This window comes from Mesoplodon mirus (genome assembly GCF_964341445.2).
Source record: "Mesoplodon mirus genome assembly, chromosome: 7".
Taxonomy (NCBI): domain Eukaryota; kingdom Metazoa; phylum Chordata; class Mammalia; order Artiodactyla; family Ziphiidae; genus Mesoplodon; species Mesoplodon mirus.
Genome location: NC_138983.1, coordinates 2621445 through 2738566, shown reverse-complemented (window position 1 = coordinate 2738566; position 117122 = coordinate 2621445). Strand labels below are relative to the sequence as shown.

The following is a 117122-nucleotide window of genomic DNA, read 5'->3' as shown; positions in this document are numbered from 1 at the left end:
TCTGCGTCTTTATATTTAAAGTGTGTCTCTTGTAAACAGCATATTATTGGGTAGTATTCTTTTTTTAATCCAATGGGAGCTCCCAAGGAATTGAGGGGTATTTGCACACAGATTTGGGGGGCTCTCCTCTCTGTGTATCTCTCTGTTCTTGGATTTTCTCCTTCAATTTCCAGTCCCTCTAGCAGCCCCAAATTCCAAGCTCTGTCTTCCATCTCAGTAAGACTGACCACTTTCTGCTTGCCCCAATCTTCAACGCACCACCGGAGAAAAGCTGGATAGATGTGGAGCTCACCAATTTGTCTCCTTCCCCCCAGAATCGTGTGGTAGGCTGAATAATGCCCCCAAAGATGTCTACACCCTTTGTAATAAAAACACACCATATGAAAGCGTAGGTTGCCAGACAGATTTTTTTTTGAATGATACGACTATAAGCTGCCTACAAGAGACACACTTTAGATTCAAAGGCACAAATAGTCTAAATGTAAAATGATATAAAATGCAAACAATAACCAAAAGAGAGCAGGAGTGGCTACACTAATACCAGACAACACAGACTTTAAGTAAAAAATTGTTACTAGAGATAAACCAGGACATTTTTTTGGATGATAAAAGGATCAGCCCATCAAAAAAACACACCACCTATAAACACCTGTGCTTGTGGTATGCTGAAAATGTCCCCTAAAAGATATCCATGCCCTAATCCATGTGACCTGTGAGTGTTCCCTTGTATGACAAAAGGGACTTTGCAGGTGTTATTAAATGAAACATCTTGAGGTGAGGAGATTGCCCTGGATTGTCCAGGTAGGCCCAATGTAATCAGAAGGGTCCTTATAAAAGGGAGACAGGAAGACCAGAGAAGGTATAGCAAGCAGAAGGAAGACACAGGGAAGCAGAGTCAGAGGAAGAGAAGATGCTACACCAGTGGCTGTGAGTACGGAGGAGCGGACCACAGGCCAAGGAGCACAGGTGCCCCTAGAAGCTGGAAAAGGCAGGAACAGATTCCCCCTGGAGCCCACAGACGAGTACAGCCCAGCATTTTAGACTTCTACCCTCCAGAACTATAGGCTCTATAATTCATAATGAAGTTATTAATTAACTAATTAATTAATTGCCTTAAAATTTTAAGAAGTTTTGTTCCTTTAAGCCACCAAGTTCATGCTCATTTGTCAGAGCAGTGAAAAGAAACTAATCCAGATTGCGTCCCTCCAATTTCTGCCTGCATTTATCTACTCTCCTGTGTATTCCTACAGTTGCTTTTTGTTTTTTTGGTTTTAAATTTATTTATTTTATTTATTTTAATTTTTGGCTGCGTTTGGTCTTCATTGCTGCATGTGAGCTTTTCCTTAATCACGGCAAATGGGGTCTTCTCTTGTTGCAGAGCATGGGCTCTAGGCGCACAGGCTCAGTAGTTGTGGTGTGTGGGCTCAGTAGTTGTGGTGCACGGGCTTAGTTGCTCTGTGGCATGTGGGATCTTCCCAGCTCAAGGATCAAACCTGTATCCCCTGCATTGGCAGGTAGATTCTTAACCACTGCACCACCAGGGAAGCCCTACAGTTGCTTTTTGTTTATTCCAGAGTTTCTGATTATTGAAAGCAGTAGGGTTAATCTGATTTCAGCTACTCTGCCAGCTCTCTCATTGTACGCATTTTTTTAAATGAAAAGAATAAGGATAATTCTGAATTCCAAAACATGTATGTCCCCAAGGGTTGGGGGCCCATACCCATCTCCCGGGGCTGCATGAGGATTAAATGAGGTGACTCACTGCACAGAGAGCACGTTACATGAGGTTTGGCATAAATCAAGCCTCCAGTGATGTTAATGTCTTTGTGGGTTCAGACGGCCATAACAAGAACACCCCAGACTGGGCGGCTTATATAACAGAAATGCATTTTTCACAGTCTGGAGGCTGGAAGTCCAAGATCAAGGTGCTGACATGGTAGGGTGAGGGTGAGAGCCCTCTTCCTGGTTTGCAGATGGTGCCTTCTCTCTGTCCTCACACAGCAGAAAGAGATGTCTCTCCCTGCCCCTTCTTATAAGGACACTAATCCCATCACGGGGCCCCACCCCCATGACCTAATCACCTCCCAAAGGCCTACCTCCCAATACCATCCCACTGGGGGTCAGAACTTCAACGTATGAATCCTGTTCAGAGGAGCTGGTTATGGTCAGAAGAATGAAAAGGGACAGGACCTGGGCCTGTGACTTATGGGTGAATCAGCTGGACTTAGCAATAGACTAAACATGGCTGCAGCATCGGTTTCTTCCTCCCATGGGACGCTTGTGGGTGAGCATACACTTCTCCCAAAGAAGGAGTCTCCCGGGGCTGTCATCACCCCTCCCAACAGGGCTTTTGTCTCTTCAGGCATGGAGTCTGCAGCCCTCAGCTCTGTGCCCCCTCAGCCTGCGGGCCGCAGGGGCTGAGAGTTTGCAGAGTGAATGGATGCTTCCTGGACCTCCAGGAAAACTGCTCTGAAGTCCAGGGAGGCCCTCAGCCTATCTGCCTTCCCTCTCTGCCCTCGTGCAGTGCCCTGACACCCCATTTGCAGGCTGACTTTTGCCAGCCAGAGCTTCCGGGGGCCCGTCTGTCTGCATGATCACCCTCCAGCAGCCCCAGGTGCCAAGGCGGGGGCTTTGAGAAGAGACCAAACTCACAGTGTGGAGCTGCTGACAAGGATGCTTCACAGCCTCAGACGGCCCTGCACCTCTAGTGGGCAACAGGACCCTGCTTGGCCTGAGAGCTCATCAGACACCACACAGGGCAGGCCCTCAGTGGTCATCCCTGGGCCAGAGGTCAGCCACTGAGGACCCAAGAGCCTGAGGTCAGGTACCTTTGCTGGCATTCACAAGGGTTAAGTCTGAATTAGTTTCCAGCACTTAACAATTGGGAAATTTCTCATCAAACTCCAGATTTCTGGCCTCTCCTAAATGTCAGAGACTGGCAAACCTCACCCACATTGCCCCCGGCCCACAAGGGAAGGGTGGGGAGGGGCTAGCCTCCTGGAGTCCCCTTCTCCACTGTCACCCTGAGACCAGGCCACACCACTGCATCACACTGTTGTTTCCTAGGTTGAAGAGGAAAGTGAATGGGTCTTTTTGCTCCCGTTTTTAGTGAAATGTGGGGAAAGACAGACCCAGGGAGCTCCCTGTTTTGAGAAAAATGGGAGGGAGCGCGTTTCTTTGTGGACGTGACGAACATTCTTTTGTGTATAATGTGCAACAAAACGTGTGTCATTGAACCCCCTGCAAGGGTAAGATTCCCCCCTCCCCCCACCCACATGGGACCCCGTCATTCTGCTGATGGAGAGACAGAGGCCCAGGCAAAGGGGGGCTGCCCCCGGTCCCCCAGCTGGGCCACGGCAGAGCCGGGCCTCCTCTGACAGGTATGTGGGCACATCTGCGACCCTGGTGCCCAGGTCCTGGGAGCCGCGATGAGGACGCTTGTGTCTCAGCCCCGCAGGGCCTGTGGACGGGGCGGGCGCAGGCCCGTGAGAGATGGTGTCCCCGGCCCCCAGCCCACCCTCCTGCAGACAGGCGTGCGCACACTCCAGCAAGGGGGCGGCAGGTGGCCTGCGCCAGGCTAATGTCCTGGAAGGATGGGCTTCAGGCGGAGGGGAGGTGGCTGCAGAGATGCTGATGAAGGACATTTGGCAGCTTCCCGTGGGGAGCCAGGCCCCGTCTCGACAGGGAGACCAGGGAGCGGGGAGCAGACAGAAGGTGAGGTCCCAGTGCAGCCAGCAAGGCCGGAGGACAGGCGTCCTCCTCATTAGCATCTCAGTAGGAGACCTCTCAGTACCTGTGTGCTGAGTGAAGGCCAACTTCTCAGAGGGCAGCCTTTCTGGAGAGGATCTGAGGGGTTAACTCCCTACTCCAAAATATTGCCTCCACCTTCCCCACAGGGCCTGAAATTCCACCCTTAGCATCACAGTTTGGGGGTAAAGGGGGATAAACTGATTTGCCAAATTAGAGAGGGAAACAGCAGAGTGAAGATCGGCTCCCAGGGCAGGGCAGGGACCAGAGCTGGCCAGAAAATGTGGAGTGGAGAGAGCAGGTTTTCAAGGTTACATATGGTCCCCACTGTCAGGCTGAGAGGAAGTAGGGGACCCACTAGGCCTCCAGGAGAGCCCAGGGTCAGAGATGCCACCTCATGTCAGGTACCTGGCACAGCACTCATTTCTATTGTTTTATTATGTCATCACCATCACCATCACCATCATCACCATCACTCCTCCTCCTCCTCCTCAAGGCACCCCCAGCTCCCTACCAAGGACAGAGGAAGGCAGGAGGAAGAGAGCCAGCCCTCACCTCCACCATGCTCCACATCTCAGCTCACAGCCTGCCCTACACCCACCTCCACGCTCCTCGCTCCCTCCCCAGCCCCATGCACACTCAGCCTCCTCCATCGGACAGGTCCCCAGGTTCCCCTGATTTGACCTCAGCAGTCTCTAAATTGTAGCCTGAAACCAGCCTCCTCTGCGGGTATATGCACCTGTTTGCAAGCTCGGGTGAGCACGGAGGTCGGGAGCTGTGTTTCTCACTCAGCACTGCCTGTATTGGGCCCAGCCCTGCTAGGTGCTTGGTAAACACTGAATAGAAGAGATTGGGGAGAGGATGTGAGAGGAGGGAGGGAGGCAGGGAGGAACTGATACTTGAAGAACAGATCAAATTTTCACCGGGTCGCAAAAAGATCTGGGTCCCAGGGAAAACCTTGGATAACGCAAAATTCTGATGGTTCGTGTGAGCTTAGACATGGACGTGGCTGCTCTGCTCTGGTCCAGCCCGGGAGCAGTGCTCCGACCCCAGCCCCTCAAACCTGCTTGGGCTTCACCCCCTCCTTTGGGAGGGTGATGTCGGTGATGGTCCCATACCCCACTTTGTGACTGTGACACCTGAAAATGGACAGGACGAGCATCTCTGAGGAGGGACAGTGCTGCCTCGTGTCTGTCTGGGAGTCGAGTTGTCATGGGGTTGGGTAGGGCATGGGCTGCCCACCCCTGCTCCTATGATGCCAGGGATCCTGAAGACCAGCCTGGAGCACCCCCCATGCCAGTTCACCAGCATCTACTAGAGAATCTTCCCCTGGGGTCCCAGCACAGACCAGGGCCTGGAGGCTGAGGGTGGGGCAGCTCGCAGAGCCCTGCCTTGACCGGAACCTCTCCTGGGTCTTGAGAGGCCACTTTGCAGCCAGAGATGTTGAGGGACTTGCCTGGCAGGTGGTGGTTGTATCAACAAAACCCAGGCCATGGACCTGCAGGGTATCCCGCCTCCACCTCCACATGATACGCTGGGGCAGAGGAGGGGTCCGAGGGTCATGTTTATAAGACCGCACAGGGCAGAGGCAGGAGGCGCCGCTCTAGCTGTCCAGGCGGCCCATCTGAGCCCAGTCTCCCACGACCTGAATCCTGCAGCCCATGGGGCACTCGGGGCCAGCCGCAGAGCTGAGTATGTTAAGGAGAGACTGGCATCTCGGTGGCAGAGACCAGCTGAGGGCCAAGGATGGCATTACCAACACATCCCAGTGTCTGTCCCACTGCCCTCCCCCCCAGCCCCCCAGGAGTCACCTGCATCCCACTGCCCTCCTCCCAGCCCCCCAGGAGTCACCTGCATCCCACTGCCCTCCTCCCAGCCCCCCAGGAGTCACCTGCATCCCACTGCCCTCCTCCCAGCCCCCCAGGAGTCACCTGCATCCCACTGCCCTCCTCCCAGCCCCCCAGGAGTCACCTGCATCCCACTGCCCTCCTCCCAGCCCCCCAGGAGTCACCTGCATCCCACTGCCCTCCTCCCAGCCCCCCAGGAGTCACCTGCATCCCACTGCCCTCCTCCCAGCCCCCCAGGAGTCACCTGCATCCCACTGCCCTCCTCCCAGCCCCCCAGGAGTCACCTGCATCCCACTGCCCTCTTCCCAGCCCCCCAGGAGTCACCTGTATCCCACTGCCCTCCTCCCAGCCCCCCAGGAGTCACCTGCATCCCACTGCCCTCTTCCCAGCCCCCCAGGAGTCACCTGTATCCCACTGCCCTCCTCCCAGCCCCCCAGGAGTCACCTGTATCCCACTGCCCTCCTTCCAGGCCCCAGGAGTCACCTGCATCCCACTGCCCTCCTCCCAGCCCCCCAGGAGCCACCTGTATCCCACTGCCCTCCTCCCCAACCCCCCCCCCCACGCCCAGGAGTCACCTGTATGTGGGGACCTGCAACTCTCCCAACCCAGCTTCCAAAAAAGGCTTGTCAGCTGTTGCTCCTGCAATGCTGCAGGCATTCTGTTCTGTTGGGCAGAGCCAGGCAGGGGAGGGTTGAACAAACCTGTGCTGGGTTGGGGAGGGGGGCGGGGGTGTGCAAAGCAGGGATGAGCAGGACTGGGCTGGGCTGGGCTGGGCTGGGTGCTGGGAGGGAGCTGGATACCCAAGGGGATGGAGGATGACACTAGAATACAGGAAGATGGGGCTGAATTCCTGGTGCCCCTAACTTGCTGTGTGACCCCAGGCTGTTTTTCACCCTCTCTGTGCCTCAGGCGCTGCCCCACCTCTCCCCGGAGGAAGAGGGCACAGGAGGTCAGGGGGGTGTCGGGAGGATTTTCTGGTGTTTAATGATGAGCCGTCTGTTTCCCACTGTAATCCCTAAACAAACCTGCCAAGGAGGAGGCGTGGCTGCCTCGGGATGTTAGGTAACACTCCAGCCTGCACCTCAGACCACAGCAGAGGCTGGAACCAGACCTCCCTGGCACCCGGATGCAGCTGCCGCAGCTAGCCCTGCTGGTGGCGGCTCGGGGTTGGAGGGGTCAGCTGCAGTCTCCAGAGGAGCACGCTGGGGGCAGCTGGGATCCCGGTCCCCTGCACACCTCCTGCGAGTCGCTGAGCCCCACAGGGACCCCCTGGCCCTCGCTGCACAGACTGCCACACCTGTCCGTGGCCCAATCCCAGCCACCACTCAGACACTCCCCTCACGACTCTGCCAGCTCCGGAGCTACAGGGTCCCCGCCAAGAAGAGCCTGGGCTGGGGGCGGCCAGCGTCCGTGGCATCGGCTGAGCCGTCTGCTGGGAGAGCATAGCACCCCACACCATCCCCAGCCCCCCGCGGGGGCAGCAGAGCCCAGTGGAGACTCCGGAGGACCAGCCTGGAGGAGGCAGCGAGCCCACACCCTCATGCCCTGCTGCAGGGTGAGTACTGCCCGCCTGGGGAGGGACTCTTCTGGGCCCCAGAGGAAGGGCTGCCTCGGATGCTGAAGGAGGCGTCTGGAGCCGCGAGGGGAGGGGCCGGAGAGCGGCAGGTGGCAGAGTGCAGCGGTTTTCTGCTGACTTCCTCCAAGTTCCCCGGGAACCGACCTGCAGGCCAGGTGGGGGCCGGCTCTGGCCCCCCTCCCGGCCCCCAGCCGTGCCCCCCACTGGGAGTGCTGATGGGTCCCAGGGCACAGCAGGCAGTGCTGCACTGCACCCACGTCTGGGCTCCCGCGTCCCTCCTCCCCGGGCAGCTCCGGCCAGCACCTCCTGGAGGGGAAGCCCGACAGGGCAGGAGCGTTGGGACGGTCACGTGTGAAGAACCCTCTGTCCCGCCAGGGCCTTGGACTTCTGGCCTCTTTGCCCACAGCAATTTCTATTTTAAAAACCAGACTTGAAAAGGGGTATGTCTGAATTTCTGACCGAACACTGCGTTGGCAGAAAGGAGAACAAAGCTGAGAGCTGCTCTGGGCAGCGATGGAGGACTTGCGCGGAGCTGTGGGTGCAGATAGGGGTCCTGGGAGCAGGAGGTGGGGTCCGCAGGGCTCGGCTTCCCCAGTCCCTGCCTGTGCGCACCAGGTGCCTGGGAGGGTCAGCGCCTTGGCCCCCATGGGGGTCGGAGGCCAGGAGGGGCGTGGCCACCGCTGCATTCTGTCTTCCAGCATTTGCGTAACGAGGCTGAAGCCCTGGGCCTGTTGTTTCAGAACGTGTTGGAGGAAGGCTCTGTCAGTGCAGCGGGGGCAGGAGCGGCGGCTCCGGGCCTCGGGGAGAGCCCCGGGGCTGGATGAAGGGTAGCCTTAGACCGGGCTAGCTGACCAGAGGGGCCTGTGCGGAGGCACGGTGGGCCGAAGGGGATGTTCACGGTGCCTGGGTTCGAGTCCCTGGTTCTCCCCAGCTGCATGTCCCTGGGCAAGGGCCTGTGTTCTTCCTCTGCCTCACCTTCTCTGTCTGTGATATTAACAAAGCCCGCCTCACCGCCGCGTTTATGAGAATTAAATGAGCTCCCAGGCGTGGGGTGGCTGGCACAGCGTAACGCGATGCTCTAGGTGTGTTGGTCGCCACCAGAAATGAATGGAACACATTAATCTTGATGTTACATTTTTCTACTCATCTTTGAGAGCCAACAGATGTACTTGAAGTCTCAGATAAGTAGGTGCCTCTTGAAAGGCTGTGCCCACAGGCCAGGCAGCAAAAAGCCCCCTGGCTCGGGGCATAAGGGAGCCCCCAGCAGAGCTCAGTAAGCACAGAGCTGCTCTGGCGTCTGTCCCGCTGGGCTCTGCCACAGGGTGGGAACAACCAGGGCTTGCAGCAGCCAGCCCTGGATCTGAGCCTCCCACCCGGGCAATTAGGACACCCCCCAACCAAGGCCAGCAGGGGAGGCACCCAGACCTCCCACGGACCAGCCCCCCCACCCCTTGCAGCCAGGGGACGGCATCTCTGCTCCGCACCCCTGCCCCCCAAGGAGCCCTGGGCTGGACAGCGCCCTCCCAAGAGATGCTGTCTGCTGGTCCCGGAGGCTGGATGCTGCCCGCTGCCCCTCGGGGGCCTGGGCAACCAGGTCCTGGACGTTCCCACTGCCTCCGGCTGACTCCTAGTGGGCGGCAGAGGAAGTAAGGAGAGGAATACTGATTGGGCTGAGCGAAATATTAAAACATTCGTTACTCAGGCGCTCCTCCCGAAGCCAAGGAAGGGAGTGGGGAGGCTGAGCACACAGCCCGGGGGCCCCGAGGCAGGGGCTGCAGGTGGCGGGTCCCTCCAGGCTTCCCCAGGGGCCCCCCACATGCTGGGCCTCTCGCTGCAAGGAGGGATCCCAGAACCACAAGAGATGCCCTTCCAGAGCTTTGGCTGAAGTCACTGGCTGGTGATTTTTGGTGAAAGACCCTCTTTTCCTAAAGGGAAACCCGAGGTGATGAGCAGGGGTGGGGGGCCTGGGAGCTCACAGGAGCGGGGAGAGGGTGGTGACCGCGTACCTGATACTTTGGGGGTGCAGATGGGCTGGTGTGGAGGGGGTGGGGGGAGGAGCAGGGCTACTGGGGGATGGGACAGTGAGGGGGGCTGGGCAGCCCCAAACCAAGCCCCCCTGGCTGGGCTCCTGCCTTCCTTCCCAAGGAGCCCCCATGGGCCCCCAGGTCCCACACCGGTCCCTGGGCCCGGACAGTCTGAGTGCAATGTCCCGAATCACTTGACTTCACCAGCCCTGGGGGTTCCCTCCTCCCCCAGACCAGACCCTCCCCGCCTCCTGCTCTCCAGCCCTGCGACACACCAAGGGTCAGGCAGGGTCTCCCCTCCTCACGCTGCCCTGGGGGAGGCCAGGCCAGGGACAAGGATGCGCCAGACCCTGCCAGCCAGTGCCCAGGGCCAGGGTGACCCAGGTGTGTCCTGGAGCCCTTCTGGGCCTTCATCTCCAGCTGGCAACTTTTGCATCTCAGCTGTCTGGCTGAGTCAGGAGCCAGCGTTCCCTGGCTGGCAGTCCTTGGCTGGCCCGTAATTTGTCCTTGTCACAGACTTGTCGTCCTCCAGACCCCTGTCCAGCCCGGGAGCCCATGGGCCTGGAGGGGCCCTGAGGACCACCTCAGAGGGAGGGCAGCTCACGTGCCAGGGAAGGAGGCCCCACCTCAGTGAGAGAACCATCGCAGATCTGCACTGTCCTCCTCAGGCTGGGGCCAAGCATTAATGCACAGGATGCACCAGACTCCACGAGGGACCCGAACCCCTGCTCTGACCAAAGCTCATTTGTCCAGCCATGAATATTTTCACCAAACATTTACAGGCTTCACTCTGTGTTAAACCTCCTTGGGGGCCCAGGAGATACAGGAAGAGCTGGACCCCCCCAGCCATAGGCCTGGAGGACAAAGACTCAAAGCCAGTCATTAATGGAGTGATGAAGTGAGCAGGATCAAAGGCTGCAGCCAGATCCGGGGTGGGAAAGGCGTGGTGAGCTGAGCGCAGGGGCCCGGGATCATCAGAGTAGAGCCCCGACCTCCACCTCCTGCGTGCCGCTGTCCTAGGGACTTCCTGTTCTCACCCTGTTAATCCCTACACCCCCCTGTAAGGACCGTGACGACCCTGTCATAGCCGGGGAAACTGAGGCACGGGAGGTTATGCAGCTAATGCTGCATAACAAATTGCCACCAACCTAGCAGCTTCAAGTGCCCCCTGCCACCGCTATTATGTCCTGGAGCCAGCGATCCACGCTCAGCTGGGGCCTCTATTCAGGGCCTCACAGACAGAAATCAGGGCACCTGCCAGCCGGTTCCTTCTGCAGCCCTGGGGCAGAGCTCATATCCACGCTCGTTCAGGCCGTTGACCAAACTCGGTTCCTTGTAGCTGTAGGACTAAGGTCCCTGTTTCCTAGCTGGCCATCAGCAGGGCCACCCAAGTTTCCTACCATGTGGCCTCCTCCATCTTCGATCCGGCCACGGAAGCCTGCCTCCTGCCCCAGCCTCCCCACTCCCTGACCTCTGGACCCAGTAGCCAGACCTACCCCACTCATCGTTTGACTAACCGAAGTGGACGGACCGGGGGCCTCAGTGGTGTCCACCAAGATCCCCATTGCTAGGTCACGTGACGTCATCACGGTGCAATCCCGCTCGCTTGTAATCACAGGTGCCACCCACACTCCAGGGCAGGTTATTATGGGAGGGGGCGTTGGGTCGTCCTGCCATTCTGCCCATCCCAGGGGTTCAGTAACGTTCAAGGTCAAACAGCTAGTAAGTGGCGGAGCTGAGGTCGCCCCCAGGGGGTCTGGCTCCAAGGAATCATCCCGTCAGGGAGGGGAGGGCTTCTTCCCTGGTAAGAGGGCACCTGAACTAGGGCCGTTGGCACATGTGTGACAGAACCCCGGGGGCCAGCATCGGAGCAGGGGAGGGGGCCAGACCCTGCGGGGAGTGCATCATCCCTGCTACAGGACGGGGGCATTCAGGGCCTTCCCCTCTCCCCCATCTCAGACCCAACAGGAGGCTGCACAGTGAGGGGCCGGCCAGACACCCCCGGGGGCTGAGGCGGGGAGAGGCCCCCGTCCTGGGCCGAATCCCCGGGGGTCTACAGTGGTCAGAAAGAGCACAGCTGCAGCTGCTGCTGCCCCTGAAGTTTGGGAGCGAGCGGGATTCCCAAGGTCCACCAGGGCAGCCTGGTAATGCCACTGCCCTGCAATGCCACAGCCTGGTGGACTGACCGACTGCCAGGCCACCGCCCCGCAGCCCACCTGCAGAGCGGGCTGGACTCCCAGGGGCCCCTCCAAGGCAAAGGAAAGCCAGCAGCCTGGCCATTCCCCGCGGGTCTGACGGCCCGCACACCCTGGGACAGCAGAGGCCACAGTCACAGAACTCAGCGCCTCCTGCCCGGGCCTGGGGGCTGTCCCCACCGCTGGCTTCGGCGCCCTGCAGCCCTCTGCAGCCACAGGCCTGCTCTTAGCCGTCCTTGGCAGGTGTGTGAAGGGGAAAGTAGGTCGGGCCGCCTCCTGGCCCAGATGGGGCCTGTCAGCTGCCTTAAATTACAGCTCACCCCACCCAGCCGGCGAGACCTGTCCCCTCCTTCCCTTCCTGCAGAGACTCTCACTCATTCTTCTCTGCCGTGACGGGGTTCCCTGCAATGTCCAGAGGGCATGGGACACAAGGTGTGGACCATTCCCCACTCCTTGGAAGCCAGCCCCCTCCCCTTCTCGAGCAGGGGTGCGTGAAGGGAACACCCACCAGGTGGAGGTCAGCACATCAACTGGTGGAAGTCATGAGCGTGCCAGGCCCCCGGCCCAGGGCTTCCCACACATGCCACACTGAACGTGTGGTTGACCGGCCTTTGCAGCCACACCACAAGACAGTGGGAGGAGGACTGCAGAACCGCACGGACACCACGCCAGCCTGGAGCGGCACCCCCAGTCAAGACGGAAAACCAGCAAAACCACCACAGAGAGCTGGGGGGGGTTGGAAGGCAGGCCAAACAAGAGGCTGCCAGGAGGCCTCCCTGGAGGAGGCAGGCGGCCCAAGGCAGCAGATCCCAGTAAGCCCCCACCCCTTTTCTCCTGCACCTGAGACGATTCCGCTTTCCTCCAAGATGGAAAAGGGGCTCTTTCTGTTTGGCCAATCTCAGGCCACGGGGTCAAAGGCCAGAGTCACTCCTGTGCCACGAGCATCAGTGCCCTTGGGACACCTGCTCACCACCTGAGACCCCTGTCAGAGCCCCAGGACGCCTCGATCTTCCCACCTGCACGATGGGTATGTATTAGTTTCCAGGGGCTACCGTAGCTGAGCACCACAGATGGAAGCTTAAACGATGGACACCTATCCTCTTGCTGTCTGAGGGCTGGAAGTCCAAGATCAAGGCATCTGCAGGGTTGGGTCCTCTGGTCCAGGCCCCTCCCCCAGCTCCCGGTGGTCTGCTGGCGATCTCTGTGGTTTGATGGTTTGTAGAGGGATCACCTGATCTCCACCTGGTTCCCAGACTGACTGCTTCCTGCAGGTGAGCTGAGCCGGCAGGTGTTATTTGCCTCCTGGTCTTTCAGTGGGGCTCCCCTCTGCCAGACCCATACACCCACAGGGAGACTTCCGGCCAGTTGTAACAAAACCGAAAGACTCGAGCCCTTTGAGAAGTCTCTGGGTGGTCCAGGCTCAGGCCACCGTAGCCCTGGACACCCAGGCAGGCCCAGCCTTCCTTGTTCTTGGCCCAGGGGATATGCCACGAGTTTTTCCTGCTTCCCCGTCTCTCCCCGGAGCATCTTCCTTTCTTCCCAGCAGGGGTCACCATGGAGCAAGGGTTTTGTCGCATCTCCACGTTTTGGGTGCCAGCACAGGGAGAGGTGGACAGACGGAAGGATGGGAGGACAGGTGTGGGGCGAGCTGAGACCCGAGCTGTCCCGCTGGAGCCAGAGGCTACCATGTCCACGATGTGACCGCCCATGGATGGGAGCTGGGGCACCTCTGTGAGTTAGTGAGTTAATGAGGATCGCCGTGAAGGGCCAGCACTGGGACTCTCCCCAATCCTGACCGCTAGGATTAACGGAACGTCAATGGAGTACCTCCTGCACGCCAGGCACAGGAGCCCGCCGGTCCCCGGCATTCCCTCACTTCCCCCTCCTAAAGACCTGGACAAGAAGGTGTGATGAAAATCTCTACAGATGGGGGAGACTGAGACTCCGAAAGCCTGAACACGCTGCTGCTTTGTCTGCTAGACTGAAGGCTCAGGCGGAGGCTCTGATGAATCATTCCTGCATTTCTCCACCCCCTCTCTCCACAGCTATTCTTTGTGGGAGGAGATGGTGATCATACATTCCTTTTGGATCAAAATGATTCAGCTTTTGTTCCCCAGTATGAATGCAAAGCTTCTTAATGAAAGATTTGAGATAAGCCACTAGCAATCACTCACACCCTAGCATGAATTAGGAGGACGTGCTGTTAGGACCAGTTTACAGCAGAATAGGAATCAGAGCAGTGGCTATCCAGAGGCCCTTAAGCATAAACAGGGAACCCCATCCTGGATTTCAGAGGGGGCTCTCTAGGTAAAGGGTACACCCTGCAAGAGGGCCCCGGAAAGCAGCAAAAGCCCAGCTGGCTGGCCCAGCAGAAAGAGGAAAGTCCACCCTCAACGCTGCCCACCGTGGGACGACGAGTACCTGGCATGGCCGCCGAGCTGGACCCCTGGTGCTGCCCTAAGCATCCCCTACACTCCTGTCTCCAAGGGGCCTGGGCCACCCTGGTCCTCACAGACACACATGCCCTCAAAGGAGGCCACCTCCATCCCCCAAGGCCCTGCACCGGGGCTGGGGTACAGGTGACCTGCGGGAGGGTCCCCTTCCTGCAGCCCCTCCCGCTCACCAGAAATGCAGAGGCCTAACCTCCGGTGGGGGGTGGGCAGGGCTAACAGTTCCAAGAAGACCTCTGCCCACCTTTCCTTCAGCCTCCTGTTTGTCAGAAAGGATCTCACCGAGGGTCCCTACAGCTCTACCCTGGTCGGAAAGTGCTGGAGACACCACATGGGCGGGTGGGAAAGGGTGGAGCTGGCCGCAGGACTGGGGGCCTCCCTTCCAGTTGCCTGGTCGGGGGGCCCCGGCCATGCCCCCTTGTCCACACGGCACTGGGGCCGTGTGGCCCCCGGAGATTCCAGGGCAGTGACTTTCTGTGGCAACAGACCCCCGATGGGTCCCCTGACCCCTCCATGATTCCCTCCCCGCCTCGGGTCTGGAGCTGAAATCCCAGTGGCCTCCAGGGGCGGCAGAGGTCACTACTCAAGTGCTTTGCTCCATGTGACCTGTTTATCTGGTAGAGAGGCAGGCATTGTCATGTGTGTTAGGGACAGGGGCCACGTGCCCTCACCCACTGGACTTCCTGCTTCTGTGGCAGAAGAGCCACTGGGCCACCCTCCCTCCCCTGCTCCTTCCATTCCGGGACCCGACCCTCTGGGGGTCGGGGAGACTTCTCAGCCCAGAACCTGAGTGTCCAGCGCTCGGTCCCCTGGGCTGCGGCCCCGGCTCAGCAGAGGAGCCCACCATGTGAGCTGAGTCACTGGGGTCCTGCCCGCCACGTCTGGGGGTTGGGGGCTGCCCCAAGGGACCCAATTCATCCTCGCAATTTCTCCACCCCATTGTGCATTGGCCTCACCTGAGGCGCTTGTAAAACTCCTGAGGCCTGGACCCTACCTGCCCCAATTAAACAGGAATCCCCAGGGATGGGAGGGAGGCCCTCTCCCTCTGCAGCTCGTGGAGGGGCGGGGGGGGGGGTGGTCTGGGCCGCGCCTGGAGAAGGGGCTGAGGCTGTTGAGGGGAGGGGCTTTATGGAAGGAGGCAGGGGCTCCCAGAGCACAGGAGGCCGATGACCTGACTTGGAAAACAGGCTGAAAATAAGGAGGAGGGGGCAAAAGCAACCATGGGGGTTGGGGGGCTCTAGGGAAGAGCCGGTCAGTCCCCACACAGGCCACCACCCTGCCACATCCCACCTCCTCTCGCCCCCTTGCTCAAGATCCAAAGACCCTGCTGGTTGCCAAGCTATGGACTGAGCCAGGTCCCTGAGGGAGGAGGGGAGACCCAGTGGGGAGGCAGGTGCTGGGGGGATGCTGCACAGCTAAGATGTGCAGAGGTCCCCCTCCCCGCCCCACGTGATCCCCGTGCACGTGGATGCTGGTGCCTGCCCACCCATGGAGGGCAGATTCATATTTACACAACAGGCGTGGACAAATGGAACAAAACCTCCCCAACCAGAGCAGGAGGGTAAAAACTCCCAAGGACACTGGGGTCCCCTCTGCTCTTCCCCATGCCTGCTGGACACTGAGCCCTTCGGACCCTGACAGACAGACCCAGACAGACAGGCAGCTGCCTCCCTGGGGCTCACGGCCACATCCGCTCAGCTCCAGGAGGCTCGGGGGAGGTGAATGAGCTGGGGGATGTCCAGGAGGGCTTCCAGGAGGAGGCGAGGCTGGAGCCAAGTGGGCTGAAGGAGGAGTGGGCTTACTAGTAGAAGCGGTGCAGGCTGGGAATTGTGTGGCCCTGTGGAGGGGGGCACCAGGTGCCAGCAGGGCTGCGGGGCGTGCCCTTCCCGAGTGCTCTTGGCGCACGTGCAAACCGGCCCTGGCGTTTAAGCTCCACGCTCACACCCCGTGGCTTCATTCTAGGAGCGGCAGGTTCCCAAACAGCTCTGCCCATTGCCTTCCTCTCTCAGAGCCCCGCACGGCGCTTCCTTCCAGAACCTTCCCTTTCTGGTCAGCTGCCTTCTGGAGCCCTGGATCTTAGGTTGACTAAGCATAGGATACTGACACCCTGGTCCCTTCCAGAAACCAGTGGGTCTCCCCAGGGACCCTGGGATCTGCATTCGGTGGCTCTGTGCTGGTGGACCCCAGATCCTTATAACCGAGGCCGCATCTCTGCAGCCCCACGTGGGAGCATGTCTGGCAACCAACGGCATCAGCCCTTCTGAGGAAGCCAGACAGGTGGGTGGACACAGCTGCCCCACCAGACCTCTGCTCATGTGCAAATATTTACCAAGGTGGGTATGCAAAGACCCCCAATACTGCCCCCACCGCTGATCACAGATGCTTGTAATAGAGCCTAGGGCCTCAACACACTTTCCCAAGGTACGGAAAATTTCCATTACTTACAGTGAATAAAACTGGAGTTCTTATGGTTAAAGCAAGGGAGCAGACCCTAAATTGGCCCACCTGGCCCAGCCCAGCCCTCTCTTTATTCTTTTATGAGCACATCCACAGTCTTCAGACACTAACGTAGCAGACGAGCTAATTTTTCTGTATGATTTGCCCATTATGTTATAAAATTGCCATCTACTCCAAAAATTGCATTGCACCGCACAGGATGCTGTCTGTAAGTGGCCTGTCCTTCCTGTCTCCCAGGCAGTGTCACTCCCGTAGACTTGACCACTCATCACCTCTTGGCAGCAGCGGTTGCCAAGGACGACCCAGCAGCCCAAGGCAGCTGTCACCCACTCCTCTGTGGGGAAGGGGATTCAAGAGAGAGACCCCGGGCAGCTAGGCATGGATGCTGGGGTCATGGTGCCGCCAGCAGCTGATCTAACTGGGGATTTCAGGCTGTGCCATCATGCTCGCCTGGGCCAGAGGTAGCTAGCACTTTAACTGAATTTTGAAGCCCACTGCACTGCCACCAAGATGCGTGGCACTGCCTGGGCCAGCAGTCCTTGCCCAGTGACCGGGCAGAACCGCTTACCCCTGGAGCTAAAAGTGATTGACCAGGCAGGACGACAGCAAAGGAGGCCACAGCAGACGCACAGGGTGTCATCATCAGACACAGCTGCAGGGAGGCGGCGACGGGGCCCAGCCAGGTTCCCAGTCTCCTCCGTGTGCCCTCAAAGGACCTTGCCGAGGACCACCCTGCTAGACCCGCCACCCCTACCCAGACCTGTGATCCACACCTGGAGGCACATGGCTCCGGGTAACCGCCTCCCAGGGAGCTTTTCCCCCTCACCCCGCAGGAAGGCCCTGATGGTCCCCCTCCAGGCTCACCTGCACGCTCACTGTGTTGCGGGTTGCGGGTTCTCCAGAGAAACAGAAGCAGTGGGATGTGTGTAGGTCCGCATAAGAGGACACGGAGTGTAGGAATCTGCTCACGCGGTTAGGGAGGCCAGGTCTTGCATCACCCATTGCAGTGATGTAATTCAGCCCGAGCCTGAAAGCCCGCAAACCAGGAGGTCCAGTGTCCGAGGGCAGAAGATGGACATCCCAGCTCTAGAATAGGGTGACTCCGCCCGTCCTCCGCCTTTTTGTTTCATTCGGCCCCGATGGATTGAATGATGCCCGCCCACATCGGTCAGGGTGATCTTCCCTCAGCGTACAGAATCAAATACTAATCTCTTCCAGAAACACCTCCCAGACACACCTAGAAGTCATGTCTTACATCACATACGTACATACATTCTTCCAGCCAGGGGTCCCCAACCCCACGGTAGCAGTCCGTGGCCTGCTAGGAACTGGGCCACACAGCAGGAGGTGAGCGAGCAAAGCTTCATTTGTGTCTCCCCACCGCTCGCATCACCACCTGAACCGTCCCTCCCCCGCCCCTCCCACCCACCGTGGAAAAACTGTCTTCCACGAAACAGGTCCCTGGTGCCAAAATGGTTGGGAACCGCTGCATCGAGCTATCTGAGCAGTCCTTAGCCCAGTCAAGCTGACACATAAAATCAGCCATCAGGGTGGGCATTTGTGACATCGTTTCTTCCCCACCTCCCCCAGCCTAAGAGCACCTTGAGGACGCAGCTGTGTCTCGCTCCTAAGTGTGTATAGAACAAAGAGCTCATGAACAAAGGAACGAATGAACACGTGAGTGCGTGAAGGTGTGGCCACGATGTTAAACGCATCACGCATTCCATGCGTCGTGTATGGCCTCGATTTGCATTTCCCTGATGACTAGTGGTGTTGAGCATCTTTTCATGTGCTCATTCGCCATTTGTATATCTTTTTTGGAGCAATATCTATTCAAATCCTTTGCCCACTTTTTAAAAATAAATTTATTTATTTTATTTATTTACTATTTGGCTGCATTGGGTCTTCGTTGCTGTGCACAGGCTTTCTCTAGTTGCAGCGAGCGGAGGCTACTCTTAGTTGAGGTGCGTGGGCTTCTCACTGCAGTGGCTTCTCTTGTTGCATGCAGAGCATGGGCTCTAGGCACGCGGGCTTCAGTAGTTGTGGCACGAGGGCTCAGTAGTTGTGGTGCACGAGCTTAGTTGCTCCGTGGCATGTGGGATCTTCCCAGACCAGGGATCGAACCTGTGTCCCCTGCATTGGCAGGCGGATTCTTAACCACTGAGCCACCAGGGAACTCCCCTTTGCCCATTTTTGAATCAGGTTTTTCCTGCAGAGTTGTAAGAGGTTTTTTTTTTTTGTTTTTTTAATCTATTCTGGGTATTAATTCCTTATCTAATTTGCAAATATTTTCTCCCATTCCATGGGTTGCCTTTTCACTCTGTTGGCAGTGTCCTTTGATGCACAAAAGTTTTTAATTTGATGAAGTCCAGTTTATTTTTTCCTTTCATGCCTGTGCCTTTGGTGTCATATCCAAGAAATCATTGCCAAATCCAATGTCATGAAGTTTTTCTCCTGTTTTCTTCCAAGAGTATTATAGCTTTAGCTTTTACACTTAAGTTTTTAATCCATTTTGTGTTAATTTTGTATATGGTGTGAGGTAAGGATCCAACTTCACTCTTTCACATGTGGAGATCCAGTTTTCCAGCACCCTTTGTTGAAAAGACTGCCCTTTTGCCTTTTATTTATTTATTTTAAAAAATTTTATTGAAGTCTAGTTGACTTACAATGTTGTATTAGTTTTAGGTGTACAGCAAAGTGATTCAGTTATACACACATACATATATATATTCTTTTTTGTATTCTTTTCCATTATGGTTTATTATAGGAAATTGAATATAGTTCCCTGTGCTCTGCAGTAGGAACTTGTTGCTTATCCGTTTTATATATAGTAGTTTGTATCTGCTAATCCCAAACTCCTAATTTATCTCTTCCCCACCCCCTTTCCCTTTTGGTAATCATAAGTTTGTTTTCTACGGAAAAGACTGTCCTTTCCCCCTTGAACAGTCTCGGCACTCTTGGTGAAAGTTTTTGAACCATAAACGTGAGGGTTTATTTCTGGGCTCTCTATTCTAGTATGTTGGTCTATGTGTCTGTCAGTACCACAGTATTTTGATGACTGTAGCTCAGTAGTGAGTTTTGAAATCAGGAAGTGTGAGGCCTCCATTTTGTTCCTTTTCAACATTGCTTTGGCTATTCTGGGTCCCTTGAGATTTCATATGAATTTTTGGATGGATTTCTCTATTTCTGAAAAAAAGCATTTTGATAGCATTGCATTGAATCTGTAGACTGCTTTAGGTAGCATTTACATCTTAGTGGGTAATTCCTTTCTGCCCCGGACCCCTTCCACCTGCTAACCGGGCACAGAGTCTGAAGGCAGACAGGTCACTGCAGAAAAGCAGGTAAAGTGCTTTTCAGAGTCCAGACCTGCACTATCCATCAGAGCAGCCACTGACCACACAGGGCTGTGTAAACTGACACCTTCATGAGGTAAAATTCAGATATTCAGAGGCACAAGCCACTCTAAGCACCCGGCAGCCCATACAGCCAGTGGCTACCACCTGGGTCACATAGCGTATCAACATTTCAGAAAATTCGGTTGAACAGTGCCATCCTAGATGTTTTTAAGTGGCAAGAGGCCCAAAGCAGAAATGTAAAAACCCCACATCTGAATGGGCTGAGATTGTTCCCACAAAATAGGGCCACAAATAGAAACCAAGACCATTGTGGGAAAGCAGAGCCACAGTGCTGGATAGGAGTGGACTGCTGGAAACATGTTAGGGAGTGGAAAGGAGAGGGTGTGATGGGGGCGGTGGTGTCCGGGCAGGGCCTCCTCCCCAGCCCCCCTCCCACCCCGAGGCCATCAAGGCCAAGACAGCAGCTGCAGGCCCAGCCCAGCCCCTCGGGCAGACAAGTCAGGAGACCCAGGCCCTGCCTGCCCCTCGCCCAAGTAAACACTGTCCTCGAAGGCCCCATCTTTTTCTTCAGCAAATGAATTGGTGAGGAACCCCCCTTTCCTCCTGTGCCCCACCCCAGGCCACCACACACCCTCTCCTCCTGGCCAGCAACAGGAGGTGTTGACGGAGCTGGCCTGTCCCAGGACTCCCCCTACCCTCACCCCTGGCACCGCAGCTCCAGAGAACAATGCCTGGGCAGGGCCTGGGCAGGGCCTGGCCACCCGGCCTTGGCTGCTTACACTTGCCCCTGGGAACGGAGCCAGAGCCCGAGCCAGGAGCCTCTGGGAGGACAGCCCCATGCACACACAGGGCCAGAGTCCTCTGGAGAGGGCCAGACAGGGGGTCCCTCGGGCCTGTGGTGACAGGGGCAGCTCCCCTCACAGCCCAGCACGAGGCCATGGTCATTTCCCTGCCAGGCACCCTCTCTCCAATTTCCAGGGACCCTGAAGACACCCAGCATCCGTGCCCATCCAGCTCCCGCCCTGCCCTCTAGAGGCCACTGGCAGCCCCCCAGGCCTGCTGGCATCGGCAGGCACCCTTGTCCTGAGCTGGCCCGACAACAGGTCGCACCAGCCTCGGCTGCTAACCAACAGCTCTGGGCCCCACCCCCAAGTCCTGGGAGCCATACCTTCGAGGGCTTGGATTCCCAGCCCCACCCTGGCAACGAGACCCCAGGCACACCAGGAACAGAAGCGTCTCTTGACAGGGCCAGGTCTAACCCTGCACACACTCAGCCACCGCCCACCTCTGTGCGCACCAAGCCCATTCACACACACGTCCCTTTAATGTACAGGTTGCCTTTCTTTACTTGAAATCAAGTAGTATGAATCCTCCAATTTTATTCTTTTTCAAACTTGTTTTGGTTATTCTAGTTACTTTGCCTTTCCATATAAATTTTGGAATCAGCTTGTCAATTTCTACACCAAAAAATCCTGCTGGGATTTTGATTGAGATTGCATTGAATCTATTGATCCGTTTGGGGCAAACAAACATCTTAACAATACTGAGTGTTCAAACTCGTGAACATGAAACGGAGCAGGACCCTATGGTCCTTGCCCTCCCCGCACCCCATGTCCTCAGCCTGTCTCTTGTCTATGGAAAAACTTCAGCCAAAGAATAAGTTTAATCAGAGAGGTGAGAAAATGAAGAAACAAAGGAAAACAGTCAAAGGAGACCAAATAATAATAATTTAGTCATTAAGCAAAGTCATGGACCTTTAGTTCCTCCTCAGGGGCTAGAGATAATATTCTGAGCCATATCCTGTGAGCTGACTTGTAGATCTGAAATGCCCACAAGGTGGAAGAAGTTAACTAACTGCATGATGACCAAGCTGTAGCCATGACATAAGCTGCCACAATTCCGAGATTTGGCCTCAAGGAAATGGGAACTAACTGACCCTGGAACTGAAGACTAACTGTACTTAAAACAATCAAGATGACGCTGGTCAGACCACCTCAAGATTAGTTTCAGGATGACTGTCAGAGCTGACCATGCTGTTTCTGCATGTAGCCCCCTCCCTCTGCCTATAAAAGCTCTTGCCCACTGATTGTCTGCAGGGGGAGTTGGCCTTTGGACAGGAGTCCACCCTTGCCTCCCCTGCCCCCCGGTTGCCAGCCTCCAAAATAAAGCAAACTTTCCTTTCCACCAATCTTGCCTCTTTATTGGCTTTTGAGCGGCGAGCAGCCAGACCCCACTTTTGGTTACATAGTATGTCTATCCATTTATTTAGGTCTTATTTTATTTCTCTCATCAGTGTTTTGTGCTTTCAGCAGACTTTTTGCATATTTTATTACATTAAATTTAAGTATTTCATGTATTTTAGTGTTATTTTAATGGTATTATAGTACTGATTAATTATTTATTTTATTTTACTTCCAAGTATTCATTGCTAATACATAGAAATACAGTTCATCTTTGTGTATTGACCTTGTATCCTGACATCTTGTACGACTCACTTGCAGGTTTTTTATCTGTCCTTTAGAATTTCCTACACCGACAAATGTGTCATTTGTGAACACAAACACTTTTATTTCTTCCTTCCCAACCTGTATATCTTGTATTTCCTTTTATTGTTTTATTGCACTGGCTAGGACTTCAGTATGCTGTTGAATAGGAGTGGATAGAGTGGAGATCTTTACTTTGTTCCCAATCTGAGGGGGGAAGCATCAAGTCTGTCACCATTAAGTATGATGGTAGCTGTGGGTTTTTCACAGATGCCCTTTATCAAGTTGCGGAAGTTTCTAATACTAATTTTCTTAGAGTTTTTATCATGAATGGATGTTGAATTTTGTCAAATGCTTTTCCTGCATCCACTGAGATGATCATTTGGTCTTGCTTCTTTGGTCTGTTGCTGTGGCAAAGTACACTGATTGATTTTCAAATGCTGAAGCAGCCTTGCATTCCTGTGATGAGCTCCAGTTGGCGGTCTGTGTTTTCCTTTTTATATGTTGCTGGATTGGATTTGCTAATAGTTTGTTGAGGATTGTTGCATCTATATGCATGAGAGTTCATAGTTTCACTCACCTGTGAAGCACCTAACTTGAGCAAGGCGTGGGGAGACCCACTGGGGAGGAGGTCAACTCTGACCTTAAAGAGCTCATGTCTGACCCCCAAGGTCACACGGATTGTCTGACCTCATTGCAGATGATGTGGTTCAAAAAGGAGAATGAATGTGCTTCCCATTGGCTATCTCTCTGGAGTCTCAGTACTCCCTTGAGAGCTGGGAGGTACATTATCATCTAAGGACAAGGTGGGGGTGGGGGGGACTGAGGCACCAAACGATCAAAGACATCTAGCTGGGGGCGGAGCCAGTGAGAACCCCGACTCCTATCCCAGCCCCTGCTGACTTAACTGCCTTTGACTGGAAACCTCTGCTGTGAACTGAATGTTTATGTCCTCCCAAGTTCCTATGTTGAAATCTTACCCCCCATGTGATGGGTTTAGGAGGAAAAGAGGTCGTGAGGCTGGAGCCCATATGAGTGAGATTAGCGTCCTTATAAAAATGACCTCAGAGAGCTCTCTCTCTCGGCTGTGTGAGGAAACAAGGAGAAGGCAGCAGTCTGCAACCCAGGAAGAGAGCCCTCACTTGACCCTGACCATGCTGGTACCCTGATCTCATTCTTCCAGCCTCCAGACTGTAATAAATACATTTGTTTAGAAGCCACCTCCTCTGTGGTATATTGTTATAGCACACTGTGTTGGCTAAGACACCTTCCCTCCCCATCCCTAAGGCCATAGGCTTGGGTGGATATCTGTTTTTCTTACTTTCAAAATATACCTGAATCTACCCACCTCTCCCAACCTCCCCTTCTACCATCCTAAAGTAAGACTGGATGACTCAAAATCTTTCTAAAAGATACCCTGCCTCCATTCTTGAACCTCTATATCCAGAGACATATCTTTTTTTAATCAGATCATAACATTCCCTTCTCAGAACCCCCCTGCAATGTCGCCTCCATCACAATCAGACTAAAATAAAACTCCACACATGGCACAGAAAGCCATGCATGAGGGGCCCCGCCAGTCTCCATGGCCTCACCTGGAACCCCTTCTCCATCACTCTACCCCCTGGCACACTGACCTCTGGCCGTTACGTGAACACACCAAGCTCTTGCCTGGGCACCTGCTATTCCTGTCTGGAAGATGCTCAGCCCCGAGGTGCCAGGGTTCAGTCCTTCACTCCACACAGGTCTCCTGCTCAAAGGTCCTGTTCTCAGAAAGTCCTCCCTAGCCGCCCTCTCCAGAGAGCCCCCAACATCCCATGCCTCCTACCAGCCTACCAGGGGCTGCCTTCATGCACTTGTTTTCCATCTTTGTTTGTGAGCAACATGCAGGCAGGTGCCTTGCTTTCCCATTCACAGTGGACTCCCCTTTGCCTGGAACACTATTTAGCACTTAAGAGATGTGCCATCAATATTCAGTGAGGGAGAGGAAGGATGGAGGGGCCCACTGGGAGCATCCCAAGTCCAAGAGACAGAGGTGAGCGGTGGTAGAGGCCATGCCCACCTCTGCCATCTCCTGCACAGGCCTGGCTCATCCCCACCCCCACCCCGAAGTCTCAGTCCCAGCAGCCTCGGTCCCACACGGAGGAAGGGGGCCATGCTGATGGGGGCAAGCATTCATCTGGTGGCCCTCTTGCAGGCACTGGGGCAATGTTTTCGTGTGCAACTCACCTGCACCAAGGTGGGCTTTATTTCAACGCTTGCTCTACATGATTGAGAGGATTAAGATAGTGTGGACAGGCACCTATCCCTGTGCCTGGGGCTTAGTGGGTGGTCAGTAATCGTAACTAGTATCGTTACAAATATTCCCAACTAGCAACTAACAAATGGGGGCTAAGCAAGCTTGAGCGACTTCCCGGGGTGTCCTTGGAGCCAAATAGATTGGAGTTCGGAGCCCGCTCCGTCAGGTGATTTTGTTTAACTTGTATAAACCTCAGTTTCCTCACTTGTAAATATGGATAATGACACCGACTTCACAGAGGTCTCTGGCAAGTGCAGATAATGACCATAGATCACTTACTACAGTGTCTGACACACAGTAGATGCTCAGCCAAGGGTAGATGTGATCGTGATGATAATGATGGTGATGGTGGTGGTGACGGTGGAGGTGGTGGTGACGGTGGCCGTGGTGATAAAGGTGTGACAGTGGTAGACAAATAGGTGAGGACGGCAAAGCCTAGATTCACACCCTGTTCGGACTCCACTCCTGTTCCAGCTTTTTCTGGAATCTTTTTACTCCACCTTCTGGCATCCTCTACATCAGTGGTTTCCAAAACTTTTCATCTCAGGATCCTTTCCATTAAAAACAAAAATTATTGGGGACCACAAAGATTATTTGTTTCTGTTGCTTAGTCTATCAATATTTACTCCAAGTTTTAAAAAATATTTATTGACTTATTCCTTTAAAAAGAACAACGAGAAGCCCATTATGTTGTTAACACAAATAACACATTATTTACGAAAACCAACTCTCTATTCCAAAGTAAAAATATTTAGTGAACAGAGTAGCGTTGTTTTACATTTTTTGAGTCTTTTTAACGTCTGGCTTCACAGAAGCCAGTTGGATTCTCACATCTGCTTCTGTATTCCATCTATTGCCATATCACACATATGTAGTCTCCAGAAAGCTCCACTGTTAAGTTGTGAAAAAATAAAGGTAGAAAAGGAAAATAGCATCCTAGTATTTTGGTAACAGGAGCTTTCACGTCTTGGACCCTAACAGGGTTTTAAACTCCCACTTTGAGAAGTGCTGCTCTAAGACCCTCCAAATCAAGTGGAGGCGTTCTCAGCTTCAGGTGTCCCGGTGTTCTGCAGGGCAACACAAGCGCCCCGGAGCCCATGCACGCTCCAGTGCAGACTTGCCATGTGACCTGAGTGATGACCTTCCCACCTCGAGCTCTTGGTCACCATTGCATAATATTGCTGGGCTTCTCAGAGTTCTGCCTGCTAACCAAACCCAGCCCACAAAAGAGGGACCAGTTGGTGGTGGCCGGTGAGTGGGAGCAGGGTCTGAGACCAGCGCAGACCCAGCCCTGCGAATCTGCAGAGCATCCCTCCAGGACGAGTTTCCATGTCTTGAGAAGAAAGGGCAGCGTGGCTACTCCACATGCAGTTTCCCGAAAGCAGATCCGGCCGTGGAATCTTTTCCTTTTCCTTTGTTTCCGTGGCATCAGGCAGCAGCCCCAGGCCTTCCCCCAGATACCGGAAGGGAGAATGTGCCAGAGTCCTCAGGGTCCTCCCAAAGTTAGGCTGGAGAAAGCCAGCCCTCAGCCCCAGCCTGGGTTTGCCAAAACCCTGCGCTTCGGGATGCTCCAGGCTGGCTGGAAAGGCAGCCCCCAGCCAAGGCTCAGGGCTTCAGCGCCGGGGGAAAGCCCTCACCGCCCTTCCATCCTCTGTAACCGAGGGCAGAGGACAGGCTTCTGGCTTGGGGCTCAGAGACAGGAAGGGGCATAGCCTGGATCAGCTCTAGTCCACAGCTTTCAGGACCCCGAGGCTGTGTCCTCCAATGAAGACCCGGAACAAAAGCACTTAGAACAGGGAAGAAGTTCAACAAACTTTGGTGTGGCTCAGCAAAGCAGACCGCAGGTCTTCAGAGGGAAAGCAGATGCAGGATGCCCGAGGGGCCCTGTTGCAGTGGGCGAGTCGTGTCCCCCAAAGATACATCAGTGTCCAAACCCAGTACCTGTGCGTGTGACCTTATTTGGACATACGGTCTTTGCAGATGCAATTAAGTTAAGGACTTCCATATGAAATCCTGGATTATCCCGGTGGGCCCTAAATCCAGTGACTGTATCCTTTTAAGAGAAAGGAAAGGAAAATTCGAGACAGGGACACACAGAAGTAGAGGACTGTGTCAATGAGCCAAAGAAGGGGGTTGGGTGAAGAGGGGCCGGTGTCAACTGAAAAAAAATGCACAACCTTAAAGTAGAGAATTGTGTTTTATTTGGCCAACTTGCTGAGGACTTAAGCCCAGGAGGCAGCCGCTCAGATCGCTCTGAGGAACGGATCTGAAGAGGCAAGGGAGGAACTAGGAAATACAGGGGTTTTTGCAACAAAAACCAGGTGGCAGGAACATCAAAAGATTGCTGTTAATGAAAGAAAAACTAGGCATCTCAAGTTAATGAATGTAGTGCTTTTCTACATATGGGAAGATGTGAGAATCTGGACTCATTGGAATCGCTCCTCTGATGTGCACCTCAGCTATCTGGGGCCAGCATCCTGCTTTTCTCCATCCTGAGTCCCCTCAGGGTGCACAGTCGGGCGGCTGCAGTGGCTGACAGCTTGGTGGCTGCGACACCCTTTGTTTGCTGATATGGCAAGCGACATTCTTTGTCCACACCACGGGAGCCAGCTGCACCTGCTCTCTGGGGAATGTCCACCTCATTGGACCTCAGGGCACCCGAGGCACGTCACCCCCACTCACGGCAGTGCCCACCACGGCCCACGCAGGAGGGCTAGAAGCAGAGGCTGATGGCCCAGATTTCACCTCCGTGAGCACGGGGAGGTCTGGGTGCGGGCACAGTGGCATGTCCGATGGCAGCCGGCACCATGCGTTCCCCACGGCCACTTCAGTGCTTCCTGTAAAGTCCCTGGAGGACTTGCCCTGAAAATAACACCTTCCTGTCCCTCTAGGTAGGAGAACAAGTACTGGGACCAAGAGAGAGGGAAATTCCATGCCTTTATCTTTATTTACTATCAGGGGTTTGCCTGAATCAGGGGTTTGGATGTGACCTTCTGGAGGACAGGTGTGTGTGTGCATGCATGTGTGTGTGTGTGACACAGAGAGACAGAGAAGCAAAGAGACAGAGACAGAGACAGAGAGATGGAGCCATCCAGGCAGCCGGACTGCTCAGGAAGCCCCAGCCCGGTGCCCACGTGACTCGGAATTCCAAAGGGGAACTCTCCAGCTGAATTTCACAGGTTCCTCTGAGAAAGAACAGAAAACAGCCACTGCTCGGTCCCCACACCTGGCTTGGTGACTCAGCCTGGGAAGACATCACCAGACAGCGTCTCCCCAGCCAGAGGCAGAGGGACAGGTCTGGGGATGCGATGCCTCCCTGTGGGAGCTGAAGCCAAAGGCTGGAGGACGGCTCTTCCCCACGTGCCCAGCCCCAAGCGTGGGGAGGTTACAACTCCAGGCGTTTAGTCCCGCCTTGGCCACTCCTCAGCGGCCTGGCCTGGAGCCGGTCACTTAACCTCCATGGGGCGGGGAATGGTGACCCCGCCACCAGGCGGAGGAGGGGATGCAATCCCGCAGGAGCGGAAAGTGGGGACATGGTGCCCAGCACAGGACGAGCAGGGGACCGCAGGCCCAGGCTCACCTGCCCTGGCTGAACCCCTGGGCCGCCCTGCTGCCACCTGGGCCCAACTAGGAGTCAGGGATCCGGCTGCACCCCTTACTACTTGGGGCTCAGTTTCCTCATCTGAGAAACGGGAGAAATAGTCACTGCTGCTTCCGTTGGCTCAGCAGGTGTGAAAGCACCTGGCACCTGCCTGGCTCGGGCCCCAGTGGACCGGCCCAGCCAGCGCTGGCCCTGCAGGGGTCCGAGCCCCCACAGCCCACCCGGGAGGCGCCCTCTCTGAGACGGGCGTGTGTGTTCCAGCGTGTTCTGGCTACCCACCCTTCCCAGTGAGGCAGCCGGTGCAGCAGAAGGGGCAGGGCCCCCCAGGGGTTCCCCTCTGAGCCTGTGGGTCTTCATTAACGGGGTGGCAGAGCACGGAGGCTCGGAGCACAGCTCTGTAGCAGGCTGCTGGGGGACGACTTCCTTCCGGCTCTGTGCCTCTGTTTCCCCGCCTGTAAAATGGAGCCTGTCAGGACCTGCCCTCTGGGACTGTGGGGAGGATTTGAGTCCATATGTCTAGAGCCCCTTGTCATGGAATCGGGGACAGGGTGGGGGATCCATCAACAGGAGGCTGTGGGTCTCCCGCAATCCCCACAGACAGACCACCCAGAAGTAAGGAGCGACCCTAATGGTGACAAGTGCACTCACTCTAGAGCAGGGTTTCTCGACCTCGGCACTACTGACATTTGGGGCCTGATCCTTCCCCCTGTGGGCCACCGTGCTGGGTGTGGATGGGTGTTTAGTGGCCTCCCTGGCCTCCACCCACTAGATGCCAGTAGGACCCCCAGCTGTGACATCCAAGGATGTCTCCAGATAGCACATGATGTCACCTCCAGAGGGGAGGCAAAACTCTCCCAGCTGAGAACCACCATTCTCCAGACTTGGATGGAAACAGTCTTAACTTTAATTGTATTCCACCTGAGAAAGAGTAAAGTTCTCTGTATTTGCAAAGGCACTTTAAAAAAAATCTTACCTCTCACAGACAGATCGTATGAATTATCATAAATTCAGAACCGAGTGAGAAGCCAGTGGCTATACTTCAGAGACGGTACCAGCCACTTCTTCCCCTGGGTTCACTTGGGGAGCCAGTCCTCTCATCCCGAGGACTCACAGCAGCCTGCAGGGTGAGATGCTCTTGTGCCCCGCCCCCCTTGACAGGTGAGGAAACCTAAGCACAGAGCTTCACGAACTTGCCCAAGCCCCGGCAGCTCCTAGACGGTGAAGCCCACCCAGTGCGTCCCCAGAGCCATCACCGACAGCCCCCGGCTCTGCCCATCTCTGTGCCTTTTCTGTCCCATCCCTGCACTTGGCCACGTGTCCATTTGACCTCAGCAGTGTCATTTCATAAACTCAAGCTCGCGTCAAACAGCCAGCATCAACAACGACTGGAAACTTTCCCTACTTTAGCCCTAAAACCTCCACCCCAGGGGACAGAGGCTTTGTTTTCTTCCTCAAATTCCCTGTGGATTGGCCCTGACAACCAGCCATTGGCCAGACTGCCAGCAGCCACATCCAGCTCCATGCAGAGGCTTCAAAGAGCATCCAGCCAGGTCTCATTGGCCCCGCGCTGCACAGACCCTCCCCTGAAGAAGCAGAGGGGTCCCACCCTGGCCCTGAGCATCTTGTCCGAGCAGTTCTGCATCCAAAGGCCTTGCAAGGTGACTGTGGGGTGGGGCCGGTCCTGGGGGTGAGCCCAGAGCTGCCGAGGCAGCACACCCCACCCCTTAACCCGGGGTGCTTTGATGCCCTGGGGGAACCACCACCTGGCCCAACGGGGTGGGCATGATGCTGAGGTTGCGGGGAGTTTGGTCCGGGGCCACCACTCGGCTGGCTGGGGCAGAGCTAAGGTGGGACTTCCTGCAGCCGCTCCCCTGAGAGCCGGCTCCAGCTCGAGGGGCTGGAAGGGGCCTCCCTGGGTGGCCCCATGCGCCGCCTGGTGGTCAAGCTGCACCCCGCTGACCACCAGTCTCAAGGGCTGCCCTTAAGGTGCTCTCCACCCAACATACGGTGCTGGGCTTCTGCTGAGGGTCAGTCCTGTCCCTTGGAAGGGAGCAACTGACAGATTCCGTCTGGAAAAGTCCCCGCACCCTACCTGGTCTGGGATGCCTAGCAGTGGGTGGGCCCAGCTCCAGCTGGTCTGCCCATGGGGAACAGTGGCTGGAGGAAGCCCCCGCAGGCTCTGCAGACCAAGTCCCAGGGCACCTGCCTACAGATGGGGGCCCTGGGGGAGACCCCTGACCTCCTCGGCTCCTACCTGCGGTTGTTTATCGGCATTAGAGTGTCTCATCTATACAGGAAGGCTTCAGGGGTCTAAAAAGCTCCCTGGAGGCAGAAAGGGTGAGGGGAACACACAGGAGGAAATCCACAAGAAGGTGGGCTCCTGGCCAAAAAAAAATAATCCTCAGAAAGAGGTGCAGTGAGAAACATGGGTGTGAGGCAGGGGTCCACACGTGGGACAAGGACAAAGGGCTCAGGTTTCTGGGTTTCCTCTTGTGTTCTGGTGGCTTCCGCCTGGGGGAGAAATGGTGACAGTTTCCTGGGCTCGGAAAGAGAGGGGGTCCCCCCCCCACTCTGGCTAGGGTGGGCTGGAGGCCTGCAAGAATCTGTGATCATGTGCCCTCCCACACCCCTAACCCATGGAGGCTGACCCCACTCACCACCGCTTGCTCACCCCGTTTCCGGAGGGACGTCCGAGCGCTGGGCGCGCCGCGGTGCGCGGGAGCCCCAGAGCGCGCCAGGCAGAGGGCGGCGAGGCAAGGCCGCGCCAGGCAGGGACCAGGGTCCCGGCGCGCCCGCTCCGCTCGCCGATCCCGCCCGGGTTTTGCGGCCGCCGCGCCCTCCGTGCCTCCTCCCCGCCTCCTCTCCTCCCTCCTCCGCTCCCTCCCTCTGCGCCCGCGGTTGGATCAGTCTTCTGGCATTTCCTGCAGCCGGGCCGCGCCGCCAGCTGAGCCCCCGCGCGCCCGGCCCGGCCCGGCCCGGCCCGGCCCAGCTTCTCACGGTAGGAGCGCGGCGGGGGATGAGGAGGGGGTGGGGAGGGACCGGGGAGGGGGCGGGGAGGAGGCCGCGGCCCAGAGGGCCGGGAGCGTCCAGCGGGCCGCTGGGGGGCTGCTGAGGGGGCTGGGGGAGCCCCGCGCCGGAGTCCGCAGATCCCGGGGACTGGGGCGTAGCCCGGCCGACCCCAACAGTGGCCGGAGCTGGGGAGCCCCGACCCGGCCCGTCACTCGGGGAGCCCGGAGTGATGCGACTACGATCCCAGACACGGGCGGGCGGGTTGGAGCGCGGGTGGGGCCGGAGTGTGGGAAGCGGCGGGCAACCGGGCTCCCCAGTTTCGGGGCTTGAAGGAGCAGGGAGGGGAGGGAGGGTGGCTGGGTCCATCTGCGCGGAGTAGCCGGGTCTGTGTCCCCAGCTCAGCCCAGCCCCAGGGGATCTTGAAGGGGCAGGGTCTGCGGGAAGGGGACCTGCTGCTCTGGATGGGGTCTGGGATTAGCGTCTGGCCTTCCAGCTTGGGGCTTGGTCTGTGTCCACAGAGTGAGGGGCTGCGTGAGCTGAGGGGGAGGACCTCTGCTGTCACCCACCCCCCGGACCCTCCATCTCTAGGCCACTGAGCCCCTAAGGCAGGGAGCCTTGGAAATTGTTCAGGGGACATGAGTCTACTTGAGGGTACTGTGCACTTGAGGATTCCTGCGGGCCAAGGGAGGGTGGGACGTGGGGGTAGGGGGCTGTCAGCAGCCCTGGGGGCCAGCCGCTGCCACTTGGAGCCCCCAAGTTGGGCTGTGTGCTGTCGGAAGACCCTGGAATTGGGATTCTGAATGGCTCCTGGGGGTGTGGACAGGTCCCACCATGGGGAGGTGGGCTTCTCTGCCCCCGCTCATCCTGGGTCTGAGCCAGGCCCAGCTCAAGCAGCTGGTTGGATTTCTGCTCTTTTGCCATTTGGGGGTCTGTCTACACCAGAGATCTTTTATATGTGTGTCTGCCCGTCTGCCTGAGCCTTCAAGGTACCTTTCACAGGCCGACCCCTGTGATGTTCCCCCAGGCCAGGTCCAGAGGCAGGCCCGAGCTGTCACAGCCTGGGCCGTGGGCACAGCCTTTGGGTTGGATGTGTACGCCCTTGGATATGTGTGCGCCAGGTGGATCGGGGCCCCAGACAGCAGAAACCCTCCCCTCAACAATGGCAGGCCGAGTGGTTTGTCGGGTGGCTTTTACGCACTTTCTTGGCTGTGTGAGGCCTTGCCGCTCCTTGAACTTGACAGGCTTTGCAGGCAGCTGGCAGTTCAGGGGCGTCAGGCTTCAAGCTCCAGATCCGCAATCCCATTGTCTGCTTGCATGCGTGTGGGGCAGGGCCCGGGGTGCCAGGAGGGTAGGCACTGAATGTGTCTGTCTGGTCTGTCTTGCCAGCTGTGTTTAGAGATGGTGACAAAGCAGATGGGCCAGGCAAAGGCCCTCAAGTCCGGGCCTCGTCCTGGGGAGGCTGCTGTGCAGATGTGGACCCATGGGCGGTGCTTCCTGGACGTCAGATGAAAGCCCCTCCTTCCTGGGCCCGGGGGTCAGGCTGGCCTGAGTTGGGCCAGGGATCAGCTAAGTCTCCAGAGGTTTGCTCCCGGCTCTTTCCAGAATGCCGACTGCAGCCTCTCCCCTAGAATGGTCCTTACTGTGCTCAGAAGTTCCGGGATCAGTTTCTCTCCTGAAGTCTTTCTTCCTGGAAGCTCCCTGAGCTGTGATAGTCATCTGACAAACTGCACTTGGGGGTGGGAAGAAAGACTGCGTGACAGGCCAGTGGTTTGAAGATTGTGGTGTGTTTTTGGCAGCTTTGTTTGGGGGACTTGCACTTTCTGCTGATTCTGTGCTTAAGCCAGTGTGGGCGCGCATGCATGCATGCATACACACACACACAATGCACAGGTGGACGAGAACTCACCCAAGGTGATGGAAGCATGCTTGCCCCCTTCCCATTCATTCAGGGGACAGGTGTGCAGCCACAGCTGGGAAGCGGTGTAGCTCACGGTTACATGGGTGAGACCTGAACCCCAGGACTGGGGGCTGTTCAGGGGTGCACAGTGTGCGTCAAAAGGATCCCCGTCGTCTGAACTTGAAGGGAGGTGTCAAGTGCAGGTCCCACCGGGGGGTCCACGGGTTGGGTGGAACCGCCTGGCGGCTCTCAGGAGGCAGAAGCCCAGGTGGGCACTGTGAGGGGTCGGGGGCCAGGGCTTGGGAGGCGCAGAAGGACGGTCACCAGGCGTGCTGCTCACGGCTGTCACCAAGGAACAGAGTATTGCTGTCCGTGCCGGATTTGCCCCATGACGAGGGGCAAACCTCCTCCCCAGGACGGGGCCCGGACTCGAGGGCCTTTGCCTGGCCCATCTGCTTTGTCACCATCTCTAAACACAGCTGGCAAGACAGACCAGACAGACACACTCAGTGCCTACCCTCCTGGCACCCCGGGCCCTGCCCCACATGCATGCAAGCAGACAATGGGATTACGGATCTGGAGCTTGAAGCCTTGATGCCCCTGAACTGCCAGCTGCCTGCAGGTCGAGGAAACAGAACTTATAATGGGGGATGAGCTCTCTGTGGGTTTATGGCTGGCCTTGGTGGCTCGGTAACCTTCACCAGCTCCCCAGCCGTGTGAGCAGATAAACTTCTCCAGGGGATGGTAGTGGTGGTTGAAGACAAAGGACTTGGATTTTGGATTATGTGTCCTCTTAGCATCACAGTTGCTCCAGGCAGGGCTCCTGTGTGCCCGTACGTGTGAAGTTGGCATATATTGGCATCTATGCTGAGGGCAGTGGGCACCCGCTGTGTGGTCAGGACCTGCCCCATTGAAGGCCAGGCTTGGATGGGACTGTGTCTGGGACACGAGGTCCCTAGCTTAGAGTTCTCTGTCCAGTGAGGTAGCTGGGGAATGAGCCGTCAAGGTTAAGAAATGCTGCAGGACCGAGATGTGGGGCTGCCTGGAAGTGCCCCAGGAATACCCAAGAAGGGAATCCCTGCGCCAGCATCACACACCCTTGGGATTCAGAGAGGGAGGCTCGAGGACCATTGGGAGGGGCCTCGGAACCACCGGGCCAGGCCCCTGGGGAGGTGCAGGGCCATCAGAGAATTGCCAAGGTTATCTGGGTCATCCAGCCCGTGAGAGACCATCCCCACCACTCAGGATATGAGCCTGGTTGGCCCTCACCAAGGGACTCACAGGGCCTTTGTCGAAAACCTCAGAGCCAGTACTTTGCTGAACTCCCAAGCCCACCTCACACCCACTCTTCTCTCCAGACTGGCCTCTGCTCCTCACTGAAGCCTCCATTCGAAGGTGCTGGGTTTCATTTTCTTAGCACCGTGATCCATGCATTTCTGGAACCATCTCCATCCTGTATCTGTTCAGTCGAGCGGGCGGGCGCTGTTGGCACATGGGTCATCCTTCACTCATTGCCTGGATGTCTGCTCAGGGCTCTGTCCCCCGGGCCTGGCACACAGTGGATGCTCATGTGAAGCTGTAGAATTGTCTTCGCCTGGGATGCCCCATCCTGCATCTCCCTCGGGTCTGTGGACCTCACCAGCATTGACAGGCAGGACACCTGACCAGCCCGTGCCCTCTGTCCTAGGATAGATGGACCCAGCTTGCCCGCCTTCCCAGGGGTCCTGCCATTCCTGGATTAGAAGTATCGTGTGCAGAGTTCACTGGGCGAATGGAGGTGGCCTGTACTGTCCGGGCCTCTCTGGCCTTGGCTGGGATGAAGGGCTGCAGGGGGGTGTCCAGGTCTCACACGGAGCAGTGCTGCCCCTATCCCAATGAGAGGGATATTTTACAGGCTTAATGAGCGCATCAGGAGGGGATTTGGGGCCGCCCTGTCCCACAGGCTGCTGACCCTTGTGACCAGCTGAGGGTCACTTTCTCTTGTCCAAGGCCAAGGAGGGGCGGAGACCGGGAGTAGGCAAATCCCCAGGAAGGCAGAGGGAGGGGGTGGCCCAGCAGGGACGGGCCAGGCTTCTGAACCAGGAGGGAGGGAGGCTGCCCGATCCTCAGCCAACAGTGGGCAGGGGCGGTGGCTGGCTTGGCCGCAGCCACCATGAACCCGTTTTCAGTGGCTTCCACTCGAGGAAAAGCAGTCCGCCAAGGGGAGGGATCACGCGGCCGTATTGATGTGCCCGCCTATTGGGGTGAATGTGGCGCAGGGGAGGTGGCTTAAAGGGCCAGGCCTGCGCGGCGGCGCAGGAGTGGGGAGGATGGGGCGGTGGGGGATTCGGTGCCCGCCTATTGGGGTGAATACGGCAGAGTCCATTAAAGGGCTGGGGGTCTCCCCGGGGTCTGTCACCTGGGCTGCGTCGAGGCTGCTAGGGCGGCTCCAGGTGGCTGTGTCCTCTCCCGCTTCCCCAGGAGGCCAGAGGGAGGGGCCGGAGGGTGAGCAGCTGGGACGGGAAGGCCGACTGCCTGCCCTGTAGGATGAACCTCCTCTCCACCCACCCCACTCAGGAGTCACCCAAATCCAGCCGGGTGGGGGGGGGGTGGTGGAGCGGGGGAGTGCGCACTGTGTCTGAGGTCTGCAGACTTGAGGACCAAACGTTCTGGGTCAGAGAGACCAGGGACAGGCTTTTTGTTATTTACCGGCACGTTTACCGAATGTGTTTTTATCACTTTGCTGCTTTCGGAGACAAGAAGGTTCTCTGGACCGGGGGTGGGGCGGGCTTCATGGTCAGTCCTCAGCCGCCCTTGGGTCAACCCAGGGGTCGGGGGCCTTTGCAGGTCCTCCCATGGGCCCTGGGCTTGTGGGTTTCTCACCCCAGCCCCAGGAGACAGGGGATGGGGGGAACCCCACGCCTCCCAGTTGGAACCTAAAGGCCAGTGTGGCATCTGGTGCAGGGCTCTGAGAACGTGGTCAGGGGTGGCCGTGGACGGAGCCCCTGCCCGTTCAGGACGCCTCTGAGTCCACCTCTGCAGTGGCCCTGACCGAGGCCCTCTCTGGGTCAGCACTCAGCCACCCAGAGCGACAGGACAGGCTCTCCTGTGTAACCCTGTTCCCGAGGGGAGCCTGGATGCCCGCCGCCCCCTCTGACGGCCCGGCCTGGGCTGAACTGAGCAGGCCCCTGGTGCCCTGGTACAGTCCTGGGGCTGGAGGACGGCGCAGAGGCTGGCCAGGGTCTCAGGGGCTGATGGTGTCAGGGATCACGGTGGATTTGGAGGCCAGGCCAAGGAAGCGGCTCAGGGATTCTTAACCCCAAGTCCTGGGGCCAGCAGTTTCTCTACCCGCTAAAGCTCTGTTTCCCTATCTGTAATCCGGGCCCACAGTAGTCCCATGAGAAGTCACGAGACGGGTGACCATCGGCCCATGTTGGTGCTCTGGGTTAGCTCCTTGTGGGTTAGGAACGAGACCTCCTTGTAAGCCCGAGGCCAGGCGCACGGTAGGGCCTGGGGGTGCTGGGGAGGGGAGGGGGAGCTGGGGCTTCACATTAACTCCCAAAGATGAGCTCAGGTGGAGTGAGAACCCCACCCCCAGGACTGAGAGCTCCAGCCCCCAGCTGACCTTTAGCATGTGCCCATCTCCTGGGCGGAAACTGACCCACAGAAAGGGGCCTCGGTCCTGATGCTTTGTTCTCTGGCTTCAGAGTGAGTGCAGAACTCTCACCTGAGCCCTCTCGTCTCTCCTCCCCAAACAAAGCTGAGGTTGAGGTCCAGGGGCTCACAGGGTCCACCCAGCTTCCATTAGAGAGGCAAGGAGACCGCAGCCCAGAACATGGCAGGATCACCGTGCTGTCCTCACGGGGCCTCCGTTTCCCCGTCCGCAAGGCTCCCCGACCCCTGACGTCCTGTGTTCCACATTCCTGTGCCCCCCAGACAGGTGGTGATGGGGCAGGAGCTGGGAGGGAAGGGGCGTCCAGAGCCCCAGCTTATTGCCCGAGGCCCAGGTTCTCTGGAGGGCTCAGGTCCCCAGCCCCTGCCCTTCCAGCTGTTTTACAGCCTGAAGCGACACAGCAAGTTTTTGGTGGGGTTTTTTTTTTTTTTGAATTTTCTTTTATTTATTTTTTATACAGCAGGTTCTTATTAGTTATCTATTTTATACACATCAGTGTATACACGTCAATCCCGATCTCCCAATTCATCCCACCCCACCACTTTCGCCCCTGGGTGTCCATACGTTTGTTCTCTACATCTGTGTGTCTATTTCTGCCCTGCAAACCGGTTCATCTGTACCATTTTTCTAGGTTCCACATATATGCGTTTATTTACGATATTTTTCTCTTTCTAACTTACCTCACTCTGTGTGACAGTCTCTAGCTCCATCCACGTCTCACAGCAAGTTTTATACCGAAAAAAGTTTCCACCAATTTTTAAAAGTGTGAAAGCCACAGGAATTCTCTGGCGGTCCAATGGTTAGGACTCCACGCTCTCACTGCTGGGGCCACAGTTCAATCCCTTTTTGGGGAACAAAGATCCTGCAAGCCACGCAGCGCAGCCAAAAAAAAAAAAAAAAGGGTGAAAGCCACAGACTGATGGTTGGAAAACTCTCCCCCTCTCCCTCAGGCACCACACATGACTTCCTGTCACCGAAGTGGCTGCCTGCTGCTGGTCCCTCACCCCTGCCTCCCTGCAGTCCGCCCACATGGGCCACCCGGCGTGAGCCCTTTGTAGATCCTGGGGCCACTTCTGACACCCTCCACCCCCTTCTCCTGGAGCAGAGAGAAAGCAGCCCACTTTGAAGGAGCCCTCGCCCACTCCAGCCCACCCACACAGTTTCTGCTTTGGGCTCCTGCGACAGAGCACAGGTGGCCCCTGCTCTGAGGCCTCCATGCTGCCTCTGGACTGCAGCCGCCCCTGAAGGGCAGGACCCCTGGAAGGGCAGAACCCAAAGGGTAGAACCCCAGAGGCTGCCAGGAAGAGACCCAGCCCTTGGTCCCAGGAGGCTGGGTTAGTTTGGGTTTGCAAGAAGATGACACCTTGACTCAGAATGTAAGACTTCAGCCCCACTGTGCAATCCTGAGAGTGAGGCCGCCGGGGGACAGGGCCTGGTTGCTGATCCATTCCAGTGGCCACTGTGGGTCATCCTTACTGGTCAGCAGGCTGGCTCTGGAGGCTCCCAGGGAGGGGGGTAGAGGCGTTCCCCCCCGAGGGGCAGTCTCAGTGCTGGGCCTGACCATTGGGACCCCCTCCATGCCCTGCATGCAGCCGTGCAGCTTTCTCTCCCTGGCAGTGGGCATCCACCATCAGCAACAGCCAAGGCCCATCCTGCAGGAGAACCTTCCAGCTGCCCAGCGCTGGCCAGGCTGGGCCGGGTTTCCTTCGCCTGATCAGAGGGGAGAGTTTCCCAGTCTCGGGGCAGGGCCCCTCCCTCTGCTCTGTTCTCCCAGATTGCCGGGCACTCACTCTGATGTGACTCAGCACCTCTGTGCCTTAGCGTATGCTGATCCCTTGCCTGGAAAGCCCTCCCTCGGCTCCGTCTCGGGCACAGTGGGGTCGGCACCAAGCTGTTGTGCAGGGAACACCAGGTGCCTGGCCAGCGCAGCCCTGGCCAGCACTTTGTCTGTGGGCCCTGCATGGGTCCACCTCACCCCTTATCTGCCCTTCTTTTTTTTGCTAGAAAATACTACATTTAATATTTTAAAGATTTTTTTTTTTTTTTTTTTTTTTTTTTTCTTTTTTTTGCTGTATGCGGGCCTCTCACTGCTGTGGCCTCTCCCGTTGCGGAGCACAGGCTCCGGACACGCAGGCCCAGCGGCCACGGCTCACGGGCCCAGCCGCTCCGCGGCACATGGGATCCTCCCAGACCGGGGCACGAACCCGTATCCCCTGCATCGGCAGGCGGACTCTCAACCACTGCGCCACCAGGGAGGCCCTAATATTTTAAAGATTTTTTTAAATTGAGGTAACATTGGTTTAAAACACCATGTACATTTCATGTGTATATATAATGTGTACATTGTATTTCGAGCTCTGTATACACTACCACACGCTCACCACCAAAGATGGTCTCCATCTGGTCCCATACTGTCGATCCCCTTTCCCCATTTTGCACCCCCGTGCCCCTCCCCCCTACCAGCCACTGCTCTGCTCTCTGTATCTACTTGTTTGTTTGGGTTTGGTTTGCTTTGTTCGTTCATGTTGGGTTTTTTGTTTGTTGGTTTGTTTGTTTTTTGGATTCCACATGAACGCGATCCTACAGTGTTTGTCTTTATCTGTCTGACTTGTTTCACTTAGCGTAGTGCCCTCAGGTCCATCCGTGTTGTCTCCAGTGGCGGCATTTCGTCTTTTCTCGTGGCTGAGTAGCATTCCGTGGTGGACACACCACTTCCTTGTCCTCTCAGCCTTCCTCTCACGGGCTGGGCTTGGGTCTCCAGCCGGAGCCCCAGGCCAAGCCTTCGCCTCCTTCCACTTGCTGGGAAAATGTCACTTGTTTTCCTGGCAAGTCAGTGAGCTGCTGCTTCTGTTGGTTTGGTTTGGGTGTTTCGTTTTTAGGCAGAGGCAGGCAGGCGGGTCGCGGGAACGCGTTAAGCCAGATGCCCGGCTCTGTAAACAGCGCCCCTGGAAAAGTGCTCCTGACCTGCCGTGGGGGCTCTGGAGCCACCCGTCTGACCACATGGACGCCGAGTGGCGTGGTGGTTAGAGCATGGGCTCAGTGGGAGTCCCCCCCCCACTCGGACATGTCACTAGCCAGGGAGCCCTGGACAAGTCCCTTAAGCTCCAGGCCTCAGTTTTCCCATCTGTGAAATGGGCATGGCAGCGCCGGCCTCCGAGGCAAGAGGAGGATATGTTTCAAGCCCAGAGCCGGCCCCCAGAGATGCTGCAGCCACTGGCCCTCATCTGGCTGAGGCTCTGCCAGCAGGGAGGAACCATCTCCTTATCACTGATTAAAGCTTTGATTAATGATTAATGAGTGGGAAAGATTTACACGTAGAAACCACAGAAAAGAATAAAACCGATCCCGCCTCATCAAGGTCCTGACCTCTGGCTCTGCTTGCTTCAGGCTGGGAGCCCAAAGTTCCAGCACAGGACAGGCCCCTGACCGCCCTCCCCCCAGGGGTTGCCAAGCTGACATCCCAGCGTGTTTTTGTGCTTTTGCTATATATGGATGAATCCACAAACAACTACAGGACCCTTTGGCTCCTTGACAGATGTCGCATGACTGCCGCTCTCCCTTCACGCCCCTGCTTATTTCCCATAACTTCAGAGTCACGGAGAAGTTGCAAAAACCCGTATACACAGCCTTTGCAACTTCTTTTGAGCTATGCAGTTATGAGTGCCCATGCCTCGTTCACCACCCTTATTTTCTATATATAAGTCAGGACTTATTTCCACTCTTCTGTCGAAGGACGTTGGGTTGTTTCCGTCTTATCCCTGGAGCATGTACTGCGTTGGGTCTCCTGGGCCACGTAGACGGGTGCTTCTCTGGGATATTGGCCTGCGGTGGCGTCTCGGGGTCCCAGGGTGAGCACGTGAGCAGCCCACTGGGTGTGGCCAAGTGGCTGCCACTGATGCCCCAGCACACATCGGGGGAGCCGGCCTTTCCCCTGCAGCAGATGGAGAAGGAGGACACCCGGTGAGCGAGAAGTAGCAAAGCTCCGAGCACCGGCGTGGGGTGGGGGGCTCTTCCCAGGACCTGGCCCGGGTGGGTGGGCAGGGGCTGCGTCTCCCGTTGACTCTCCTGGCCTTGGGGACCCACCTGCTGTGTCAGTCCTCTCGAATCCCACTGGACGGAGGTCTATCTCCCCACCTCTGCCTGGGCTGCAGGCTGAACATCGACTCCCAAGGGCACGCGGAACAAAGATGTTTGCCAGGGTCTCCCAAGGGGTCGCAGCAGGTTCTGTTCATTAAAAACAAGAACTATATGTAACATGATGCCCGTAGTTGATGACTCTATTGTATAATTGAAATTCACTAGGAGAGTAGAATTGAAATGTTCTCACCAAGAAAAAGTAAATAACGTGAGCTGATAGGTGTGCTAATTAACTAGGTGGGAGGAATCCTTTCTCAGTGGAACGTGTATCAAATCAGTGTGATGTACACTTTCAATATTTTACCATTTTATTTGCTGATTATACCTCAATTAAGCTGGAAAAAAAATAGGCTGAACCTGAGACGGCAAGGGTCCGGGGAGGGTGGGTCTGGCTGAGGATCTGCAGGTCCTGCCTGGAGCTGGTTAGAGCACAGAGGTGCCCAGCTTGAAACACAGCCCCACCCCCCCATGCCAAAAATGGGGCACAGATGGCGGCCAAGTCCCAGACCACGGTATTTCCACGTGGCTGTTACGCAGAAGCAGATCACTGGCGGGAGGGCTGTTGCCTGGTTGTCTGGTCTCCTGGGGCCTGGGTGCAGAGACCACTGGTGATGCTGATGCACCAGCCCTTTGGGTGCTTGGGGCCACTCTGGTCCACAGCCACCAGCTGGAAAGTGGCCCGGGCAGGATTTGGGCCCTTCTGCCCGGCATCCATCCCGGGAGAGAAGCTTCATCTCCTCCATCCCCCAGGTATGGCCAGGGAGATGCCCCTTTTCCCAAGGGTGCTGGGTGCTGACCCATCCATCTCGGGGAAGCCTGCTTGTGTGTGTGTATAGGTCAGCCAGGGCTGCTATAATAAACACCATAGCCGGGGCGGCTTAAACAACAAACATTCATTGTCTCCAGTCCTGGAGGCTGGAATCCCAGATCCAGGCGTAGGCAGGGCTGAGTCCTCCTGAGGCCTCTCTCCTCGGCATATAGATGGCTGTCTCCTCCCTGTGTCCTTACAAGGTTGTCCTTCTGTGTGTGTCTGTGTCCTGATCTCCTCTTTTTATTTATTTATTTATTTATTTGGTTGCGCCGGGTCTTAGTTGCGGCTCACTGGCTCCTTAGTTGCGGCAGGCGGGCTCCTTAGTTGCGGCATGTGAACTCTTAGTTGCAGCACGCGTGTGGGATCTAGTCCCCTGACCAGGGATCGAACCCGGGCCCCCTGCATTGGGAGCATGGAGTCTCATCCACTGCACCACCAGGGAAGTCCCCTGACCTCCTCTTCTTATAAGGAACCCAGTCCTGTGGGATTAGGACCCACCCTAGTGACCTCGTTTTACCTTAATCACCTCTTTAAAGACCCATTTCCAGAAACAGTCACACCTGAGAGACTGAGGGTTAGGACTCCAGCAAATGAATTTGGGGGACACAATTCAGCCCTGACAGTGGGTAATGGGGTGGCCATAACCTTGGGCGCCCAGCACAGTGGGAGGGCTCATCAACAGATTCCTGGGCTGCGATTCTATTTTTATTTCCTGTGAGACCCACATGTTTGCAGGGAGTAGGATTCTGAGGCCATCAGAACTTTTAACACCCATAAACGTGCAGAAATGTTTTCAGCTTTCACTCCCTTGGATCTTGACTGTTTTACATCTGCCCGGGCGCCCTTGGCCAGCATTTTCAGCGCGTGCACCTGGGATGGAGCCAGAGGCCCACACCACACGGTACGAGATTCACACACACACAGACCCAGTTGCGCTTCCCTGGGTCTGAGCTCCACCTGTGGGCAGGAAGTCCAATCAGGCGAGTCGTGGGCGTTTGTAGGGTCAGCACGCCTGTGGCCATCAGGTCCTGCTGCCCTCTGGCTTTCCCACCTGCCAGGCCATCCTCTCCCGGCCACAGCATCCCAGGCCCGGATCAGCTTCCCCATCACCATTACCCGCTGTCCAGTTCAGCAGACGCCCTCTGCAGTGGCCCTTTGGAAACCAAATGTGGCCTTTCCTTCAGGCTGGGTGGACAAAGGGACGCTGCAGCAGTGGGCCATTCGTTCTGACGCTCACAGACCTTCCTGTGCCAGCAGCTGTGTGCAGAGTCCTGAGAGCTGGCCGAGTGTGCCCTCCTGCCCTGTTCTCTACAGTGCTGACGGGGGTCCCCAGGGGTCCCCTGCCCCTCCCTGTTACCAGACCTGATGGGTGCCCTCTGGGCACTGTGTAGGGCCCATGGAGACCTCTACCCAGAACTCAGGAGGTGGAGCAGGTACTCAGCTGTTGGTAGCAGATGCTGTTTCAGGAGGTGGTCCCAGGGGTGCCTACTAGGCCTGACCTTATGGGTTTCCTACTGAAGCTCCAAATGCAGCAGAAAAGGGAAAAAAGACTTCTTCCACGCCAAGTGGGTCGTGAGGGGCTTCCCCCGCGTGCGGCCACCACCAGCCCTGCTGAGCGCCCTGCCAGCTTGTGCCCCCCCACCCCCCGTCCACCGGAGCTGCAGGCTGGGCTGGTGGTCAGTTTTTAAACTGCGGTTTAACAAATAATGGGAGGAAGACACACAGGCAAATGACTCCCCTCCTGCCTGTTCATTATTTTTAAACTGTGTCTGCTTTTCAGTTTATTTTTAAATCTCAAAAGCACAAGGAACATGCTGTTTATCTCCGGCAAGCCTGTTCTCTCCGACGTGACCATTCATCACTTCCCGGCCAGGTCTGGAGCATCCCGACTCTGGCTGGGCCCCAGTTGGCCTGCTGGGCAGGAATAACCCCGTGGAACCCATGGACCCCGGACACCCGCTCCTTCAGGCCATGGGGGCCTATCCCTGACCAGGGCAGCTTACCCGGCTCAGCACCTGACCTTTAAAAACCTTATCGTGGGCTCCCCTGGTGGCGCAGTGGTTGAGAGTCCGCCTGCTGATGCAGGGGACACAGGTTCGTGCCCCGGTCCGGGAAGATCCCACATGCTGCAGAGCGGCTGGGCCCGTGAGCCATGGCCGCTGAGCCTGCGCGTCCGGAGCCTGTGCTCCGCAATAGGAGAGGCCACAGCAGTGAGAGGCCCATGTACCGCAAAAAAACAAAACAAAACAAAAAAAACCTTATCGTGTTCAGGGGAAATCTTTCTACAATGCTTTACCCACATGATGCCTTGCAGGCTTAAGGTATAAATGAGAAATAATTTAACCCTTTTCCTGGTGACTTGGGTCATTACAGCGATTAATTTTTTATAATGCTTAACATTTTGTTGAAGGCTCTTGAAATGATCTAGCTCCTTTAATCTTTAAAACCACCGTATGTGGTAAGTTCTGTTACCACCCCCGGTTCACAGGTGGGAACGCTGAGGCTCAGAGAGGTGAGGAAGCCTGCCAAAGTCACCCCCCCCCACTCACCGTGGTACATGACAGGCCGGGATTGGAGCCAGCTCACCTGATGACGCTGCTGTGACACCGAAGCCCTGGAGGGATGCTGCCTTGTGCAGGGCTGTTGCCCCTGTGCTAAAAGGCCCCAGACACCTTTTCTTAAACTTCTTGTTGGAGGGGTTGTCCGTTCTTTCCTTTAAAAAAAAACTTGTTTCTGCTTCTGGTCCACCCTTATCTAGGGTGGACTCGATGAAGAAGATTGTTAGAAGTGTGTGCAAACCAAGAGTGAGTAGGCGCTGAAGGAGGGCCGAGGTGTGTCAGGGAGTCGTGAGCAAAACTGTAGCCGAGGTGTTCTGTGATCCTTCCCTTCGCTGCTGCTGAGAGGCTTGCTTTTGTCTGTGTTCTGCATCTCGTTCAAAACCCAGTAGGGCTCTTCTGGGTTGTTAGCAATAACCGATAGGTATCAAGTGCCCACTGGAACCCAAAATTTCGGGGTATAGTACAGGCACCCCCTCTGTTCAAACTCAGGACCAGCTGTGAGGTGCCTGGCAGTGCCATCTTCGGGTGTGAAACCAGGGCTCAGAGACGGTCCATGCCTTGCCTGCTCTGCCAGCTGGTGAGTCCAGAAGCCCCTCACAGGTCAGACACTGGGTGCCCCAGATCAATTGAAAGGCAAAGGAAGGGAATGAGGGGGACCACAGATTAAGAGACTTAGAAGGGGGCCTCCCAGTTGGACCCTCGGGATGCACTCTGGATGATGAAATCGTAAAGATGAAGGTGAGGGTCTGGGAGGACCGGGGGCGGGGGCTGTGGCCAGGACTCGTGCCGGATGGGCTCCTGGGGTGACTGGGCAGTGCTGACTTCTGACCTGGGTGATGGTTGCAGAGTGTTTGTCTAGAGAAGCCCATGAAGCCGAACGTCTGTGTGGTTTTCTGTATTTACATTTTATTTTATAATAAATGAAGCTTATAAAAGAAGCTGCTCTGGGTGGAAGCCTGGGAACGGGACCCGTGACAACCCAGGCTGGGTCCCTGCTCTGGGTGAAGGGACCACAGGGGCCTCCTGACCAGGATGGGCCCACTTGGAGCAGCTTCCAGCATTTCTGGAACAGCTTCCCAGGTTCCACCTCTGTGGTCCAAAACCACCTGTTATTTTAGAACATGGTTAAGTCCACCCACTTATTTTTACTTAAATAAATGTGTATCTAAGAGAAACTTTAAACTGTTGCTGCAGTTAGAAAGTCTTCCTCACATGTAATAAATAGCAGGTAATATAAAAATGCACAAGCGAGCGCAAAACACCAAACTGTACCCTCGGTCGCTCTCCTCGTTTTGTCTGCGGTAGCTTTGTGCCCGAGGCTGCCGTGCCTCTGTTAAGTAGAGAGATTCGCGATGATGGAGCTGCAATAAAGACCCAGACTTCTCTCCCTTGACACCCTCAGGAGGCTGGAAAGAGAACTGAAAAAAGAGACGCTTTTCCACTGAGACCAGTGATGACTAATGCACCCCTGCATCACCTGGCTGCATCTGGTGTCTGCCCACGTTTTAGAAATGTGTGACATGCTTATTTCAGGTCTGGCTCAGGACGCAGAGGGGGCTTCAGTGGCCAATTCGAGGGGCTTTGAGAGCTGGCTTTTTCCTAGGAGTAGACAGGGTGGGACGGAGACCCTGCTGCTCAGAGACTGGGAGGTGACCTCAGCGACGGGGCCGCCAGGGTGCCCAGCGCAGTGTCGCCGCGTTGCCTGGAGACCCCTCCCCAGGGATGGGCTGGCATCTGCTGAGTCGTGGGCCCTTCTCCAGGGAACACCGTCTTCCTCTGTTGGGTTCGTGCTGGGATGGTGTGCTCCCCCTCAGCCTCACTTCTCGTGGGGGACAGACAAGGCAGGGGCTGGCGTGGACGTGCCTCAGATGCGGAACAGGGAAGAGGCGCCCAGGTCAGCTTCACTCGAGGTCTGCACATCTGCTGCAGGGAGCAGTCACTCTCCTGAAGTCTCAGCAGTGCCCAGGGGCACAGTGTCCCTCAGCGGCGTCCTTTCAGTGTCCACACTCACCTTTGGTTCAGGCCAGTTTGAACCCCTAATGTGAGTGTCCGGGGCGGCTGTAACAAAGGACCACTCGCGGGGCAGCTTTTTTAAAAAATATTTATTTATTTATTTGGCTGCCTCGGGTCTCTAGTTGCGGCACGCAGGATCTTCGTTGCCGCGTGAAGGTCCCGCACGCGGGGCGGCTTTAAAACCACAGAAACTTGTTCTCTCCCGGTTCTGGAAGCCAAATTCTGAAATCAAGGTGTGGGCAGGGCCCGCTCCTTCTGAAGACTCTGGGGGAGGAAACTTGCTGCCTCTCCCAGCTTCTGAGGGGCCCAGGCATCCCTGGACTTGTGGCCGTGTCCCCCCAGCCTCTGCCTCTGTGGTCACCTGGCCTCCTCCTGTGCCTGTGTGTCCTCTTCTCCTCTTATAAGGACACGGTCATTGGACCAGGGCCCACCCTGCTCCAGTGCAGCCTCGTCTTCACTCGGTCACACCTGCAGAGACCCTATTTGAAAAGAAGGTCACCTTCACAGGTCCCGGGGGTTGGGATGTCGACATACCTTCTGGGGGGGGCCTCATCCCACCCGCCGCACCCAGGAGTGGGTGGCCACAGTGGGCAGTGGCCAGGAGCTTGCTGAGACTCCTGGAGACGTGGTGGTTAAGAGCTGGGCTCTGACCAAACGGTGGGAAGGAGAGGGGATGGCACTCTGGAGACGGGTGACATCACGGATGTGGCCACGTTGTCCTCCCAGCAATCCTGGATGTGGGGTCAGGGGGCTGCCTTATTATACAGATGAGATCGTTTGGGCCTCCAGAGAGGCAAGGACCGCTCGGGTGCCTGGCTGAGCTGGGTGTGACTGCTGGGGAGACCTCCCCGCCAAGGGATGGGATGTGTCCTGCTTCCCCTGGACCGGCGTTTGTCCAGTGAGCTCTCACAGCACCCACACCCGCGGGGCACAGGTCGCTGGCCCCGGCATCTGGAGGTGGAACATCGTGGTCCTTGGCCTCCTAGCCGCTGACCTGCCCCTGAGACACGAACCCCTCCAGGCCCACAATTCCCTGTGTCCTGCTAAAGCAATCGGCCAGGCCTGGGTGCACCAGGCATGCCCACCCCCGGGCCAGGTCCTCGCTTCGCGCTCAAGGGCCCCTGGTTCCTCCCCTCCTGCGAGGCTCTCAGCAGGTCCCAGGCCCTGGGGAGTGAACCCAGGGAGAGCACCTGTGCTTGTGTCACCTGTGTTTACCTGGGAACCGAAAAACACTCTTTCAAAAGAGCCTCTTAGAAGGCAAAAAAAGTGCCAGCTCCTTCCCTGGGGCCCTGGAACTCTGGTTCCTGAGGGCAACTCCTGGCTGCCTGGCTGCAGTAGGAGCTGCCCTGGGCACGCCTCTCCCTGGTCCTGCAGCCCTTTCTGCCCAGACCTGGGGCACTGGCACCCCGGGCAGCAGGGACCACTCAGGAGGCTGGGGTGACACGAGCGGGGGAAACGTCAGCTGATGGGGTTCAGAGGCCTACGTTATCGTGTAGGGGGGTGGGGGGTGAGCACTCAGGGTGGAAAAGGGAGACAAGGACCTCGCACAGTTGTGTGCCAGCACCTGGCACTTAGGGCACACTCGGCAGGGCCCAGTGACCAGGCTGGCGGTACCCCAAGCTGCCTGGTGCCTGGCCAGGGCAGTGACTGCCCGTTGACACGTCGGCAAGAGCCGGGTCGTTTTGATGATCAAAGAGGAAGAAAGGGAGCAGGGTTGGGGGCTACCCTCACCTTGGGGGCACACGGGCGTGTGCTGGCGCGGGGGCCGAGGGCTCGAGCCACCCGACCCGCTGGCTGTCAGCTCTGGTCAGCGCCTGGCCTCACCTCTTGGTGGTGGGGTTGCCTCCTAGGAGGTCCCAGAGGATGTAAACCCAGGAGCCTGGGAGAGGCTGCAGTGTGTGACCGACCAAAGTGGGCACAAGCGTGCTGTTTGGCCGTGAACCATCCGTACGGGATGCGCGGGGTCCTGGCTGCGGTGGTGGTGGAGAGGGGAGTGATGAGGGGCTTGCTGCCAGAGTCCCCTGCCCCAGCACGTGTCGCAGTGCCGTCCAGGCCGCCCGGCAGGGCAGCCTGCTGGAGAGGTGGCCTCCGAGGGGTGACTGCCCCCAGCCCAGGCCGGTGGGAGCTGAGGGCAGCACCCGGGCCCCCGCTCCCAGCCTCTGCCAGGTTCCCGGCTTGGGGCCTCTGGTGCAGTGTTGCTGATCTTAGGGGGCTGTTTTGAATCACGGGATACGCCCTGGACAGCCGGGAGACCCGCATCATCAGGCCGGAGCCTGTGAAAGGCCGAGGGCGGGGCTAGAGGGCCCCAGGCTGCTCTGCAGTGGGCCAGGCTGGGGGCCCAGCCGCTGAGGGTCCGCGCTCTTGGGACGCTGCAGCCCACCGAGCAGCGGCCACTGGGGACCCTCCGCTCTTCTTCCCGCTCGTTACCTGGCTGACTCTGAATCTGGATCACCTCGTGGCTCTAACCTTCCCCATTTCGGGGAGGGAGCTCTGGCTTTTCCCCGGGGTGCAGCCTCTGATCGGCTGGCTGTCACCTTTTCAATGTCCTCAGAGGCACCTGGCTTGTTTTTAGTCTTTTAAACTCTGAGCCTTGCTTGGGGAGTGGGGTGAGGATGGGACTCTAATGTTATGTGAATTTCTTCTCTCGCTTCAAGGCTTTTCTTAAATTCTCCCTTTAAGCTTTCAAGAGAGAGCTTTGAGCCTCTCCTTTTTGACCCTGTATCACGGAAAATGTGAAATACGAAGGCGGAGAGGACGGTGTAACAGAGGCTCCCTCGATGCCCCGCTGTCCCCAGAGCCGACCCCGGACGCACGCAGCTGCACCTCATCTCCCTGAACTCGGGTTTAAAATAGAGCTTCGTGCTCACCTCCTGACCTTCACTCCCTGCTTTCTCCTTCTTTTGTCGCCTGCCTTCATAACCGCTGTCAGAGCGCGTGTTCAGGGTGGAGGTGTCCCCAGGTTCCCCTCCAGGTCTGTCTGTGTGGGGTTTCCAGGGCAGGGCCCCGTGGCCATCCACACACAGCGCTGGGGAGCAGAAGGCAGTGGGGAAGGTTCTGGAAGGTCCCACCCCGGACACCCCCCGTGACCTCGAGGAGCTCCTGGAGGTGTCAAGCCCACCCTCCCCGAAGACCCTCAGGAGAGACTCCAGGCGCTGTTTCCTCCCTGCCTGGCGGAGTCCCGGGATGGGCCTCTGGGCCATGCGTCCCCAGACTCTGCCTCTGCTGTGTTCCCCCGCGTCCCCCCTGCCCCCTGTCTGTTCACGGCCCCTTGGAGCAGCTCTGAAGGTGGAGAGGTCACTTCCTTAGTCAGCCGAGTCTGGCTCCTGAGCGCCTAATGTATACACATCCCACTCGGTCAGATCACCCCCACCTCCATCCCCCCCCCCGCCCCCGGAGCATCACCGTTAGTACCTGCCACTTGCCGAATGCTCCCTGGGCACTGGGGCTGCAGGGACAAGCCGGGTGCCCCACCTGGGGTACTGCCCCCAGGAATGGAGGAGATGCTGCAGCAGAGGTTCTGAGACCTGGTTGGGGGGTAGGGGGGGGTTGTGTGACGAACAGGAGATGAAGAGCTAGGATGGGGGGAACAGCCCAGGGGAGTGGCCCCGGGCCAGACACCGGCCCTGCCAGGTGCTAGGAGCTGAGGGCCTCTCGGTGAGACTGGGGTGGCCATGGGCGTCTGGAGAGCAGGCTCCGGTCCACTCTGGCCTGGAGGTGGAGCGGCCGTGCAAGTGGGGGGAGTATGGGATTGTTGGCTCCGAGAGAGGGGGTCCAGCTGGGCAAGAGGGACCCCAGGCTTCCCCACGCTCCTCCAAGGCCCTCGGGCCACCTGCCCTTGCAAGACCACGTTCCCCCGAGTTCCCCGAGTCCGGGGCAAGAGCTCCTCCTGTCCCCCTGGAGGCCCAGCATCTCTTGCTGCTTCTTGTTTATTTTCGGGCTGCTGACAGCTCTGCTGGGGGCGTGCTCCGCAGGAAAAGTGGCGCGCCCTATTCGTGGAGAGCAGACGAGATGGAGAAAGTCGCGTGGACTGATTTACACACTCACGGGTTGATGGCTTCCGTCACCGCACCCTGGAGTCGCCGAGGCACAGCCCACTCCTTGGCATCCCTTTCGAGTCCTCAGCGTGGTCTCCGTGGCCACGTTTAGCATCCGCCGCACCCACATGCCTTCGTTTACTTGCCACCTACCTGTTGACGGGTCTTTTCACTCCTGAAAATAGCCCTGCAGAGCAAATCCTCCTACATGTGTCTCTTGGCACAGATATTGATTATATGGATTTTACGCCCCATAGTAAATTTCTGGAAGTCGGATCATTGGCTCAAGGGATGCTTGTGCTTGACGCTTGGATTCACGCTCACAAACGACCCTCCAAACAGGCTGTGCGCCTTGCCCTCCCTCCCTCCCTCCCTCCGTCCATCCTCAGGGCTGTGTGCTCATGGGGTGTCCGCTGGGGTGACCCATAGGGCACAAAGGAGCAGCCTGAAAGCAGGGTGCTTCCCGCTGACCAGCAGGCCATAGTCTGTCACCCTGGGCCGGCCTCGGTCTGTGACTGGCCCTGCCTGAGCGCTCAAGGTCAAGTCAGGTTGACCAGCAGGGCCAGGTGCTGTGCTCAGCCCTTGGGGACACAGAGTGTAAAACACATCCCACCCCGAGGGCTGCAGCCGAGCGCCCCCTCCTCCTGGGCCTCTGCCAGGATCACCTGGGCCCCTCCAGACCCCTGTCCAGCCCAGCCCCTGGAGCGGGCCTGACCTTTGCCACTGGAGAAGGAAGGGCTCACTGAAGCTACACCGAGGGCAGGCTGCCCGAGACTCGGCTGCAGGACGACACCCGCCCCCCCATGCCCTGGGGACCCAGCGAGTCGAACACCTGGTCACACACGCCCAGCGTCTGTGCGGAAGCCACCTTTCCTGTGACCGCGACTCATTATTCTCCCTTTGGAGCTGGGGGGAGGGCTGAGCCCGTGGAGTCCTCCTCCCTGAAAACTGAAGCCTGGGCAGGATCCCTGGGGGCAGAGCTGGGGCCTGGACCCGCCCCACCACCTGGCCTCCCCCAGCCCCGGCCCGCCATGCATGCCCGTCCCCTCTCTGAGGAGCACGGTCCTTACTCATCACTGGGCTTTGGGGGGCACTGGGGCAACAAGACCCCTCTGTCCTCAGCCGAGCCACGTCTAAACTCTCAGCTCCCCTCGCAAAACAGGGGCGCAGGAGACACATGAGCAATAGAGGCACCAGGCCCCCTCGGTTTATGGGCTCCACGCCCCTGATACTCTCGCAGTCCGTGCTTTTCTGTGCCAGGCCCTGCAAAGGCCAGCGCCATCCTCTGCCGGGCCTTGGACGGACCCCAAGATCAGCCCCCTTCCCGAGGAGAAACCTACCTGCTCCCCATCACCACGTGCTGATGGCTCAGCGGTTCTGCCGAAGACGCATAACCCCAAGTGCAGTGCAAACCCAGGGCCCAAACCAGCCGGACGGTGGGAACCAGCCAGACGCCCTGTCCCCGGGTCCAGCAGCCATGCCCGTCGGGGACCCCGGCCACCATGTTGCTGCAGCCCAGCCCCCTCTCAGGCTGGGGTCTCCACTTATATCTTCTCTCCCCCTTCCTTGCAAGGGCCCCCAGATCTTTAGAGACCCCTTTCCACCCTCCCACAGAGCACACTGCTCACCTCCCGGGCCTCCACTAGCTCCAGATGTCCGTCCGGGTTTCCCCGATGTAAGCGTCAGTTAGAAATGATCATCGGTCGCTCTGGGCTCTGGGGCCGATGCTGCTGGGGCTGGCATGACCCAGGGGGGCAGCGGGCAGCCCCCTCCACTGTTCTCTAACGGGGACTCCCCAGACAGCCCTCAACCCACCCGAATCATCGGGGAGCACCGCTGGGCAGTGTGACTTTCCTCCAGTGATGACACAAAGAAAGCATGTGATGGACCACCGCTCGTTCCAGAAGGGCCACAGGCCTGGGTTCCATTCAGACCCCGTCAGCCTCGGACCCCCTCCCTGCCCAGGCCTCACCTGTAAAATGACACTCGATTCTTGCTGGGTCGGGGTAGGGGGCTCGAGTCTGTGATAGCGCCTTGAGAAGTCGGCCCCCAAGAACACACCCCCTGGGATGCTCGGGCTCCAGGGGACACAGCCCTTCCCAGCCTCGGGGTCCCCAGCCGGTGCTGGGCCGGAGCCAGAGCAGATCTTCTCAACCCTCGAGAACCCTGGTGGTCCAGTGGTTGGGATTCTGCGCTTCCAATGCAGGGGGCCCGTGTTTGATCCCTGGTCAGGGAACTAGATCCCACATGCCGCAACTAAGACCCGGCGCAGCGAAATAAATAAATACTAAAAAAAAAAAAAAGAAAAAAGGAAGCAGCAGCTGGGGGCAGGACCAGCTTGCTGGAAGGCTCAGGGTCGGGGGTGACACCAAGCTGAGTGCTGGGGCCGGTGCCAGGTCTGGAGGGGGGTGTCGGGCAGCGGGGAGGCACCGCTGTCCCAGGGACCCGGGAGACCAAAGGCAGGGATGCGTGAAGCTGCCTGGCATTTGAGACCTGGTACCGGGGCCGCCTGCATGGCAGGAGAGCAGCCACCTCCCAGGAGCTCGCTGGGGGCTCCATGGTGGAGGAGCGGGGGCTGGAGGGTCTGAGGCTTCAGCCGGGGATGGAGCCCTAGGAGGTTAGTCAAGGGAGTGACAGGGTAAAAGGTGGCTCTGCTGAGGGTGATGGGACAGTGGGAGGAGCTGATGGGACAGTGGGAGGAGCTGATGGGTGTCGACCTGACTCAGGTGAGTGGGAGGGACAGGTGCAAGCGGAGGGGACAAGGGGACGAGGGCCACTGGGACTCCTGCAGGCCAAGGGGAGCACTGCGTACCTTCCCGTGGGTGGCTGCAAGGTGCTGATACGCCTCATCCCCACCCCAGGTCTCTGCTGGGCTGGGTGCCCCTGAAACTCCCTGCAGTGAGTTGAATGGTGACCCCCAAAAGATATGTCGAAGTCCTAACCCCAAAAGCCGTGAATGCATCCTTACTTGGATTTAGGAATTTGCAGGGGTAGTTAAGGGAAAGGTCTTGACCGAGGTCATCCTGGATTATCTCGTGGACCTTAAATCCAGTGATTTAGGAGAAAGGGAAGGAGAGGGAGGTTTGAGACGTGGACACGCAGGGGAGGCCACGGGAAGACAGAGGCAGAGACTGAGGGATGTTTCTGTAAGTCACAGAGTTCTTGGGGCCCCCAGAAGCTGGAGGAGGCAGGAGGGAGCCTCTGAGGGTGTGGCCCTGCCGACACCTTGATTTCAGACTCTGACCTCCAGAACTGGGAGAGAGTCCATTTCTGTTGTTTATAAACTGCCCAGCGTGTGGTCCTCTGTTCCGGCCGCCCCAGGACACTGATACAGCCCCTCTCTGTGGAAACCTGTTAATTCTCTCCAAAAAGCCTCAGGACCCAGTGAAGCTGCCACTGTCACCGGCGACCTCTACAGTCAGCAGGTGACAGGGGACACTGGCTGCTGTGACCTCTAACCTCCAGAAGGAAGAAGGCCCTTCTGGGTCAGGCCCTGATGGGTAAAGCCACCAGTCCCTCTGTCTCCTTGGACTGGCCTTCACCGGCTGGGGGGCAGAGGGGGGATGTCAAACCTCCTCCCCAGTCAGAGAGGACAGCCTGGAGGGGGTGGCCCTGTGGTCTCAGCATGTGGGCCCCTCCCACACATCACATAATCCAGGAGCCTGACCTCTCATGGGACCAGGGAGGGCGCCGCCCACGGGGGCTGGGATGGGGCTGTCTCTCGAAACCAAGGGAAGGTGTTTTAGGGCGAATGATGGGGCCCGGAGGGAGCGCCGACTGGCAGGCCGGGTTCCCTGGGGCGTCCCCGAAGGCAGGCATAGACGAAAGGGCAGCAGCCTGTCTGGACAGGTATCTGTAAAGCTCATCCTGACCCAGAGGGACACGGGAGCCGGCCTCCGAGCGGTCGCTGTGTCCCCCGTCACTCTCGGTCTTATTTTTAGCTGTCACTTTCTGCTCACGAGGCGCCCGATGCAGCTTCACGCTTTAGAACTTGTCATTTCATGGCGTGACCAATGTGTCAGGGGACAGACCCAGATTTAGGTCTCAGAACTTGGAGGATAAGCCCTGCCTTCTCACCTCTCCCACAGGACCATTTCTCAGCCCCCGTGGCCTCAGGGAGCCCTGACCTCGGGGGTCGTCGGGGGTCTCTGGACCCTTCTCCAAACCTCAGCGTCTCCACTGGACAAGGCACGGCGGCGGGACTTGGGCTGAGCAGCCGCTGCTTCAGTGTCTGTGGAGAACGGGTCAGGCGTGCTGACTACATACCTGGTGAGAGGGCCGTGGGTCCACTCCATGGAGCTCAAGATTGGCCGGAGGCTGGCAGGGCCACTGGCCACTGTGATTATGATTAATGGAAATGTGATAAGTTCTGAAATTTTGACTTTTTTTTTTAAAGAAACAGCGTCCATCATCACTTCCGCCTTCTAGATGTTTCCTGTTAATGAATTCAGCATGAATTCCTTTTCATGTTGAATAATATTCCGTGGTATGGATGGACCAGAGTTTGGTTAGCCGTTGATCAGCTGATGGAAGTCTGGGCTGCTTCTGCTTTTTGGACATGTGTGTGCACGCTGCTTTTGGATATAGGTTTTCATTTCTTGCTTGTTTCTCTTTTGGTCTCTTTGTGAGCCCTTGGCATGTCCCCCCCGCCCCCAACAATGTCTCGTGGTTCAGGCCGATGTCACACTGACACTTTGGCACCAGGAAGCCAGACGCCCTCAAGTGGGGTTTGCTTGGGCCCTGACAGTGGGCTGGAGGGTCCAGTGAGCAAAAGGGTCTGGAGGCAGGGCTGGGGGTCTGCAAGCTTGGTGACCACATCCCTGAGATGACAGGTCACCTTCCTGGACTGTCCCTACCGTGGCAGGACAAGGAGGGGGCCCTTGGCCCAGTGCCAGCTTGGTCCTGCCTGACTGGCAGGGCCACTTTCTCCGCCAGGCGCATGACAGCTGACAGAGCGGGTTTCCCCAGAAACCACCAGGGAGTGGCAGGGGGAGGCTGTGACCGGGCGCCCACAGCCTGACTTGGGGGTCACTGGGTGGGGGGCTGCCTCTACTGGTTATCCCAGAAGGGCCTGGAAGGCAGGGCTTCCATTCCCGCCCCAGCAGCTGCCCGCCCAGAGGGTCAGTGCTGAACAAGGCCTTGAGCTGGAGGCTGAAGGGGCGCCAGGAGCCATGCAGGAAGACCCCGTGAGATCCAGCCAGAAGTGCAGACAGCCCCTCCCCGAGTTAAAACCTGCGGGCTGGGCTGCAGGAGGGCCAGGGCGGCGGAACAGCGCACAGTAGGTGCTCACGGATCGGGCTGCAGGGGAAGTGGCTGGAGGAGCACGGGACGTGGGGGAGAGAAGGCGGCCCATCCACCCAGAGGGGTCCTGGGCTCTTGCAGGCGGCGGGGCCGGGAAAGCTGGGGACATGGCAAGGAGGCAGTGGGCTTCCCTGCTGTACGGACCTGCAGCCCAATAAACGTTCTCTCTCTGGAGTCCCTGTTCTGGCTCTCAGGGCAGTCCCAGCAGATGTGGGCAGCCCTTCCCCTGGGGCTGACACCGGGCGGGGGGTCAGGGGGCAAGCACGCCTGCCCCAGGCGAGCTGGGAGTAGAAGGGGCGGCGCCACCCGGCCACATGTCCCTGGGTGAGTCAGCTCACCCTTGGGGCCTCAGTTACTGCATCTGTAAGATGCAGAGAAGGCAGGAAAACAGCACTGAAACGCTTGCGGTCTTTTTTGCTTCCAAGACCTAGGACCCTCCCAGCCCCTGGACAGGGTGGGAGGCCGGCAGGAGGGGAGGAGGGGCATGGTGCCTGCCGCCCACCTGCTGACTCCTTTAGTGCCCTGCAGGATGCGATACAGGGGGGCGTGCGCCCTGGGGGGAGCTGCCGCTGTGTGAGGACTGGGACCGTCCAGCAAGAGGGAGTTTTCAGTTTATGCAAGGATTCGCCCTGGACATCAGAGGAGCCAGGCCCCCTCCTGCCCTCTCCATGCACTCAAGTTGTGACGAAACCCCCCAAAACCCGACTCCTGGAAACCTCGGTGAGCCCTGCACCCCAGGGCTATGTAAGAATGAGCTCCAGCCCTACTGGAAACCCCACTGGCCCAGTGCTGGGTGGGAGGGTGTCGGGGGTCCATGTCCTCCCCCAGTGCAGATTCTCCTGGAGGAAGCCGGGTGCCGGCCATTCCCAGGTGAGCAGGAAGCCCGGGGTCTTCGTCCTCTGGTATTTGGGTCCTGAGAGCCACGTCCCATCCTCTCCAGGAGCAGTCATGCCAGGGGCAGTGTCCTCCCACTCAGTGAGTCCCCCGTGAGCGGGGAACCTGCTCGTCTGAAGGCTCAAGGGGAAGCAGTTTCCCCTAAGCGAGCAGGCTGGGTGCACAGGAATGGGACCGAGGCTCTTAAGGGTCCCGAGAGACAGGTCATTCCCAGTGAGGCTCTGTTTCCCCCTCCAGCCTCGAGGAGCAGAGTGGGTGGCCCAAGGATGCTCGGCTGCATCTGGGGCAGAGAGGGGGCCCCGGCCCTGGGTCTGGAGCTCGTTTCCTTCAGAGGAGAGATTCGGGGGCGACAGTTAGGAAAGGAGGTTTCACCCTCCACCCAGACGAGGGGCTTTGTGGAGTCCGAAGCCAGTTGGGCATTAAAGGGGAAGCAATAGAATTGTATGTTAAGCCAGGTGGCGTGGCTTCTATAGTAAGTGTTGTTTGTTTTTTTTTTAATTTCAGACTTTTTTTAAAAATTGAAGTATAGTTGATTTACAATGTTGTGTTAGTTTCCGGTGTACAGCAAAGTGATTCAGTTATACACATATATATTCTTTTTCAGACTCTTTTGTGCTATAGGTTATTGCAAGATATTGAGTAGAGTTTCCTGTGCTATTCATTAGGTCCTTGTTGGTTATCTGTTTTATATATAGTAGTGTGTATCTGTTAATCCCAAACTCCTAAGTTATCCCTCCCCACCCCCTTTCCCCTTTGGTAACCATAAGTTTGTTTTCTCTCTGTGAGTTATAGTGTGTATTGTAAATAGTTGGTTCTTGGCATAAGTTCAGTTATTTTAACCCAGACTGTGATCATGCTTCTCTGTCTCAGCCCTCCGGGGGCTACAACGTCGACACCAAATCAAGGGGTGGCAGCCGCGTGCCGGGCTGCACGTCCTCCGGAGCGTGGGAAGCAGGGAGGCGGATCCGCTTCCCTGAGATCACATGCTCAGTTTTCCCACACGTTGTGCAAAGTCTTTCCGCCTGCAGCGTGGCCGAGGCTGGTTTGGGACAAAACTGGAGGATAATTACTGCACGGCGTCTGCCCGCCCGGATCCCCAGGGCCGTCAAGCCAACCAGCTGAGGAGCCGGCCACGGGCCCACGCGTGCACGCCTCTCACATTTCTGTTCCGTGGCCCCGTGGCGGTGTTCGCAGTCACACTGGTCTTCCCAGCTCTGTCGGGAGCCCACCTCTCAGCCTCAGTCCCCCAGAGGGCTTTGGTTTCCTCATGGACGGCTCCCCGGAAAGGGGACTGCGCTGTCTGTGTCCGGCCCCACGCCAAGCCTTCCCCGGCCCCGGCCAGCGCTGCGCTCCTGAGGTCAGGCTTATCTCTTCAGGGCTCGGTGCTGCAAATGGTAGTAGTTCATGTTGGTCGGTGCTGCTCTTCTAAACCCTCTGCGGGCCTTGACTCCACAATAACCCTACGAGAGGTGCTGTCGTCAGCCTGTCACCGACGAGGAAGCCGAGTCACTGAGTAGGTGCGTGGCTGGTCTCCCCGCCCCGTGGTGCTGCCCCACCGCCGGCTACACCTGTGCTCTTATCACGGGCCCCTGCGCCGTGTGTCAGTGATCACAGCAGGAGGAGAGGGCAGCCTGACGTCGGGCTGTGTCGCTCAGGGTTCTCTGGTGTGTGTACCTGTAGACGTATAATCTATACGTAATAAACATGTATATATATATATAGAGAGAGAGAGAGGGAGAGAGAGAGGGAGAGAGAGAGGGAGAGACTTATGATAAGGAATTGGCTCGTACCATCACGGAGGCTGAGCAGTCTGAAGATCCACGGGTGGTTGGCAAGCTGGAGACCCAGGGGCACTGATAGTTTAGTTCCACTCCAAAAGCCAGCGGGCTCGAGACCGTGGAAACGAGTGGATGCTTCAGTTCAGGTCTGAAGACCGAAAAAAATCCAACACCCCAGTCCGAAGGCATCAGGCAGGAGAAATTCCCTCTTAGTCGGGGAGGCTTAGCCTTCTGTGCTATTTAAGCCTTCAACTGATTGGACAAGGCCCGCCCACACTGAGGAGGACCATCTGCTTTACTGAGTCGACTGATTTAGATGTCAGTCTCATCCAGAAACACCTTCCCAGACACACCCAGTATCGTGTTTGACCAAATGTCAGCCCCCATGTGGCCCAGTCAAGTGGATGCATAAAATTAACCAGGTGCCCTTCTTGTTGACCTCGTGGTCTCAGAAACGAGGTGCCCATAGCCAACCCTGGGCTGCCGCAAGCCTGGGGGATCAGGGAGCCAGGATGCCCCAGCCAGGCCCCCAGTCTCTGGCTTGATGCCAACCCTGGGCTGCCGCAAGCCTGGGGGATCAGGGAGCCGGAACACCCCAGCCAGGCCCCCAGTCTCCGGCTCGATGCCGTATAGCATGGTGGGTGGGGAGACATTGCCCGTCCCCGGAGGTCCAGGCTTGCTGGGTCCTCGGTGCCCCTCTCTCTGGTTGGGGAGGGCCCCGAGGCCAGGCCGAGCTGGTGGACACCGTGCGGGGATTATGCTCCATTTATGTCCCAGAACCAGCCTTGGGCACTGTCCAGCTGGGGTATACTTTGCGCGACTTGTGGGAAAACCGGGCATTGGATTTCCATGGACCTCATGCACCCAAGAACACAGTACCATGGGCTGTTGAGAGTGGGTCCTGCGAGATCAGGCCCTCATCTCCCCTGAGCGAACCAGCGTGCGCCCCAGACCCAGCACCGAACGGCCGGGGGCCAGGCTGGCTGGCATTTAAGCTGACCCACCAGCGAGCCTGTGAAGGTGGCACGTGAGTGAGGGCGCCTCTTCTTGGCGAGAGGCAGGGTTTCTCCGCACTCAGAACCAGCCCGGGTCAGCCGGGCTGGGGTAGGAGGGAGGAGACGGAGGCTGCATCCCCCCCGATGAGGCTGAGTTCCTGGTGTTCGTGTGGGATCCTGAGCAGGTTTGGGGGCACCCTGCCGCGCCGTGCTTCAGTGTTCTCAGCCAGCAGACGGGGCAGCCACCTCCCTGCAGGAGCTACAGTGATGCCTGCTCAGGTGTGGCCAAGGTGCTGGATGAGGGGTGACCGACCCTATTCCAGGGACGCTGCAGGGCTGGGGCACGGGCAGGGGCTGGGGAAGAGGAAGACTTTGCTGCACCCACACCTCTGGATCCCACCACCATGACCTCTGTGGGAGACATGAGCCTTTTCGGGAGCGGGGGTCCCCCACCCCAGTTGGGGGCCACATTGCTGAGTCTCTTAGGGAGCTTCTAGGTGCTGTCAGGAGCCCACCCGCCTCAGCACACGCTCTGCCTTTTCCTGGGCTGTGAGCGCCACACCTCCCCTTCCCCAGATGGCGGTTGTCTGAGCCCCACGTGAGCCCGGCCCTGCCTGGAGCTCACACCATCAATCACCCGAGGGACACAGAGGAGAGCTGGGCCGTGTGTGCCCTTCCCAGGTGGCACCATTCCCAGGCGGCACCACCCTGGCCCTTCACAGAGCATTCCTCTGGGCCACCCCTTGCTGAGACGCACAGGGCAGAACCCAACAGTCTGACCAAGGAGGGCCCACTGGAATCATCCCCTCCCTTTTTCTGGGGCCTCACTCTCTGTTAATACAGTCCAAGATGGGGGGTGCTGCTCAGGGAGCTTGGGCCAGATTCTCCCCTGCGGAGGGAGATCCTTGACAGAGATGCCCTGAGGTAGACCCCTGGCTGTGCCCATTCCCGCCCTGCACCGCTGAGGGCCAGTGCCCCCCTCCATGGACCCCCAGCAGGCTTGGCCCCACCCATCCGCTGGCAGCCCTCCTGGCCTCGGCTCCTTCTGTTAACTGGACGACTGCACCTCCAGGGGCCGCCGCTCTTACCTACCTAGTTTTCAGGCCTGCTCAGCGCCCACCCCAGGGCCACCAGGGCAGGAGCAGCTGCGGAAGGTCCCATGGGGGGAGCAGGGGGTGGGCAGGGGGAGAGGCTGAGGCTGGAGGGGTCGGGAGGGGAGTGCAGGCTCACTTGAGCCCCCAGGATCCCCTCAGGGTCGGCGATGACCCACCACTTCCCCTCTTCTCCCAACCCCCTCCACACCCCTCCCTGCCTGCTGGGAGGGAGTTTGGGCCACAGCCGCCCCTGGCCCACTTTGTTCTCCTTTTCTTATTGGAATTTCCCACCCAGGCTCGACCCTGCAATGAGGGAAGATGGGCAGCCGTGGGGTCCAGATGGCAGGTGCCCATCTGTGGCCGAGTGCCCCCCAGGGCAGCCGCCTAACTGCCATCTGCCAGCCGCCACCACCCAGGCAGGCAGCGGCCTGTGGGGTGTCTCCTGGGGGAGGGGGCACTCAGGGCAGAAACCCCGCTGGGAGAGCCAGGCCACGGGGGATGTCCAGGAGACATCAGCACCCCGAGAGAGCCCCCCAGTGTGCGGAGGACTTCGTGTCAGCAGCCAGCCCCACAGCACGGGCAGTGACTCGGGCGTGAGGTCGCTCCGGGGCCCAGGTCCAGCTGCTGGACCTGAGGGTGGGCAGCCCCGACCCTTGATCCTCATCAGGCCCATCTCCTGGGGGGCTCCTGCCTCCCCCTCCACGTCGTTCTCCCCACTGCCCTGCACTCCCGCCTGGTTGCACAGCACCCGCCCTCTCCCCGCCCCCTCCCCGTCCCAGAGCACTGTGACCAGGATGCAGTTTGCATCAGAAACTCAAACTCTCATTGGGACAGGTGGGCGGGCAGGGTCTGGGTAGGACAGGGTGGGGTCGGGCCTGCAGCGGGGACCACATCCGATCAGGCCACAGTGGCCCGGGCTTCCTAGAACTGGGCGGGAGGGGCCTGCTGCAGAGGAAGTGGCAAGTGGGCGGGGCCCAGGCCAGCCGATCGTGGTACTGAGTGTGCCAGTTGGCCCCATGTCGGTCAGGAAGCCATGTGGGCGGGTGCCAGGGCCCGACCCTACCCACGGCCATGTGATCTGGCTGAGTCAGCTGAGAACACCCAGGCAAGGCCTTGAGCAGGGCAGGCCACTTCCTGCCCCTCTCTGCAGGGCTCAGGCACTCCGAGGTGGCCTGTCTGGGAACTGTCTCTCTGGGGGAGACCCGGCTCCCACCACCTCCCCCAGGATCCTGTACCCCACTTCCTTTCTGCCCCTGCCCTCAGCCATCTTCAAGGTGCATGGGGACTGGGGGCCTAAAGCTGTGCCACCTCGCGGGGACCCGGGCACGCTTCAACCCACTGGACCTCAGGCTGGTCTTTTCTGCTCTTGGGGCCTCTTTAAAATGAGATCTGCATCTTTAAAATGGGATCATGAGATCTGCTACCCTCACCTCTCCGATATCATAAGAATCACATCAGGTGGAATAATACATATGAAAGGGCCTGGGACGCGTCAGGGGTCCATCAGCACAGGTCCGTAGTTCTGAACACTGGTCTGGACCCGTCAGGGATGCGCCCACATGCCACGGTGCGCTGAAGGGGCTGCTGCTCCCATGGGGGCTGCTCAGGCTGCCCAGTTTGAGCCCCAGATGCTAGGTCCAGCGGAGGGACAGTAGCTAGGACATGTTTCTGGACCCTCATGAGGGTCCTCTTGGCAGGGACTTCATGGTCACTAGCCTTGGGACCTTAGCAAGTTTCTGGAATGCAAATGTGTGGTGTTGACATTATGGTTGCTGTCCTTTAACTGATGGCTACTGTACTTTAACTGATGGCTGCTGTCCTTCCCTGGGCTCTGCTGACCTCTCCATTGGGTGTGCAGACAGAGAGCCAAGCAGGTGGGTTCACACTGCTTCATCCCTGAGCTTATCTGTGATTTCAGAGCATTTTTCCCCTCGCCTTTTACAATCCGTTTTGTTCAAGCAGAAGTGAGTGCACTGTGAGTGGAGGCACATTGGTGGTGGCCGGGCTGCAAGTGCTTCTCCTGCACCCACCAATTAACAGAGAGCCCCCCGTGGCCCGAGCCGCATCTCCCCTGCCCAGGAACCCTTGCCCTCCTACCCTCTAGCACAGCTGGGCCAGTTGTGACACTCAGCCACTGGTGAGAAAGCTAACCAGGCAGCCAGGAACTCACACTGGGTTCACTGTCTCGGCCTCTGCAGGGGACCTTGCCACCCTCACTCAGAGGAACCCCCCCTTTACAAATAGGGGCTCAGAGACGAGCATGGCCAGCTGAGGCCACACAGCCATTACAGGCAGGACTGGACCTTTTCCCAGGCTCAGACGTGTCCCCCCCGCCTCCGCGCCTGCAGGTGGGATGTGAAGTGAGTCCGGGATTCTGTTGGATTCCTTCTCAGAGCCTCAGCCCCTCCCACCGAGAGCTGCAAGTGGCTCAGCGGATTCTGGCCCCAGATAAGCGGGCTGGGCATCCTGTCTGTGCTGCCCGATAAGGCACCAATGACCTTTCTTTACAAAGATCACACTGTTCTGGCCCGAAGGTGGGCCTCTGGTCGTGGGGGAAGGGGACAGCGTTTAGAGGCAAATAACCGCTTGGAAGGCAGCTTCCAGTGGGGGAGGGGAGGGGCAGGGTGCAGGCACCCAGGTGGGGCAGGGTGGGCTCTGTGCAGCTCTCCAGGCCTTGATGTTGGCCAGGCGGCCTTGTTCAGGGACAGAGAGCTTGTCACCTACCAGGTGCCCGAGCAAGTGCTGGAACTCAGGGACACGGGGCTGGCCCCGGCAGGGCCGAGCCTGACCTATACCCCGTCTACTCTGGGCCAGCTCCACGTGGCTGCCCCCGACGCTGGGGGGCCTTCATGCCCCAGAAGGGAAACGGAAGCCGAGGAGCCTGCTCAGGCCGTGCAGGGTGAGGGCGGCCAAGCCGGAAGTCAGAGCTGCCTCCCGTCCTGTGCTCCCCTATCTGTCCCCCTCATCTCCCAGGTGGCCCGGCAGTGGCAACGGGGCAGGAGGAAGTGGGGAGCCCTAAGGAAGGGGACCAGGAGGCGCCTGCGGTTGACAGGAAGGCTCCTGAGCCAGGGTAGAACTTGAAAGTCAGCTTGTCCAGCCCCCTGCTGCCAGGCAGGGATGCACCCAGACACCACCCGTGGATACGTCCCGGCTGTGGCTGCAGGACCCTGACGGCTACTGGCAGTGATGTTTCACTTGAGGCCCCCGTGGTGCCCATCAGCCCGGGCATTGTGCATCCTCGGGGTGCAGGCGGGGCATAGGAGTCTGGAGCAGGCTGCAAGGAGGCTGCTGGGACTCAGAGGACACCGGGGAGGCGGGTCCGTCCCTGGATGCCTGGACAGCCACCACCTTGCCCAGAGCAGGGCTGCAGGAGGGGCCCCTGCCCTACTTGCTCTGGGCCCCCAGGGCTACTCCCTGACCCGCGACAGCCCTGGCCCCTCTCAAGCCCCCTTGCCAACGTGAGCTAATTCATTCTGGAAATGCTGCATTGGCCCTACGGGTGCCCGGCCTGAGTGGGTACCCAGGGGTTCAGGCAGTCGAGGAATCAGCTGGGATGTGCCCCACAGCTGAAGCCCAGCCCGGCAGGGAGTTACCGCATGGACCGAACTAAGACACGAGGGGTGTGTGCCTCGGGCCCCAAGACGGGCAGACGTGCTGCCCCCGCGAGGGCTCTGGGACCGCCATCTCCACTCAGAGCCATGCCTGGCGTCGGGCAGTGAGTCTCCAGCCCAGGCCCAAGTTCTAAGTGTTTCCTTTCCCAAAGGTTTGGTGCCTGCCCCCCGCCTTCCCGAAAGGCCCTTCGGGGTCTGACTTTGTACAGAGCAGCGGCCGAGGAGGGCAGCCACACAGGGTGAGCCAGCGTCAGGGCTCCTTCCCGCTGCGGGGACCAGCTGGGAGGAGGAGGGGTCGGAGGCCAGCCCTGCCTCACCGGGAGCTTCGCAGGCCAAGGGCTGGGCCCGCCTGGCCGCCTGCCTCGATGGGGAGGAGTGCTCCCCGGCCGCTCGCTCAGACGGACAAACCTGGTGGTCCCAGCGGCAGGGGGCTTGTCCCCAGGGGCACGTGTGCCTCCAGGGCTGGGATTCCTGCTTGCTGGGTGGGCCGCGAGGGCTCCGGTAGCAAACCACAGCCCACCGTACCCCAGAGGTGCCACCACTGCCAGGGCCTACAGGAAGCTGGCCACACCTGTGCCCTCAACTCTGCAGGTCAGCGTGGGAAACGCTGCCACACCTTCGCAAGCCCCGAGGCTGGCTTGGTCTTGGGTCTGAGCAGGGGCTGCAGCGGCTTCCCTGCTGAGCTCCAGGCCTGCAAAGCCCTCCCCCAAGGCTCGGCCAGGGCTGGGCAGTCCCAGGCCACAGACACCCAGCGACCTTCTCCCGAGCCGCCGCCCCTCCTCATTCCACTATGAGCTCCCCTTAGGGGGCCCGGGGGCCTCTGGGCTGGGGCCCCCTCTTGCTGACACACCTGAGGCTCCCGCACAGGGATGTCAGGGCCCCTCACGCTCAGGCCCCCTCACGTGCTGTGTCGGGGGCCGTCTCACCGTGTCGGGGTGCCCTTGGGCTCCTTCCTCCAGGCCCTGCAGTGTCCCCTCAGACACCTGGACTTCATGATAATACAGACCAGGTGAAGCCACAGCCGAATGTCAAATCAGCCTCATTTATGGCAGCGGGGGAAGAATTTGGGCCACTGTAGGCCGAGGGCGAGCTGTGTCCAGACAAGCATCACCCCAGTAACCAAGGGTAACGGAGGGGTGTTACTGTTGTCGAGGCACAGGCCAGCCGTCAGAGGTTGGGGAGGCCAGTGAGGGTAAGGCACATGGTGGCCCGAGATGGCTCAGGCGGGCAGAATCCAGGCTCCAAGGGCCCAGGGATGGGCCCAGTGAGAGCGTGCCCTGAGCCCTTGGGCAGCTGGAGCCCAGGCCGGGACAGAGGGAGAGAGCTGCCCACCATGGGTGTGGTCCCTGGTTGCTGGCTCAGCCTGGGGGTCTGTTTCCTCATCCACCTGTCCTTCTTTCCCTCCCTCCATCCTCCCTCCATCCTCATGGACTGGCTCCCATCCTCACGGGTCTGTGCTCCCTGGGCTACGAGCCTTCAGCTTTCCCTGTGACGTGCGGAGCAGCAGCCAGGGCATGGTCAGCCCAGCATCGGTGGGCGGTCCTCCCAGCTTGGAGCCTCCAAGGGTCCGCAGACCCGCCAGGTGCCGGATTCCTCCTGCCTCCTGCCAGTGCCTGGGGGGCAGGGCCTCAGTCCTCGGCTGCACCAGGCATGGCAGGAGGCCTGGCACAGGAACCTCACCAGGGTTACCGTGAAGATCGACCCCCAAGCTGACGCTGGCCAGAGGTCCCTCCCCGAACCCGCAGAGAAGGAGGGACGGAGCCCAGGGGCGTTTGCTGCCTTCATTCACCCCAGGCTCTGGGGTCCCCGAGCCCTGGAGCAGAGTGGTGCTCACGCCCGCTGCAAGCCCCTGCTCCCGGCCCTGGGGAGACGCAGCGAACGGGAGGGACAGTGCTGTCCCCTTTCCTGGAACTTGCATCCTGGGGTGGAAGAAAGTTGACATAGAAGAAGGAATGCAGGAGCAACAGTCCAGCAGCTTGGGCTGTTCCACGGGGATGTGGCATTGTGTGTGAGACCGAGGGGTGGCAACTTTCTGGGAAGTGGCATTTGAGCGGAGCGTGGAATTTGAGAAGGACCCAGCCCCACGGACGGACGGACAGAGATGTGGGCGAGGGCATACGGGGGTGGGGGACGACGTCAGAGCAGAGGCGCCAGTGGGCACGGGCCTAGCATGTTCAAGGAACATAACGGGGGCCAGTGTGTCTGGGGCAAGTGGGTGACAGAGCCAGGCAGGGAATGAGGTGGGAGGAGCGGGCAGGGGTCCTGATGGCCTGGAAAACAGGGACAAGGAGACAGAGGCCGGACTGTGTTCTAAATGCAGTGTGGAGCCTCTGGCGAGAGGGGCCATGGATTTAGCTCTGAAATGAACGAAGCAGCATCTTCCCCGTCCTTGACCCCAAATGAGATCATAGACAGCAGCCAGGGGTGGGCATTGGGAAGGCTGAGGGGCTGCGTGTACACCCTGGGGCCTTGCCGAAGGAGAGGGGCCACCTCGCTGTCCGAGTGGGTCAGAGGGAGGCCTTTGGGGGCCCGCGCCTGGTCTGGGGTCTCAGGACACAGAGGGGGTATCCACGGGTGCACGCCAGCAGTGCACTCGGATTTGTGGGTGTCTGTTCTGGACCAGCTGTTCAGCCATTTGGATGTCACCTCTGATGTATCTGATTATTGGGCAAATAGGAAGGAAGTGGGGAAGGGAAATCGGGCTGCTCTGCTGACAAGAGAGATTCACGGAGGAGGGAAGGAAGAGAGTTTGGACGGACGGACGGATGGATGGATGGATCGATCCATCGATGGATCGATGGATCGATGGATGGTTAAATGATTGGATGTTTGGATGGGTGGATGGATGGACAGATAGGCAGGTGGGAAGATGGGTGGCTGGCTGGCTGGATGGATGGATGGAAAGGCGGGAGGGAAGGTGGGAGGGAGGATGGTGTGTATGAGCAGATGGTGGGGATCACAGACTAATGAGTTCCACTGGTCGCTGGTTGTTAGCTGTTCTGGGGGAGAAGACAGGCAGCCAGTGACCTCTGTGCCCTCCCCACCCTGCCCTGGTAGAGCCGGGGCGCATGGCCAGATGGGGGAGCTGAGATGTGTGGGCAGGAGCCCCTCTCCCTGCCCCAAGTTTGCAAGACTCAACCCCTAAGAGACATGCAGCTCCAGGTGAGGAAGGCCTACCTGTGTCATCCCTCATCACGCGTCCTGGGGCCTCCAGGGCAGGAGCAGGTCTGACTCACCTTGACTGCCAGCCGGGTGCTTGGAAGATCTCAGCTACATGAGTAAGAAGGCGACAGACCTCCTCTCAGGTGCTGGCTCCCTGGCCTGAGACACACACCTGGGGAGTCAGTGAGTGACCACGGGGACCCTGCAAGCAGGGCCTGGGCTTCCAGACTCCCGCCCTCTCCTCCCCCGCAGTGGGTTTGCTAGAAGCTAAGCTGAACTGGTGAGAGGAGGGACTCGGGCCAGGATTGAGAATCAGCCTACTTGACTCAAGCACAGCCGTTGCCAATTAATAGTTGTGTGACCTGGGGCCCAAAATCCCAACCTCTCTGAAACCAGTTTCCCCCTCTGTGAAATGGCAGGGGTAACAAGCTCAGCCGGTGACACGGTAGTAATTAGGAAGGGAGGGGCCCCTGGGCCCACTGCAGCCTTGGAGCCCCCCTACTCTGACCCCTGGGCAAGGAGCACAGAGGAGTTTCTGGGGCTGTGGACGGAACCCTGGGCCGCGCTGCCCACTCCTGAAGCCCCGCCGGGGTGCACTCACCCATCTGTCACAGCAGGAAAGGCTCTGTGTGTCTGCTGCCCCGCCCAGGAAGGTCCGGGGCCAGGGGAGAAAGCGGGGACTTTGTCCTGGGCTTGGCAGGAGGCCGCCGGCCCACCCGGGAGGCACCCCTGGGCCTTTAGAAATCGGTCACTGGGCCTTTATGCAACACGTCCTTGGGGAGTGAAAAGAGCCCAGGATTCAGAGCCGGAGTTCCTGCTCTGCCAGCATCTGCCAGGCCATGACCACAAGGCTAGGCCATCAGCTCTTAGAGCCATGATTTTCTCATCCATAAAATGGGCTGACGTCGGTGGCGGGGTGCCGTCCACTGGGAACTGCTTGCCCCGGCCCCACTCGGGGTGGGGCTGCACGGGGACAGGAGACAGAGGGAGCTGCCTCTTTCCTGACCTGGGCAGACCAGGGCAGTGGCAGGGCTTGGGAGGGCACGGCAGGCACCTGAAGGATGGGCCGTGGGGCTCCCCCAGGGCCACTGCTTCTGTTGGGACCGGACGCTGGTTTGGGCAGTGCTGTGAAGCAGGAAGGTGACGTCTTAGGCGGAGCGTGGATTCGGGTGCACCTCACCGTAAGCACGCCTGCACTTCCTTTCCGAGTTAAGGCGCTTTGGGTGCAGGTATCAAGGGATGTGGGAACAGATGTATATGTATGACTGATTCACTTTGTTATAAAGCAGAAACTAAAAAAAAAAAAAAAAAAAAAGAAACCCAGCCGAGGAGCTGAAGCAGGGGAGGGCAGGAGGCAGGGTCTCGAGGAGTCCTTAGGTGGGATGGGCAGGCCAGGTTCAGGGACGGCCCCAGCCTCATGCCAGCTCCCCCGAGGGCTCTGTGGCCGCCTGTCTGGCCTACCTGCGTCCCCCCTCTCTGGGCAGCTCTTGGCCCCCTCCCCTGCGTGCACCAGTCACTGTCTTCCCACCACGGAGCTCCATCCCCTAGTGGGGGAAGTCTGGTGGCCCGGCATGGGTCAGGGGCCCGCCTCAGCTCCACTTCACCGCATCCAGGGTCCTACAGAGCCGACTTAGTGCCGGGCCTGGGGGGCAGGGGGTCCTGCCACAGCTGTGACAGCCAAACTTCCAGCGGGGCTGGTCCGGGCCTGGCTTCTGACATGGGCCCTGGAAAGCCTGAGCTTGGCCGTGCAGCCTTCCCTGGGTGACCCGCAGGCCCCTCGGGCCCTCATCCCATTTCTGAGATGTCCCCTGAGTGGGGACCTGACTGTAAGACACAGTGGCCCCAGCCACTCGGCCCTGGCTCTCTGGCGGGTCTCTGGTCCCCTTGCCGGGGCGGGTGGAGGATGCCCACCTCCAGGCCCCAGGCTGCCCCAGCCTCAGCGTGAGGCGTGACCAGTGCTCTCCCCTCCTTCCTTCCAGAAGCCCCCCAGCGCCCACGCCATGAAGGAGGAGGCCTTTCTGCGACGACGCTTCTCACTGTGTCCACCCTCCTCCACCCCTCAGAAAGTCGACCCCCAGAAACTCAGCCGCAACCTGCTCTTGGGTGGAGAGAATGAGCTCGACCCTCTGGGTCCAGGTCAGCATCCACACGGGAACCCGGTCACCTGGCACGTGGGCCATGGGTGGGGACAGCTGCCGAGCCTGGGCCCTCCTCGGCTGCGAAGCCCAGCTGTGTGGCCTCGGGCAGGTCCCTTTCCCTCTCTGTGCTGTCCGGGTTGGGGAGGGAGGGCGTTGGCCTTGCTGTGCTCACACCCCAGCCCCTGGTGCCTCCCGGTCAGGATGGTTCTCCCCTAGTCATTGCTTCTCCACTTCCTGCAGGGACCTGGCAATAAACCACCAGCCCCAGGGAGCGGGCGGGAGTGGCCCTCAGGCGGCCTCAGGCCTTCTCTGAGACCATTTCCCTCTTCTTCCTGCCCGTGAACCTGAGCTTTAGAAACCCGCTTCAAAACAAATGGAGCTATATGGAATCTAAAAAAAAAAAGAAGGGTTCTGAAGAACCTAGGGGCAGGACAGGAATAAAGACACAGACATAGAGAATGGACTTGAGAACACGGGGAGGGGGAAGGGTAAGCTGGGACGAAGTGAGAGAGTGGCATGGACATATATACACTACGAAATGTAAAACAGATAGCTAGTGGGAAGCAGCCGCATAGCACAGGGAGATCACAGGGAGATCAGCTCGGTGCTTTGTGACCACCTAGAGGGGTGGGATAGGGAGAGTGGGAGGGAGACGCAAGAGGGAAGAGATATGGGAACATGTGTATATGTATAACTGATTCACTTTGTTATAAAGCAGAAACTAACACACCATTGTAAAGCAATTATACTCCAATAAAGATGTAAAAAAAAAAAAAAATGGAGCTGGGCCCGGGCAGCCGCTCCCCACAGGATCGAATCCAGACACCTCACGCCCCCTCCCTCCCCTCAAGCAAGCTGGAGAGGAAGCCTGCCGGGAGGGGCGTGGGGACAGTGTCCGGCCACCTCCCTCCGAGAGCCCAGCACTGGGGAGCAATAGAATTCCAGCCAGCGGATTTGGGGTGTGGGGGGAAGCCAGGCGAGGTCTGGGTACCCTGAACTGAAAACAGGGGGCCTGTCTTACAGACCCCAGAGGGTGTGCCACAGCTGCGCCCAGGGCACCCGGGCTTCTCCCAGCGGTGACACCCCCTCATGGCACTGGCTGGTGCTGGTCAGCTCTCTGGTCCCGCAGCCACCGCCTGGGCTGGCTTCCTGCCCCACCCAGGCCACCCGTGCCAGTGCCCTGCCTCTCCTGCCACACACTGGGCAGTGGCGGAGGGGCTGCCCGGCAGCCATGCCCCGGTCCTCATGCCGGCCACTCTCTTGCAGGGAAGGACATGGAGCCCAACAGCCCATCGCCGCCCAGGGATGAAGGGCCCCTGACCCCAGGCTCTGCCACGAAGGTGCCACCGGTAGGAGCCCGGCTGTGGGAGGACCCAAGGCAGGGAGCCTGCCCTGGGGACGATGGGAAGTGGCTGGAGGGAGGGGACAGCAGGGCCGCCGGCCGAACCCACCATTCCCAGCCCTTGGCTCTGAATCAGGGAGGCTGCTGGAGCCGGGGACGGAGTCACAGAGCTTGTGAGTTGTTTATCAAAGCCACCTTCTTGAGTAACACAGGTCGGGGATGCAGGGCCTGGAGAAGGCTGGGGCTGCCAGGGGGCCTCAGGGACAGAAAATCATGGTAAAAGGAGGCCCTGGGCTCTTCTGTCATAGGGAACCCACCCAGGTATGAGCGCATCCTCCCTCTGCCTTTGTCTGTGCTGTGCCCTCCATCCGTGCACCCTCTCCAGGGCAACGCTGAGTTCGGGGAAAGGGCACGCGCACACACAGATACACATACAAATGCACATACAGATACACAGATATACATACACACACAGATACACATACACATAGATACACACACAAATGCACATACAGATACACAGATACACATACACACACAGATTCAAATGCACATACAGACACACACAGATACACATACACAGATACACATACACACATAGATACACACAAATGCACATACACAGAGATACAGATACACACACACACAAATGCACATACAGATACACAGATACACACAGATACACACGCACAGATGCACACACAAATGCACATACAGATACACAGATGCACAACATACATGCACACACAGGTGCACACACATACATGGACACACGCATAACACAGATGCACATACACACAGATGCACACACGTATACACATACACAGATACACATACACACAGATGCACACATATACACACAGATACACACACAGATGCACACACACATACACACACACACACATCCCACGTGCTCCCCAGCCCAGCGCCTCTCAGCCGGGGCCCAGCCGTGCACCTCCAAGCAGAAGCTCTGGTCCAGGGAGGGTGTGGGGCCCCAGGCACAGGTGCTGGGTTGTAGACACGCCCTTCCTTCCCCTGAGGGCCTCAGGCCAGGGAAGCCACAGGCCCGGATTGGAGGCCCCTGTTCTGGCGGTGCGACTGGGGGGCTGGGGGCACACAGAGGCTAGTTCTCCTCACCCTGGCTGCCCCGTGAGACCCAGAGTGACAACTGCCTGGCTCCTCTGGGACCCCACGCCCTCCTCTGTCAAACAAGGAGTGTGTGGTGGTCCTCATGGTCTTCCCTGTGTCCACTTCCAGCCAGGAAGAAACCAGCCCTTTCGTGGGTCCCCCCTCAGCCAGCGTGTCCCCCCCTCGGTCCCCAGGGCTTCCGGCTTGGGAGTGCAGTTGGAGCGCCTGCATTTGTGTGTGTGGAAGTTTTTCAATTAAAATTTTTTTTTAGATTACAGTAAAATACACAGAACAAAATTTACCATCCTAACCATTTTTAAGTCTACAATTTAAGTACATTCACATTATTATGTCACCATCACCACCATCCATCCCGAGAACTTTTTCATCTTATAAAACTGACAGTCTGTCCCCATTAAACGCTCACTTCCCACCCCTTCCCCAGCTCTGGGCCCCACCGTCCTACTTTCTGTCTCTATCAATGGGATGACTCTAGGGACCTCCTATGAGTGGAATCACATATTATTTGTCCTTCTGTGTCTGGCTTGTTTCACTTACTATAATGTCCTCATGTTCATCCAGGTTGTAGCTGGGTCCGAATTTTCTTCCTTTTTAAGGCTGAATAATATTCCACTGTGTGGCTGGACCATACTTTGTTTATCCAGTCATCTGTCTACGGACACATTTATTTTTTTTAGACAGATTTATTTCACGAAAACATGGTTCTTCCTTCTACAACCCAATAAAACATTAAACCCAATAAAACCACATCAAATGTTATCAGGAACACTCGGTTCAAATTTCAGATTTCACCCATTCAGAAATGATGTCTGGGCATCCTCTCTGGGCAAGGCCCACACCGCTGTAGGTGCGGGGGATGGAGTCGTTGGATAAAACAAAGTCCCTCTCTCCTGGAGCTTATGCTCTAGAGGGAAGACAGGCACCAGACAAAACAAGTAAAGTCTAGAGCATGTCAGAGGCTGAGGGAGGAAAGAAAGGACAGCTCTGGACACCCCAGGTTCTTTTTTTTTTTAACAATTTTTTTAAATGTATTCATTTTTGGCTGCGTTGGGTCTTTGTTGCAGCAAGTGGGCTTTCTCTGGTTGCGGCGAGCAGGGGCTACTTTTCATTGAGGTGCGTGGGCTTCTCACTGCAGTGGCTTCTCTTGTCGTGGAGCACGGGCTCTAGGTGCGCGGGCTTCAGTAGTTGTGGCGCACGGGCTTAGTTGCTCCGCGGCATGTGGGATCTTCCCAGACCAGGGCTCGAACCCATGTCCTCTACACTGGCAGGTGGTTTCTTAACCACTGTGCCACCAGGGAAACCCACCCCCCAGACTGTTAAGAGCGACTTGAGACTGTTCTAAAAGGCACAGCTTGGGGAAAGATACAAACTCTAATATATATATGATAAATATAAAGTATTTAATATATTAATATTAGATATCATAGACAATATAATATAGCATAATACAGTATAATATCACATATAGTAACATATCAGATATGTAATATACAAGCAGTTCTTTATGTATATACACACACATATGTGTATACATATTATATAGTTTTTCCATGAGATAAAATTCAAATAACACAAAATTAACCATTTTTGATGAACAATTCAGTGACATTGAGTGCATTCACAATATTGTGCAGCCACCACCTCTGTCTGGTTTCCATGACCCCAAGCAGACGCCCTCTTAGCAGTCATCCCTGCAGCCAGCACTGTGCTTTCCCTCTCTACGGATTTGCCTATTCTGGAGATTTCATATCAACGGAGCCATGCATGTGTGGGGTTTTGTGCCGGGCTTCTCTCCCTGAGCCCCATCCAGGCTGTGGCAGGTGTCAGTGCCCCTGGATGGATGGACCACAGTCGGCTTGTCCACTCATCAGTGGGGGGGCATTTGGACCGTTTCCACTTTTCCACTGTTGGGAACAGAGCTGCTACGAACATGCGTGTACAAGTATCTGAGTCCCTGTTTTCGGTTGTTTGGGTTTATATCTCAGAGTGGAATTGCTGGGCCATCATGGTAACTCTGTGGCAAGATGGAATTCTAGAAAATTCTATAGTTAACTTTTGGGGGAAGTGCTGAACTGTTTTCCACAGTGGCTGCCCGTTTTACTTTACAGCCCCACTGGCAAAGAGTAAGGGTTCCCGTTTCTCACATCCTCAACAACACTTGTTTCTGTTCTTTTTTAAACCCAGTAGGTGTGAAGTGATGTCTCACTGTGGGTTTGTTTTTTGGGGGGGCCTCTCACTGTTGTGGCCCCTCCCGTTGCGGAGCACAGGCTCCGGACGCGCAGGCTCAGCGGCCATGGCTCATGGGCCCAGCCGCTCCGCGGCATGTGGGATCTTCCTGGACTGGGGCACGAACCCGTGTCCCCTGCATCGGCAGGCGGACCCTCAACCCCTGCGCCACCAGGGAAGCCCCCTAAATCACTTTTTTAAAGGAATTTTTACGTTTTTGGTCAGACTCCCGCGTTCATGGTTCTGAGCAGTGTGTCTCACTCCTGGGGGTGCTGCATTATCGCCCTGCTGTGCCTTGAGGTTCAGTGGCCCTCGGGAACGAGCAGGAGGGTCTGGTGGGCCTGGGTGGGGTCCCTAGCATGGCTCTAGGATGGAGGAGTAGGGGCACTGTCTGCAGTGACCCGGCCCAGTGGGCCTTGGGGGGCCCAGGAGCAGAGGGTCGCAGGGCACAGACGCCCCATCCCGTCCACCCCCCCACCCCGCTGTCCCCAATCGCACCTCTCTCTTCCTCTGTTGCCCCAAACAAGCTCCTTTCAGCCGCATCTGGTGGAAAGCTGGGCGGCAGGGAATTGGCAGAGGGTTCACTCACTCATTCCTTCATTCATCCATTCATCCAAGATGCTTACCGAGCTCCCAGCTGCTGGTGCCAAGGGGATGCTGGGATGAAGCCAAGCCCAGTGGAGCTCTTGACAGTAAGCAGAAACGTCTGTGTGGCTGTAATTGCAGGAGATGCTCAGCCGGCCAGGGGTGGCTGGTGTCATCAGGGTCTGATGCCAGCAGGGTGGGCAGAGCCGTCTTCCCCCCGGGGAAGCAGCTCGGCGGGGCCTGAGGAAGGAGCAGCGGTTGCTCAGCAGCCGGGAAGAGCATTCAGGCTGGGGGAACAGCATGTGCTAAGGAAGCTGGGGCACCAGGCACGAGACTCCCAGCTCCCCAGGAGCTGGAGGGTCAGCCCAGCCCCCACAGGCCTGTCACTCAGCTCTGTCTCACCACTCCTGCTTCAACACAGAGGGTGCTTCTAGAGCAGAGTCCCCCAGGCGCCTCGTCCCACGTCCCTGTCTTCCTGGCATCCCGAATGTCCTCACGTGTCTCAGAGAGTGCACTTAGAGTGAGACTGCCCGAGTGCAGCCCCAGCTCGACCCCTCGCGAGCTGTGTGACCTCTGGCAGGTTCTGAGCCTCTCTGGGCCACAGCCTCCTCACCTGCAGGGCGTGGGTAGTAAGAATGACCGAAGCTGCGGTGGTTCCCGTGCACACACGTGCTCTCCAACCCCCTCTCCCACCCCCTGTTCCCTGTGGGTGGCCTGTCGCTCTGTTCTAACCCCAGCACCCGAGGCCATGCCTGGCATGTAGTGCCATGGGGACAGCCGGTCCCCAGGAGGGTTCCAGCCGTGGCCCTGCCCCTGGCTCTGCAGCCTCAGGGGTCACTGCACCGCTCTGTGCCTCAGTTTACTCATCCATCGGATGGGGGTAGTCACTGGGCCCGCCTCCTGGGTGGTCGTGAGAAGTAGGTGAGCAAAGGCAGTAAAGACCTGAGAGGACCTAGCAGTGGCGGAGCGGTCAAGAGCGTTGCCAGGGCTGCTCACCTCGTCAGGGAGGGAGCCGAGGGCCATTGGCCTCTGGTCCTCTGGGCCTCCCTCCCTTGCCTGGAGGCCCGGGGTGGAGGCACTCAGCCCACAGGACGAGCAGGGCAGGCAAATTTCTGCAAAGGACCAGAAAGGGAACGTTTTAAGCTCGGCGGCCACACGAGCTCTGTCGCAAGAGCTTCCGCGGCCGTTAGAGCCAATGCAGCCACGACAGCAGGCCAACAATGGGCGCGTCCGGTGGCCACGATAACCTGATCGGTGGATGCGGAAATCTGAATTTCATCATTTTCACGTCTCACGTTGATTTTTTTTCCCCCATCCCCTTAAAAATGTAAAACCCGGGACTTCCTTGGTGGTCCAGTGGTTAGGACTCTGGGCTTCCACTGCAGGGGGCATGGGTTCAATCCCTGGTCCGGGAACTAAGATCCCACAAGCCGCGCAGCATGGCCAAAACAAACAAACCAACTGTAAACCCTATTCTGGGCTCACAAGCTCCACAGAAGCAGGCCCGTAGCCTTTAGTCCTGGCTTTTTCTCCCCACTCCCCAACCCCGGCTGCCATTTCCCCGTCTGTTAAAGGACCGAGGCCCCATCCGCTCCCAGATCCCTGGATGCAGCTGCCCGGTGGGCCTGGCCGGCTGCGCCTCCTCCCTGCAAGCGTCGGGGGCTCGGGAGAGGGCCTGGGCGTTACCCACCCAGCAGCTGCTGTCAGGGCACTTGGGATGGGGGGTCCCCACTGCACACGTGCGCCCTCCCTGACCAGAGGATGGGCGCCAGGTGGTGGCTAAGATGAATGCCTCCTGGGCGCCACGGGGAGGGTCATTGCCATGTGCCCAGTGCAGGCCCCCAGGGAGGGGGTCCGCCGCAGACACGCCCCCGGTGACCCACCCCAGCTCGTGTTCACGTGCCCACCCCCTGAGACCTGTTCATCCCCCCTGGGGCAGGGAGGGGGAGGGATGCCTTTCTCCCACCTCCTGCTTCCTGCGCCCCAGCACCACCCCTCACCGCCGAACACCTGCCCTCTTCTCCCCTCCCTCCAGCAACTTGAGTCTCTCTTGCAGGCAGAATACAGGCTGTGCAATGGGTCCGACAGGGAATGTGTGTCCCCGACAGCCAAGGTCACCAAGAAGGAAGCTCTCAAGGTGGGCCCAGGCCTGGGGAGGGGGCACGGTGTGTCGTTTGTTGGATGAATGGGCACCCCAGCCAGTGAGGCCACACCTCCACCCCAGCCTGCCAAAGGGAGGGGGACAGACTGCACCCTGGCCACCTCCACACCCCCTCTACCTGTCCTCTCCCTGCCCCCCTCTTCGTCCCCTGGCTAGACGGTGGAGGCCCTCGCGAGTAGAAGGCCCCCCGGGGAGGGCCAGCCCAGGGCCTTCTCCCCTGACCCACCTTCGGGTGCCCTGGGCCCAGGCACAGAAGGAGAGCTACCGCCAGGAGAAGAAGCGCGCCACCAAGCAGCTGCTCAGCGCCCTGACAGACCCCAGCGTAGTCATCATGGCCGACAGCCTGAAGGTGAGCACGTGTGCGTTCCAGCATTGGCCAGGCTCCCTCGGGAGGCCTCCCCCAGGGACAGTGCAGGGTCACCAGCCACTCGGGAGACAGTTAGGCATGCTGGCTGCTGCAAATTGTATGTGTCCTGGGGCTGCCCTGACAAATGACCACAAGCTGGTGGCTCATAACAACCAAAGATGATTCCCAGGTCCAGAGGCCAAAGTCCAAAATCAAGGTCCTGGCAAGGCCAGGCTCCTTCTCAAGGCTCTAAAGGAGGGTTCTTCCTGCCTCTCCCAGCTTCTGGGGAACCCGGGCATCCCTGGACTTGTGGCCGCGTCCCCCCAGCCTCTGCCTCTGTGGTCACCTGGCCTCTTCCTGTGTCTGTGTGTCCTCTCCTCCTCTTATAAGGACACGGTCATTGGACCAGGGCCCACCCTGCTCCAGTGCAGCCTCATCTTCACTTGGTCACATCTGCAGAAACCCTATTTCTAATTAAGGTGGGGGGCCCTGACCTGCTGCCGGGGGTCCCAGAGTGCCCATAGAGCCCCCTGCTGGGATACAGGAGGGAGGTGAAACTCGGGCTTTGGAAGAAAGGACCAGGGTTGGGGTCAGAGACCTGTGTTCAGACCTCACTGAGGCAGCGAGAGATTCCCTCAGCTCCCAAGCTTCGGTTTGTCCCTCTGTACAGAGAGGGTAAAGCTGCCGAATCCCGGGGCTGCCATGAGGGGCAGAGGAGACAAGGGGACCAGGGAGCCTGGGCGTCTACAGAGCCCTGGGCCCGTGTGGCTCCTTTTTTCTGCTCCACAAAATTATGAATAAAAAATTAAGTACAAAAGTGAATATTTAGAATGAGAAAAGAAATGATCACAGGTTTCAAAATCACAAAGTTGACAATTGCAATAGTCACATCCGATTGCCAGTTCCCCCCAGGGCCCTGGCAGGGCCTTGAACTTGAGCTCCGTGGCCTTCACCAGTAAATCTGGCTACAGCATCTTCCTTTGGATTCACCATCATTCAGAGTTCCCATTAAATCCTAAAAGAGAACTCTGCCCGGAGCCCAAAGCCCTGTGTATCTGCCCCTCCCCCAGCCGTCCAGATGCCCCTGGGTCCCGGGCAGGCATGGACGGCAGTGCCCCTCCCCCCAGATCCGCGGGACCCTGAAGAGTTGGACCAAACTGTGGTGCGTGCTGAAGCCGGGAGTGCTGCTCATCTACAAGACGCCCAAGGTGGGCCAGTGGGTGGGCACGGTCCTGCTGCACTGCTGCGAGCTCATTGAGAGGCCCTCGAAGAAGGACGGCTTCTGCTTCAAGCTCTTCCACCCACTGGACCAGTCCGTCTGGGCCGTGAAGGTACCTCAGCGCGAGCCCTGGGGCTCGGGAGGGCCAGGCAAGGAGAGAGCCCCCGGGGGCAGGTGGCTGTGTGGGAGAAGAGCACAGACGGGCAGTCAGGAGGCTTATCCTGGGGCCCCAGCGGCACGGAGTCCAGAAATGGGCTGACAGTTCCAAGGGTTAAGTCACTCAGTGGCCAGGGGATCAGATGTGGTCACTGGCCTTCTATGTGGAACACATGCGGAGGTTGGGGGTGCTCAGGGCCTGGGGGCCCCATGGGATGAGATCACACCTCGAGCCGTGTCCAGAGGCTGAGGGACACGGCCATGTGAGGGCAGCTGCTCTGAACCCAGACCTCACCCTCATAACCTGGGGGCTGCCCAGCCCAGGACCAAAGGGGGTCAGGTTGCCAAGTGAAATCCTGAATACCCAGTTAAATTTGGATTTCAGAGGAAGATCAAAAAGGTTTTTTAGGGACTTTCCTGGTGGTCCAGTGGTAAAGAATCCGCCTTCCAATGCAAGGGACGCGGGTTGAATCCCTGGTCGGGGAACTAAGATCCCCCATGCCGCAGGGCAACCAAGCCCGCGCGCCACAACTACTGAGCTCACGTGCCTCAACTAGAGAGCCCCCATGCCGCAAACTACAGAGCCCACGCACCCTGGAGCCTGCGCGCCACAACTACAGAGCCCACACGCTCTGGAGCCTGTGCGCCACAACTAGAGAAGAGAAAACCCACATGCCACAACTAGAGAGAAGCCCGCGCGCTGCAATGAAAGATGCCGCACGCCTCAACGAAGATCCTGCATGCCACAACTAAGACCCGACGCAACCAAAAATAAATTAAAATAAATAAATAATAAATAAATCTTTTTTTTAAAAAAGTTTATTTAGGATAAGTATGTCCCAAAAAGGAACGAAATTGAGTTATTTGTAGTGAGGTGGATGGACCTAGAGACTATCATACAGAGTGAAGTAAGTCAGAAAGAGAAAAACAAATACTGTATGCTAACACATATATATGGAATCTAAGAAAAAAAAAACTATGTCCCCAGTATTTCATGGGGTGTACTTATACTATATATGTAATTTTTCTGAGATTCAGATTTAACTGGGTGTCCTGGATCTGCACGTGCTGATTCTGGCCACCCTAAAGTGGGGGGCTCAGAGCTGGAAAGCCAAGGGTGGGACCACCAGCTAAGAAGGGGGACCGAGCACCCCACCCGTTCACCTCTCTTGCTGCCTGCCACGTCTGCGTGGCCAGGTGCCTGACCCTGCCTAGGGGTCCTGAGGCCCTGGAAGCGTCCACGCCTGTCTGAGTGTGGGTCCACATGACCGCACGACCTGTGTTTCCACCCATCCCCGGCCCATCCTTCGGGTGACGCCGGCTCTCTGCCTCTCCAGGGCCCCAAAGGTGAGAGCGTGGGCTCCATCACACAGCCCCTCCCCAGCAGCTACCTGATCTTCAGGGCCGCCTCCGAGTCGGACGGTGAGTACCTGCCTGCCCTGCTGGTCTCCACGGTGACCCCACCTGAAGCACCCCTCCCCTTGGGCGGGATTTAGGCTGGGTGTATGGGACCCCGGTTCGGACCCCTCCACCGCCATCCAAGGAGGCAGCCTGGTGTCCGGGGACGAGCCCGCCATTCACCAGCCCCCTCTCTGGAGCCTCAGTCTTCCCCGTGGGCAAAAGATGAACAGTAGCACTATCTCCCCAGTTGCTATGCGAATCTGATGACCTTATTTAAAAGCAACCAGATAACAGTTACTGGGTGCCAACCACGTGCCAGGCACCACTGAATCAGCAGATGCTACTGTTACCGTCCACGTCTGACACATGCGGAGACAGGTTGGGTGAACTGCAGGTGACAAAGTGCTGGAGCCGGGGACGAAGCCAGGTTCCCAAATCAGCGCACGTGTTTGGAGCGCCCTCTAGTGGCTTCCCCGAGTAAACGCGGTTGCCCACACACACACACACACACACCGCCCCATCGCCGAGCCCTGAGGGCCGGCGCCTCCCAGGGATCTGGTGTAAGACTCCCACCCCACCAGCGGTCCAGGGCAGGCAAGGCCCTGCCCGAAGCAGCCTGGCCTGACCACTGGGCTCCGGCCCTCCTGGCTGGGAGTCTGGAGCAGGCGGCCGTCCCTAAGGTGCCACACCACCCCCTGGTGGCCAGACGCCGCATCCACGCTCCAGGGGGCCGTCCTGAGTCCCTTGAATGCCACCCTCATTTCCCCAGCCCCCCACTCGGTGCCAGGCTCCTCGTGGGCCCTGGGATGGGCTGGGCAGCTAGTGCTCCCATGGAGCCTGCACTCTAGTGCGGGAGAACACCAGCAAACCAGCAGACAAGGCCGACTGGGCTGAAGCAGGAGCTGAGTCCCTGATGGGGTCGGGGGCCGTGGTCAGGGAGGAAGGGCATCCACAGCCCCTGTGGGTATCAGGGTGGGCTTCCTGGAGGAGGAGGAGGAATGGGCTCGAAGGATGCATGCTATTCAGGATGTCTAGTCCCTTGTGGCAACCACAAAAATCGCACGTCAGGGCCCAGGCCCCACTCAGCAGGCGTGGGTTTCCCAGCTCTCGCCTGCGGGTTCTGCTCCCATGAGCTCCCCACCTTCCACCACCATGACCTTTCAGCCCTGGCTGAAAGTTGGAAGGTTGGTATCCAACCAAGCCTGCAGTGAAACCCCCCCAGGAGGCCGGGTGTCCTCCTGAGAACCAGGAGCCACCATCCCTGCAAGCCTCTCCTCCGCGGTCCCCAGCGCGCCCCTCCCAACGCCAGGCCCCAGGGATGCACCACAGAGAGTTAGGGAAGGAAACTCTCTGTCTCCAAGAGGATGACACTTTGAAGGCTTGGAGAAAGAAAGAACCGAGTTCAAGGTCCTTTGATCCCAGGTCCAGCCCGCGGGCGGCCTCTACCAGAAGGGCTGCAGGGGGCTGAGGACAAGGGCTGGGGGCTGGAGGCGGCTGCCTCTGTCCACCCCACCCTGACTCCCCGCCCGCCTGGCCCTCCCCTCCTCTCGGAGCTGTTCCAGCACCAGGGGCTGCCTCTCTGCGGCCTTGGCTCAGCAGCCCCTTTCCCAGCCTGCCAGCCCCCCTCCTGCCCTGTGCTCCGGGCCAGGAAAGCCCTCAACGCAGAGACCCCCTCCTGCCCCGACCTGTGGGGGCCAGTTTCCATCAGGGAGGGCCCTCGCCCTGACGCCATAGGTGGGAGCTCGCAGGGCCTCTGGGTGCAGAGTGGCCTGAGCTTGCTACGCGTATGACCTTGAGGGGGTCACTTACCCATCCTGGCCTTAGCCCTTGTCTGTGACGTAGGTGACTGACAGTGTGCTGGGAGTGGGGGGTCCGGTGGGGGGCTCCTTGTTGAGGAACGGAGGGATGGGGGCGGGCAGGCTCCCTGGCAGAGGAGAAGGAGGCTCCCCAGTGTGCAGTGGGTGCCTCCCCAGCTGGGGGCTGCTCATCGCCCCTGACCCCCCACCACCACCACTACAGGCCGCTGCTGGCTGGACGCCCTGGAGCTGGCACTGCGCTGCTCCAGCCTCCTGCGACTCAGCACATGTAGGCAGGGCCGCGACGGGGAGCCCGGGTCCTCGCCAGACGCATCACCCTCCTCGCTCTGCGGGCTGCCCCCCTCGGCCACCGTCCACGACCAGGACCTGTTCCCGTGAGCAGGGGCGTGGCGGGCAGGGACCAGCCCCTCCCGGGAGCCTGCTGGGGACTCCTGGGCCCAGGCTCTCCTTGGCACCACCGCACGGGGTCTCCTCGTACGTGGGGAGGAGATGGGGGGCAAATGCCGCCGAGGTCTGGCTGCCCAAACCCCAGGCCAGGAGACAGGCCTCCACCCCTCAAAGTGGACCGGGGAGCCTCAGGGTGTTCGCCTGTGAACTGGGACTTATAGTGTCAAATGCCCATCGCTGAGGCTTTTCAACACAGGGATGGGGCTGAGGCACCCGGCAGCGAGGGGTGCCCCGGGTGAGGGTACTGGGGGGTGTGCCCAGAGGTGGGCATGCCTGGGCCTCACCTGTGACCAGTGACCCACGGGCGCTGTCCACCTTCCAGACTGAACGGGTCCTCCCTGGAGAACGATGCTTTCTCAGACAAGTCAGAGAGAGAGAACGCCGAGGACTCGGATAAGGAGACCCAGGAAGGCAGGCGGAAGGCTGAGAGCGGGAGCGAGCAGCCGGAGGCCCCGGGGCGCCCCACGCGCAGAGGGACCACGTACGTGGTACAGGAACACGAGGACCTGGGGGAGGTGAGAGCCCGCCCTGCCTGGAGCTCGGGCGCCGCCCAGCACCCACCCCGCATCCCTGAAGCGATGGAGGCGACGCCTGGCCGTCCCCTCAGGGAGAGCCCGCAGGGCCTGCTACACCCAGAGGGCCAGGGGCATGGGAAGGCCAGGATGGCCAGGACTCAGGGAGAGCCGGGAGGGCCGCGGGGCTCTGGTGAGGGTGTAGGGAGGGCCACAGGGGAAGTTCAGGTGGCGGCCTGCCGGGGTCCAGGTGAGACCTTCAGGAGGTCAAGGGGCAGAGGTGGAGCCTGGGACCTAAGGAGGAGCTGTTGTCTGGACAAAGCTGACGGCGCCCTGGACCCGGGTCGGGGTGGGGAAGGGAGAAGGGGTTCAGGGCGCGTCCAGAGGCAGACGGGCAGGACCCAGCCTGACGGCGATGCCACCCGTGAGACGGGCGCTCTGGAAGAAAGAGCTGGTGGCTGGGGGTGGGACTTGGCTGTGTCCCAGGCTTGGACGTGCAGGGGAGACGCTGCTGCACGGGAGGGTCTGGGGCTCAGGGGAGCATCTAGACATAGGGCTTGGGTGGGTAGCCCAAGGGGCCCAGGGGCCCAGGCACCCCAGCCTTCAGAGACTGAGCACAGACAGGGCTCCGCAGAGGAACCCTGGGAGGCGTGGCAGGGAGGGGAGGGGTGGTCTCAGAGGCAGCTGTGCTGGGAGCTGGAGGAGAGACAGGGTGACACGGGGGAGTGGTGGCCTTCACCGGGGCACTTTTGCTGGAGAGGAGGGGCAGGAGCCAGAAGGAGAGGGTTAGAGGGAGTGCGGGGGGGATGGGGGGGGCAGGGGATTCCTAGCTGTGGCAGCTGCCATGCGCGCCCCAAAGCTGGCCTGGACATCAAAGCCAGGGAGCCACAGCCTAAAGGGGGTCAGATATGACCTCTGCCTCTGGGGGCAGGCGAGCTGTCCAAGCGAGTGCCACTAGGCCTCTGCCACAGCTGTGCAGACACAGAGAGGCAGAGTGACTGCCTAAGGTGGCCCATCAGGGTGGTGATGGGCCCTGATGCAGGGCTGGCTGCTGGCACCCCATTCTGCTGCCTCCCTGGGGGGTCAGGGGATGGGGATCCACAGCCAAGTCTAGCCACACCCCAGGTCCGAGGCCCTGGAGCCATAGACCGGGGGGTGGGGATGGGGGTCCATGGGGAGGGGAGAGGGGCTTGGCGTTGGCCCGGGCTGTGGCTTGATGGCACTTCCCGAGAGTGGAGGGTCCCCGATGCACAGCCCTGACTGGGAGCACCTGCCCCGCCAGCCAGCTGTCTTCAGACAGCTAGATTCCTTTCTGGGATCATTCTGCCCACCTGAGGGTCTGCTGGTTGGTGTGGTCTGGGAGATGGAGCCCCCCACGCCCCCTACCCTGCCCCCTCGGCCCCTGCCCAGACAAAGCCCAAAGCTCCGGGGCTCAGTCTCTCTGTGGCACGTGTTTGGAGCCTCGGTGAGGGTTAGACGTCTCAGGGAAGAGAAGAGGGGTCCAGGGCGGCCCCCTCTAGCCGTGCGATCCTGGACAAGTGAAGACCCCCTTCTGAAGGGGGTGCAGGCCTGAAGCACCTGTGTCACCCCATGAAGACAAGATGGGCGGGGGGTGGGAGGAGGTCTCCTCGAGCACGTGGCACCTGCTGCCGCGGCACAGATCATGCAAAGTCCACAGACAGGTGTCAGCAGCCACGGTGGATGTGCACCAACCGCGGGGAGGGCCCAGGCTGACCAGGGGCAGAGGCAGACGGGAGCCGGCCTGGGCCAGCAGCTGCCCCTTGGGCCTGCTGGAAAATGCAGGGCTCAGGTGGGGCTGGGACAGGCCCGCTGGGTGTGGCGGCCTGGCCAGGGGGTACGCGTGGCCGCCCTACCCCCCATCCCGCCCCCTCCAGGCTCCCCACCCGGCTCTGGCTGCAGTCTGACCGCGGTCCCTCTGCCAGCAGCTGGGCGAGGCATCGCAGGTAGAGACGGTGTCTGATGAGCACAAGAGTCTGATGTGGGTCCTGCTGAAGCAGCTGCGGCCGGGCATGGACCTGTCCCGCGTGGTGCTGCCTACCTTCATCCTGGAGCCCCGCTCCTTCCTCAACAAGCTCTCCGACTACTACTACCACGCCGACCTGCTCTCCAGGTGAGCGACGAGGAGGTGCCCAGAGACACCCCCCAGGCGCCCTCAGCCCCTGCCTGCCCCACAGAGAGTCCTAAGGGTCCCCAGGAAACTGTCCCTGAAGCCCCTGCCTCCAAGGGGCCCGGCTTCCATGGGAGGAGCTGGTGGACAGGGAGGACGGGGCAGCCCCACGTCCGGTCAGGGCCAGCATCCCAGCTGAGCCCAGCACCTTCTGTGCACCTGAGCCCTGGCATTGGCGCCCTCAGGCTGAAGAAAGCCGAGGTTGGAAGGGGGGCTGCAGGCTCAGCAGCCCACGCAGAAGGAGCCGGGTGAGGGCGAGAGCATCCCGGGGGCTTCCTGGAGGCGGCACCCTTCCGGCCTCGAGCCAGCACCCTCTCTGCCCCAGCACTGGAGCCACCCTGACATTTTCCAGTTCCGTGGAAACCCTGATTTCCCGGAGTGGTGGGGGAGGGCGGGAAACTCCTCCTTTTGGGGGGCTGGGCAGCTGGGGAGGGGCCTGGGTTTTCAGCAAGTGGATGGAGGTTGAAACGGAGGGAGAGAGGGCGCCGGGAAAGGGCAGAGGGCGGCCCAGGTCCCCGGATCTGGAGTGAGGGCATCCCCCACCCCGTTGCAGGGCTGCACTGGAGGAGGACGCCTACAGCCGGATCAAGCTTGTGCTGCAATGGTACTTGTCCGGCTTCTACAAGAAGCCCAAGGTGAGAAGCACTGACCGGGGAGGGCGCAACTACAGCCCAGCCCTGCGCCCTGGCACCCAACGCCACCCAGAGTCCAAGACCATCCCCTACCCCGCGTGACCCTGAAGGATCCTGATCATCCCCACAGTGGTCCCAGGTCCTCAGAGATGGGAGACCAAGCCCTGACTTCCCACCCAGGGAAGTGACTGAAATAGCAGGGCTGGAGAATTTGGGCTTTAACTTGAAAGGTCATTAGAAGCCACAGGGGGTTTTAAGTGGGCTGTGCACTGGCTTCCCCTGAGGTCCGGGGAGAGCTTGATGTGGTTAGGGTCTCATGTGCCCCTCAGAGCCAAGAAGTGGACAGGGCACCTCGTAGGCCATCCCCCCGGAGTGTAAACCAAGGGTAAAGCGTAGTCTCCCCAGAGCAGGAGTGGGGCGCTGTTCCCAGATGCTGGTGGGAAACTAGACATCCCTTCTAGAGACCTCCTCCCTGCAGGTGCCCGGGGCTGTGGGCAGCAGGCAGCCGCTCTTGTTGTCCCTCGGTCCACACCCCGTCCCAACTGGCATCTGTGCCCCACCCCCAGCTTCTCACACAAGCCTCTTTGTTCACTGCCTGCAGGGGATCAAGAAGCCCTACAACCCCATTCTGGGGGAGACCTTCCGCTGCTGCTGGTTCCACCCCCAGAACCACAGCCACACCTTCTACATAGCTGAGCAGGCAAGGGCCCGGCCACCCTGGGCTGGCTGCTGGGCTCTGCAGCGGACGGGGCCCTGGCAGGGGGCAGGGGGTGTCTGACCCCCAGGCACATTCCTGGGTGGCTCCACCTTCGACCACTGGAAGAGCTCTGGCCTCACTGCTGCGGCGGGGATTCTCCCAGGAGGCGCAGGCACCATCTCGGCTGTGACAGCAGAAAGTGTTTCCTTAGGGAGGGGGACAGCGCATCCCATTTTCCTGGGGGGCACCCTGGGGGGATGCGGGGATTGCAGTCAGCTCCCCCCGGGCCCCAGGACACAGGCCTGGCTTCGCTGGACGTTGGGGATGAGAGATGGGGACTGCCCTCACGCCTGCTCCCAGCACTGGGAGGGATGTGGTGGGGGACCGGGCCTGCCTGCTACCGGGGCTGTCGCAGGAGCCACCTCTCCACCCACAGGTGTCCCACCACCCACCCGTGTCCGCCTTCCACGTCAGCAACCGAAAGGACGGTTTCTGCATCAGTGGAAGCATCACAGCCAAGTCCCGGTTCTACGGTGAGGGGGGCTCCCCTGGGCCTCGAGGAAATGGGGGGAGGACTGACCTGCCGGACTCGGTGGTCACCAAGACCTCCCACGGTGGCCATGTTCGTGTCCCTCTCTGCCTCTCCTAGCCAGGGACCACGAGGGGTAAAGTGCTCAGAACCTGGGGTCAGGCAGAGCCCTCCAAAGCCCCCTTCCCCCGGCCTCTCATCCCTCAGCCGTAGAGTTTGCACTGATGCTGGGAGATTACGAGAAAGAACCATATGAAGGTGCCATCTAGAGCTGGCTGTCCAGTTCAGCACCACTGGCCACATGTGGCTATTTTAATTGATTCAAATGAAATAAAACTTAAAAGGCAGCTCCTCAGTTGCTCTGGCCACCGTGCACGTAGCCACATGCTGCATGGGATAGAGCAGTTTTATCATCACAGGACACTCTATCGGGCAGCACCCCTCCAGAGCCTGGCACCGTGGGTCCGTCTGCATTTTTCCGTCCTGTCGACCTTCGTATTGTTCTCACTGGTGGGCAGGTGCTCTGAGTGGCTCTGTGTGCCCAGCAGGCTGCAGAGGGCGTACAGGCTCGGCCCACCTTTCCCACCCCTGTGCTCCCGTCACTGACTGTGGCTGTGACTCTCAGCCCTGAGCAGGCCGTACCCCTTCTCCGCTGGTGTTTAAAATCAGAGCAGAGGCCCCAGTTTGAAAAGGTTCGAAGCCTCCACCCTAAGAATCCCTGCTTTAATAAGTGAAATAAACATGAACACGTGGCAACTTAGGTAACTCCTCAGGATGAAAGACTTGTACGACCTGGACGGGGGCCTTTACAGAATCTGAGGCTCAGAGAGGTTAAGCGACCCTTCCACAGTCACACAGCTGGAGGTGCCTGGGACTCTTTCCACCTGTTGGAAGGGAGCTCAGGTCCTGTGACTTGGGGTGGAGGTGGGGGCCCAGGTCCCGAGGATCAGTCTCATCTCACTGGTCCCACTGCCCCGTCTCTGCAGGGAACTCACTGTCAGCTCTGCTGGACGGCAAGGCCACCCTCACCTTCCTGAACCGGGTGGAGGATTACACCCTTACCATGCCCTACGCCCACTGCAAAGGTGAGAGGCCCTGGTACCCCCACCCTGGAGGGCAGAGCCCAGGCCGGCTCCCTCCGGGAGAGCACCCTGGTTCTTGTCTATTTGAAGGTATCTTATTTGACCCTCACTCTTCCATGACTTTTTAGCTGGGTATGGAACTCCAAGCAGATTGTCCTTCTATCCTCTTTGGAAGCTTGTTACCAGCTTCTAATTTCCATTGTGGTTGGCGATCAATCAGCTGTTGGCCTGTTTGTGACATGGTCTGCTTTTCTCTGTAGCTGCTTTTAAGATCTTCTCTTGTCTTTGGTTTTCTGCAGTTTCACTGTAGTAGTTCAAGGTTTGGATTTCTTTTTTTTTCCCTCTACAATGTTGTGTTAATTTCTGGTATACAGCAAAGTGATTCAGTTACAGGATTTCTTTTTTATTTTTTAATGAACAGACTTTCTTTTTTACAGTGGTTTTAGGTTTACAAAAATTTTAGTAGAAAGTGCAGAGAGTTCCATATACCCCCCCATCCCAACACACACACACACAGACACACGCACACACAACCACACACACACACGGATCCCCTACTGTTAACATCTTGCATTGGTACGCTACCTTTGCTACAATTGGTTAGCTGATATTGACACATTATTATTAACTTAAGTCCATAGTTTACGTTAGGGTTCACACTTTGTGTTGTATAATTATATGGATTTGGACAAATGCATGTTTCTACCGTTACAGCATCACAATAGTTTCACCACCCTAAAAAATCTCTCATGGTTAGACGTGAGTAGATGAATTCAGCTATTCATCCCTCCCCCCTCCCCTCAACCCCTGGTAACCGCTGATCTTTTAACTGTCTCCATAGTTTTGCTTTTTTTGGAATGTCATAGAGTTGGAATCACAGGGTATGTAGCTTTTTCAAACCTGCGTCTTTGAGTAAGCAACATGCATTTAAGATTCCTCCATGCCTTTCGGTGGCTTGACAGCTCTGGATTTCTTTATTTCTTCTATTTGTAAGGGCTTTTGTTTGTTTGAACTTTTTAAGCAGCAATTTCATGGTTTTGATCAAGTGTGGAAGTTTTTAAGCCATTATTTTTTAATACTGCCTCACTCCGATTTCTCAATTTTTTTCTAGAACTTCAGACATTCTGTGCCCTGCATCTGACATCTTTTATGTCTTTGCATTCTAGATAAGTTCTTTAGATCTACCTTTAACTATGATTAACCTAGTATTTAACTCATCCACTGAGTTCAATTTTGAAGTTTTGGATTTTTTTCCCCCTAGAAGTTCTACTTGATTCCACTTCAAACCTGCCTGTTCTTTTTTTTTTTTTTTTTTTTTTTGCAGTATGCGGGCCTCTCACTGCTGTGGCCTCTCCCGTTGCGGAGCACAGGCTCCGGACGCGCAGGCTCAGCGGCCATGGCTCACGGGCCCAGCCGCTCCGCGGCACGTGGGATCTTCCCGGACCGGGGCACGAACCCGCGTCCCCTGCATCGGCAGGCGGACTCTCAACCCCTGCGCCACCAGGGAAGCCCACCTTTACCCTTTTTTCCCTTGCACTGTCTTTGTGGAGGGAATAAGGTCATTTTCTTGTGGGGTTTCCTCTCCTCTGGATTTACTGGCTGTGCTGTGGTGTAGTTGAACGTATTCTCTGTAAACTGGAAGCTGACCTCATCCCTGGAGGTCTGATCACTCTTCAGGCACAGTTTTTCCAAGACGACAGTAGGTGGCTTCCCGTCTTCCTGCCGGGAGGTTCGTGACGTCGGGTTGGCTCCACGTCTGTGATCTTAAGTGACGTGGATTCTCAGCTCCTGGTCCCTCTGACCTGGTGACGGTCCATCGCTCCTTCATCCAGCCAGCAGGCAGCCTCCTGCGAAGAGAAAGTCACCCTCGCGCACCATGTGCTTACCCGCTAGGCCGGTACCTGTAGGATAAATGCCAGAGTTCTTCGAAATACTCATGCGCTTTCCTTCCCCTGCCCTGTCTCCTCCAAAGGGGGTCCTTGGTGAGGTCGTTGTTGCTCTGCGTGTTCTTCGATCGGAACATGCATGATCGAAACAGAACATTCCAGCTGGAACTGCTACTGCTCCTTGTGCCACGTTGGCCAGCGGGGGCCCTCAGATCGGCCCCTGTGTCCTCTGTACCCAGCCCAAGTGGCCTGCCTCCTTTTGCTGTGACCCCGGGAGACCCTGACGTTTCCTGCTCTAGACCTTGAATCGGGCATTTCTCCTGGGAGACCCAGGTTCCTTCCAGTAGGAAATGGTATTTAGACACCATTGTCTGGAGGCGAGATCTGCTTCCTACGAGTGGTTTGATCATCGTTTCTAGGGCTTTCGTCCAGTGAGCTGAAGACAGAATCTTTTTTTTTTTTTAAGATTCAAACAGGCGAGTTCACACTGACATTTCCAATCCAGATTCAGGACGGCGGGTCTTTTCACGCCCCATTCACCTCACATGTGAAACGTCTCCTGGACAAAGTGGCTGGAAAGCCACTTTCCGTGACCTCAGCACGCCCGCTCTTTGTCCCAGCACCGCACACGGCACTCAGAGTGACACTCTGCCCCACCCCCAGCGGGGCGATGGCTGAAGGCAGCGTGGGCTGTGCCGTCTGTGCTTCTTGTCCTGAGTCGATCCCTCTGGGATCTGTAAGGTCATCAGATAAACCCCTCTGGGATCACACCCACTCTGGTCTTTTGTTTCATTTCACTCTGGAGTTTTACGAATTGTTTTCTTAACTTCGTTTTTAAAATAATTTTGTAAATGAAATATGTACCTGGTTCCAAAGTCAAAACTACGTAACAAGGTACAGACAGTTCTAGGGTCTCTCAGACCTCCTCCCCCACCCCCCCCAAGTAGAGAATCGGGCCCTGCACACCCGGCCCTGCAGCTGCTTCTCTGACTCTGCGTTGGCGTCTCCTGGAGAGACACCAGAGCAGCTCAGAGGCCCGACTCCCTTCCATGTAGCTTTTCCACCCTGTGCACAGGGGGATTTGGGAGTGATTCCAGCCTTTTTGCGATTTCAATTAGCTTGTCTTTTTAAATTTTTTTTAATTAGTGCTAAATCTTTTTTTTTTTTTTAATAAAGTTATTTATTTATTTATTTTTGGCTGCGTTGGGTCTTCGTTGCTGTGTGCTGGCTTTCTCTAGTTGCGGTGAGCAGGGGCTACTCTTGGTTGCGGTGCACGGGCTTCTCACTGCGGGGGCTTCTCTTGTTGTGGAGCACGGGCTCTAGGCACACGGGCTTCAGTAGTTGTGGCATGTGGGCTCAGTAGTTGTGGCACACGGGCTCAGTAGTTGTGACTCGCGGGCTCTAGAGCGCAGGCTCAGTAGTTGTGGCGCACAGGCTTAGTTGCTCCGCAGCATGTGGGATCTTCCCGGACCAGGGCTCGAACCCATGTCCCCTGCATTGGCAGGCGGATGCTTAACCACTGAGCCACCAGGGAAGTCCATTTCTTAAATTTTTGAAAGACTTATTTTATCCCACATCTCTAGGTGTTTCCGAGGGAGAATGATCCTTTCTTTCTTCCTTCTCCTTCCTTCCTTCCCTCAGTTCTTTTTTTCTTTTAGAGAAAACCCTCCGTAAGACCAGAAATAGAAGACTCATGCTTTCCTTCAGTAATTAAAAAATATATGTATTAAGTTAAAAAAATAAAATAAAACCACATGGGCCTGTCCTGGGCGCAGCAGTGAGCAGGGAAGATGCAGGCACCCACATCGGGGCAGGAACTGCAGAGCGGAGTGACAGACCTTGACGAGGGTCTCCTGGGGGCAGTGGGGCTCCTGGGAGCCTGGAACAGGGGCTGCTGGAGGAGGTGACCTAGTAAAGGGTGGGGGTGTCTCCTAGACTTAGCAACTCGCATGAGCAAAGGCCCTGGGGCCAGAGACCCCGTTTGCTGCGGGGAGCTGGTCACTGCGGAATCAGGCCCGGTCACGGGCTCTGCTCACCTAACGAGATTCTCCCCCTCCTGGCAGCACTGCCCCCAGAGCGCCTGCCCCCTCCCTGCTCCCATCTCGCCCTCCAGGCCCTGACAGGGGCCTCCCCGGCTCAGTGTTGCTGGGCCAGGACTCGGCAGAGGTCTCGGGACTCGGCTGGCCGGGGGGTGGCCCTGACCCCCCAGTGCGGCTGTGTTGCAGGCATTCTCTACGGCACCATGACCATGGAGCTGGGCGGCAGAGTGACCGTTCAGTGTGAGAAAAACAACTTCCAGGCCGAGCTGGAATTCAAGCTCAAGGTAGCACTGGCCACAGCACCTCGGCCACCCGGGGCCTTGTGGGGTGTGGGGCTTGGGCCGGGAGAGGCGAGGCCTTGGGGGGCCCCCTCTTGCCCTCTCAGTGCCCCAGGGATGGTTTCCTGAGCAGGTGCACATGGACAAGCAGCTCCTGGCTTCCCTGTAGCACAGCGGGGCTCGGAGAGGGGAAGGGGCTGCCCACAGGCCACACAGCAGAGCTAGGACAGGCCCAGGCCCCTTCCCCACCACGGGGCACAAAGGCCTGGCGGGGACCCAGCACCCTTGAGCTCAGGCTGGGCCGTGGGCGAGTGTGGCCACCTCCAGCTTCAGCCCCGTCCCAGCCGGCCCCCCATGCACTGGGGCTGGGAGCTCACCTCCCCTCCACCCGTGAGGAAGGGGCCCCTCCTCCCCAGCTCCACCAGAGGGGCGTGGCTGCCGCCCTCACCAGCATCGTAAGGGCATCGTCTCGGGTATGTCCCCACAGCCCTTCTTCGGGGGCAGCACGAGCATCAACCAGATCTCTGGGAAGATCACATCGGGCGAGGAGGTCCTGGCGCGGCTCACGGGACACTGGGTGAGAGGCCGCCTCTGGGCAGGTGCGGGTGGGCCCGGGGGCAGCAGAGGCCACGGCCGGTACCTCTGACCTGCCCGGCCGTCTGGGGCAGGACAGGGAAGTGTTCATCAAGGAGGAGGGCAGAGGAGGCGCCGAGCTCTTCTGGAACCCGAGCGAGCAGGTCCGCAGGCAGCGGCTGAAGCGGCACACGGTGCCTTTGGAGGAACAGACAGAGCTGGAGTCAGAGAGGTGAGGCCCGGGTGCCGCAGGACCCCTGACCCCAGCTGGGGTGGCCGGGCCAGCAGCTGCTGTCTCCTGGATGCACGTCCCCTGGATGTCCGTGGCAGGGAGGATGGACCTGAGCGGACCTTTCTTGGCAGAGGACACGTCCAGCTGTGGGCAGCTGGAGGGAGAGCAGGGGAGGCCTGGGGAAGAGCAGCCTCTGGGGCAGATGACCTGCAGTCCACAGGGAGGGCCCTGCTGGTGGCAGGTGTGCGTCCAGCATAAGAAAGAACCATCTCAGGGTAAATCAACAGTGCCCAGGAGACCCGGGCACCTTGAGAGGCAGTGAGCTCCCTGTCACTGGAGGCAATCAAGTGGAGGTTGCTCTGAGGCTCCCCTCTAGTGTGAGGGGACAGGACTGCCCAGGTCCCCCAGCTCAGAGCATGTGCTCCGCTCGCAGGCTCTGGCAGCACGTCACCAGGGCCATCAGCGAGGGTGACCAGCACAAAGCCACACAGGAGAAGTTTGCCCTGGAGGAGGCACAGCGGCAGCAGGCCCGAGAGCGCCAGCAGAACCTGGTGCCCTGGACACCGCAGCTGTTCCACCTGGACCCTGCCACCCAGGAGTGGCGCTACCGATACGAGAAGTGAGTGCTGGCAGACGCAGCCTGGGCCCCTCGGCGGGCTGGGTGGCAGACCCCCACCGTCCTGGCCCTGGCTGATGGGGAGGGAGGGTCACACAGGGGCTGCACACAGGTGCAGGCAACGGTCACTCCCCTGGGGGTCTCCAGTCCTGCTGGGAGGCTGAGGGCTGGGCTGGGATGGGGCCCCCTCCGAGGGCCACCACCCCTGCCAACAGACACTCTCTGGACCCTCCAGCCACAGCCCCTGGGACCCCCTGAAGGACATTGCCCAGTTTGAGCAAGACGGGGTCCTGCACACCCTGCAGCGGGAGACCATGGCCCGCCAGACCACCTTCCTGGGCAGCCCAGGGCCCAGGCACCAGGTCAGCACCAACCCCAGGGCCCCTGCTGGGTCCCTCCAGCTGTGGCCCCATGCCCACCCTCACACCCACCTGCCTGGCCCCCCTCCCCTGGGTCCCCCACCCGGGCACACTCTGACCCACGTCCTAGCAGGGTCTCCTCTGGCATCCCCCTGCGTCCCTGCCCTGCCCTTCCCTGCCCAGCATGGGGTCTGGATGCCTGGATTTGCAGGATGCTCAGTTCCCAGGGCACCCCGGTGTTCAGGGCACTGTGCTGGGGTGTATGGTCCTGGCCCATCACCCCCCAGAGCCGCCCTCTGCAGTGCGGGCAGCATGCTATCCCATTCCACAGATGAAAAAACGGAGGCTCAGGGCAGCCCAGGGACTCGCCCAAGTAGGAGGAGGAGGCGGCGCATTTACCCAAATGCCTGGGCCTCAAAAGTGTGGGAGAGAGGGTGGGAGGTGCCTGGGAGGGCAGGTGGGAGTGCAGGTGGGAGGTTCCAGGAGACACAAGGAAGGAGAGCTCCAGACAGAGGTGCCTTTTGAGGGAAGCCTGGAGTGGCCCCCACCACGTGGGCAGGTTCCACTTGTGGAACAGCACACGCTACACCAGCTGGGCACCCACTGTGCACACTGCCGGGGGACCCGGGGCAGGGAGGGGCGGACTCCCCATCTTGCCCAGGGGCCCCAATTTTCCCAGCAAACAGGGGCCACAGTATCTCACCAGCCACGTGTGTCCCACCCACCCTTCCGCCACATCCCGCGGCCCCTTGCCTTCGACCAGATGGCCCCAGCCCCTCGCACACGTGTCCACTTGACGCCCCTCTGCAGCCTCCTCCTTCACTTAAGCCTTTCCAGTCGGCTCAGGCCCCACCACACCCCAAAACCTGTCCATGCGGCAAAGTCCACCTGGGTGGACTGCCCCACCCTCCATCTCTGTCTGTACCTCCCATCGCTGACCCCACCCCCAGCACTGACCCCACCCCCATTGGTGACCACACCCCCCAGCACTGACCCCACCCCCATTGGTGACCCCACCCCCCATCGCTGACTCCACCCCCTATCGCTGATACACATCAGAGCCACAGGGCCCTAATGCAGAGCGTCCAGGCACCATCCTGGGCCCGTCTGTTGGACACAGGCCGGCTGTCACCTGGCCACTCCTGTACTCAGGGGGCTTGTTTGAGGCCAGCCAGCCTGGGGGTCCCTCCACGATGGGGGAGCCCTCAGCTCACACACTGAGCGGGTCCCTGGCCCCACCCCCATCATCTCCGCATGTACTGGGCAGGACCTCGTGACGGTCCCCAGGCCACCACAGAGGGGCCAGCAGTCTGCATTACCCCTGAGGACACTGAGGCCCGGGGGAGTGAGGCTCCAGTCCAGGCAGGCCAGGGCCAGACCTCCTCTGTGCACCCAGAGCCAGCAGTTCCCTCCTCTGCCGGCCGCCTCCTCTGGAGCTGCCCTGGCATAAACCCACCACCACGTCCCCAAGGCCAGCGACACCCCAGCAGGTCCCCGAGGGCACAGCGGGCGCACGAGGGTGCGGTGGGTGTGGGTGAGCTCCCGGCCACAGCCGCTCCATCTTCCTCCAGGGGTCTGGCCCCGACCGGCGGCTCCGCAAGGCCAGCGACCAGCCGTCTGGCCACAGCCAGGCCACCGAGAGCAGCGGCTCCACGCCCGAGTCCTGTCCAGAGCTCTCTGACGAGGAGGAGGACCGTGACTTCGCTCCCGGTGAGCCCTCCTGGGCCAGGCCGTCTTCAGGGCGGGAGGACAGAGAAGCCGAAGGGCAGATGGGGGTGTGGGAGGGGGCAGGGCTCCCGAGTCTGCACTCAGGGGGCGGGGCCGGTGCGAGGGGCGAGGCTGTGCCCTGTCCATCTGTCTGTGACTCTCCGGGTTGGCTCCTGCCTCTCTGCCCCCTGCCCTCAAGGGGGTGCCTGTCTCCCCAGCTTGGTCCCCACCTCTGGGCGAATCAGAGGCCAGCTGAGCCCGGGGTTCCCTCTGGAAACATCCCTCGGCACCACCTCCCTGTATTATTAGCTTCACCTGAAGGCTTCTGTGAGGTGGGACACGGCCCCAGGACCCCACCTGCTGGCTCCCCAGACATCCCCGCTCATCCTCACTTCTCCCCCACCACCACCCCGTGTTCCCTTTTCCCCCCGGTCCTGCGTCCCAGGCTGCAAGAGCCCGTGCCCTCGTTGTGGGAAGGAGGCGTGGCGGCTGCAGTTGCTGCACGAGGGGATCCTGTCCATCCGGGAGGCCCAGCAGGAGCTACATAGGTGGGCCATGCTCGGGGGTCCAGCCGGGGCTCTGGGTCAGAGAGCAGGAGAGCCAGAGCCGGCGGGGGGTGAGGGCAGGCGTTCACCTGCACTGTTACTTGGGCTAGAACCCTCAGGACTTCAGACGGTCTGGCTACGGGGCAAGGACAGGGGACCTCCTGGGTTCTGCCCTCTGCAAGGGGCGGGCAGGGCAGAAAGCGGCGTGTGAACAGGCTGAGCTGGCAAGGAGGATGCTGGGTCTGGCAGGGGCTTGATGGAGTCCAGGTGAACCAGGGCAGGGCTGCCCGTGCTTGTGGCGGGTGGAGCAGACAGAAGCTGGAAGGAGGTGCTGCCAGCACCGGCTCCCCCGAGGATGTCTCCTACCGCCCCGCGGTGGCCCCAGCTCCAAGAATAGTGGGTCCTCAGGAACAGCTGGGTGAGTCATCTCGGGGAAGACTGGGAACACACTCTGTTTGGCCAGCACCAGGAGGCAGACACTGCTTGCCAGCTCTGCCCCAGAGCCAGGCTCCCGGCTCCAGCAGGGCTGCAGGACTCCCGGCCTGTGGGACCTCGGGCTGTCCCTGCCTCAGTCTTCCCATCTGTGAACTGGGGTGACAGCAGTGGCCCTGGGGTGGGAGGAGGATGGAGCACAGGGCTGAGCTCTGTGCCTGGCACCCAGCGAGCGCTTAACCAGCTGTTAGCATCGGAGCCGCCCTCAGAAGCCTAGAATTTCATGCCTGTGACCCACCCATACGTGGCATAGAGGCGTTTCACACCTTTTTAGCACCCCACTCCACTGCAGGCTGTGTGGGGCCGAGAGAGGGAGAGGAATGCTGTCTCCATGGTCAGGGAGGGCTTCCTGGGGGAGGATGCAGGTGGGCAGGGAGGAGCTGCAAAGGGGGAGAGCAGAGGCCAGCACTGAGAGCAGAGGGCACCACAGGTGGGCCGCTGCCGGGAGAAGGGCGAGTCAGGGGAGGGGGCGGAGATGGTGCAGCTGAGCCCAGAGGCCGTGGGAGCCGGGACGGTCGGGGTGGCCGTCTAGCACCACAGGAGGAGACTAGCTGCAAGGCGGGTGGCCGGAAGCTTCTGCTGAGGTCCAGACACACAATGACGTCAAAAGTCCAGGGCGGGGCTGTGGGTTTCCTGGGCTGCCATACAGAGTACCACAGGGAAGCAGCTTCAACCACAGACATTTACCTCTCCCAGTCCTGGAGGCTGGAAGTCTAAGATCAGTGCAGGGCTGGTCCCTCCTGAGGCCTCTCTCCTCGGCGTGTAGACGGCCGTCTCCTCCCTGTGTCCTCACAGGGTTGTCCCTCTGTGTGTGTCTGTGTCCTGACCTCCTCTTCTTATAAGGACACCAGTCCTACGGGATTAGGGCCCATCCTAGTGGCCGCATTTTACTTTATTCACCTCTTTAAAGGTCACATCTCCAAATACAGTTGCATTCTGGGGCGCTGGGGGTCAGGATTCCAACAGAGGACTTTGGGGGACACAGTTCAGCCCATAACAATGGAGGTGGGAGGGAGGATGTAAGAGGCCCAGCTCCCCCAGCCTTGACCCCCACCCCCTGCCTGGAATGTGTGCCCAGGAAGCGCAGTGCAGCCACTGTGCCCTGGGTCCCTCCCGTAAACGAGCCCTCCACCCCCATGTGCACCCCGGGGCAGGGATGTGCCATCCTGCCTGGGCTGGCCCTGGCTGAAATGCGGCACCCTGTCATTCCAGGCATCTCTCGGCCGTGCTGAGCTCCACGGCACAGGCCAGGCAGGCACCGGCCCCGGGCCTCTTGCACAGTCCCCGCTCTTGGTTCCTGCTCTGCATGTTCCTGGCGTGTCAGCTGCTCATTAACTACATCCTCAAATAAGAGCCCTTTGGGGACGGTGTGGGCATCGCCTGCAGAACTCGGACAGCCCCAGCCTCCCTCCCAGGCACCTCGCACTTTAAGCCAGCCCTGTGGAGGCAGAGACTCAGCGAGCACGGCCGCTGTGGACAGAGGGGCCTACGGTGGCACAGCAGGAGGAGGGACCTGCGGGGCCACACGGGGTCCTCCCGGGGAGGCGCTGGCCTTAATGCTGAAGCCAAATGCCACATTCGTCGTGCACTGCACTCCCTGGTGACCTCGTCCTATCATCCCCGGTCAGCTTCAGGGGACTGATGGCGGAGAGGCAGGAGGGCCTGCAGGGCTCTGGATGTTGTTCCCCAGCAGGGGTGAGTGGGGGGCTTTGAGGAGCAAGCCGGGACCCCAGGTCCTCCTTGGGCCTAGCACACAGGTCATCCCTTCCTGAGACCCTGCCCACATTGCCCTGGAGGGGCCACAGGTGGGCTGGGGACGCCAGCTGGGCTGCTTTGGAGAAGGCGCTTGGGGCTTTATTCTGCCTTTGTGCTGTTTGGACCGAGCCCAGTTCATATACCTACAGGACCCGCCCCACCTCCCTCAGCCAGGACGTGCCAAGCTGGGGCGGGCACATGTGAGCACGGTGTGCCTGGGGACAGCATCCTCGGCCCGGAGCCTGAGTTGGACACTTTGCTCAGATTGATGCACGGTCTTCTTCTCCCACACGTTTTTAATAAACGCAATCGCAATATTTTAGGCAGGCTGCGAACAGCGCCTGGCGTCTGGCCTCCATTCCTGTGTCAAATGCCAGGGTGTGTGTGTGTGTGTGTGTGTGTGTGTGTGTGTGTGTGTGTGTGTGTGAGCATCTGCACATATAGATACACACGGAGCCTTAAACTATGTTGTGGCGGTGTCATCTGAGCTGATTGTCCAGTTTATGTACCCATGTTCTTACCCTCCCCCAGTTTGGGGACATGTCTTTGCTCCATCCGTTGAAATAAACAGACACACATATTGTGTGTGTTGTCTTCTTGGGGAACTTCTGGAAACTGGCGGGGGTGGGATGTCTTTCAGGGGAGAAACTCAATGCCAGCAGAAGCTGTCTGGGGCTGGAGGGGCCCAGGGAAGGGTCCGAGGCCCTGAGGATGGAGGGAGGAGGTCTGTGGAGGATGGGGGTGCAGTTAGTTTGCAGGGAGCCGTTAGAAGCAGCCCACCCTGCTGAGCCAGCGCCAGGAAGCTGGGGTCCTGTCAAACAGCTGCTGAACCAGCTGAGGACACGGGAGGGGCGCTGCCCACCAGGGCCTCCAGGGTGGCCCTCAAGCCCATTTGACCTGGTCCCTTCTCCACAATAACAGCCCCCTCCCTGCCCTGCTGCCCCCAGCCCAGCCCTTCAGTTCCACTGTGGCCACCATTCCCAGTACTCACAAACACCAGGGCCAGGTGAGTGGGCCTCCCTTTTCTGGGACAGCCCAGGATGCCCCTGAAGGGGAGGGTGGGGACAGCTGACTGCAGACCCCACGCACCACAGTACAGGGAGACTGCAGCCCAGCCCTGACAGTACATGAAGGATGAAAGACACAGAGGGAGAGGCCGCAGGACAGGATGGACTTGGACTGGGGCCGAGGAAGGGGCAGGTGGGCACTGCCATCCCAGCCCTCATGCCTGCACTAGGCAGACGGGACTCCCAGGATCCCGCATCGAGGGCAGTCCTTCTAGAGTGGCTCTGGATCCCCATGTGGTTGTCACTCCCTGCTGAGGGTGGGTGCTTTCCAGGTGGAAGTATTCTGCACCTTGTTACTGAGGCAGGCTGCTCTGGACCCAAAGCCCTGGGCCACCTGTCTTGCACCCCTGGCCCCTTCAGAGCCAGATGGGGCCACCCTGCTGCAGCCTGATCCACCAGCCCCTCCAACCCCTGGTCCCTGCAGCCTCAGAATCTCCTCCAGAATTCTCTTTATGTCCTTGGTAGGCCAATAACTACTCTAACAAGGAAAAGAAAGCTGGGTGGGCATCGTCCCAGGGGAACAGGTGGCCAATGCCCAGAGGGGTGGCTGCAAGGGCATCACGCAGCCCCTCCGTGCAGTAAAAACCTGGACGTGGTTTCAGGGTCCATCAGCCACCTCTTGGGTGTCCAGATGCTGGTGGTTAAATCTAGAATGACGTAGGGTCCAGAGCTGGGCCTCCCACCCTCACGTCCACTCAGCACCCATTTCCCCACTCCGCTGACAGTGTGCCTGGCTTGGCTCCCAGGGCATCTGGGCGGGAAGAGGATGTTGCAGCTGGACTAGGAGAGTGGAAGCTCAGGAGGGGCTGTGCGGGGTCCCCACCTCACCCTCTAGGAGACCCAGAGCAGCAAAGAGAGAGGCCGAGGAGATGCACTTCCTGGGGACACGGTGACAGTCACCTCACCTTGTCACCTCCTTGGGTGAACAGCCAGCAACCTCTAGTAGGAAGAACTTCTAGCAGAAGCGACCTGGGTCCCAGGCAGGGCTGAAAGACTCAAGCAGCTGAGCGGGCCCCCTGGAGTATGGGATTCCGGGTGGGGGCGGGGGACGTTGGAGGAGGTTTAGGAGATGAAGGGGCGCGAAGCTCCCTGTGGATGTGCCTGGGCTGCATCCTGCTCTCCCCACGAAGGAAGGGTCTCCTCCCCTTGAATCCCTCTCATCCACCTCACCCGCCTCCCTCATCAACGTCGCTCCCGCGGGTAGCTCAAAAGATGCTGTGGGTTGAGGCGGGAAGGGAGAGGCAGACGCTCGGTGTGCGGCGGCCACCCGAGCCCAGGTCGGAGCCCCTGGGGCATCTGGGGCCGAGGGCGCAGGAGGGGCAGGTGGTGGGGGACCGGCGGTCGGCAGCGCGCTCGCCCAGGAGGGGCTGGGGAGGGGGGCGCGGCAAGCGAGGCGCTCCGTCCTTTCCTTTGCAGCGGGGTCTGTGCAGACACCCTGCCCTCCCCCGCCCCCTCGGAAGCGACTGGGCAACAAGTTAAACTTGGGGGGAGGGCCGGGAATGGCCATCCCGGGGGCGCCGAAGCCCGAAGCCCATCGGTGGCCCCGGCGCGGCGACGGCCTGGGCTGAAGACCTTGGCATCTGAGGCGGGAGACGCGGGGGCCAGGGACGGGCAGGGCCGAAACGCCAGTCTAGGACCACCGGTCCCAGGCGTCTCCTCCGCGAGGCCGACCTACGGGAATTCGGGGAAGCGGAGAGTACCGGTTCCAGAAAGGAGGCGTGGCAACTGGGAGGAGGAGCCCGTGGGTGGGGCGAGGGGAAGGCCGTCCGCTCCGATTGGGTACTTTGGTCAGAAGCTCCCCTCCGATTGGCTGTGAAGTCAGAAACTTCTTAGTGAATGGGGCCCGGGGGTCGACGGGTAGCCAGGCTTGGAAGTGTGACCGCGGTTGTCAGCTCGTCCGCAGAGGCGTCGCGATGGTGCCCCGGGTGCGCGCTGTCCTGGCGGTGCTGCTGCTGCTCGCGGCTCAGGTGGGACGGCGGCGGAGGGGCCTGGGGGAGGGAGGACTCTGAGAACGGGAAGGGGGCTGTGGCCTGGGCGCGCGTCCAGAGCGAGGATGACGCGGGCGGCGGGACATCCCGCATCCGGATTCCCATCCCGAGCAGGTCGCAACGGGAAGTTTCCTGCACCCAAAGGCCCAGGCGGGGCCGAGCCCGCTGCACATCCTTGGTGACTGAGCGCGGGGAGCCCCAGTGGAAGGAGGGGAGGAGCATGCGGAGGGACGGGACTGCGGAGGGCCGGGGCTGCGGGGGGCCGGGGCTGCGGGGGGCTGAGTGTGTGTGTGTGTGTGTGTGCACATTCAAATATATTACAAAGATGTACACATTCAGATACACATACATACTCAGATCCCCGTTCCCAACCCATAGACAATATCCTTTCTTAACACAGTCTATATGCAACAGGTGAAAAAATTAACTATAGACTAGAAACAATCAAATACTAAATTCCAAAGGATTACTACCACAAAGCGTCTAGTTCTGGCCATGCAAATAAAATAGGCGTCCACCATCGAAGTAGCCAACAAATCCACATGCATTTGGGAACTAAAGAACATATTCTCCGCAAATAATACTGCTCTGTATCGCGAGTGGAACAGCACGGAGATGCTGCCCCGAGGAAGCCCACTCCCACGAGGGAGGCAGTGCTCCGGGCTGGGGGGTGACTGCCACTCCTTGCTCAGGCGTCTCGGTGTCTGCTTCCATCAGGAGCAGAGGCATCTTTTGATAACGCCAATCTCCTCTTTCTGATTGAAGGTGACCATGGCAACTGGGGAGACCCGGTGTAACCCGGGCGAGTATGAGGTTACCAGCCTTTGCCGCTGCAGCAAACTCTGCCCGGCTGGTGAGTCTGGGACTGCTTACAGAGCCTTCCGGGGCAGACCCTGCCTGGGAGGAGGGAGGCCGCAGTCCCTTTGAGCAGAGCTGGGGGCTGCCTGTGGGGAGTACCTGGCTGTCTGTGGGTGGGAGGGCCTCTCCTGGGCAGCTGCCCAGTGCCCCACCTCTGCACCCACCTTGGGGGCTCTCGTGTGAACAGAGTGGTGTGTGCTTATTTTGAGATGGGTGAGGTGAGTTCAGCAGGGCTTGAGGACAGAAGTGGGGGCCCGTGCCCAGGCTGGACACGCCTACCTTCCCACCCACACCCCATCCACACTCAGACAGGTGTGCCCACATGATCAATGAAAGTCCCTTCACGACCTCCTCTTGTGAGGGTCCAGCCACACACCTGTACCATCACTATGGGCATCGTCCACTCACACACACCTGCACACGTGCCTCATTTTATCCGGGAAAGTGTGCCTTCCGGGGCTCCTGGTTCAGAGACCAAACGCCAAAAACCTGGACACTCAGCCCCGTATCCTCCCCACACACACCCGTGCACACCCACCAATACACACACTACATACATTTATACACACACATCCATGCATTCACACGCACACCTACATGAACCACATGTAGGAAAGAAAGGGACACAGTTGGTCCAACATGAAATCCTGTGACCTCTGCCCAGCATCCACATACTGCATGGCACCAGTAAAAGCCAAGGGGCAATTCAGGTCCCCGGTTTCTGGGACACCTGTGGCCTCGGATCAGTCCAGAATGTTCCAAGGAGATGGGAGGAGAGGGGTGGGTACTGTGCAGGGGGTCTGGCCTCCAGGTGCCTTGGGACCTCCTCATGCAGAGGCCTCAGAGACCAGGCGGAGTCTGCAGCAGAGCAGGACAGCCCTGGACACCCACCTTCCCTCCATGTACCACCTGCCACAGGCTACTACGTCAGCAAATATATAGACCAGGACCACAGCGTCGGAGAATGCAGGGAATGCGAGTCTGGAACCTTCCAGGCCCACCCCAGTGAGGAGAGCAGCTGCATGCCGTGTTCCCAGTGCCGGGAGGGTGAGTGGGCTGCCGTCCAGGCTATGTGCCCCCGTCGACGGGCCCTGTGGGAACCTCCCCAAAGGAAATTATCACAGAGGAACACGGGGATGAGGTTGCTAGAGCAGACATCACAAAGTGCTTGTTTTTATCATGATGCTGTGTGTATTGGCTAAAGAATCAACCTACAGGTCATTAGGATTTCAGAGTTGCTATGTATAAGGATGATATACAGAAGTTCCTCTAAATCTCTGTATATCAGTGACATTGTTTTTTAAAATGTAATTGAAAAATACCACTTGCATTAGCAAAAAACCCCAAACAAACAAGATTCTTTGGAATAAATCTAGCAAAGCATGTATAAATGTATAAGTGAACAAACAACATTTAAGGAAATCTAATTATGGAGAGGAATACCACAAGATAGTAAGCAAGAAGGCTCAATATTTTGTTGGGGGGTTTTTTGGGCCGCACGGTGTAATTTGCAGAATCTTAGTTCCTGACCAGGAACTGGACCTGGGCCACAGCAGTGACAGCACCGCGTCCTAACCACTGGACAGACAGGGACTCCCTCAGTGTTTTAAAAGTATCAGTTTTCCCAGGAATGGTTCTTAGATGTAGTGCATTCCCAATGAAAATCAACTTAGCAACTTATCATGAATGTATCAACTTATGCCATACACCTTAAGTAGATACAATTTTTAATTTTAGAAAGGAAACTATCCCAATAGGAGACTTTATAAAACTGGCTGTGCTGACAGTTGCCAAAACAACTTCCTTCTTTCCTAAAGGAGGAAAACAAGATAGCACACTGGCTCCCCCAAGTACTAGGACTCTGTACAGAGAGACAGTTCAGCAGTGTGATATTCACGTGGGGGTGGACAGTGGGCCGCGTGGAAATAGGCCCGTAGATGTGAGATGTGGGGTGTGGCCCCATGACCGAGCCCGTCACAGGCGAAAGGGCGGAATTCCCCAGTGATGCTGGGAGAGACCGTTCACTGTCCGTGCTGAGCAGTGCTCTTCTGTTCTTTGTGGGGCAAACGAGATGGACAGAAGGATTTGGGGGTGTTTCTGAGCAGTTGGCCCTGTGCCCCAGCCCAGATGGCAGGGGCACCCACGGGCCCCTCCACAGACACTCCAGATGCAGGGGATGAGGTCTGGCTGGTCCCCGTCTCCATCCCTGCTGGGGAAGGAGGGGGGTGAAGATTCTGAGGCTTTGACTACGAACCTGGCCGTGGCTGGCGTGGGCAGGACAGAGTCCAGGCCCCTGTGACTGACCCTCGGCCTTCCCTCTGGCAGATCAGGAGGTGGTGACTGAATGCTTCCCAACTAGCGACCGGCTATGCCAGTGCAAGCAGGGCAGCTTCTACTGCGACTCCATGGACTGCACAGAGAGCTGCTTCCGGTGCAAAAGGTGTTGGCCTGGGGTGTGTGAGCGGAACAAACAGGCCTGCGCGTGGGTTCCCCTCCTCCATCCACTGCCTGTTTGGCTTTGGGTCACTTATTCTTCCGCCCCCTTCCCGGAGCCTCTGTTTTCCCATGTGTAAAATGGGGCTAATGGTAGCACCTGCCCCACAGAGGTGTCCTGAAATTAAGTCAGACAAGTCACCTGGATGTTTCCGCCTGATGACGGACTGGAGTCAATGCTCCTTCCTTCCTTCCTTCCTTCAGGTGTGATCATGAGCCCCGCTGTGGCCTGCAGGTCTTATGGCAGGCCTGGCACCCCCAGCCATGGTGGAGACCATCCCAACACCTATACAGTGACAAGCCCATGAGGGACAGAGGGGATGTTAGAGACAGGTCTCTAGAGCAGAGGCCCCGTGAGGGAGGGAGGGAGGAAGCTCCAGGTAAAGAAAACCACAGGCAGAGAGGACGGCAGTACCACGCCCTGAGGCAGGGTGGGATGCCCACTGTCACGGTAAGATTTTCCTGGGGCTGCTGTAACAAAGCACCACAAGTGGGTGCCTTTTAATAAACAACAGAAATGTATTCTTTCACGGTTCTGGAGACCAGAAGTCCGAAATCAAGGTGTCAGCAGCCGTGCACCCTCCGAAGGCTCTCAGGGAGGAATTTCCCTCGCTTCCTCAGCTTTCCATGTTGCCGGCCGTCTTTGGCGCTCCTTGGCTTGTAGACGCATCGCTTCAATCTCTGCTTCCGCCTCCAAGTGGTCTTCTCCCTGTGTGTTTGTGTGTCTGCATCTTCACGTGGACTTCTCTCTGCCTGCATACAATTTCCTTCTTGTAAGGACGCTGGTCATTGATTCAGGCCCACCCTCATCCAGTATGACCTCATCTTAACACGATTACATCTGCAGAGACCCCATTTCCAAATAAGGTCCCATTCTGTGGTTTCAGGTGGGCATAGATTTTGGGGGGACTTTGGGGAAGACATTTACAGTGGTAAAGCCACTTGTAAAATCGCTCACATTTGTAGACTCTTAAATACAACTCAGACCATGTCAAACTGTTGGCTTGGGAACCGGACAAGTCCAAAGTAAGGACTGCCCTCAGGTCTGGTTTGATCAGGGCTCTGGCTTCTCTGGACTTGCTTGCCTGTCCCTTCTCCATGAGCTTCATCTTTAGGCTGACTTCCCTCTTGGTAGAGATAGGGCTACAGCAGGTCCAGTCCTCATAGCCACGCACATGTCTATCCGGGAACAGAGACAGAGGGAGGCCCCTCCCCTATATATCAGAGAATCCCCAAGCTTTGTTCTCATTGAGCCAATTGGGGCCAGATAGCCCGGGAAGTGCCAGACACTGATGGCCTGAAGCCTGGTGGGGCAGCACAGGACCCAGGGCTGGTCCCTCTAACCCCTGACCGGTGGGTTTTAAGAAGGATGCTTTGGGCTGGGCCTGGGCGGGGAGAAGTAATGCTCAGGGTTTCTTTATTCTTCCTCTCAGGTGTGAAGACAGCACCATCCTTCAACCCTGCAACGCCACAAGGGATACAGTTTGTGCCATAGAAATTCATCCAGAGGCTGGTAAGGATCTGATTCTGTCTCTTAAATCCATAAAAGTAAGAAGTTGAGGCTCTGTGGGCCCTAAGGTCCCTGTCGTCACAATTCAACTCTGCTGCTGTTGCTTGGCTGTGTGTGAATAAAACTTTATTTATAGCAGCGGGCAGTGGGCGAGATTTGGCCCATGGGTCACCGTTCATACACTCCTGTCTTGAGTAAATAAATGGAATCCTTGGGGACAAGCTGTGGCTCTGCCATCCTTGTCCCCATGTTGGGGCCGTGTCGGCTCAGGCACTATTCTTTTATTTATTACTGAAGTATAGTTGATTTACAATATTGTGTTAGTTTCTGGTGTACAGCAAAGTGATTCAGTTTTATATATACATACACATATTCCTTTTCAGATTCTTTTCCATTATGGTTTATCCCAGGATACTGAACATAGTTCCCTGTGCTATACAGTAGGACCTTTTTGTTGGTCTATTTTATATATAGTAGTGTGTACCTGTTAATCCCAAACTCCTAATTTATCCCCCCTCATCCCCCCTTACCCTTTGGTAACCATAAGTTTGTTTTCTACATCTGTGAGTCTGCCTCGGTTTACTAAACATGTTCATTTGTGTCGTATTTTTAGATTCCACAGATAAGTGATTTCATGCAGTATTTGTCATTCTCTGTCTGACTTACTTCACTTCATGTGATCATCTCTAGGTCCATCCAGATCGCTGAAGATGTCTTGCCCATTTTTATATTCAGTTGTCTGGGGTTTTCATTTTCTTATTTTTGATGATTATTTATAAACATTGGTAATTATTTATAAGCTTGGGATACAAACCCTTTGTATCAGATATCTACACCCACTTCTGCCCCAGAGGGTGCCTTTTTACTCGCTTTATGGGGTCTCTTGTGGACAGAGGTCCTTCATTTTAATGAGGTCAAGTTTGTGGCTGTTTTCCACTATGGTTGGTGCTCTTCCTGTCCCGGGTGAGAAATCTTTGCTCACCCAGAGAAAGTATTCTGCTCTGTGACCTGCCAGCAGCTTTGTGGTCTTACCTTTCTCTTTTTCACTCTACACGAACCTGGAATTGGTGTTTTGCGAGGTGTGAGGTAGGGGTCTAGGTTTGGTGTATGTTTTCCCACTGCACATATCGACTACCCCATTTTGTGTTTTGAAGACGATCCCTTCCCCGCCCTCAGTGTTACTTGGTCATAACTGAGCGCCGTGTCCATCTGGGCTTCCTCTCTGTCTGTTCTGGGGCCAGTGCCACTTTCCTGCCAGCCTTGACATTGGAGCTGAAGTCCCCCTTGCCTCCTTCCACAAGGTCGTCAGGCCACCCTTGGACTCAGCACATCCACTGAGATTTAAAAATCAGCTTGTCAATTTCCTTCTGTTTTAAATAACATGCAAGGACCTTTTTTCTTTAAATTTTTACTGGAGTACAGTTGGTTTACAGTGTGTTAGTTTCAGGTGTACAGCAGAGTGAATCAGTTATACGTATACATATATCCACTCTTTTTTAGATTCTTTTCCCATATAGGGCATTACAGAGTATTGAGTAGAGTTCCCTGTGCTATACAGTAGGTCCTTATTAGTTATCTGTTTTATGTATAGTAGTGTGTATGTGTCAATCCCAATCTTCCAGTTTATCTCCCCCCGCCCCTTACCCCTGGTAACCATAAGTTTGATTTCTGCATCTGTAACTCTGTTTCTGTTTTGTACATAAGTTCATTTGTACCCTTTTTTTAGATTCCACATATGATTGATATTATATGATATTTGTCTTTCTCTGTCTGACTTACTTCACTCAGTATGACAACCTCTAAATCCATCCATGTTGCTGCAAGTGGCGTTATTTCGTCCTCTTTTATGGCTGAATAATATTCCATTGTATATATGTACCACATCTTCTTTATCCATTCATCTGTTGATGGACATTTAGGTTGCTTCCATGTCCTGGCTATTGTAAATAGTGCTGCAGTGAACACTGGGGTGCGTGTATCTTTTTGAATTATGGTTTTCTTCAGATATATGCCCAGGAATGAGTTTGCTGGATCGTATAGTAGTTCTATTTTTAGTTTTTTAAGGAACCTCCATACTGTTCTCCAATATGGCTGTACCAGTTTACATTCCCACCAACAGTGTAGGAGGGTTCCCTTTTCTCCACACCCTCTCCAGCACTTATTGTTTGTAGATTTTTTTGATGATGGCCATTCTGACCAGTATGAGGTGATAGCTCATTGTAGTTCTGATTTGCATTACTCTAATAATTAGTGATGTTGAGCATCTTTTCATATGCTTTTTAGCCACCTGTATGTCTTTTTTGGAGAAATGTCTGTTTAGATCTTCCACCCATTTTTCGACTGGGTTGTTTGTTTTTTTAATATTGAGCTGCATGAGTTGTTTGTATATTTTGGAGATTAATCCTTTGTTCGATGATTCATATGCAAATATTTTCTCCCATTCTGAGGGTTGTCTTCTTGTTATGTTTATGGTTTCCTTTGCTGGGCAAAAGCTTTTCAGTTTAAATAGGTCCCATTTGTTTATTTTTGTTTTTATTTTCATTACTGTAGGAGGTGGCTCAAAAAAGATCTTACTGTGATGTACGTCAAAGAGTGTTCTGCCTGTGTTTTCCTCTAAGGGTTTTATAGTATCTGGCCTTACATTTAGGTCTTTAATCCATTTTGAGTTTATTTTTGTGTATGGTGTTAGAGAGTTTTCTACTTTCATTCTTTTACATGTAGCTCTCCAGTTTTCCCGGCACCACTTATTGAAGAGTCTGCCTCTTCTCCATTGTATATTCTTGACTCCTTTGCCATAGATTAGGTGACCAAAGGTGTGTGGGTTTTTCTCTGCACTTTCAATCCTGTTCCATTGGTCTATAATTCTGTTTTTGTGCCAGTGCCATACTGTCTTGATTACTGTAGCTTTGTGGTATAGTCTGAAGTCAGGAAGCCTGATTCCTCCGGCTCCATTTTTCTTTCTCAAGATTACTTTGGCTATTCGGGGTCTTTCGTGTTTCCATATACATTGTAAAAATTTTTCTTCTAGTTCTGTGAAAAATGCCACTGGTAATTTGATAGGGATTGCATTGAATCTGTAGATTGCTTTGGGTAGTATAATCATTTTCACAATATTGATTCTTCCAATCCAAGAACACGGTATATCTGTCCATCTGTTTGTGTCGTCTTTGATTTCTTTCATCAGCATCTTATAGTTTTCTGAATACACGTCTTTTGCCTCCTTATTCCTAGGTACTTTATTCTTTTAGATGTGATGGTAAATGGGATTGTTTCCTTGATTTCTCTTTCTGATCTTTCATTGTTGGTGTATAGGAATGCAAGAGATTTCGGTATATTTATTTTGTATCCTACAACTTTACCAAATTCATTGATGAGCTCTAGTAGTTTTCTGGTAGCATCTTTAGGGTTTTCTATGTATAGTATCATGTCATCTGCAAACAGTGACAGTTTTATTTCTTCTTTTCCAATTTTTATTCCTTTTATTTCTTTTTCTTCTCTGATTGCCGTGGTGAGGACTTCCAAGACTATGTTGAATAATAGTGGCGAGAGTGGGCATCCTTGTTGTCTTCCTGATCTTAGAGGAAGTGCTTTCAGCTTTTCAGCATTGAGTATGATGTTTGCTGTGGGTTTCTCGTATATGGTCTTTATTATGTTGAGGTAGGTTCCCTCTATAACCCGCAAACACTTTTAAAGGCTATTATAACACCAAAACAGAAGGCAGAATGAGGAAGGGCCTGATCAGAGAATAAAGAAGAGCCTTTAAGCAGAACAGTGGCACCACATGAAAGACTTGCTCCTTCCTCCTCTGTCCTTGGTGACAGATTGCATCAGGGTGGCCGAGCATCCATGGCTCTGATGGGCCCGCCCCGCCCCCCGTGTCTGTGCGACCACAGCTCCTGTCGGCGCTGGGAGCTCAGCAGGGTGAGACGGAGACACCCCAGTGGTCACACCAGAGGTCTCCCCAGGGTGGACCCTGCCCTGTCCCTTGGGCCAGCGTGGCCCGGCCCTACTGCCATGAGGACTGGCCATCCACTCCCTCCTCCCAGCCTCCTCCGGGCTCTGCGTGCTGCTGGCCCAGGAGTAAATCCTGCAGCTGCGACCACTCACACCTGAGCCCCATCCCGGGATGCCAGGGCCTCTTGCTGCTCTGCTGGCAGGTCAGACCTCCTGCTGCTTCCAAGGATGTGAGCAACAGCCCAGGGCCTCTGAGCCCAGGTCCTGTCTGAGCAGGAAGGATGAGCCTGTCGTGCCTCCTGCCGGGGAGGTTCGTGGCGACAGTCATCAAGAGAGCACTTCGGGGCCTGGAGAATGGCGGTGCTGCCACCACGCCCAAGAGCAGCACGTCACTTGGATGAGGTGAGCGTGCCTGACACGGCGACAGCATTCTCTGTTTTGCCTCCTTGCAGGAAACCTAAAGTGGTCGTGGATCCTCCTTGCTGCGACTGTGGTCCTTTCCATCACCACGGCCATCATCACCACCATCACTCTCTACTACAGAAGAAGAGGTAAATCAGAGTCACGTTGATCCTTGAGGAAACCAGGTCAGCAAGAGCATCAGGAGCTCAGAAATGGGGGCTTGGGGTCAGTGGTTCCTGACGGGAGCCTCTCGTTTGAACACAGCTCTGCTCACTTTCCATCTCGGGGGCCCTGCACGTGTCTGGGCTCGGAGCCACCTGTGGCATGCTCCCCAACGTGCAGGGCTTGAGACCAAAATCGCAGGGCAGCTGCTGGGGACAGGTGTCTAGGGTGCCGGGGGCCGGGAAGCCAGGAGAGACGGGTGCAGCTCCAGCCAGGGGGTCTTGGAGGAGGCGGTCCCTGGGTGCTGGGGAAGCTTACCAAGTAAGTGCCCCTCCTGTGTTTTCCCAGCTGCATGGTTTTTCCAGTCGGTTGTCGGTTTTGGGAAACTAAGTCCACTTTCTTGACTGTGAATTCAAGGCATTTCCTCTCCTCACAGAAGTCGCTGTAATAGTTAATATCAGTTGTTTTCAGCTCTCTCTCTTCTTTTTGATTTGCAGAAAATCCAAAGGAGCCAGGCAGCCCTGTAAGTATCACCCTGGAATTTGTCCAGTGAAGCCCCAGGAGGTGGAGGGGTGGGGGACAGCCCCAGGCCTTCCCCGCTGCGTCCACACTTAGCCTATGCAGTGGTGTCTGCGCCCACCTTAGCAGAGCCCTGGAACATCTGTGCTGGAAGATTTAAATTCTGCTGAGGCACAGGGGACAAAAGGCTTTCTTTGGTATCCCAGGGCTGCTGAGACAGATCCCCATAGACGGGGGGCTTAAAACATTAGGAGCTTACTGTCCCACAGTTCTGGAGGCCAGAGATCCGAAATCAAGGGGTTGGCGGGTTTGGTCCCCTCGGGGCTCTAGGGGCGGGTCCTTCCTTGCTTACCCTGGTTGGGGCTGGACTTGCTTGGCGCTCCTTGGCTTATGGGCATGTCAGTCCAATTTCTGCTGTCTTCAGACAGCCTCTCCCTGTGTGTCTCTGAATCTCTCTCCTTTTAAGGGCACTAGTCATAGGATACCGGTCCCACTCTTATCCAGTATGACCTTGGCTGAAGAGACCCTATTTCTAAATACGTCCCATTCACAAGTACTAGGGATTAGGATGTGGATATATCCTTGGGTGCCCACCATTCAACACACCACAGGCTTCTCTTGGGATCCCCCAAGGAGTCGGTGGCAGAGCAGGGACCTGACCCCGTGCAGTGTTCCTCTCTAAAATTGCACAGGCCTTGCTTACCTATCAGACAGTTGGCATTTCTTTCCCTAAAAGTGGCTTGGGAAGGGCCTGTCCTGCAGGCTCCTGTCACCAGAAGAAATGACTTTGTTCTTTAGTCACCCAGAAGCATCCAGCCCAAGGAGATGCAGATGCCCATGGACCTTGAGAGGGGCCAACCAGCCCCTGGTGTGGAGACCAGGCCGCTGTCGGAGGTGGAGGACTCAGCCCTGGCGCCCGAGGCCAGGACCCGCCCGGGGCCCTCCAAGGACGCTGGGGAAATCTTTGAGCTACAGGAGCTGGGGGCCAAAGGAAGTCCAGCAGCCCCAGAGCAGACACTACAACAGACTCAAGCTCCAGAGGCCCCCAGGCCCCCAGGCCAAGCAGAGGTGTCCCCTTCCCTCCACAGCCTGGAGCAGGTAAGTGGACCGTTGGGAGGGTCTGAATGATGACCAAGGCCCTGCTCGCTGAGCACCTGCTGCGTGCGGGGCTGTGTGTGGCGCTCTTGCAGAGGTCTTGTCTGAGTTTCCTGAGGCTGATATAACAAAGTCCCACAGCCCAGGGGCAGGGAGGGGCGTGTTTAAACATCAGACTTTTATTGTCTCATGGTTCTGGAGGCTGGAAGTTGGAGATCAAGGTGTCGGCAGGGTCACTTCCCGCCGAGGGCTGTGAGGGAGAATCTGGTCCAGGCGTCTCCCAGCTTCTGGTGGTTTCCGGCAATCTGAGATTCCTTGGCTTGGAGAAGCATCCCCTCATCTCTGCCTTCATCTTCACGTGGCCTTCTCCCTGTGTGTGAGTCCCTCTCCAAATTTCCCCCCGCCGCTTTTTTTTTTTTTTTTTTTTGCGGTGCGCGGGCCTCTCACTGTTGTGGCCTCTCCCATTGCGGAGCACAGGCTCCGGACGCGCAGGCTCAGCGGCCATGGCTCACGGGCCCAGCCGCTCCATGGCATGTGGGATCTTCCCGGACCAGGACACGAACCCGCGTCCCCTGCATCGGCAGGCGGACTCTCAACCACTGCGCCACCAGGGAAGCCCAAATTTCCCCTTTTTATAAGGACCCCAGTCATACTGGATTAGAGGCCACCCTAGTGACCTCATCTTAACTTTATCGTGAGCAACAATGCTGTTTCCAAATACGGTCACAGTCACAGGTACAGGTGCTGGGAGGACTTCAGAACCTTTGCCGGGACACAGTTCAACCCATAACCTCCCCCAACCCTACCTGCTGTCTGAGGGTGTAACAGGGAAGAGCCAATTCTGACTCCATGTTTTGTCTGTTTCTTTGACTTTAGCCTTCGCTTTTTACTGCTTTTGTTACTATAATCATACATAATGGCCTGCCTCAGGGAACCCTGTCCCTCTGCCTGAATATTAAACTAAAGTGCCTCTGTTCAGCTCACAGGAAGACAATCTGACCCTGCCCACACGTGAATGGCTGCAAGAAAGAAGAAATTAATGCATCCCCTCCCACGTGGGATCCTCCCGGACCGGGGCACGAACCTGTATCCCCTGAATCGGCAGGCGGACTCTCAACCACTGCGCCACCAGGGAAGCCCTATTCTGCCTTTTTACTTTACTTCCCTGTCTGATTCTATAGAAGAAACTGGCATCCAGACCCCGATAAGGTGGTTATTTTGAGACACAAGTCTGCCATCTTCTTGGTCTGCCGGCTTTCCAAATAAAGTCGTATTTCTGGTCTCAACACCTCATGTCTGACTTATTGGCGTGTGTGCGGTGAGCAGCGCGAGCTTGGAGTCGGTAACAAGGGGACCACAGCACCAAGTGGGGGCAGAGGCTCAGCGTGTGTCCTCGCTGGGCCCCAGGGCTGGGAAACAGCAGGACCGAGGAGGCACAGCCTGCTGGTGCTGGATCCTGAAGCCTCCTGCGCTGTCAGCAGAACTGGGCCAAGCACCTCCTCGGTGCCGGGCTTGGCATCCGGAGAACACGGGGCTGCAGGGGCAGGGTGTGGGATGGATCCCGAGATGGGTGGGATTGTCCCTGGTGGGCCGTGTCCAGCCGTGCACAGCAGGAAGCGACGGTTCCCATCCTCCACTGTGGGGCTGCTGGGGGCTTTCCCGAGTGGGTGACACCTGAATGGGATTTGACAAATGATCAGACACCCACTAAGTGGCCCTGTGGGGGAGGGCCAGGGTTGCTGAGTGATGAGGAACCCTAAGGCAGGGCAAGGTCAGGGGTTGAAGAAAGGGGAGACTGGGAACAGATCGTGGACCCCTGGGCCACCCTTGCCCAGCCACGGGGCTTGAGAAGTCTGGAGACTGTAGGTTCCATGGGTCATGCGCCCTTATGCATCATTTCAGGGAGCCGGCCTGTGATTTTGTCGGATTCTCCAGGGCTCCTGAGACGAATAAAATGCAGAAGTTGGGGCCCCTGCGGAGGGTCAGGTCAGGGTGACCTGCTGGTCCCTGGGTGTCCCTCTGGGGCTGTGCTGTAACAGGGCAGCTGTTTTTACCCTTTTTACCAGCCGTGGGACAGAGCGGTGAGTCCTTGCCGGCTGTGGGCAGAGGCAGAGCTGAGATTTGAACCACGTGGTCAGGCTCCTGGCCTCAGGCCCCGGCATCTCGAGGAACGCCTGCCCTGGTCCAGGGAGAACCCCGTGCTCGTGGCAGCTCCTTCAGACGGGTGGTCAGCTTTCATCTGTCTGGTGTCCCGTCCACGCTCGGATTTCCCTGAACTAGGAGGCTGTGTGGATAAGTCACTAATATTTGTCCACAGTGCATGTGTGTAGACCTGTGTCCTCTCCATTGTCTTATCTAGAGAGCAGGTCACCGCCAGGTGACATCGTTCAGCTGTTACCCGCACCCCCCAGGGGGGAAGGAGCAGGGCCTGGGTCTGGGAAGAGTCAGGAGCACATGCAGAGCAGCAGGGACCCCCGCCCGCCCAAGCAGGGGCAGCCGTGACGGCACGGTGTCGCCCGCACGCCCAGGCCGTGTCCTGGGGGAGCGTGACCCAGAGGACACGCTGGGCTGTGAGCTCTCTGCTACCCGTGGGGGGATGGATGGGGGACTCCCCATGGGCTGACTCAGGGGTCTTCTCATGTTCATAGAGGCCCACCGGCCCCCACCCACTGCTCCCACAAGAAACCAGGTTCTGGTTCTATTTCAGTAGAATTCTAAGAGGCCACACAGGTTTCTGCTCCTGGAACCATTTTATTCTCTTCTCTCTGCAGGAATATGAACAAAAGTATTTTTTGAAGGACGTTTCCTATGATGGTAAGTAGTCTAAATTCTTCATTTTCTTTTTTTACTTGTTAACATTTTTTTTCTTTTTGTTAACAAATTTTCTCATTTATTTGTTTAGCCTAAGTCTTCCTTGTTGGGACTTCCCTGATAGTCCTGTGGCTAAGACTCCATGCTCCCAATGCAGGGGGCCTGGGTTCGATCCCTTACTGGGGAAATAGATCCCACATGCCACAACTAAAGATTTCGCATGCTGCAACAAAGACCCCATGTGCCGCAACTAAGACCTGGTGCGGCCAAATAAATAAATATATATTTTTAAAAAGTCTTCCTTCTTTGACATGAATGCTAAGGCCTAATGTCTTTATTTTCGAGACGGGGGACCACCTGCCTACCCGAAGCTTAGGGAACTTTCCTGTGGACTTGAGGTCCACTTTTTCATGTTCACCAATGACAGTAGAGGAACAGATATTTGTCAGATATAAGTTTTGTGGGGTTCATAAAGAAGGATTGGATGTTGTTTTATTTTATTATACATTCCTGTTTTTAAGAGAAAATATGAGTGGGTGATAGGAATACTTATCTAGCCCTAGATCAGTGGGTCTCCACGGCTGGGATGCTACGGGTTTAGGGGCAAAAAAGTCAAGATTTATCGAGCACGTGCTGCGTGCCAGGTGCTTTTTATAATCTTATTCTAACAGCTCTGGGAGACTGCCCCATTTTACAGATTTAAAACATGACAATCTGAAGCTCAGAGAGGCTACAAAACTTGCCCAGGTCTCAAGGCCTAACCTGGTCCCCCTGCTGACACCAGGAGGCCTACCCATCCTGAGCACCTCACAGCCCGTGGCTGCGTGGCGTGTGAGAGGGGAAGGGCAGGGTGGATGTCAGCAGATGCTTTATCCACAGGGCTTCTGACTTGCCTGGGGTTCCTTGCTTCCTCCTCCCAGGTTCATTGGCACCAGTAATGAATGAGCAACAGATGTGTCAAGAGACACAGCAGGTCATGGCCAGACCTTGGCCTACTGGCCCCTGGGCCTGATCCCTTCTGTGGGATCATCTGGGCTGGCACAGGGCTTCCCAGGTCGTGGGCCATGGCATGCTGCCCGGCGCCCAGCCCTCAGGGCAGGTGGAAACACCTCTAGGGCCACACTCCTGGGAGCAGAGTTACAGAGGATGCTCCACGGGCCTTCCAGGAATGTAAACAAACTCTCCCTTTTTGCTTTTATTTTTTTCAGCCATCAATAAGATCTATTGTGAATTCAGACATGAGGTTCCAGAAAGTAACTGGAAGATGTTATGGGGTTTACTGGACTTGAAGAAAACGACGAGATATGGGAACCCCAACATCCAGGAAATTTGGAAGAGCTCCTCAGGCGGAGGAATGGGCTAGGGAGGGACATTTCTGTATTTAAACTCATGGCTGCCCTCCATAACATGGAGCTACATATATGTTTGCAAATTATAAACAAATCGGTTGCAGAAGATATCTCAGGTAGGCATGCAGAGAGCTCCCAATAAACTCTTTTTTGACACAGGGCTGTTACTTTACGCAGTGTCCTGGATGGGTAGGATCTGAGGTTCTTTTCCAGTTCTGATCCCATCAGAAACTTCGTGAATCCCGGATGGAACTGCAGTCCTTATCCAAATGGATTCTGTATAAACTTCCAATGGGGACATCAGCTCTGCCCGCAAGCAAAGGTGCTTCTCTGTCGGGGGCACTGCCTGTGGCCAGTGTGGCAGAGATGGGATCCCAGGGGACTGCTGATTGCATTGGGTGCGCTCACATTCCTCGGAGCCTCTCCCTAGGCTCTGCGGCCAGGAGAGTTTGGTGGTTGTCTTTCTGCCCCCACCAACTCCTTGATCTCAGAGTCACTGTGATGTCTGCATGACCTGGGACAGGGCGTGGCATCGAGCAGGTGCTCCATGAATAGGTACAAGGAAGTCGATGACAGGCAACCCGCAGGCCGCTCTGAGTAGTCAGAGACGCTAGTCCATACCTGGCACTGGGACCAGACTATCCCTATCAAAAATGGGCAGAAGGCTCTGCTCAGTAATCTGTGATAACCTATATGGGAAAAGAATCTGAAAAAGAATGCTTATATGTATATGTATAACTGCATCACTTAGCTGTCTACCTGAAACGAACACAGCATTGTATATCAACTATACTTCAATATAAAAAAATAAATTAAATTTTAAA

At 57.7% G+C, this 117122-nt stretch overlaps 2 protein-coding genes across 8 annotated transcripts; both read left to right on the top strand.

Moving 5' to 3' along the window:
- The first annotated feature begins 30947 nt into the window (after positions 1–30947).
- On the top strand, positions 30948–98670 carry OSBPL5 (oxysterol binding protein like 5). Of its 6 annotated transcripts, none has more exons than XM_082629535.1 (22): positions 30948–31033; positions 68961–69117; positions 70386–70459; positions 76478–76558; positions 76830–76931; positions 78056–78259; positions 79641–79725; positions 81724–81895; positions 82291–82483; positions 84427–84611; positions 85222–85303; positions 85902–86000; positions 86434–86530; positions 87513–87611; positions 91720–91817; positions 92299–92388; positions 92480–92616; positions 93050–93235; positions 93468–93594; positions 95163–95301; positions 95744–95846; positions 97548–98670. In XM_082629535.1, the coding sequence occupies exons 2-22, from the start codon at positions 68982–68984 to the stop codon at positions 97684–97686; spliced, it is 2628 nt and encodes an 875-aa protein (XP_082485661.1). In that variant the 5' UTR covers positions 30948–31033; positions 68961–68981; the 3' UTR covers positions 97687–98670. The 6 variants fall into 6 exon arrangements, with proteins under 6 accessions (XP_082485661.1, XP_082485660.1, XP_082485662.1 ...); XM_082629534.1 differs by having other exon boundaries at positions 70386–70468; XM_082629536.1 differs by lacking the exon at positions 30948–31033 and having other exon boundaries at positions 69067–69117; positions 70386–70468; positions 76739–76931.
- Positions 98671–100944: 2274 nt separating this feature from the next.
- On the top strand, positions 100945–113190 carry LOC309808985 (uncharacterized protein). Of its 2 annotated transcripts, none has more exons than XM_082629570.1 (9): positions 100945–101124; positions 101911–101998; positions 102922–103050; positions 104329–104443; positions 105930–106009; positions 110413–110511; positions 111022–111047; positions 111842–112141; positions 112340–112547. In XM_082629570.1, exons 1-9 carry the CDS (start codon positions 101071–101073, stop codon positions 112445–112447), a joined length of 999 nt encoding a protein of 332 aa, XP_082485696.1. In that variant the 5' UTR covers positions 100945–101070; the 3' UTR covers positions 112448–112547. The 2 variants fall into 2 exon arrangements, with proteins under 2 accessions (XP_082485696.1, XP_082485697.1); XM_082629571.1 differs by lacking the exon at positions 112340–112547 and adding an exon at positions 113118–113190 and having other exon boundaries at positions 100946–101124.
- The last annotated feature ends 3932 nt before the right edge of the window (positions 113191–117122 follow it).

Bases quoted from the DNA above. Each gene is read 5' to 3' on its own strand.
- OSBPL5 (XM_082629534.1), top strand. From the start codon at position 68,982: ATGAAGGAGGAGGCCTTTCTGCGACGACGCTTCTCACTGTGTCCACCC. The intron at 76,932-78,055 runs GTGAGCACGTGT...CCCTCCCCCCAG, and splicing joins TCATGGCCGACAGCCTGAAG to ATCCGCGGGACCCTGAAGAG. The intron at 92,389-92,479 runs GTGAGAGGCCGC...CGTCTGGGGCAG, and splicing joins CGCGGCTCACGGGACACTGG to GACAGGGAAGTGTTCATCAA.
- LOC309808985 (XM_082629570.1), top strand. From the start codon at position 101,071: ATGGTGCCCCGGGTGCGCGCTGTCCTGGCGGTGCTGCTGCTGCTCGCG. The intron at 101,125-101,910 runs GTGGGACGGCGG...TTCTGATTGAAG, and splicing joins TGCTGCTGCTCGCGGCTCAG to GTGACCATGGCAACTGGGGA. The intron at 106,010-110,412 runs GTAAGGATCTGA...GCCTCCTTGCAG, and splicing joins AGAAATTCATCCAGAGGCTG to GAAACCTAAAGTGGTCGTGG.